The following is a 135,215-nucleotide window of genomic DNA, read 5'->3' on the forward strand; positions in this document are numbered from 1 at the left end:
TATTTTGAGATTCCGGAGATTTTCAAAGCTCTGCTTGAGGATCCCTTCACTATTCCTACCCTTGATTACAACGGTAAGAAGAAGCGAAATAATCGTATTTTTTTGTGTGCAAATTGTCAATAAATTGCATTGTGACTGAATGATCAGGAATAATGTTTTCCCAGCACGGTAGTAAATGAATCCACGCGCGACAATGTTGCAACTCAAAACATATTTGATACAGTACGTTTGTTTTCAATAAATGTATGTTAACAGGCTCTTCGACTATAAATACAATATTTTGGAGTGATTTCTCCCTGCTTATCCTATATATTGAGTAACATTAATAAAATCCTGGTGCCATTTTGACAGTATCTTCTAGCCTTGGCAACTTGGTTACAAGAACGACCTCAGATTAGCCTATCGTGTAAGAAAGAGCGTTGGGCCAGTAACCGAACGGTGGCTGGTTCGAGGTAGGCTATAGGTTTAGAGCGTTGGGCCAGTAAAAGACAGGTTGCGGGTTCAAATCCCCGAGCCGGCAAGGTGGAAAAATCTGCAGTTCTGCTCTTGACCAAGGCAGTTAACCAAACCACTGCTCCCCTGGCGTTGATCTCAATTATGGCAGCCCCTGCACCTCTCTGATTCAGAGGGTTAAATGCGGAAGACATTTCGGTTGAATGAATTCAGTTGTGCAATTGACTATAGCCTTGTTCACACTGCAGGCTTTAAAGCTCAAATCAGTTTTGGAATGTCCAAACACCAAATCGGATGTGTGTGTTTTCAAACAGCAGTCATTTGCTGACATGGCTACACTAGTTGTCATAGTGACGACGGGTGTGTAGGCTGATTGGTGGTGCTCGTGCTTCCTATCACTGAGAACTTATATAGAAAGCTAAGGTGACAACAATACTTTTAAAGCCTCTGTAAAACCTAATGACTAATGATGCAACCTGTCCACGTTTCCCAGTTGCTTTGAATGTTCAAAATCATAATTTATGAACACTTTTAAAGCCTCAGGATAAGATGATCCAACTTTCAAAACAAATCCTTTTTGGCTAGCCACAGCTGTCAGCTAAATGGCTAACAATCTACATAGCTGTCTGCAGCGCCGCCAAAAATGAATCTATCAGCACTTAATTCATTGCACACAGCTCACCTGCCAGGCAGTGCGAGGTGGGATATGTATTTTCCAAAACATCCATCCTGTTTGCAACAAGGCACTAAAGTAATACTGCAAAAAATGTGGCAAGGCAATTTACTTTTTGTCAATACAACACATTACTGAGTACCACTCCATATTTTCACGCATAGTGGTGGCTGCGTCATGTTATGTGTATGCTTATAGTCGTTAAGGACTGGAGTTTTTGGGGGATAAAAAATACATGGAACGGAGCTAAGCACAGGCAAAATCCTGGAGGAAAACCTGGTTCAATCTGCTTTCCACCAGACACTTTGAGATTAATTACCCTTTCAGCTGGACAATGATCTAAAACAGAGGGCCAGATCTACACTGGAGTTGTTTACCAAGAAGACAGTGAATGTTCCTGAGTGGCCGACTTACAGTTTTGACTTAAATCTGTTTGAAAATCTATGGCAAGACCTGAAAATGGTTGTCTAGCGATGACCAACAACCAATTTGACAGAGCTTGAATAATTTTGAAGAGAATAATGGACAAATGTAGCACAATTCAGGTGTGGAAAGCCCTTAGACTGACCCAGAAAGACTCACAGCTGTAATCGCTGCCAAAGGTGCTTCTACAAAGTATTGACTCAGCAGTGTGAATAGTTATGTAAGTGAGATATTTCTGTATTTCGTTTTCAATACATTTCAAAAAACATTTTCACTTTGTCATTATGGGGTATTGTGTGTAAATAGGTGAGAGAAAAAAATCTATTTAATACATTTTGAATTCAGGCTGTAACACAACCAAATGTGGAATAAGTCAAGGGGTATGAATACTTTCTGAAGGCACTGTAAAACCTAATGACTAATGAAGTGGGTCTAGGGTATCCGGGAGGATGTGAGCCATGATCAGCCTTTCAAAGCATTTCATGGCTTTCCTACGTGAGTGCTACGGGGCGGTAATCATTTAGGCAGGTTAATTTTGCTTCTTTAGGCACAGGGACTATGGTGGTCTGCTTGAAACATGTAGGTTTTACAGACATCAGTCAGGGAGAGGTTGAAAATGTCAGTGAAGACACTTGCCAGTTGGTTTGCGCATGCTTTGAGTACACGTCCAGGTAATCCATCTGGCCCCACGGCTTTGTGAATGTTGACCTGTGTTTAAAGGTCTTGCTGACATCGGCTACCGAGAGTGTTATCACACAGTCATCCAGAATAGCTGGTGCTCTCGTGCATGCTTCAGGGTTGCTTGCCTCGAAGCGAGCATAAAAGGCATTTAGCTTATCTGGTAGGCTCGCGTCATTGGGCAGCTCACGTCTGGGTTGCCCTTTGTAGTCCGTAATAGTTTTCAAGCCCTGCCACATCCGACGAGCGTCAGAGCCGGTGTAGTATGACTCGATTTTAGTCCTGTATTGACTTTTGCCTGTTTGATGGTTCGTCGGAGGGCATAGCGAGATTTCTCATAAGCTTCCGGGTTAGAGACCCGCTCCTTGAAAACAGTCCTGTAGCGTAGCATCTGCGTCATCTAACCATTTCCGTATTGAGCAAGTCACTGGTACTTCCTGCTTTAGGTTTTGCTTGTAAGCAGGAATCAGGAGGATATAATTATGGTCAGATTTACCAAATGGAGGGCGGGGGAGAGCTTTGTATGCATCTTTGTGTGTGGAGTAAAGGTGGTCTAGAGGGTTTTTTCCCCCTCTGGTTGCACATGTGACATGCTGGTAAAAATTTGGTAAAACTGATTTAAGTTTGCCTGCATTAAAGTCCTCGGCTACTAGGAGCGCTGCTTCTGGATGAGCATTTTCTGGTTTGCTTATGGCCTTATAGAGTTGGTTGAGTGTGGTCTTAGTGCCGGTCTGTGGAGGTAAATATACGGCTACAAAAAAATATAGATGAGAACTCTCTAGGTAGATAGTGTGGTCTACAGCTTATCATAAGGTACTCTACATCAGGCGCGCAATACCTCGAAACTTCTTTAATATTAGACATTGTGCACCAGCTGTTATTTACAAAAAGACACACACCCCCACCAGACGTAGCTTCTCTGTTCTGCCGGTGCAAGGAAAATCCCGCCAGCTCTATATTAGCCGTGTCGTCATTCAGCCATGATATTACAGTTCTTAATGCTCCGTTGGTAGGATAATCGTTAATCGTAGGTCATCAATTTTATTTTCCAAAGATTGCATGTTAGCAAGTAGGGCAGATGGCAGTGGGAGTTTACTCGCTTGCCTACGGATTCTCAGAAGGCAGCCTGATCTGCGTCCTCTTTTCCTCCGTCTTTTCAACACGCAAATGACGCGGATTTGAGCCTGTTCCCGGGAGAGCAGTATATCCTTCTTGTCGGACTCGTTAAAGGAAAAAGCTTCTTCCAGTTCGTGGTGAGTAATCACTGATGTCCAGAAGGTATTTTCGGTCATAAGAGATGGTAGCAGCAACATTATGTACAAAATAAGTTAAAATAAGTTACAAACAAATGCAAAAAAACTAACAAAATAGCACAATTGGTTAGGAGCATGTAAAACGTCAGCCATCCTCTTTGGCGCCATTTTATACTGTATATTAGGACTATTAACAGCTTTTCAATCATTTGTGAAGCATCTATGAAGGCCTTGTAAAGGGTTTATGAAGGTGTCATAAAGACATGGCAGTGGACAGCATCTCTGTTTTCTCCTCTTGTGCTGTGGTGTGGATGCTGGACTAGTTCTGTGTCAGAGGAGGCTGGTGGGAAGAGCTATGCTATACTGACAGTACAGCACACTCTACTCTTGCAGTAATGCCCCTTAAAAACAACTACAATACATGAATGCTGTCCTTGCCTGTGCTTGATCAGTTTGAAAACAAATGTTTGACAACTCACAATTTAGAATAATGTTTTTAGTAAGGGCTTGTGCATTTGGTTTTCATGGTGCATATCAGTGGAGACTGCTGAGGGAGGACGGCTCATAATTAAATTTGTATATGTTTTATTTAACCTTTATTTAACTAGGCAAGTCAGTTAAGAACAAATTCTTATTTACTATGATGGGCCTACATCGGCCAAACCCGGACAACGCTGGGCCAATTGTGCGCCGCCCTATGGACTAGCCCATGTCTGAATATATGTAGGCTGTTTAGTGTCTAGACAAGTGTAGTGTTTATAGTAAAGTATCATGCTTAATGTGGCACAATATCGTACGGAGATGTGTCCATAAATACAGTGACTGAAAAAAATGTGTCAAGGTAAAATGCCAGTAAAATAGCGACACCTCTCTCAAATCGCATAGCTCCGCACCTCCCCCGGGCAATGCAGCAGAGCAGACCGGTCCTTCACGTGTACTCAATTTGAATAGTAGGCGCTCACTGCGCAGTCTTCATTGGTCTCCGTGTTTTATTTTAGCATACGATGATGGCACATGTGTTGCCATGTGACAACGAAGCGAATGAACCAGGGCTCTGTTTCCTTTCATTTTAGGCTTTAAATGATTTTGCGAAACCGGGCAATTTATGACTCACAATTGCTATGTTATATGGCATAGGCTAGACAATAAAACAAATGTTATTTTCTCACAAAGGAGTCATACCGCCTATAGATTATTGTTTGATGCCCTGAATAGCTGGTAAAATAAATAGGCCTAAAAACACATTTGTTCCTAGAGAAATTGGGGCAATTGTCAAAGTACATTTTGACACTGCATGCGTAGCTGTAAGGTACTGTAACTACACACCAACTCTACCAACATTTGCTTTCCTAAGTGACTGTCTAAGTCTAACGTATATATATCTCATTGAAGTTGTTCCACCCTCCCAACACGTTTTCCTCTAATTTATGCAGAGTTAAAACAGATATATAATTCGGTCAACCAATGGTTGCTCAGAGAATGTTAATATTCATAATGGAAGAGAAGAAAAGCACCAATCAGAACAGGGCTATTGTATATTTTGTACTCAAGAGGTGCGGTTTCGGTTGACCAACAAAACGTTTTTTGTTGCGTTATTTGTAGTCAGGTCATACTCTGAAGAGGTAGTCTAATGTCTTGTCGTTCGCTGTTACATTGTAACATTTAGCCAAATTGCAGTTTCAATAACGGATACTTTTGTTTCACGGAGAGGATATTCTGTTACATTAGCCTATGCTTCATTGTTGAAGGAGCCTATCTTAAAATTTGTTTTTGCGTAATTGCCGTAAAACATGTCAGGAGAGCCGATCACCACCACACTGGAAACCTTCATGGGGTCACCGGGTGCTTTTCCCGTGGTATTGAAGAAAATAATGGAAATGCCCCCACCGAATTTACTCGAGGACGACGATGGTAAGTCTAGTCTAGATGCTTCTCTGTGTGGGGTTTGAACGCATCGTTTGTTATATGAAAATAACTGAGAAGAGGCCGAATTGTGCCGGAGAAAGCCGAATGCGAATACAACGTATGCGATGTTGGAAATTGGTACACAGAATCACACCCTTTCTGTCTGTTGATTTTATAGTGTTATTATCTGTACGAATTCAGCTATCCCTTCATCTGAATTGAAACTAAAATTGGGTAGCTACACTTTAATTCTGGGGTTCGCAGACAGCACACCATTTTTAATGTCAAGTGCACAAGTACAGTGAAATGCCTTTCTTGCAAGCGCCAACAACATTGGAGTAATCAATATCAATGTAGCACTAAAAATAACATAAGGCTAGTTGACAGTAAATTCCTCTCTAAACCTCATCACAACTCCGTAACTTTACTGGAACCACTATTAGTAGGTCACATTTTTCTGTCTAGTAGTGTCAAGGTCCCCTTTCTACCAAATTCTGATGTAGTATTTCATCATATCTCGTCCATTGTTTGAAACATGAACCCTGCATGATCATACTTGTGGGCTAGATTGTCACATGGACGTATGTATGTATGTATGTATGTATGTATGTATGTATGTATGTATGTATGTATGTATGTATGTATGTATGTATGTATGTATGTATGTATGTCCTGAGTGTTTTATCCACAGCCATTTACAATCTACTGAATGACCATGTCAAATAAACCCTTTTCCAATGACTGTCTTCTCCATTTGTTTTATCCAGCCTGCCATAACTCATAAAATTAAGCAATGCTTTTCTGTTTTGCTGCCACAGACAATGACAAGGAGAAGCTGCTTATGGGGGACAATGTGGACCTTGAAGGAGGGAGTGGGATTGGTCCGTCGGCCGCCCTGACCCCTGCCATCTGGGATAAGACTATCCCGTACAATGGGGAGACCTTCCACCTGGAGTACATGGACCTGGAGGAGTTCCTCATGGAGAATGGCATCTCCACCTCGCCCTCGTCCCTGGACGATGATCTCAACGTGGAGAATGCAGGGAAGACAGAGATGCCCACCACCATGGCAGCCAAGCCCAAGAGAGCCCCAGCCGCCCCCATTTCCCTGCTGCCCATCCTGGAGCTGGATCAGTGTGAGGAAGAAGGGGTCACTATCACCCTCAACAGTGTTGACATCGCAGACGACACAGGTAGGCTGACATCTGTGAGACCTTTAGGACCTTGTGCATTTAAATATTAGTCTGTTAGTGTTGTTACACTGGTAGTTACATGGTATAATGTGTAAGTAATACAAAAAGTGAGGAAAAATGCATTAAAGATCAAAGTAAACCAAGTAAGTTGTTCTCAGTTCTGCCATAGACAGTCAGATAGTCTGAGCACCAAGGACACACATGACACATGTACAGGGAAACACATGCTTGTGTGTTTTGAATGTCATTCAAGGCAGTATGCACTGTCGCTGCCGTAGATGGTGGTGGAAATAGATCGTAGCAATGCTGACCAACAGATGTGGGCTGGGCTCCGTGGAGGCCATCCTTATCAAATGTAGAAGTCTTTAACTTGATGTCTGCCAATTTGAGTCATTGGATTTATTGTAATCTACTCCAGTTCAGGATATAAACAGGATATAGCCAAATATATGGTTCTGGAACAGGACTTACATTACTTGCAGTCTCACATAATAGAATGCCCCATTTACACCAGGAGCATTTATTTACTAACCCTTAAAACTAATAGTAGCATTTTCCCATTAACCCAAACGGTATACTTGGTCACCTGTGTCTCCCCCACAGAGGTGGTGACAGACAAGGACAGGCTGACCCCTGAACCCACTGACCCAGAGGAGATTGAGGTGGACGTGAACTTTGACCCAGATCCTACCGACCTGGTTCTGTCCAGTGTTCCTGGAGGAGAGCTGTTCAACCCACGCAAACACAAGTTCTCAGAGGAGGAACTCAAACCTCAACCGATGATCAAGAAGGCCAAGAAGGTGTATGTACCTGAGGATTCTAAGGTAAATCAGAGACATGGAGGCTGGACATGTGGGTTTGGTATGTAGGTAGGTGTACACAGCTTTTTCTAATTTCAAGAAGAGGAATTGGATTTTGTTTATAATTTTTTTTTAATATTTCATTTTGTATTACAGTACCATCAGTTAGTTCATAGAGCATTCAGCCATTCTGAAGGTCGCTTTAAATAAATTCACCAATGAGTGAAAACAAGAGTTTGTTTTTCAAGGACGCTTTCAATAACTTAGCAGCGACATTGAATTGAAAGCATGCTCTCAGCATCAAGATCGCTTTCAATAACAACCTTGTTCTCTCTCTCTTTCTCCCGGTACTCTCTGCTCTTTCTCTTTGCCCCTCTACACCTCTCTCTTCTCACCAGGATGAAAAGTACTGGCAGAGGAGGAAGAAGAACAATGTGGCAGCGAAGCGTTCCCGGGACGCGCGGCGACTCAAGGAGAACCAGATCACAGTGCGGGCGGCGTTCCTGGAGCGCGAGAACACGGCGCTACGACAGGAAGTGGGCGAGCTACGGAAGGACTTTGCCCGCAGCAAGAATGTCGTGGCCCGCTACGCGGCCAAATTTGGAGAGCTGTAAGGGACCAAACACAGACAACCGCTGGCCGGTGCACACAGGTTGCATCAGCCAGTCACTTCATTTTGGTCAGGTCACTAAGTAGTAACATCCTTAGTTTATTGTGGTCAGGAATCAGTTGTGAATACCCACTGTTGCGCTTCATGTGATAATGAAACATTAACCCTCCCCTCTTCACCTCATGTTAACTCCTCCCCTTCCTCTCCTGGTAAATCATCTACTTTTTCTCTTTTCTTTCAAGTGCACCGCTGGAAGACAAGTAGGCTACTAGTGATTTTATTTGTGGCAAAACAAGTGAATAAATGAGTCGAATGGATTGATGGATCAGATGATGAAGAGGAATGTGGAAGACCCCTACTTATTGTTTTTAAAACTTGTGTGAGTCGATTTTTATATTTAAGTGCTTATTTCAATGCACTACAATGAGTGCATTTTTGGTCATGTTTTGTACACCATTGGTCAGTAAAAAGATAATTGTGTTCATATTTTGAGGGATTGAAATTGGTGGGGTGAGGGTGTGTGACATTTTACTAAGTAAACTGAAAATGATTTTGATCTTTTAGGGTTTTAGTCTAAACTAGCATGGCTTATACTTTTACTGTGAACTTTGGTCTCAATGGGACTCCCCCTGCAAAAAAACAGGTTAAATAAAATGCATAAATAACCGTCAAATCCAATAACTCAAGTTAATCAGGGGACTATTACTGCTTGGTAGTAGTTGTAAAACCATGTCAGGAAGACCTTCAATACAAATCTCTTCCTGTATAAGTACATGTTAAAACTTGCTCCAAACTGTACATAATGATTTGTAATATTTCACTCTCTCTGTCTTCAGTCAATTGTCCACTGCCCTTGGATCCTTGTCATTTCAAGGAAATTGATTCACTCTTCAGGTTCTCAGTGTTTTGTGGTTTTTATTAAGAAATGCTTCAAAAAGTGGTGTACAGTATAGAACCCACTAAATGCATGTAAATAGTAGCAGAGCTATATTTTCTAGACTTTTTCCTTAGTTCGAAATATAACTCGATACAAAAACATTATAAACCAGTTGACTTACAGTGCAATTTATGAGTTTTCTGCAGTTAGAGTATGTGTTCAACCAAAAGTAAAACTCCAACCTTGCTCCTGTTTACTACTTTGGAATGCTTGGAAAGCAGTTTATCCAACGTCTCTGGGACCTTGATCTTCTACAGACATGCAGATATGGACAGTTACCACACTCAATGTAAAAAGGTGAAATGTTATTGTGCTTGTGCTCCGTCTGCAATGAGTAGAATACATTTTAGTTACCTCATATGAAACTGGAAAACAGGCTACACCTGAAATTTGGTTAAGTTTGTATGTTGAAGTTTTTTAAAATTGCTTTTGATAAATGTTGCTGTTTTTGAAATTCCTTTTGGTAAAACCAGGAAGTTTCTCAACACATCAATGTGGTTTGAACTGGGCCTCACAGTTTCAACAAGGACCTCCAAGTGTCTTCAGCCGACTCATTGCGATGCCCAGTGTCTGTTTACATTACCATATTAGACCCCAAAACTCAAGTCTCTTTTCAAGGTTTCTGTCTCCTGGGTTTTGCCCTTTGGCCTGTGTGTTTCTTTGTTACCAAGCCCGCTTGTCACGTTCCTAATACCTGCTGATGTAATAAGAGGAAAATAGGTGATTGCAGTGCTTCCAGCTCATGTTTGGGGAAATTCTTTGAAGATTTATCTTTGGAAAGTAGTCTGGATTTAATTTTTGTAAAGATATTTGAAAGTTGGTTTTGTGTGTGTTAACAGATGAGAAACTCATTCAAATTGAAAGATTCATTTATTGGTTGTTTGCTAAATCTGGACAAGATAAGACAACCCTTTGTGTGTTAGAGTTCTTCCAGTCTTTAGCCTTCTCTCTAGGGTCAGTTTCCAACTAAATTCATTGTTACCCTGGCTTAAATAACCAGTATTTTCTGCTCTTATATATGAATTCCGTTGGCCGTTATAATACACTATAACTCTAGATCAGTGCTCAAAGCTGATATCTGCACAAAATTATCTAACATCATTCGGGCTTTCATTAATAATGTAGGAAAGCATTCCAAGATTTTGATTTGGAAAAGCTGGTATACGATGTAAGTTTTATGGAATATAAAATAATATCTTGATTTCCATAAACCAGTAAACAATGTCAGTAAAATACTGACTTGATTGGGTTACCGCTAAACATTAGCACACTTCCTGACATGTTCAATATTTTTTGGGGAAAAAAGTATTGTGCTACAACCTGCTACAACATTTTAAGAAAATGCGCACATATGTTGTACAACTGGTGCAGGGAAAATTCTTAGAACTGTTGGAGAATTATCTTTTTTTTTTTATGTTGTATACAAATTTTGTGGCATTTTATGTGTGGATAACGTATGCCCTGTATATGAATAAAGCATTGTTGAAAACTGAGCGCACAGTGAAGGTGTTGTTTTGTGGCTAAATTACATGTTTGAGTGTAATATGACACCCTGTCTCTCTGCAATACTACTATCTACTTTCATGAGGCACTGGGTAAAAGCTGACAGACATGACAGTCTTTAGAAGAAACCAGCCAGACAAAGGAACACACCATGAATACCCTTTCAGGACAGAGTTTATCCATTGGCTCTTTTTTGGCATTTTACTTGGTCTTAAAAGAAACATCTGTCCATGCCAGGTGTTGTGTAACACATTCAGTCATTGTTGTATAAGCCTCTCTCTGAAACGATGCCATCTGTTGGGGGAGATGGGGAGGAAGAAATGATGAGGAACTGGCCAAGACCAGCAAGTAATAGGGCTTGATTGAAATTGCAGCCGACAGTGCAGACGACTGACAGATCTACAACGAACCTTGCATCATAAATAACTACTCATTATTTATTGTAGATCAGTCAGCCAGTCACAATTGACCGATGATACATGACGTTTTACCTGGATGAATCAATGTTATTTCCATGTCATTTCCACACAAAAAAATCAGTGTGACGTTGAATCAACGTGGAAAACTGATTGGACTTGCAAAAAGTCAACATTAGGACATTTATGGCATTTCACTTGGTCTTAAAAGAAACTTCTGGCCATGCCAGGTGTTTAACACATTCAGTCACTATTGCATAAACCTCTCTCTGAGACTGGGAGAAACCATGAAACGCTGAATTTACCTAACCAAAGGTGTAAATCTAAACTAGACATTGAACTGACATCTGTGCCCAGTGGGTAGTCCATGAGGTTATGCGATGGGACCAACCATAGTTAGAGGACTCATCTTTATATTTGTCTCATTATGGTGTCTGTGACAGCATAGGCAGCACTATAGAGGAGTCATAACTGCATATGTGGAGTGTTTCTGAAAGTGGTGTTGCAAAATAATTGGGAGGAACAACATACGTGGGTGTATGGAAACATAATAGCTAATTGGACAGATTGGTTGATACTCAAGTCTGTTTTGTTACTTCCTCATAGCATTTTAGCTAAGCCTAACTCTTCTCCTAACCTCCCACGTTAATAATCCTAACCAGTTTAGCTAAAATGCTACAAGGAAACAGCAAGCAGCCCCAAATTCCCTCACAAACCTCTACAGATGCACCATTGAGAGCATCCTGTCGGGCTGTATTGCACCGTCCACAACTGCAGGGCTCTCCAGAGGGTGGTGTGGTCAGCCCAACACACCATCGGGGGCACACTGCCTGCCCTCCAGGACATATACAGCACCCGGTGTCAAAAGAAGGCCAAGAAGATCATCAAGGACCTCAGCCACCCGAGCCACGGCCTGTTAACCCCACTACCATCTAGAAGGCGGAGACAGTACAGGTGCATCAAAGCTGGGAACGAGAAACTGATAAACAGTTTCTATCCCTAGGCCATCAAACTGTTAAACAGCCACTGCTAGACGGCTTCCACCCAGTACTCTGCCCCTCAATCACCAGCCGGCTACCACTGGGTACTCTACCCTGCAGGTAGAATATACATTTGCATACAGTCCTTCTCTTGTTAATAGCCTTGTTGCTCTACTTGTACTCTCAGTTATACTATTGTGTACAGTGGACTGGGTTACCTCTGTTTCTCCTGTTACAGAACCACTGCCATTCCACTACTATATCTCTCTCACTTTGCATCCCATGTTTATCTTCTACTGTGATTGAATAAAGTTCCGGGGTGTATTAACTCTTGGACTGCTTTATTCCCCTCTAACCGGGGGCGGTGTCAGTGAGTCACAAACCAGTAAAATACTTAGAGCCGGATCGCTCTCTTTCACATTTGGGATTATTGTGTGCTTGTGGACATTTACTGCATTGATTGGTAGGAACTCGGAACATGAGCATTTCGCTGCACCCGCTAAACTGTGTATGCAACAAATACAATTTTATTTGTCTTGCGTTGCAACCAATCTGCCCAATTTGCTGTTGTTTCCATATGTTGACCCTCCCACTTATTTCGCAATGCCCACTTTCAGACACATGGTGCTTTTTTTACCCCTTTTTTGTGATATCCAATTGGTAGTTACAGTCTTGTCCCATCACTGCAACTCCTGTACGGAATCGGGAGAGGCGAAGGTTGAGAGCCATGCGACCTCCAAAACACGACCCCGCCAAGCCGCACTGCTTCTTGACACACTGCTTGCTTAACCCGGAAACCAGCCGCACCAATGTGTCAGAGGAAACACCCTACAGCTGACGTCCGCATCAGCGTGCATGCGCCCGGCCGCCACAAGGAGGCGTTAGAGCGCGATGGGACAAGAACATCCCAGCCGACCAAACCCTCCCTAACCCAGATGACGCTGGGCCAATTGTATGCCACCTCATGGGTCTCCAGGTCGCGGCCGGCTGCGACACAGACTGGGATCGAACCCGGATCTGTAGTGACGCCTCTAGACCGCTGCGCCACTCGGGAGGCCACATGGTGCTTTTAAGATAACTGTGAACTTGTAGAAAAAAGTTCAAATCATGACGTCAGTCATCTTCAGGTCAGAATGTTAGAGCTCTAGAAATAAGCCCAAGTTCCTGACTTGGAATTCCGAGTTGAATGACCATTCAAAACTTCTTCTTTTTCGCGGCAACACTCGCACATATGCAGTTACCCATACTTGCCATTGAGGCCATCTCCGTTTTGAAGAAGTCAATATTCTTATTTTGTGTTGAAAAAAAAGCATAAAGGTTAAAATTGTGATTTACCGCCACCTGCAGTGCTGGAGTCCTGAATCACATCTTGTGTCATTCATTTGTAGCCACTAGATGGCGGTGATATAGCTTAATAAAGCCATTTACAAACCATACAACTACATTTGAAGACATCCTAACTTCAGTGGTGTAATGTCCTACTTAAGTCGTTTTTGGGGGTATCTGTTCTTTACTACTTATATTTTTGTCTACTTTTACTTCACTACATTCCTAAAGAAAATAATGTACTTTTTACCCCATACATTTTCCCTAACACCCAAAAGTACTCGTTACATTTTTAATGCTTAGCAGGACAGGAAAATTGTGAAATTCATGCACTTCCCAAGAGAACATCCCTACTGCCTCTGATCTGACGGACTCACTAAATACAAATTATTTGTTTGTAAATATGTCTGAGTGTTGGAGCGTGCCGCTGGGTCTCCGTAACAACAAAAAAAAAAACAGAAAATGGTGCTGTTTTGCTAAATATAAGGAATTTGAAATGATTTATACTTTTACTTTTGATAGTTAAGTATATTTTAGCAATTACATTTACTTTTGATACTTAAGTATATTTAAAACCAAATACTTTTAGACTCTAACTCAAGTAGTATTTTACTGGGTGACTTTCACTTGAGTCATTTTCTATTAAGGTATCTTTACTTTTACTCAAGTATGACAATTGGGTACTTTTTCTCACCACTGAATCACACAAGCCTAACTTCCCCTCACAGACCCATCAGTTTCGCTAAAGTCCCGTTAGTTTGGCTGCTCAGCCTACCTTAGTTATCCCTCAACCGTCATAGACCTGCCATTCCCAACCAATCAGAGCGATTGGAAATGCGCGTCTGGACACTGCACCCGCCCACTCAGGTCAGCGTTATCGTCGTCGGAAGGAAGACGCATGTTTCTTAGGACTGTTTATTGTCGACAGTAACACGAATGTCTGAATGTTGTGTGTGCATCGAAATAGCCATAACAAGATTCCAAGTCATTCGGATTACCAAAAACCATATAAACATCTTCAAATGAAACAGCTGTGTCTGTGTGTGGTGGTGACTATCATGAGTACAGTGATGGGCCTCAACATCGTGTTCTAACTGGACAGCACTATTGAGGACAGAACCAACCCATAAGTATTTGTGAGGGCATTTACAGCCGACTGCTCAAACGGGTGAGGGCATACCAGCCAATCGTTTTTACGTGGTCCTTCTAACCGTATTTTTTTTTACATGTTCCGTCATTTCTCCGGACTTAGCGACCAATAGTTTTTACAATACGTCTGTTTTCCATAAAATATGTTCTTATTTACAAACTGGTTTTCATTGGGAAGGCAGATAAAGCGTTTTTACAAAAAGCAATCACTTTGGCATGTAAAAACTAAACGGGTCCTCTAACTCCACCATTAAACAGATAAACAGTAGAATACAGCAGTGTTGTGGAAGCACATGCTTTTAACAAATTAGCATGCAGAGGTTTATTAGATTCGGAAGTGATGGAACCATCCCTGAAAATCTCCCTTAAACCACGAGAGGGCATCCCAGTTCACTGTTTGGGGAATAGAGATTTGTGGGAAACTATTGCCAATCTTTCCTGATGGTAATTCTTCCCAGTTCTAGTTTCATTATATGAAATGAGATTTCATTAATGTGTAAAACTCAGTTCATCCCATAAAATGATGAACACTAGATAATTAACCCAAAACTACAAGGAAAATGCAATCATGTACATAACAGTAATGTAAAATAAAGCTTTATTCTATTGTCACATGTTCACACACAAAAAAAAGGTAAAAACATTAATACAAAAAAACAGAAGCAAAGCACTCGTTGGACAGGCCTGTCTTCACCTCTTCTTGAAGCCATACTTCTTCCGTTCATAGAAAAGGTCAGTCTTTGAACTGCCCAAGTTCACAATCTTGGGGCATCCATCTCGCTGTCACATCCAGTAGAGAGGAGTAGAAAAAATAACTTGTTGGTGTATTCTCACATTACATTGAGATTGTTCAAAATGACTTACTTGTACAACCACTTTCACAACCACACATTACTTGTACAACCACATTACTCAGCATCTCAGGCACCTTTATCCATTTTTCACAACATTGATCAAGAACGGAATTTGTCGAAGGAGCACAATATTGAATGATTCTGTATAGTTTATTGGAAACATTGCATAAACTATACGGGAGCATTGAATGGTGTGAAGGTTTTTCTACACCTTTTATGAGTGAGTGTGAGAGAGAGAGAGCAGGTGACTAACATCTTTCTCCTGGATGGTGCACTCTTTGCAGTAGTAAGCGTCAGACACCCCAGGACCTCCACATATGACACAGCGCCCCTGGTAGGACCCGTAGTTGCACTCGTCACAGATGCGCACCAGTGTGCAAGGCCTCACATACGAGTCACAGATCACACACTTTCCATCACCTAGGAGAGGAGGGAAGAGGGGGATGAGACTGTTTAATGCCGTGGCATTTTGAACTGGGGTAATTACATATAAAAGTAAACCCTGTGTTGATGATGACTGTCTCTACTCTAGGAGTTATGAGGGTAAACTTAAGGGCAGCAAATTCACCCTGTATGGGAGAAAGGGACAACATTATGTAAAACATGTTTTTGAAACTTACATTTCTCGCACAATCTTCCAATAGCTGAAAAGTAAACAATAGAACAAAACAGTGAGTGAACATGAATAAGGTAGCTAGCCAACAAAAGCATTGCTCCATAAAGCTAAGGGTTATGCAATCAATAAGACATCTTACTAGCTCTCGAAAACTCTAGGGGCTTACTGCCTTCTCCCTTCAGTTATTAGGCATTAGCGTCGCCCACAACTGCCTCATGTGAACTACAATCCCGACGCTGTGTTTTAACATTTAGAAACATCAATAATCATTGCTTGCTATATGGCTTTCGAAACACATAGTGCATACGTTTCATCAGTGAGAAAGAATTACAAAAAAAAATAAACTGCTACTGCTAAGTGTTGCACAGATCCATCCAACAAAACTACACTTCCCGAGTCACGCTTACACACAGGTGTTCGGAGGAGCATGCTTGATAGCTAATTAGCACAGGTGGTGGCCTCGTCTAACATAAACAAGCGTGTAACATGGAGATATGGCAGTGTGGGAACACTAACCCTATCAAGGTGTGTATAAAACAAATTTCTTCATTATTTCTCGCTGATAAGTTCCTTATGCTTCCAAAACCGTACCACAAGCGATGCATGTTAACTTAAATGTTCAGACCGTGCGTCGGGGATCTTAACAAAACTCCCCACTACAGAATACGCCTTCATCCAATGACTCATGTGTAATGGAACTGAGAGTCATGATCATAAGCTATTATCTTACTAGCTAGTCTACTTAACCACCATCAGATAGCTATAACGTTCAAATCAAATGTTTTGTCACATGCGCCGAACACAGGTGTAGACCTTACCGTGAAATGCTTACTACAAGCCCTTAACAATGCACTTCAAGAAATAGAGTTAATAAAATGTACTAAATAAACAAAAGTTTAAAAAATCCAATCAATCAAAAAGTAACAATACATTTACATAACAGTGACGAGGCTATATACAGGGGGTACTGGTACCGAGTCAATGTGCGGGGGTACAGGTTAGTTGAGGTATGCATAGATAAAATTCCCCAGGGTAGCTGTTTAGGCCCCTTGCTTTTTTCAATTTTTACTAACGACACGCCACTGACTGAGTAAAGCCAGAGTTTCATGTATGCGGATGACTCAACACTATACTCGTCAGCTACAACAGCGACTGAAATGACTGCAACATTCAACAAAGATCTGCAGTTAGTTTCAGAGTGGGTGGCAAGGAATAAGTTAGCCCTAAATATTTCTAAAACTATTTGGAACAAAACACTCACTAAACCCTAAACCTCAACTAAATCTTGTAATAAATAATGTGGAAATTGAGCAAGTTGAGATGACTAAACTGCTTGGAGTAACACTACATTGTAAACTGTCATGGTCAAAACATATTGATGCAGTAGTAGCTAAGATGGGGAGGTCTGTCTATAATAAAGCGATGCTCTGCCTTCTTAACACTAATCAACAAGACAGGGCTACAGGCCCTAGTTTTGTTGCACCTTGATTACTGTTTAGTTGTGTGGTCAGGTGCCAGAAAAAAGGACTTAGGAAAATTGCAATTGGCTCAGAAAGGGCAGCACGGTTGCCCCTTGGATGTACACAGAGAGCTAATATTAATAATATGCATGTCAATCTCTCCTGGCTCAAAGTGGAGGAGAGATTGACTTCATGACTACTTTTATTTATGAGAGGTATTGACATGTTGAATGCACCGAGCTGTCTGTCTTAACTACTGGCACACAGCTCGGACACCCATGCATACCCCACAAGACATGCCACAAGAGGTCTCTTCACAGTCTCAAAGTCCAGAACAGACTATGGGAGGCACACAGTACTACATAGAGCATGACTACATGGAACTCTATTCTACATCAAGTAACTGACGCAAGCAGTAAAATAGATTTAAAAAACAGATTAAAAAAAGAAAACTTCTTATGGAACAGCGGGGACTGTGAAGCAACAAACATAGGCACAGACACGATAACATACACACTATACACACACACGTACACATGGATTTAGTACTGCAGATATGTGGTAGTGGTGGAGTAGGGGCCTGTGGGCACACAGTGTGTTGTGAAATCTGTGAATGTATTGTAATGTTTTACAATTGTATAAACTGCCTTAATTTTGCTGGACCCCAGGAAGAGTAGCTGCTGCTAATGGGGATCCATAATAAATACAAATAAACTCAGCCAAAAAAAAGAAACATCCTCTGTCAACTGCGTTTAATTTCAGCAAACTTAACATGTGTATATATTTATATGAACATAAGATTCAACAACTGAGACAAACTGAACAAGTTCCACAGACATGTGATATTGAATAATGTGTCACGGAACAAAGTGGGGTCAAAATCAAAAGTAACAGTCAGTATCTGGTGTGGCCACCAGCTGCATTACGTACTGTAGTGCATCTCCTCCTCATGGACTGCACCAGATTTGCCAGTTCTTGCTGTGAGATGTTACCCCACTCTTCCACCAAGGCACCTGCAAGTTCCTGGACATTTCTGGGGGGGAATGGCCCTAGCCCTCACCCTCCGATCCAACAGGTCCCAGACGTGCTCAATGGGATTGAGATCCGGGCTCTTCGCTGGCCATGGCAGAACACTGACATTCCTGTCTTGCAAGAAATCACGCACAGAACGAGCAGTATGGCTGGTGGCATTGTCATGCCAGGATGAGCCTGCAGGAAGGGTACCACATGAGGGAGGAGGATGTCTTCCCTGTAACGCACAGCGTTGAGATTGCCTGCAATGACAACAAGCTCAGTCCGATGATGCTGTGACACACCGCCCCAGACCATGACGGACCCTCCACCTCCAAATCGATCCCGCTCCAGAGTACAGGCCTCGGTGTAACACTCATTCCTTCAACGATAAACGCGAACCCAACCATCACCCCTGGTGAGACAAAACCGCGACTCGTCAGTGAAGAGCACTTTTTGCCAGTCCTGTCTGGTCCAGCGGCGGTGGGTTTGTGCCCATAGGCGACGTTGTTGCCGGTGATGTCTGGTGAGGACCTGCCTTACAACAGGCTTACAAGCCCTCAGTCCAGCCTCTCTCAGCCTATTGCGGACAGTCTGAGCACTGATGGAGGGATTGTGCATTCCTGGTGTAACTCAGGCAGTTGTTGCCATCCTGTACCTGTCCTGCAGGTGTGATGTTCGGATGTACTGATCCTGTGCATGGGTTGTTACACATGGTCTTCCACGGCGAGGACGATCAGCTGTCCGTCCTGTCTCCCTGTAGCACTGTCTTATGCGTCTCACAGTACGGACATTGCAATTTATTGCCCTGGCCACATCTGCAGTCCTCATGCCTCCTTGCAGCATGCCTAAGGCACGTTCACGCAGATGAGCAGGGGCCCTGGGCATCTTTCTTTTGGTGTTTGAGTCAGAAAGGCCTCTTTAGTGTCTTAAGTTTTCATACATGTGACCTAAATTGCCTACCGTCTGTAAGCTGTTAGTGTCTTAATGACTGTTCCACAGGTGCATGTTCATTAATTCTTTATGGTTCATTGAACAAGCATGGGAAACAGTGTTTAAACCCTTTACAATGACGAGCAGTTGCCATACCAGGCGGTGATGCAACCGGTCAGGATGCTCTCAATGGTGTAGCTGTATAACTTTTTGAGGATCTGGGGACCCATGACAAATCTTTTCAGTCTCCTGAGGGGGAAAAGGTGTTGTCGTGCCTTCTTCACAACTGTCTTGGTGTGTTTGGACCATTAATAGTTTGTTGGTGATGTGGACACAAAGGAACTTGAAACTCTCGACCCACTCCACTTCAGTCCTGTCGATTTAATGGAGGCCTGTTCGGCCCTCCTTTTCCTGTAGTCCACGATCAGCTTGTTTGTCTTGCTCACATTGAAAGAGAGGTTGTTGTCCTGGCACCATAATTCCAGGTCTCTGACCTCCTCCCTATAAGCTGCCTCATTGTTGTCGGTGATCACTTCGTCAGAAAACTTAATGATGGTGTTGGAGTCATGCTTGGCCACGCAGTCATGGGTGAACAGGGAGTACAGGAGCGGACTAAGCACGCACACCTGAGGGGCGCCAGTATTCAGGATCAGCATGGCAGATGTGTTGTTGTTGCCTACTCTTCCCACCTGGGGCCGGCCTGTCAGGAAGTCCAGGATCCAGTTGCAGGAGGTGTTTATTCCCAGTAAGGCTGGGCGGTACACCGTATTTTATGATATACTGGTATTTATGCAGGGACCGGTTTGGGTTTTTACTTTACCTTCTATACTGGTATTTGAATGTTTGGTTTGTTAAATGTGATACGCCACGTGTAATGACAATATAGTTTACTTCGCTACTTGAGTCATCTCTCTCCGCTCTTTCTCTCCGTGCCACTTTCCACACAGACCTAGCCACGCCCCGTCACTTAAGGAGCGCATTTGATGTTCCTCAACTACGAGACACTTGCGTTCAGTCTGCATGGTCAATGCAGCATATGCAACAATGTTGACGACAACAATGCTGTTTTCACTTTGCTTCTTAATATAAATCAACTAGCGTTCTATAATGATACTATTAGTTTGTGTTTCTTACATCAGCAAACAGCTAGTTTGTCTTTTTTATCAAGTTCCCCTTAATCTTGAGAGACGCTAATTGTTAGCCGCTAATGCTAATAGCTAGCTAATAAATGTACTGAGTAAGAGCAAACGTAGCTAGCTAATACAGCCTGATAATACCAGTGATGGCATAGACCTAAATCAGCATGTTGTTTGTGCAACAGCATCTTCTAAATCAAAAGAGGAATATGCAAAGCAAGAATATGTTAGCAACATGAATTAGCTAAGAGAAAACATGCAATGTAGCCAAAGCTGATAGGGTCCACTAGGAAACACTTTAGTTCCTACCCTGTCACAATAACTCCTCCCTGGCATTTTAACTTCTTGTCATGTCAAACACTGTATTCAAAGTGCCCACAATTATATTGTAACTATAGAATTAGAACAGTCATTATATTTCCATGATTCCAACAGTTTTGCACTAATTCGAAAGTCAAATCGCAATTGCAACATTTAGTTAAAAATAAGTTCTACATTATTTGTCCATATCGTGCAGCCCTACGTGGCAGTGTGGAAATTCTCTCAATTGAGCAGTGGTGTAAAGTACTTAAGTAGTACTTCAAAGTATTTTTACTTAAGGCAGGTTTTTTGGTATCTGTACGTTACCATTTTTGGCAAATGTAATTTTTACTTCACTACATTCCTAAAGAAAATACAGTACTTTTTACTCCATACATTTTCCCTGACACCTAAAAGTACTCGTTACATTTTTAATGCTTAGCAGGACAGGAAAATGGTCCAATTCACGCACTTATCAAAAGAACATCTCTGGTCATCTACTGCCTCTGATCTGGAGGACTCACTAAACACAAATGCTTTGTTTGTAAATTATGTCTGAATGTTGGAGTGTGCCATTGGCTATCCGTAAATTAAAAAAGAAAATGGTGCCATTTGGTTTGCTCAATAAGGATTTTTAAATTATTCATACTTTTTGATATTTAAATGTCATTTATAAAAATGTATTTACTTTTGATACTTAAGTATATTTAAACCCAAATACTTCTAGACTTTTACTCAGGTAGTATTTTACCAGGTGGCTTTCACTTTTACTTCAGTCATTTTCTATTAAGGTATCTTTACTTTTACTCAAGTATGACAATTGGGTACTTTTTCCACCAGTGCAATTGAGTGCAGAAGTGCAGAGTGCAGAAATGTATAAAAGTACTGAAATTTCTTTTGGTTGAAGTTGAATTGAACAGTAAAAAACAATCAGAATGGAGAAAGACCCATTGAAATCACTTAGAATGTATGTGTTGCCACCCTGAGGTCATGCACTACCTATAAAGCAAATATAGAACGTTTATTATTCAAAAACAAAAAATAGTCATCATTTTTTTTTTTTTTTAATACCGTGATATAACATTTTGGCCTTGTCGCCCAGCCCTAAGTCCCAGGGTCCTTAGCTTAGTGATGAGCTTGCATTCTCACATAGGTGTTCCTTTTGTCCAGGTGGAAAAGGGTAGTGTGGAATGCAATTGAGACGGCGTCATCTGTGGATCTGTTGGGGCGGTATGCAAATTGGAGTGGGTCTAGGGTTTCTGGCATGTTGTTGTTGTGAGCCATGACCAGCCGTTCAAAGCACTTTATGGCTACCGATGTGAGTGCTACGGGGCGGTAATCATTTAGGCAAATTACCTATGTTTTCTTGGGCACAGAGACTATGGCGGTCTGTTTGAAACATGTAGGTATTACAGACTAAGACAGGGAGAGATTGAAAATGTCAGTGAAGAGACTTGTCAGTTGGTCCGTGCATGCTTTGAGTACAGGTCCTGGTAATCCGTCTGGCCTCGCGGCTTTGTGAATGTTGACCTGTCCAAAGGTTTTGCTCACATCAGCTATGGAGAGCGTGATCACACAGTCGTACGGAACAGCTGGGGCTTTCATGCATGCTTCAGTTTTACTTGCCTCAAAGCAAGAATAAAAAGGCATTTAGCTCGTCTGGTAGGCTTGAGTCACTGGGCAGCTCGTGGCTGGGTTTCCCTTTCTAGTGCGTAATAGTTTTCAAGCCCTGCCACATTCCGATGACCGTTTGAATCATACTACATCGGCTCCATCTTAGTCCTGTATTGACACTTGGCCTGTTTTATGGTTTGTCTGAGGGCCTTGTGGGATTTCTTATTAGTGTCGGGATTAGTGTCTTCGAAAGCCAGGTGAACAACAGATCACCGACCATTTCGAATCCCACCGTAACCCTCCGCTATGCAATCTGGTTTCCGAGCTGGTCAAGGGTGCACCTCAGCCACGCTCAAGGTCCTAAATGATTTCATAACCGCCATCAATAAAAGACCGTACTGTGCAGCCGTCTTCATCAACCTGGCCAAGGCTTTCGATTCTGTCAATCACCGTATTCGTATCAGCAGACTCAACAGCCTTGGTTTCTCTAATGACTGCCTCGTCTGGTTCACTAACTACTTCGCAGATCGAATGACACACTGAATTCTGAGGGCCTGATGTCCTGACCTCTTGCAGTCTATGGGGGTGCCACAGGGTTAAATTCTCGGGCTGACTCTTTTCTCTGTATATACCAATGATGTCGCTCTTGCTGCGGGTGATTCTTTGATCCACCTCTACGCAGACGACACCATTCTGTATACATCTGGCCCTTCTTTGGACACTGTTAACAAACCTCCAAACGAGCTTCAGCGCCATACAACAATCCTTCCGTGGCCTCCAACTGCTCTTAAATGCTAGTAAAACCAAATGCATGCTCTTCAACCAATCGCTGCCCGCACCCGCCCGCCCGACTAGCATCACTACTCTGGATGGTTCTGACTTAGAATATGTGGACAACTATAAATACCTAGGTGTCTGGCTAGACTGTAAACTCTACTTCCAGACTCACATTAAGCATCTCCAATCCAAAGTTAAATCTAGAATCGGCTTCCTATTTCTCAACAAAGCCTCCTTCACTCATGCTGCCAAACATACCCTCGTAAAACGGACTATCCTACCGATCCTTGACTTCAGCGATGTCATTTACAAAATAGCATCCAGCACTCTACTCAGAAAATTGGATGCAGTCTATCACAGTGCCACCAAAGCCCCATATACTACCCACCACTGCGACGTGTATGCTCTCGTTGGCTGGTCCTCGCTACATAGTTGTTGCTAAACTCACTGGCTCCAGGTCATCTATAAGTCTTTGCTAGGTAAAGCTCCGCCTTATCTCAGCTCACTGGTCACCATAGCAACACCCACCCATAGCACGCGCTCCTGCAGGTATATTTCACTGGTCATCCCCAAAGCCAACACCTCCTTTGGCCGCCTTTCCTTCCAGTTCTCTGCTGCCAATGACTATAACGAATTGCAAAAAAATCAATAAAAAAAATTAAAAAATATAAAAAAAAATCACTGAAGTTGGAGATATATCTCCCTCACTAACTTTAAGCGTCAGCTGTCAGAGCAGCTTACCGATCGCTGCAGCTGTACACAGCCCATCTAACCAACTACCTACCTCACCCCATGTGTTTTTGTTTTTCTGCTCTTTTGCACACCAGTATTTCTACTTGCACATCCTCATCTGCACATATCACTACAATGTAAATTGTAATTACTTCGCCCCTATTGGCCTATTTATTGCCTTACCTCCTTAATTTGCACACACTGTATACAGATTTTTCTATTGTGTATTATGACTATGTTTGTTTATCCCATGTGAAACTCTGTTGTTTTTGTCGCACTGCTTTGCTTTATCTTGGCGAGGTAGCAGTTGTAATGAGAACTTGTTCTCAACTGGCCTAACTGGTTAAATAAAGGTGTGGGGGAAAAAAAGTGTCTAGCCTTTAGCTCGGTGCGGATGTTGCCTGTAATCCATGGCTTCTGGTCGATGCACTTATTGACGAAGCCGGTATACTCCTCAATGCCACTGGATGAATCCTGGGAACATATTCCAGTCTCTGTTAGCAAAACAGTCCTGTAGCGTAGCATCCGCGTCATCTGACCACTTCCGTATTGCGCGAGTCACTGGTACATCCTGCTTTAGTTTTTTATTGTTAGCAGGAAGGAGGATAGACATATGGTCAGATTTGCCAAATGGAGGGCGGGGGAGAGCTTTGTATGCATCTTTGTGTGTGGAGTAAAGGTGGTCTAGAGGTTTTTTCCCCCCTCTGGTTGCACATGTGACATGTTGGTAGAAATGATAAAACGGATTTCAGTTTGAAGGCAAATCAATAACGTTAATGGGTTGATGAAGAAGCAGGTTACGGTCATGAACACAAGCATTTCGCTACACCCGCAATAAAATCTGCTAAATATGTGTATGCAACCAATACAATTAGCAAATGAATGTGCTAACAGTATGCTAACTGTTCCTAGCAAGCTATCTTATCAAGCCAGCCACTTTCAACAAAGGGCAAGAGCTCAGCACTTATCATTACTTATTATAAGTAAGTACTAATGCAATGATATGCATTAAACATCAAATAAACACCTTACCGACACCAGCTTGTTTTCTACAAAAGATCAAATCTGGATGATGTTTAGCCATTCTCGCGAACGGAGGGCATGCGATAGTTATTTTGAACTTTCAACTTTAACCCACAGACACACGTGACATTTGAACTTTGTATTTCATTTAAGTTTAGTTTCTTTTTCGGATCATATAATTTTTGTTTATTTCACGTTAGTTAAAATGACTATTGCTATGGACATGTCAGTGAATTAATCCAGCTAAATTCAAGGAGTGAATATTACATATGGAACGCACAGAATTCATCCCGGGGTCATTTTAGCTACATATACAAAATATTAGATTAGACATTTCAGGGTTTCATTTGTGGCAGTCATATCGCATATTAGTTAAGAACAATATATTCTATACACATCTCTGAATTAAAAATTCGAGTAGGATCTATAACATCTGTATTTCTAAAACAACTTTACATGTCCGTTCTATTTTCCTGCAAAGACACGCGACTTTGACAGCTACGAAATCTGACGTCACCTCTGCTCGACACATCTTTGTCAGTGAACAAAATGGCGACCTACTGTCTTACCGTTGCTCGGCTCCAGGTAAGCGACCGTTTTTAACTAGTTTAATTGTATTTATGTGCCATCGATGTGTGAGAATTCACTCTCAAATACAAGTGAAAGCACATTGTATGTGAATCTTATGTATAGATCTGATGTTTGTTTGAGAGAGTACGATCAAATTCTTGTCGGCCACTGACCCAGGTCATCGTGTCCTGAGTTACCACGAAGCTCGCTAACTAGCTTCGTCAAGGAGCTCAAGTTTGTCATTGACACACAAATATGGCTATTTAAAGACACTTGTAATGTGTACAATTTGATGAATATGCTCAACTTTAAGATGTTATCGCTCTCTATGTTATTTCAACCGAGGACACGTTTATTGATTGCAAGGTTAACGCAAGGTTAGGGTACAAAGCAACCACACAGGGCGCTGGCAAGCACGACGCAGTCTTGCCAGTGACCAAAACAACACCGTTAGAATAGTGTCCCCCATAGAGGTGTAATACAAACAGTTTGTCATACGAGTCTTAACTGTTTTTGATATTTTGTGACTTTGCTCTCAAAGCCCAAATGGAGTGATTGGCCTTACTACTTCGGTTCTTTTGACTTCTATTTTGATATGTTATAGATATTTTATAGGTGTTTGCTGTTCCTAATATGTTTTCCTCCCCATACCTTTGAGTGACAGCACCTCCTTGTCGACACGGAAAGGCAAAATACAATTTCAATGATGTATGTCTCGGCTGTTGTAGTCAGGGATTTTCATTGAAGGACCCATTTAGTGCTGATTATTGACTAAACATCTGAATTTGCCAGATAATTTTCTGCCTGATATTTTATATTTCTAATCTGTTTCACCTTGAGGTAGAATCATTCTTTATGTGCTCAACAAGAAAATATGTCCGTTTTTACTGACATTCGTACTTTACTTTTTTCTCTTAATAACTCTGACTTTGCTGATAGCTGCTTTATTCAGGAAAAATGTACTTACTGTGATTTTTGGTTGCCCCACCTAGCTATCATAAGATGAATGCACTAACTGGAAGTCGCTCTGGATAAGCGTGTCTGCCGTCTGCTAAAAGACTAAAATGTATTGGGCAATCCCATTCACATACTGCGCTCTATTCACACGCTTGTGCATAACTTCCTGTAATAAACCCACCCTTCATGCTTTATTTCTTGTCTTGTTGCTGGTGCAGGTGCTCTTTGCCATCCAAGGTGGGCTACAGTACTGCACCCAAAGACTTATCTAAATCTAGGCCCAAATTACTTTGATGTACAGGTTGTTTTTTTTCATGTTGAATTAACTCTTTTGTCAGCTTGCCCTGGGCCAGGGTGTGCGGCGCCTACACGTGTCTGCAGCCTTCAATGCCAAGGCCAAAGTTTCAATGAGCCGCTTTGAGCCCAGTAACTATGTCAGCTATGAGAAGCTCAATGAGAACGTCAACATTGTGCGCAAAAGGTCAGTCTACCCCTCCACCGTTTACATTAGCATATGTCCCCGTTTCATTCCATGCTTACAGTGAGATGGCCTACAGGCCAGGGTGCCAGTCTGTTTCTGACTTAGCCAACTTAATTGTCTTGCCAAGGCAATGATGGGACTGTAATAGAGGTCGACCGATTATGACTTTTCAACGCCGATACCGATTATTGGGGGACCCACACAAAAAAAAGCCGATACCGATTAATTGGACGGTTTTTATTTTATTTTTATTTATTTGTAATAATGACAATTACAACAATACTGAATGAACACTTATTTTAACTTAATATAATACATCAATAAAATCAATTTAGCCTCAAATAAATAATGAAACATGTTCAATTTGGTTTAAATAATGCAAAAACAAAGTGTTGGAGAAGAAAGTAAAAGTGCAATATGTGCCATGTAAGAAAGCTAACGTTTAAGTGCCTTGCTCAGAACATGGGAACATATGAAAGCTGGTTGTTCCTTATTAACATGAGTCTTCAATATTCCCAGGTAAGAAGTTTTAGGTTGTAGTTATTATAGGACTATTTCTCTCTATACGATTTGTATTTCATATACCTTTGACTATTGGATGTTCTTATAGGCACTTTAGTATTGCCAGTGTAACAGTATAACTTCCGTCCCTCTCCTCGCTCCTACCTGGGCTCGAACCAGGAACACATCGACAACAGCCACCCTCGAAGCAGCGTTACCCATGTAGAGCAAGGGGAACAACTACTCCAAGTCTCAGAGCGAGTGATGTTTGAAACCCTATTAGCGCGCACCCGCTAACTAGCTAGCTATTTCACATCGGTTACACCAGCCTAATCTTGGGAGTTGACAGGCTTGAAGTCATAAACAGCGCAATGCGTTGTTGAATCCGGAAACTATCATCTCAAAAATAAAATGTTTTTTTCTTTCAGTGAAATACGGAACCGGTCCGTATTTTATCTAACGGATGGCATCCCTAAGTCTAAATATTCCTGTTACATTGCACAACCTTCAATGGTATGTCATAATTACGTAAAATTCTGGCAAATTAGTTCGCAATGAGCCAGGCAATGAACGCAAGAGCAGTGACACAATTTCATGTTAGCAGGCAATATTAACTAAATATGCAGGTTTAAAAATATATACTTGTGTATTGATTTTAAAGAAAGGCATTGATGTTTATGGTTAGGTACATTGGTGCAACGCAAATGCGCTTGTTAAATCATCATCCGTTTGTTGAAGTAGGCTGTGATTCGATGAGAAATTAACAGGCACCGCATCGATTATATGCAACGCAGGACACGTTAGATAAACTAGTAATATCATCAACCATGTGTAGTTAACTAGTGATTATGTTAAGATTGATCGTTTTTATAAGATAAGTTTAATGCTAGCTAGCAACTTACCTTGGCTTCTTGCTGCCCTCGCGTAACAGGTAGTCAGCCTGCCATGCAGGCTCCTCGTGGAGTGCAATGTAAGGCAGGTGGTTAGAGCATTGGACTAATAACCAGAAGGTTGCAAAAACGAATCCCCGAATCCTCCCTGAACAAGGCAGTTAACCCCCATTCCTAGGCCGTCATTGAAAATAAGAACGTGTTCTTAACTGACTTGCCTAGTTAAATAAAGGTGTAAAAAAAACAACAAAAAAACGGCAAATCGGTGGCCAAAAATACCGATTACCGATTGTTATGTAAACTTGAAATCGGCCTTAATTAATCGTCCATTCCGATTAATCGGTCGACCTCTAGACTGTAACCCAAGTTTTCTGTTCAGTGTCAGCTGTACAATTAGAGCTATTTGTAGCACTTGGCCTTTAAAGTAACTTCTCTGCCTTCCTCCCTTCCAGACTCAACCGTCCCCTCACTCTCTCTGAGAAGATCGTCTACGGCCATCTGGATGACCCTGTGGGGCAGGACATCGCCAGGGGGCATACGTACCTACGTCTGCGGCCGGACCGCGTGGCTATGCAAGATGCCACGGCCCAGATGGCCATGCTGCAGTTCATTAGCAGTGGCCTGCCTTGTGTGGCTGTGCCCTCCACTATCCACTGTGATCATCTGATCGAGGCCCAGATTGGAGGAGCCAAGGACCTAGCGAGAGCAAAGGTGAAAGGTCAGGGAAGGCCTGAGCAGGGGATGGATAAAAAAAAAAAATATATATATATATTATTTAACTAGGCAAGTCAGTTAAGAACAAACTCTTATTTACAATGACGGCCTACACCGGCCAAACCCGGACGACGCTGGGCCAATTGTACGCCGCCCTATGGGACTCCCAATTACGTCCGGTTGTGATACAGCCTGGATTCGAACCAGGGTGTCTGTAGTGACGCCTCTATCACTGAGATGCAGTGCCTTAGACCGCTGCACCACTCGGGAGCCCCAGGACAAGGTCGTCAGTCCTGGTGGCTGGATACAGGAATAGGAAATAATGTACCCGTAATAATATTTGGCCTTTTCTCTTGGTCCTTAGGACATTAATGCAGAGGTGTATAACTTCCTGGCCAGTGCTGGAGCCAAATATGGAGTGGGATTCTGGAAACCAGGCTCTGGCATCATCCATCAGGTACTGTAACAAAGCTACTCTGAAATGACACTGAAGCCACACGTTTCCCTAGTGTTAATTGCTGGCAGTGCACTCACTTGATAATAGATAAGCTGTCCTTATAGAATTAAGTTCCTATAAAATTTTGATATGAATTTCATTATTTATTCACATAAGATTTTGCACCCTTTTATAATGAAGAGCAGAGCTATCTGTTTACAGTGGTAAGTGCCATAACTGACTCTTATATCTCACCCATTCAGATAATCCTGGAGAACTATGCCTACCCAGGGGTGTTGCTGATTGGCACAGACTCTCACACACCCAATGGTGGTGGACTGGGCTCCATCTGCATTGGAGTGGGAGGGGCTGATGCTGTTGATGTCATGGCTGGCATCCCCTGGGAGCTCAAATGTCCCAAGGTAAGTGGGATTCCCAGTTTTTATATTGAACACAATCTTTTTCCCCCAGTAATATAATACAGTATGATACTACATAAACCTCACTAAACCATGTTCTCCTCCTGTCAGGTGATTGGGGTGAAGCTGACAGGCAAGCTGTCAGGGTGGACGTCCCCCAAGGACGTGATCCTGAAGGTGGCTGGGATTCTGACCGTGAAGGGGGGTACTGGAGCCATTGTGGAGTACCACGGACCTGGGGTGGATTCCATCTCCTGCACAGGTCTACTGCACACTGTATTACTGTCATTATCTAACTAGGATGGTGATCAGCTGACCACCACTGCTCTTTGGTCTAATGTACTTCTGTTTTTCTATTTATGGTGTGAGGAGCACAATCATCAATCGGTAGTGTTTACGATCAAGCAACATTGTAGGACATTTTGTGTTTGTAGGAATGCGCATAGAAACTCCTAGCATATTGTGTGTTTTAGGAATGGCCACCATCTGCAACATGGGGGCTGAGATTGGAGCCACTACCTCTGTGTTCCCCTACAACCACCGCATGAAGACCTACCTGGAGAAGACTGGCCGTGGAGGTCAGTCCATGTCATCAAACAAGTCTGTCTGTGTGCGTGATGTGCAATGATCTGTCAGGTGATGTGCTGAATATGTTAGGTGATGTGCTCTATATGTTTGTGTGAAGTTCTGGGATTGCATCCCAAAAGGCACCCTACATAGTGCACTATAAAGGGAATAGGGTGCCATTTGGGACGCTCCCCTGGAAGGTTTGTCATTTCTTTATAAGAGATGCTTGATCCATTTATCCGACCCCGTTGCCCTCCCACTCCTCTCAGACATTGCTGCCCTGGCTGACGATTATGCTGACCTGCTGGTTCCAGACCCGGGCTGTGAATATGACTCGATTGTCGAGATCAACCTGGATGAGGTGAGTCCCCTCCCCTGCTGTTTCTCTCTCTCTCACACACACACACACACCCACACACACACACACACACACACACACACACACACACACACACACACATATATACATCCAACCTGACCCGAGCTATCTTTCTCTGTCCTTCCTAGCTGAAGCCCCACATCAACGGGCCCTTCACCCCCGACCTGGCTCACCCCATGGCAGACATTGGGGCCACGGCAGCGAAGAATGGCTGGCCCCTGGAGGTCAAAGTAGGTCAGTGCAGTCTTCAGATCTTTTTGACCTCACAGCTGGCCACTGCGTCTCACCACCATGTGTCTCTGTTTAGACCTTAATGTTAATTGGCTATAACTGTGATATTACTATATTATTACTATATATACTTTATCTGTCTTTATCCTTATACACAGATGTATAGCTGTTCTATTCAATATGGGAGACAGCAGGGGGGCCTACGCCCCACGGAGCTGCCGGAGTGCGCGTGGGGCTGCTTAATCTGTCCCCTCCCCTCAGGTCTGATTGGCAGCTGCACCAACTCCAGTTATGAGGACATGGGCCGCTCGGCCTCCGTGGCCAAACAGGCCCTGGACAAAGGGCTGAAGTGCAAGGCCGCATTTACCATCACCCCCGGGTCTGAACAGATCCGCGCCACCATCGAGAGAGACGGATATGTGAGTCCCTGGTACCAGTAGATGGGAAGGGGATATGACCAGGGTTCAAACTATAGTGGTGTCTGGGGTGCTGATCACTCCACCCAACAAATCAGGGAAACAGGATAACCGTTGTAAAATATTGTTGACATCCTCGTAAGTATCAAGGATGTTAACATTGGCCCAGCTCTGCTCTCTTATTTTAAGGGCATCGCAGGTAGAGGGGTTTGTAATTGGAGCTCTGGATGTTGAGATCCTCAGTAGGAATACTACTGCTGTGTCCTGGGCTCCTCCTAACTGGCCTACTGCTAGCTCCTCCTAACTGGCCTACTGCTAGCTCCTCCTAACTGGCCTACTGCTAGCTCCTCCTAACTGGCCTACTGCTAGCTCCTCCTAACTGGCCTACTGCTAGCTCCTCCTAACTGGCCTACTGCTAGCTCCTCCTAACTGGCCTACTGCTAGCTCCTCCTAACTGGCCTACTGCTAGCTCCTCCTAACTGGCCTACTGCTAGCTCCTCCTAACTGGCCTACTGCTAGCTCCTCCTAACTGGCCTACTGCTAGCTCCTCCTAACTGGCCTACTGCTAGCTCCTCCTAACTGGCCTACTGCTAGCTCCTCCTAACTGGCCTACTGCTAGCTCCTCCTAACTGGCCTACTGCTAGCTCCTCCTAACTGGCCTACTGCTAGCTCCTCCTAACTGGCCTACTGCTAGCTCCTCCTAACTGGCCTACTGCTAGCTCCTCCTAACTGGCCTACTGCTAGCTCCTCCTAACTGGCCTACTGCTAGCTCCTCCTAACTGAAGATGTATGTATGTTGTTCTGTAGTCCAAGATCCTCGGTGATGTTGGTGGAATGGTCCTGGCCAACGCCTGTGGACCCTGCATTGGACAGTGGGACAGGTAATAGTCAGTTGACTTACTCATTCATGTTCATTCTGTTGACATTCATTTTGAAGTTGAAAGTCTTCTATTAAAAGTGTCTTAAGATATTGCCTGCATATCAAATGGCACCCTATTCCATATGTAGAGCAGTGCTTTTGACCATGGCCCAAGGGCTCTGGTCAAAGGTAGTGCACTATATATGGAGTAGGGTGCTATTTGGGACAGTGGTAAGTTGATGTTTCTGTTCAGGCGTGACGTGAAGAAAGGAGAGAAGAACACCATTGTCACGTCTTACAACAGGAACTTCACCGCTAGGAATGATGCCAACCCAGCCACACACGCCTTCGTCGCCTCCCCTGAGGTACTGTTAAGACTGAATACACAAACACCGGGGTTTCCGTTAAGGAAATGTGGCACCGGACATTTGACTGGCAGCATTTTAATTTAACGGACATTTGAGAAATTTACCAGACGCATCTGCATTGGGAGCGTAACCTGATTAGGGCATCAATTCATGGTGCTCAGAATGACAGAAATCACATTAAGATTAGGGTTATTCCTCTTAACAGAACATCGAACTCGAGGACGGAAGGGTGTGCGTTCTTCTAACCAAATTCCAATGCGCACTTTTCCTCAGCCTAAATGAGTTTAAAAAAAGACGACTAATGAACTGCAAAATCACTAGCCTATGTCAATCCCCATAGTAGAAAAGTTTACCTATTCTATTGGTCAGCTTATCATTCTGTGTGAGAAAGAGATAGCTTATTCCAAACACTCTGGGACATTTGTGGGATGATACAGTGCATTCGGAAAGTATTCAGACCCCTTGACTTTTTCACATTTTTGTTACAGCCTTATTCTAAAATTGATTAAATTGTTTTTTTTCCCTAAAAAAACCATCACATTTACATAAGTATTCAACCCTTTACTCAGTACTTTGTTGAAGCAACTTTGGCAGCAATTACAGCCTCGAGTCTTCTTGGGTACGATGCTACAAGCTTGGCACACATGTATTTGTGGAGTTTCTCCTATTCTTCTCTGCAGATCCTCTCAAGCTCTGTCAGGTTGGATGGGGAGCGTCGCTGCACAGCTATTTTCAGGTCTCCAGAGATGTTTGATCAGGTTCAAGTCCAGGCTCTGCCTGGGCCACTCAAGGACATTCAGAGACCTGTCCTGAAGCCACTCCTGCGTTGTCTTGTCTGTGTGCTTAGGGTCGTTGTCCTGTTGGAAGGTGAACCTTCACCCCAGTCTGAGGTCCTGAGTGCTCTGGAGCAGATTTTCATCAAGGATCTCTCTGTACTTTGCTTCGTTCATCTTTCACTTGATCCTAACTAGTCTCCCAGTCCCTGCCACTAAAAAACATCCCCACAGCATGATGCTGCCACCACCATGCTTCACCGTAGGGATGGTGCCAGGTTTCCTCCAGAAGGTTCTCCCAGGTTCTACCAGCTGACGAGAGGAATTCTGGATCTCTGTCAGAGTGACCATCGGGTTCTTGGTCACCTCCCTGACCAAGGCCCTTTTCCCCCGTTCGCTCAGTTTGGCCGGGCGGCCAGCTCTAGAAAGAGTGGTTCCAAACTTCTTCCATTTAATAATGATTGAAGCCACTGTGCTCTTGGACCTTCAATGCTGCAAAAATGTTTTGGTACCCATCCCCAGATCTGTGCCTTGACACAATCCTGTTTTGGAGCTCTACGGACAATTCCTGTAGAACCTTATATAGACATGTGTGTGCCTTTTTCCAAATCATGTCCAATCAATTGAATTTACCACAAGTGGACTCCAATCAAGGATGATCAATGTAAAACAGCATGCACCTGTGCTCAAAAAATAACCTGTTTTTGCTTTGTCATTATGGGGTATTGTGTGTAGAGTGAGGAATTTTATTTAATCCAAAATTTGGAAAAGGGAAGGGGTCTGAAATACTTCCCGAATACACTGTGTTTTCAAAATGCATACGGTCTCCAGCTCATTGCAAAGTGGTGTGACGCTGAAGCCTGCCTACCTATATGCACTAGAATGGCGAATGGGAAGCATGCTTCAATTACCAGTTGAGAAATAAAAAAACAGGCGATTTGCATTTAGAACTTTTATGCAATAATTGGGCTTATAAAAGCACAACAGCAGAAAGAAATGAGCTGTTTGAGAAGCTATAGCTGTCTTACAGAGTTTCCACTCATAGGCTCTATATCTTTATGCTCTGCGCGTGTGATAAACACAGCCACTAACAAAAATAGACACGAGCCAATTTAATTCCACAAAATTATGCAACCTATAGACCGATAAGCATGACATGTTATATGTATTTCCATCAATGAATAGGCTAAAAAGCATTATTTTGCGATGCGTTTCTTTTCTTTCTGGCCGGCGCCAGTTAGGGACATTGTCCTGCTTTATTTATCTGCTTTATTTTATTACCGGCTAATAGAAACCTTGATACACACACCGCTTCTTTGCTGATTCGCCTTCATACTGTTCTCACTCACTCCCATGGAAGATATTGTACACTTGCTCTCACTGGTAAACACAATACACACCTCACCAACTACTTTGTCCTCTCCTCCTCCAGATCGTTACAGCCCTGGCAATAGCAGGAACCCTGGATTTCAACCCCGAGGTTGACTACCTCACGGCCGCCAACGGAGAGAAGTTCAAGCTGGAGCCTCCCAGCGCAGACGAGCTGCCCAAGTTGGACTTTGACCCTGGTCAGGACACCTACCAGCACCCCCCTGCAGAGGGTGGATCAAAGCTGAGGGTGGACGTCAGCCCCACCAGCACCCGGCTGCAGCTGCTGGAGCCCTTCGACAAGTGGGCCGGCGGAGATCTGGAGGACCTACAAGTCCTCATCAAGGTCAGGGGGAAAACTAGGGTCTGTTCAGGAGGGTGCAAACTTTCTGATTTTAAAAATATATTTATAGTCAAACTTACTCTCTCGCATTCCACCATGCTCACTCTCTCTGTCCATCCAGGTGAAGGGGAAGTGCACCACAGACCACATCAGTGCTGCCGGCCCCTGGCTAAAGTTCCGTGGTCACCTTGACAACATCTCTAACAACATGCTGATCGGAGCAGTCAACATTGAGAACGACGGCGTCAACAAGATCAAGAACCAGCTGACGGGAGAGTACGGCGGTGTTCCTGACGTCGCCCGCCATTACAAGGTTAGCTCCCCGGATGATGAACCTTGACCCCTAGCTCAAACAACATCCTCACTTGAGATTAAAAAGTGTACCCTCCTGAGTGGCGCAGTGGTGTAAGGCACTGCATCGCAGTGCTAGCTGTGCCATTAGAGATCCTGGTTTGAGTCCAGGTTTTGTCGCAGCCGCCGCGACCGGGAGACCCATGGCCCAGCGTCGTCCGGGTTAGGGGAGGGTTTGGCTGGTAGGCACGTCCTTGTCCCATCGCGCTCTAGCGACTCCTGTGGCGGGCCGGGCGCATGCACGCTGACACTGTCGCCAGGTGTATTGTGTTTCCTCCGACACATTGGTGCGGCTGGCTTCCAGGTTAAGCGGGCATTGTGTCAAAAAGTAGTGCGGCTTGACTGGGTCATGTTTTGGAGGACGCACGGCTAGCGACCTTTGCAACTCCCGTACGGACTCGGGAGAGGCAGCGATGGGACAAGACTGTAACTACCAATTGGATGCCACGAAATTAGGGCAAAAAAAAAAGTGTACTTGTCGCTCAAATTTCCCTTTTGAAAGTGTGCTGTGCGTCTCTCAGCCCTTTTTATAGATACAGAATACCCATAAACATTTGGCCATCAGTGTAGGAAATGGCAATGAGTGACTCTAACCCTCCTGTTGTGTTTGTTTCATGTTAATTCATTCTGTGTTTCCGCTCCAAAATGACCGCCCCTTATAGCTGATTATGAATCCATAATAATACATATATTATCACCTAATATTGTGTTAGATCTTTTTATCAACTTAAGTTCTTGTGAACATTACAAGTTTTGAACTTCTATTTGCTATTTATGGCCTGTAGGCCTCATTGACCTGAGCTCATACAACTTGTTTTTGAGTAAAAAAAAAAGTGTAATTTATGGATTATTTTAACTATAACAAATATTCAGACTAAATATATTGTGCCATTTATCACAGACTACTTTGTGTCAAAGTTTAACAAGGACTCTCTCCTTCTCACCAGTGTCATGATCAAAGATATGCTCAAGAGCCTCACATACAGTATATCGTTTGGTCATTGTGCTGCCACAGAATGAATTGTGAGCAAGGCCTCAAAAGCTTTATATACCTGAGCTGTGACAAAAGTTCTATATATTATTAAAACAATGTTGCAATTATTTGTGAGAATGCCAACATGTGGTTCCCGTGGGGGAAAGATTCTATTGGGGAAAGGTTGCCATGGAAGCCAAGAAGAGGAGTGTGTGTGTGTGCTCAAACACACATGCATGTAGGAGTCTGGGAGAGGAAGTGTGTCCATCTGATGAATGGGCATGTGCCTGAACTGAATTTTATCACCTGAATGTAGTCTCACCCATTCATTTCTAATGACCGGTCATTTTTTTACCAGGAACACCACAGGTGTACAAAAGTTAAATACATTTCTTATTTTTTCTAATGAAAATCATAAATGTATTTTGTGTGTCCAGATGCCCTGCGTGAACAAAGTCGTGGAACCTTATGACAATCTACATTTTTCAGAGAGAACTTGTAAATCGGTCCAATTTGACCGGAACACAACAGGAGGGTTAATAGTTTCCCTGATGTGTTTGATCTCTCCCAGGCCAACGGTCTGTCGTGGGTGGTTGTGGGAGATGACAACTACGGTGAGGGATCCAGCAGAGAGCATGCCGCTCTGGAGCCCAGACACCTGGGAGGAAGATGCATTATCGTCAAAAGCTTCGCCAGGATCCACGGTAACTTTAAGCACAGGCCAAAAGGGACAGTGTGTGTATGTGTGCACGCCTTTAGAACAATGCAACTACATTGCTTCCTTCCCCAACTTCATTTTTAACATTGACCCAACTACAGGGATGCAAAGTCATTGCTTTTTGCCGATATTCATCGGTTTGATCTCAAAATAGACCATCCAAGTGAATCGTGTAGATCCGGAGGGCCGGTCTCGTATCGAAGTCATTGACTGAGCCTCTGGACTCGGCACAGAAAGTTAGATGTATGGAACATTAATTGTACATTTACATTTAAGTCATTTAGCAGACGCTCTTATCCAGAGCGACTTACAAATTGGTGCATTCACCTTATGATATCCAGTGGAACAACCACTTTACAATAGTGCATCTAAATCTTTTAAAGGGGGGGGGGGGGGGGGTTAGAAGGATTACTTTATCCTATCCTAGATATTCCTTAAAGAGGTGGGGTTTCAGGTGTCTCCGGAAGGTGGTGATTGACTCCGCTGTCCTGGCGTCGTGAGGGAGCTTGTTCCACCATTGGGGTGTCAGAGCAGCGAACAGTTTTGACTGGGCTGAGCGGGAACTGTGCTTCCTCAGAGGTAGGGGGGCCAGCAGGCCAGAGGTGGATGAACGCAGTGCCCTTGTTTGGGTGTAGGGCCTGATCAGAGCCTGAAGGTACGGAGGTGCCGTTCCCTTCACAGCTCCGTAGGCAATCACCATGGTCTTGTAGCGGATGCGAGCTTCAACTGGAAGCCAGTGGAGAGAGCGGAGGAGCGGGGTGACGTGAGAATTGTACCGTTTATCATAACTTAATGAATATAATGCATCAGTGATTCATACTTCCTGCTACTTTCTGAAGTAATGCCTGTTTATTTGCACCTACAGTACCAGTCAAAAGTTTGGACACACCTACTCATTCAAGGATTTTTCTTTATTTTTTACATTGTATAATAAGAGTGAAGACATCAAAACTATGAAATAACACGTGGAAGCATGTAGTAACCAAAAAAGTGTTAAACAAATCAAAATATGAGTTTCTTCAAAGTAGCACCCTTTGCCTTGATGACAGCTTTACACACTCTTGGCATTCTCTCAACCAGCTTCATGAGGAATGCTTTTCCAACAGTCTTGAAGGAGTTCACACATATGCTGAGCAATTTTTGGCTGCTTTTCCTTCACTCTGCAGTCAAATCAAATCAAATCAAATTTATTTTTATATAGCCCTTCGTACATCAGCTGATATTCTCAAAGTGCTGTACAGAAACCCAGCCTAAAACCCCAAACAGCAAGCAAAGCATGTGAAAGAAGCACGGTGGCTAGGAAAAACTCCCTAGGAAAAACTCCCTAGAAAGGCCAAAAACCTAGGAAGAAACCTAGAGAGGAACCAGGCTATGAGGGGTGGCCAGTCCTCTTCTGGCTGTGCAGGGTGGATATTATAACAGAACATGGTCAAAATGTTAAAATGTTCATAAATGACCAGCATGGTCAAATAATAATAATCATAGTAGTTGTCGAGGGTGCAACAAGCACGTCCGGTGAACAGGTCAGGGTTCCATAGCCGCAGGCAGAACAGTTGAAACTGGAGCAGCAGCACGGCCAGGTGGACTGGGGACAGCGCAGTCAACCATTTCAATTGGGTTGAGGTCGGGTGATTGGAGTCCAGGTCATCTGATGCAGCACCATCATTCTCCTTGGTCAAATAGCCCTTACACAGGTGTTTTGGGTCATTGTCCTGTTGAAAAACAAATGATAGTCGCTACAGAATGCTGTGGTAGCCATGCTGGTTAAATGTGCCTTGAATTCTAAATAAAAGACAGTGTCACCAGTAAAGCACCATCACACCACCTCCTCCATGCTTCACAGTGGGAACCAAACATGCCGAGATCATCTGTTCACCTACTCTGCGTCTCACAAAGACACGGCGGTTGGAACCAAAAATCTCAAATTTGTACTCACCAGCTTTCCACTGGTCTAATGTCCATTGCTTGTGTTTCTTGGCTCAAGCAAGTCTCTTCTTATTGGTGTCCTACTAGTGGTTTCTTTGCAGCAATTCAACCATGAAGGCAGTCTCCTCTGAACAGTTGATGTGTCTGTTACTTGAACTCTGACGCATTTACTCTGAGGTTGGTAACTCTAATGAACTTATCCTCTGCAGCAGAGGTAACTCTGGGTCTTCCTTTTCTGTGGCTGTCCTCATGAGAGCCAGTTTCATCATAACGCTTGATGGTTTTTGTGGCTGCACTTGAATAAACGCTCAAAGTTCTTGCCATTTTCCGGATTGACTAACCTTCATGTCTTAAAGTAATGATGGACTGTCATTTCTCTTTGCTTATTTGAGTTGTTCTTGCCATAATATGGACTTGGTCTTTTACCAAATAGGGTTATCTTCTGTATACCACCCCTACTTTGTCACAACACAACTGATTGGCTCAAAAGCATTAAGAAGGAAAGAAATTCCACAAATTAACTTTTAACAAGGCACACCTGTTAATTGAAATGCTTTCTGGTTGAGAGAATGCCAAGAGTGTACAAAGCTGTCAAATCAAAGGGTGGCTAATCTGAATAATATTAAATATATTTTGATTTGTTTAACACTTTTGGTTACTACGTGATTTCATATGTGATATTTCATAGTTGTGATGTCTTCACTATTATTCTACAATGTATAAAATGGTAAAAATAAAGACACCCTTGAATGAGTCGGTGTGTCCAAACTTTTGACTGGTACTGTATGTTGTGTAAGCAGTTGGCATGCATAAAAAGTCATTTCTAAAGGCTTTTCCAGAACCTTCTCAATTAAATGTTGACTGCAAAGTAGGCCTACCTGGCAGAATGATATCATTATGAATCTGCAGGGATGTCCTTGTCCCATCGTGCACTAGCGACTCCTGTGGCGGGCCGGGCGCAGTGCACGCTGACATGGTCGCCAGGTGTACGGTGTTTCCTCCGACACATTGGTGTGGCTGGATTCTGGGTTAAGCGGCCATTGTGTCAAAACGCAGTGCGGCTTGGCTGGGTTGTGTTTCGGAGGACACACGGCTCTCGACCTTCGCCTCTCCCGAGTCCGTACGGGAGGTGCAGCGATGGGACAAGACTATTACTACCAATTGGGGCGCAAAAGGGGGTAATGTACAAATATTTAAAAAATGAAACAACCTTAAGCGCTGACCCCCCCCCCATGACACAATTTTTCTGTCTTGTGAGTTGGAAAGTTAGGAGTATTCAGTTTAACAAATGCATAATACACACTTAATTATTCTCTGAACTGGCAAATGGATTTTCTTGCCCTTCACAATGAATTTGTGTTTCTGTACAGGGACAAAAGTTCAATTTTTGGGGGGGATCCTCACCAATTAGCTTTCCTGCAGCTAACCTTTTTTCTTTCTTCTCTCTGCAGAGACTAATCTGAAGAAACAGGGTATGCTGCCCCTGACCTTCCAAAACCCTGCTGACTACGACAAGATCCGACCAGACGACAAGATCTCCATCAAAGGACTCGCAACCTTCACCCCAGGAAAGGTGAGTGGCATTTAAACCAATCTGTAGGCTTTAGTTTCAGCCCATCATGATCACATCTGATTTAACTAATCATGGTCTAAATTAGACTGTCCAGGTTCCGAACCAGCCAGCTCCAGTGTTTAGGCTTGAAGTTTGTTTCCAGATAAGGTTCACCATGTATGTCTGTCTAACTTTGTGTTGCTGCCCCCTCCAGCCCCTGTCTGCAGTAGTGAAGCACAGTGACGGCAGCAAAGATGACTTCCAGCTGAACCACACCTTCAACGAGACACAGATCGAGTGGTTTCAGGCCGGCTCCGCCCTCAACAGGATGAAGGAGCTCCAGTAACTGGAGAGGGAGGAGGAAGATCTACGGATACAGGGGGAGGAGTGGAGAGGATGGGGGACACGGATTAGGCAGAGATGGGGGCAGGTTTGCAGTGTTTTTAAAGACATGGGATGTGTCTCAATCTTGAACGGCTTCCTTTCCTCCTCTCCTTATGTTCGGTACCCTGATCTGAAGGTACATTTTAATATGACTATCTGCTCCATTTAACCAATCAGTGATAAGTAGGGAAAGGAGGAGAGGAAACCATTTAAAAAGTATTGAGACATGGTAAAGAGTAAAAGCCACACCCCCTCAGATTATATGAAGCTTCCGGTCCAATCATCAACCACTGCATGTGTCATCCTCTGCCCACACTGTAGAGTCCAACACAACTTCTCATATGTAAGAGACATGACTATCCTTGCAGTACAGACGACAGAAGTGCATAGACACAGACCAGTACTACTGTACAGTTTAAGGTAGTGTGAACTGCTGTAGTAGACTCAGATACTGTATACAAAGGAAGGCTTACCGCTTTTGAGACACACACCAACACGTTCTTCTTTGAGTGGAACGGTAACCTAACACACTGCCAACTGCAGCTCCTCCAGTTATCACAGCTGTTCAAACAGTCCATCCAAACTGTAGTCGCTCACCTGGTCTCTGAGCTGCACCAGTCTAACGCTGTATCTGTCACAGGCTGCATGAGATATCTGCTTTAGTGATTGTGTGATGGAGTGTTTGCTTTGTCCTTTCAGCTCCATCCACACCCTGCAAGCTGCTGTTCATTTTATTGTAGAGTCTCAAAGACTAGAATACACAGAGACTGGTTAACACACAGCAAACTGACATCTGTGTAAGTATGTGTTGTCTATATATTAATTAGTGTGTATGCGTTAACTCTTTGTAACAACAGCCCCTCTCTCCATAACACCCCTGTGCTTTTGGATCTTACTGAATATTACCACACTGGTCAAAGCTTCCAATATTGTAGAGTGATTGCTTATGTATTTTTCCTCTAAAAGCTTGGATGTGCATTAAAGTGGAGTTTTGCTCTTGTTTTTGTATTTCGGTCTCATCTGGAGAAACGTGTTATTTGGACTACCAGACTCTTTCGCGCTGTCCTGTGTATTTTTGAGTGCCTTTTTTTAAATTATTTTTGTGGGTTACGTTAGGGTGCAGAGTTTGTCCTGGTCAGGGAAAAACTCCTGGCCCTTGTTATGTTTTTCATTGTGTCTTTATCACAGAAGTGAACCCCTGTGTCAAAGCTAGATACCCCTGGACCAGTGGTTCCCAACCAGGGGTACTCCAGGCAGAGAGAAATTCAGTTTGTGGTACAGTAACCGAAAAAGGTTGGAAACCACTGCACTAGACAACTCCCATTGCTTGGCAGGGAATGGGAACTCTCTCAAACACACTAGCTAACTCTGCCTAGAAACATTTCAACAATGAATTACACATTTTGTATGAGTTTCTGTAAAGTTATAAAGCACATTGAAACATTGACTCCAACAGCATTAAAATTGTGACCAAGGGCAGCAACTTTCTGAGTCTGTTGTGGTGTGTTCTGATACCATCACCACTCCCCTCCTGTCTGCAGTATGGAACGTGTCTGGATCATGTATATTTAAATATTTTTGGTTTTCCTGTTTTTTTTGTTGTTTTTTTCTCATGTTGAATAAATTTTGTGTTATTCAGTCACGATGGGTTGTAAAATAAACTGAAATTTCAATGAATATAGACCACTGCTTCTGTGGGTTAAGTTGTGTTGTCTGGAGTTTTCCTTTGTTCATTTGTGTGTGTGGGGGAGCGAGAACCCAGCAAACCAACATTCATTCTGCAAAAGTTCCCAGAACTGGAGGATATTGGCACGGGTAATTAGGCCTGAGACGAAGTCGAGGCATTGTTCTTATCCCTTCCAACATTCTTATCCCTTGCTTGCTAGCTAGCTAGGCAACTACGGCTAACTTAGTCACGTCAAAAAGTTCAGACAGAATAACAGCAAAGTAGCTGCATTTGCAATTGTTTAAGCTGTTCTCTAGTGACATTTATTTGGATACATCCATAACAATGAGCTAATGAGGTGCGATTTCACCTGCCATAGAGAATGTGCTCTCTCGTCAGAATGCTGTTGTTCAGAGGAGCTAGCCAACAACACAGCTACAGTAGCACAATCACTTTAAATTGAAGCTGGTAAGACTGCAAATAACATTTTTTTTTTTTTTAAACCTTTTTTCAATTGACCTTTTTTTGTATATGTCCATATGTTTGTATGATTAAATGCTGGTCAAATGTCCTATGAATAAAATTGAAATGCAGTGTGTCTAAATCACCCTGTAGTGGGCCTAGAATACTAGTCTGGGTAACACCTGCCTCTATGTCCTTGACCCAATGTTCCCACAACCTAATTAAACATTCTGGGAACCTTTTAAGAACCGACTAAATGTGTTCTGGGAACGTTCTTGTAAAATCAGGTGAAGGTTTTTTGCACCCTAAAATAAACATTGCATAATCATCGGCACAACTGGACAGTTTATTTTTTATTTTGGGAACATATATTTTGTGATGTCTCCACAATGTTCCCACCAGACTGTTCCCACAACCCAATGAAACATTCTGGGAACCTTTAAAGAACAGACAAGATGTGTTCTGGGAACATTCTTGCAACATCAAGTGAATGATTTATACAAACATTATACACTGCTCAAAAAAATAAAGGGAACACTTAAACAACACAATGTAACTCCAAGTCAATCACACTTCTGTGAAATCAAACTGTCCACTTAGGAAGCAACACTGATTGACAGTAAATTTCACATGCTGTTGTGCAAATGGAATAGACAACAGGTGGAAATTATAGGCAATTAGCAAGACACCCCCAATAAAGGAGTGGTTCTGCAGGTGGTGACCACAGACCACTTCTCAGTTCCTATGCTTCCTGGCTGATGTTTTGGTCACTTTTGAATGCTGGTGGTGCTTTCACTCTAGTGGTAGCATGAGACGGAGTCTACAACCCACACAAGTGGCTCAGGTAGTGCAGCTCATCCAGGATGGCACATCAATGCGAGCTGTGGCAAGAAGGTTTGCTGTGTCTGTCAGCGTAGTGTCCAGAGCATGGAGGCGCTACAAGGAGACAGGCCAGTACATCAGGAGACGTGGAGGAGGCCGTAGGAGGGCAACAACCCAGCAGCAGGACCGCTACCTCCGCCTTTGTGCAAGGAGGAGCAGGAGGAGCACTGCAAGAGCCCTGCAAAATGACCTCCAGCAGGCCACAAATGTGCATGTGTCTGCTCAAACGGTCAGAAACAGACTCCATGAGGGTGGTATGAGGGCCCGACGTCCACAGGTGGGGGTTGTGCTTACAGCCCAACACCGTGCAGGACGTTTGGCATTTGCCAGAGAACACCAAGATTGGCAAATTCGCCACTGGCGCCCTGTGCTCTTCACAGATGAAAGCAGGTTCACACTGAGCACATGTGACAGACGTGACAGAGTCTGGAGACACCGTGGAGAACGTACTGCTGCCTGCAACATCCTCCAGCATGACCGGTTTGGTGGTGGGTCAGTCATGGTGTGGGGTGGCATTTCTTTGGGGGGCCGCACAGCCCTCCATGTGCCATTAGGTACCGAGATGAGATCCTCAGACCCCTTGTGAGACCATATGCTGGTGCGGTTGGCCCTGGGTTCCTCCTAATGCAAGACAATGCAAGACAATGCTAGACCTCATGTGGCTGGAGTGTGTCAGCAGTTCCTGCAAGAGGAAGGCATTGATGCTATGGACTGGCCCGCCCGTTCCCCAGACCTGAATCCAATTGAGCACATCTGGGACATCATGTCTCGCTCCATCCACCAACGCCACGTTGCACCACAGACTGTCCAGGAGTTGGCGGATGCTTTAGTCCAGGTCTGGGAGGAGATCCCTCAGGAGACCATCCGCCACCTCATCAGGAGCATGCCCAGGCGTTGTAGGGAGGTCATACAGGCACGTGGAGGCCACACACACTACTGAGCCTCATTCTGACTTGTTTTAAGGACATTACATCAAAGTTGGATCAGCCTGTAGTGTGGTTTTCCACTTTAATTTTGAGTGTGACTCCAAATCCAGACCTCCATGGGTTGATAAATTGGATTTCCATTGATTCTTTTTGTGTGATTTTGTTGTCAGCACATTCAACTATGTAAAGAAAAAAGTATTTAATAAGATGATTTCATTGATTCAGATCTAGGATGTGTTATTTTAGTGTTCCCTTTATTTTTTTGAGCAGTGTATAACCATCAGCACGGCTGGACTGTTTTTGTGTTATGAGAACATTTGCCACAACCCAATGAAACATTTAAAGAACATACAATATGTGTTCTGGGAACACAAAAACAAAATCGAAACTGTGTAGAAATGATAATGAACCTGCATTCACAGTTGTTTTTTTTTACTGTGTCCAGCTCGCTAATAATCACCATAATGAAAGCTAGACAGTCAGGGCGAATCGAACATTTAAAAACCGATGGATAGAGGGCAATTTTTTGGCAGATTTTGATGGCGAGGAAATAGAACACATTGTCAGAGCGGCCCTCCGTCCGGCCCTCGTTGATGACCGAATGCAACATTAATTTGACTCTCTGCTCTAGAAGTCCTTATGGTCTCTTAGACCTATCATGTTATATTTTTTCACTCACAGTGACTATATCAGAATCTTATCTGACTGCTCTCATACAGTTGGATGTTGTTTTTCAACAATATTTATTTGATCAGAGCTCACCGATGTTCACAATTGTTAGCCTACTTCTTCTATGATTAGGACCACTAGGAATTTATAGCCGCCTGGCCTATTACAATATACAAAACATAAAAGCACCTGCAGCCTTCATTGTGTCGGCACAGGAACCCCGTACCCTTCTCATTTTGCTCCCTAATCATCCAGACAGACCAGCTTGTGCCGCGCAGCCACAAGCAATAGGTATTCTCTCCACATGTCTGTGCAGGTTTATTTTTATTTAATTATATAATTATCGTTATATAACAGTTAAGAGTCAAGACATCAGCACGTTTGACCGAAAACAGCTTGACATTTTACGGTAAGAGCTCGATAAATCAATAGCCCACAGTTTGATAGTGCGCTTTAGGCTATATCTTTCTTTTCTTATCGGTCCTATGTACAATTTACCACCCAGGTGAAATGTTTATATCCTATGTAAACTGTTAACTTGATGAATCTTTTATGATGAGTAGACTAGCCTTTACATTTTGTTTTGTGCCGCTTCTACCTTATTTTGAGCGATCAATGTATTCTCCTGTTGTCTCAGCTGGTATGCTACACATGAGAATGTTCTGGAATCAAGATGCCAGTGGGTTTAATTTTGGGAGCGAGTGAGAGCCTAGACAACATTTATATTTGAAACCGCTATTTGACAAATTAAAAAGGATTATACAGATTAAAGGCGGCCAGAAAAAGAAAAGAGCAGCGTCGTGAGTGTCACTGTGTGTAGTGTACTGAATATTTACGTGTCTCCCATGCTGATGATGATGATAATGACAAGCAGCCACAGTGCCCTTCTGATTTTGGGAGGTGCAAGGCGAGTTGGGACAGCCTTTCTGTCTAGTTGAAGCCACTCTGGTCCGCCCTGGGGTTTACAGTGCTCCAAAACGACCCAAATATCAGTGTACTGCCTATAATCCAATTATCTCTTTGATAGGTTTACAGTCACTCTCACTACTTTACAAGCGGGAATATATGAAATGTTCCTCATGAGACACATACGATTAGATAAACGTTATTGTTAGAATAAGGTAGTTGTTATCAATATATCATGATGTGTCATTTAGTAGCTAATAATTCAAGTCAATAATAGTTTTCAAACGGTGTCTTTTTTTCTGTGCCAAATTGTGACAGATGTGTGTACACCTTCAAGTCAACATTGCACCAGCCTATGTGACGTTGTCATCAGAATAAAACCTGCCATCTTTCTTTGACACATGGATGGGGAACATTTGATTAATCCCTTTCCCTTAAATGAGTTTTGGGATAAGACAGAACACCTCCTCTTACCAATAAAAAATAAAGGATGCCCATTCCTCATTATTGGATCATTATTGATCCCTACCACACTAAACCCTCCTCCCTAAACCCTGGTATCCACCGTCTCCACCCTGACCCTCCAGTCAATAATGGGGCAGACACTACTCCACCATGCAGGCAGCTATATTTAGATGGTGCCACTTGTCACGGAGAGAAAGATGGAGAAGCCCTAGGGATGCGGTCTGCTACACATTTCACTCATCTTTTACATAGAGAGCACTGACAGACATCAGCATGCAGACTCTAAGAGGGGAGGGCAATGGTAATAAGTCTCAAAATGACACAAAAATGCTCCCAATGGCTAAATAATTTGATATTGTCTAGGGATTCTTCAGTCAAAGACTCTGCTGGTTGCGCTGCCTCAGTCTGTTCAAAGCGTTTGACGTCTGAATACAGGATAAGAGCAATAACATAATGCTACCCAGCTCTATGTGACTATCTGGGGCGGGTGGGAGGGGGGTTGGTATTATAATTATGTATTCAATATTGGAGATAAGGCTCTCCTCGGCGAGGCTGGGTTATATAGACAGATATTTTCAAAACATTGAGGTCAGTGTTGGTGCTTCAAACCAAATCACTGTGTTATTGTTATTTCACTGAGCGTATTGTTGTGTTGTTGTCCCTCCTCGTTATTGTTTTACAGTCTTTGAGGATTTATTCATATATTTATATCTATTTCTTACACTCTTTTTTTTTTTCTCTCTTCCTCTCTTCCTCTCTTTCCAGGAAACCACCAAGCTCCTCCATTGTCCCGCCTTCCAGACGCATCCTAACAGTAATACCACCACTACCACCACCACCACCTCCTCCACCACCACCGACATACCACCACCACTACCAACACCACCACCACTACCACCACCGACACACCACCACCACTACCACCACCACCACCACTACCACCACCGACACACCACCACCACTTCCACCACCACCGACACACCACTACCAACACCACTACCACCACCACCGACACACCACTACCACCTCCACCGACACCACCACCGACACCACCACCGACACACCACTACCACCACCACTCACCACCCCACCACCGACACACCACCGACACACCACTACCACCACCACTACCACCACCACCGACACACCACCACCACTGACACACCAACATCACCCTTATCATGCTGGCAGTCTAGGCCTGTCTCCCAAGCTGTCCCACCCGAGACTGAGGCAGCTTCTCCCACGGAGCTCCACACCCCCAGGGGGACCAGCACAGAGATGGCTGATTCAGACCCCTCGTCCCCCTCTGATCCCCCACAGCCTCTGAGCTCCCCCCGCACCCCCCTCTCCTTGTCCTTCCCCTTCCTCAGGCAGGGAAGTCGGGTGTGGGAAAGGGAGAGGAAACCCCCCGTGATGCCAGGCGAGCTGCCCAGCCCTCTGCCCACCAAACGCACCCGCACATACTCAGCGTGAGTAGGAATAATCTGTGGTGGTATAAGTAGTAGTGTGTGTGATTGTGTGTGTGTGTGCATGACCTTGAGGGTGACCTGGTCACTTTTAGGGATTAAGGAGCCCTTTTGGATGCAAGCCCTGAGAATAGTCTCCAGGGGTTAATGTTAGGGAGGCCTGAGAATAGTCTGCAGGGGTTAATGTTAGGGAGGCCTGAGAATAGTCTGCAGGGGTTAATGTTAGGGAGGCCTGAGAATAGTCTGCAGGGGTTAATGTTAGGGAGGTCTGAGAATAGTCTGCAGGGGTTAATGTTAGGGAGGCCTGAGAATAGTCTGCAGGGGTTAATGTTAGGGAGGCCAGAGAATAGTCTGCAGGGGTTAATGTTAGGGAGGCCTGAGAATAGTCTGCAGGGGTTAATGTTAGGGAGGCCTGAGAATAGTCTGCAGGGGTTAATGTTAGGGAGGTCTGAGAATAGTCTGCAGGGTTAATGTGTGTTGTTTCTCTGCTGTGTGTCTCAGGACGGTGCGGGCCAGATCAGGCCCAGTGTATAAGGGCGTGTGCAGGACCTTCTACAGGTGCCAGGGTCATGGCTTTATAAAGCCCTCCAACGGTGGAGAGGACATCTTTGTACACATCTCTGAGTGAGTGGTTCTGAAGCATTAAGATTATAATTGTATGATAAAGCAATAAGGTATATTGTGATTATAATATATGATATTATGTACAACGCATAGCGGTATAACACTTGTCAGTCCTAAAGTGTTTTGCTGTAGATTGTAATTGCCAGTCCTAAAGTGTTTTGGTGTAGATTGTAATTGCCAGTCCTAAAGTGTTTTGGTGTAGATTGTAATTGCCAGTCCTAAAGTGTTTTGGTGTAGATTGTAATTGCCAGTCCTAAAGTGTTTTGGTGTAGATTGTAATTGCCAGTCCTAAAGTGTTTTGGTGTAGATTGTAATTGCCAGTCCTAAAGTGTTTTGGTGTAGATTGTAATTGCCAGTCCTAAAGTGTTTTGGTGTAGATTGTAATTGCCAGTCCTAAAGTGTTTTGGTGTAGATTGTAATTGCCAGTCCTAAAGTGTTTTGGTGTAGATTGTAATTGCCAGTCCTAAAGTGTTTTGGTGTAGATTGTAATTGCCAGTCCTAAAGTGTTTTGGTGTAGATTGTAATTGCCAGTCCTAAAGTGTTTTGGTGTAGATTGTAATTGCCAGTCCTAAAGTGTTTTGGTGTAGATTGTAATTGCCAGTCCTAAAGTGTTTTGGTGTAGATTGTAATTGCCAGTCCTAAAGTGTTTTGGTGTAGATTGTAATTGCCAGTCCTAAAGTGTTTTGGTGTAGATTGTAATTGCCAGTCCTAAAGTGTTTTGGTGTAGATTGTAATTGCCAGTCCTAAAGTGTTTTGGTGTAGATTGTAATTGCCAGTCCTAAAGTGTTTTGGTGTAGATTGTAATTGCCAGTCCTAAAGTGTTTTGGTGTAGATTGTAATTGCCAGTCCTAAAGTGTTTTGGTGTAGATTGTAATTGCCAGTCCTAAAGTGTTTTGGTGTAGATTGTAATTGCCAGTCCTAAAGTGTTTTGGTGTAGATTGTAATTGCCAGTCCTAAAGTGTTTTGGTGTAGATTGTAATTGCCAGTCCTAAAGTGTTTTGGTGTAGATTGTAATTGCCAGTCCTAAAGTGTTTTGGTGTAGATTGTAATTGCCAGTCCTAAAGTGTTTTGGTGTAGATTGTAATTGCCAGTCCTAAAGTGTTTTGGTGTAGATTGTAATTGCCAGTCCTAAAGTGTTTTGGTGTAGATTGTAATTGCCAGTCCTAAAGTGTTTTGGTGTAGATTGTAATTGCCAGTCCTAAAGTGTTTTGGTGTAGATTGTAATTGCCAGTCCTGAAGTGTTTTGCTGTAGATTATAATTGAACCTTGAATGTCCTAGACCTAGAGAGGTCTGCAGTCTCTCATAATAATTATCTCCCTCGTTAGTATCGATGGAGAATACGTTCCGATGGAAGGCGACGAGGTCACGTACAAAGTCTGTTCCATCCCCCCCAAGAACCAGAAGATGCAGGCGGTGGAGGTGGTCATCACCCACCTGGCCCCAGGAACCAAGCATGAGACCTGGTCTGGACAGATCATCAGCTCCTAGACCTCCACCTGCACCTGGAGAGAGGCGGTGTGGGGAAGAGTGGAGGGTGGGGTTGGGGAGAGAAGGTGGGAAGGAGCCTGGATAGGTAAAGGGGAGGGAAGAGGGAGAAGTGGAGTCCAGGGTAGGGAGAGAAGGTGGGGAAGGAAGGAGCCTAGAGAGGTAAACGGGCAAGGGGAGCAGAGGAAGGAGTGAATAAGTAAAGGGGTTGGAATGTGGTATAAGGCTTAAGATGGCTTTACGTAGGTTTCAGTTGGAATGTGAATGAGGAAAAGTAAATTATTTAATTTTAAGAAAAAATATCAAGGTTAACTTTGATTTAAGATTAAAGGTTGATGGTTTATTTAAGATGATTTAAAATAGCAGGAGTTGAGTAAGTTTAATAAATCACTATGGTAGGGAAACCGTGAAACAGAGCATCAAACCTTCCTAAATTATATTGTTTTTATTCATACTTTTGATTGATTGACTTATTTATCTTCCATTTGTTATGACAGGTGAGGTAGATGTTGTTGATCAGATAATAATTTATAAATGTGTGTTTTTGTGCCAATATATACCTGGTCTAACCCATTACACAATTCACTCTGATGATACTGCCCTGGTAACGCCTACTCCTTCAGTCTAATGTTGACCAATGACCATTTATTCATTTTTGTAACATAGTTACTGATGATTACTATATGAGGTTCAACCCCCCTTTTCTATCATTAAAACCAATGCTATCCAGATTAACAGACACGTCTTTTTTTTTTAAATGGACATACACTGTTGTCAATAGTCTCATACTTTCGTCATGCAGTGTCCATGTTTTAGCCTTTTGTAAACATAATTAGGGTTCTATGCATGTTTAATTCCATTTTTGATTGTGACAAAAATATATAGTAGCTAGGGTACTACATAGCGCTCTTCTTCTGTTGGGAAACTGGAGTTTCACTGTGTTCAAGAGCACTTTTTCTGTTGAATCACTGGGACTGGCGGCTTGTCATTCTACTGTATTATTCACATACCTGTGTGAACATTTGTTGATTATTTGCATTAATAAGTTAACTTGTGGTAAAAAAAAGTTTATTAGCAATTAAAAAATTGCTTATTAGAATGGTATGTAATATCAATAGTCCAATAGAGGGCAGAAAAGGACAAGTAATCCTCAACCAATTTTTGAGAAATTCAAAGGTATACACAACACAGTACTTCACAAAACAGGTGAACTCTGTGTGGCGTGTCAACCTCTAAAGTGGTGGTGAAGTAATGGTTAAACCTGACCTGTTTTAACCCCTGATGTCATGTATCATACAGTATTTTGGACGATCCACTTTTTGGTACTGTAAATCCAAGATAGATAAGCCATGGGGTTAAACATTAAAAAAATTATAATAAATACAGCAAGAGTCGCAGCACAGAATGAAGAAATAAAACAGCACTAAAATGTGTATTGGTTAGTTTCACCACTGTTGTTAGGGAAAACAATAACATTTATCTTAACTCCCCACCAATCAATACACTGCTTCGGTTGAAAACACGGTATAGATAAAAATCTTTCCAGTCATTTTTTATGAGAATGTCAACTTTGCTTCTGTCTAATCTATCCTCCAAACTGTCAACTATCCTCCAAGCCTACATAAAAAAGAAAACAATATCTTAATTAATTAAATACATACAGTTGAATTCAGAAGTTTACATACACTTAGGTTGGCGTCATTAAAACTTGTTTTTCAACCACTCCACAAACTTCTTGTTAACAAACTATAGTTTTGGCAAGTCAGTTAGGACATCTACTTTGTGCATGACACAAGTAAGTTGTCCAACAATTGTTTACAGATAGATTATTTCACTTATAATTCAATGTATCACAATTCCAGTGGGTCAGAAGTTTGCATACACTAAGTTGACTGTGCCTTTAAACAGCTTGGAAAATTCTAGAAAATGATGTCATGGCTTTAGAAGCTTCTGATAGGCTAATTGACATCATTTGAATCAATTGGAGGTGTACCTGTGGATGTATTTCAAGGCCTGCCATCAAACTCAGTGCCTCTTTGCTTGAAATCATGGGAAAGTCAAAAGAAATCAGCCAAGACCTCAGACATTTTTTTGTAGACCTCCACAAGTCTGTTTCAGCCTTGGGAGCAATTTCCAAACACCTGAAGGTACCACATTCATCTGTACAAACAATAGTACGCAAGTATAAACACCATGGGACCACGCAGCCGTCATACCGCTCAGGAAGGAGACACGTTCTGTCTCCTGGAGATTAACGTACTTTGGTGCTAAAAGTGCAAATCAATCCCAGGACAACAGCAAAGGGCCTTCTGAAGATGCTGGAGGAAACAGGTACAAAAGTATCTATATCCACAGTAAAACGAGTCCTATATCGACATAACCTGAAAGGCCGCTCAGCAAGGAAGAAGCCACTGCTCTAAAATGGCCATAAAAAATCCAGACTACGGTTTGCAACTGCACATGGGGACAAAGATTGTAGTTTTTGGAGAAATGTCCTCTGGTCTGATGAAGCAAAAATAGAACTGTTTGGCCATAATGACCATCGTTATGTTTGTAGGAAAAAGGGGGAGGCTTGCAAGCCGAAGAACACCATCCCAACCGTGAAGCACGGGGGTGGTAGCATCATGTTGTGGGGGTGCTTTGCTGCAGGAGGGACTGGTGCACTTCACAAAATAGATGTCATCATGAGGAAGGGAAAATTATGTGGATATATTGAAGCAACATCTCAAGACATCAGTCAGGAAGTTAAAGCTTGGTCGCCAATAGGTCTTCCAAATGGACAATTACCCCAAGCATACTTCCAAAGTTGTGGCAAAATGGCTTAAGGACAACAAAGTCAAGGTATTGGAGTGGCCATCACACAGCCCTGACCTCAATCCCATAGAAAATGTGTGGGCAGAACTGAAAAAGTGTGTGCGAGCAAGGAGGCCTACAAACTTGACTCAGTTACACCAGCTCTGTCAGGAAGAATGTGCCAAAATTCACCCAATTAATTGTGGGAAGCTTGAGGAAGGCTACCTGAAACGTTTGACCCAAGTTAAACAATTTAAAGGCAATGCTACCAAATATTGATTGAGTGTATGTACACTTCTGACCCACTGAGAATGTAATGAAATAAATAAAAGCTGAAATAAATTACTCTACTATTATTCTGACATTTCACATTCTTAAAATAAAGTGGTGATCCTAACTGACCTAAGACAGGGAATTTTTACTAGGATTAAATGTCAGGAATTGTGAAAAACTGAGTTTAAATGTATTTGGCTGAGATGTATGTAAACTTCCGACTTCAACTGTACATACAGAGCCCATCAGAAACATGTGATCAGATTGTTGGTCAATAACCAGACTTTAAACCTGCTATTAAGCATTTTCCTTAATAGATAAGGACCTCCTGCTCAGGTCCATGAAAACAATGCATGTACTGACACACTCACACACACACCCCTAGACACATGCATGAATGAACGTACAAATGCACGCACGCCACACACACACACACAAGCTAACATATACACACAGAACTAAGTAAACCTAATGGTCTGTCCTCTTGACTTGCCATATTGATGAATGAGATGTGCAGGTAACGGGGGAGGGGGGCGTGGGAAATAAGGCCATAGCCGGACATAATGTTTGTCTAGAGGTGTGTCCACAGACAGGATGATCTACAAGGTGAGCTGTTTTGGTGAAACTCAGCTGAGATCACCTTTTGACAATAGCCAGGCATTGGTGTGTTCTGTATCTGAGTAAACAAGTGTGTCCATCTATTATGACTAGGTGTGCTAAACCTGACTATACTGGGAGGGAGGGAGGGAGGGAGGGACAAGGAGAGAGAGAGAGAGAGAGAGAGAGAGAGAGAGAGAGAGAGAGAGAGAGACAAGGAGAGAGAGAGAGAGAGAGAGACAGGAGGAGAGAGAGAGAGAGAGAGAGACAAGGAGAGAGGGAGGGAAAGAGATGCCTTCACATGGTTATGCTCTTGTCACGGGAATTTTCAATCCCAATGATGATAACTAAACAATCATTTAAGCTTTGACTAATCCCTGTGGTTTGTAAGACCCCGGGTTTAATAATAATTAGGCAAAGACTCAGATTCTGCAAAACGTTAGTTCTTTATTCACGAGAGCTCTAAAGTCAACCAAAATGTGAACAGTCTTTATAACCCCATATATGCACACACACACACACAAACAGTAGGTGGGCTGTATCTTTTTCCACAGTTCACATTCCTCGTTTATCACTATTCTACCAGCTTGGCAGTTCCTTGCCGTTCCTTTCCCTCCCTAGATTAGAGGGGCCTTGACAGGGCCTCTTTCCTGTCGTAAGCTTTTCAGAGTTCCAACCAGGTCATGTGTAGTTCAATTGTCCTCTATTTTCTCCACTACACATTTCTCACCCTTAACTTGTCTCAAACATACATTATTGGATTATAGTCTAATAATTCTAATCATTTCACATAGTTAATTACGTTTCAGGGTGGAATTCTTTAGTCATTACTTTAAACATATAAATTCCCTTATCAGCTCTTATCTCGGCTGCCATTTGAAACAGAATGTAGAATTTAGAATTAGCTTTGCAATTAGAAACCCCAATTTTCTGTCTTAACATTGTTTGAACTGAAGTCGGAGTAGTTGCTCTACAGCTAAGAAAATGGTACATAAAGTCAGGATGTTTTCATCTTACTGTCAAACTAATCACTTCAAAAAGTAGGCTATCTGCGCATATTTGTACAAGATGAAGGGAAAGATACATTTGTTACAAAACACCAAAAAGTGTAATGACATTCGGCAAATGTCATTAGGTCTACACTCTTGTAGCCTGAATTAATTAATGCATCTTGCTGACTAAAGGACTTTTTTCGTAGAAAGAACATTTGGGACATCTGAATACGTGCTGGAATACATTGTTTTTTGTTTTTTAAATCATGACACAGAGGTGGAGGGCTTCCGTTTAATTTGGAATACGGTTTTATTTTCATATTTACCACTGTAGCAGTACAAATTGCATTTTAAAGAAATTGTTTAGCCCTCCCTGGCCCCCAGTAATTCCCACTGCCCCATAGGCCTACATGCCCTCTACAGGCCTATGGCTGTGTACTGGCCTGTGTGTATTGTCATACAGTATATGGTGGTTGTGTGATGTGCAGGGTTGAGGGCAATTCAGAAAGCAAACCCAATTCCAGTGTACTTCCTGAATTAACTGGAATTGAAAAGGAATTGACACGATCCCTGATGATGTGAAGTGTGTATGATTATTGGTTTATATGGACCTTGGAACAATGGTGAGAAGGTTGTTATTAGCTGACCACCTCCCTCAGGCTGTGTGTTGATTCCAGTTGTTCATTAACAGGTGAGTTAGGAAAGCACACGTGAGTTGCCAAATCTAAGAGGAACAAAGCAGGTGTGTAAATCCATATATCTTTTTTTTTTTAAACAAAGCAGTCAAGAGATTTCATAGTCAGTCATTACATTTAAAAAAAACATTGGGATATTCTGGGAACTACATTTTCATAGGCTTCATAGGTTTTTGCACACAGATTTTATGTTTTCTTTTCAAACTGGAAAAAGTGTCTGGACTGAATGGAACATATGAAAGGAATATAGTGTCAGAATATTGAGATATTTGGAATGCAGAATCAAAAGGGGTGACAAGTAACAATCTTTTTTGTTAAGTTTTTACTTTTTGGAATTAGTATAACATTTCTGGCAATTGGATTTTGCCAACCCACAGCTCAAATGCCTTGTAATTGAACATCTCAACAGAATTGACAAGAGAACAAGTCGTCGAGGCTGGAAAATCCAGACTCACTTTGTGAAACGTTGGAACAGTCCTCAGAATGGCTTATAGAGGTTTGTCGCTGTGGGTCTGCTGGCTGGTACTGATCGTAGGACGATGCGAGGCGACCTACCCACCCTGTCTGAAAGGGATCATGATGAACGTGGTTCTGCTGGATGACGACATCTCTCCCTGGAGTATGAAGTTTGTCCGTGGTGCTGTGGAGCGTGCGATACAGCACGACGCTGAACTCACCTGCTGTCCAAATGGTAAATGGAATCATAATTGTACAACTGTAAATGAATAGTGAGATTACACAAGGTTGCTGGTTCATGTCCAACCACGGCTGATTCCCCTTAATTGGGAGTATGCAAGCACTTATAGGGCAGGCTATAAAACAACAACACCATAGGTTTGCAGGGGTATTCAACCAGGATACTGCAGGGAGTCTGCTAATTACTCTCACTGGAGCATAGCCGCTGGAAGTAGGGGTGCTGAGCCCTGATAAATCAGAATCATAAAAAAAAGAATAATAATATAATTTTCACAAAAGTAGTGTAAAGGGGACCTTTACATCAAAAAGTGCAACGTTTTGGGCAAAGACAAAAACATCCACATCAAATTAAATATTTCTCTTGATCAAATAACATGGGAACAACCACTTTTTGTGCAGTATTAATTTACCATCCTTACAAACCACTTAATGTAAATGTACATTACTGTATTGTACATAGGCTGGTCATCTAGGTTTGTACCTGTAGACTTTCCATCACAGAAAACAATGCAAAATACAGTAATTGAGTATATTGAGACATCAAGTGGTTTGTGATGATGTGATGTGAGGGTGTGGCTCAGTTGGTAGAGCATGGTGCTTGCAATGTAAGCATTGTGGGTTCCATTCCCACAGGGGACCAGTATGAAAATGTTGCTCTGGATGAATGAATAGACCCTTTCAGTTTTCACATATAAATAAATTGCATTTGCAAAGAATTTTCACAAGTATTATCAGATTAACTGTTTTGTACAGATAATTATCAGACTCAAGTTACAAATGCTCGTAAACACTCAAAAACATTTAGTACATTTTTTAAAACACAAAAGTAGTGCACTGGGCCTTTACTAGTCCTGTATTAGCGGCTTCAGTGCGGGCAAAAATCCCCCCCACCCCTCACACCCCCACCCCAAACTACTTCCTGCAGCTATGCACTGAGGTATCTGACATAGTACCAGTCACAGCAAGTGCCGCTGGCTGCTGGCAAGCTTTCTTGACTTGGACATTCATTTTTGCCAACACATTGCTAACCTTTGTTTAACCAGCTAAACAGCTGCTATTAGTGAACATGTGTTTGGAGATACCGTTGTAGTTAAAAATAAAATAAAATGATATTGGTCGCGTACACATATTTTTAAATGTTATCGCAGGTGCAGCGAAATGCTATTAGTCTGTTCGAGTTTACACTTCTTCCAATTATAATGTGGGGACTGGGGAGGTTGATTACCAAATATATGAATACTTTTTTTTTGATTACTTGTCCTTGCCATTATCATTCACCAGATGATAAGAGAAGATGTGGGAAAAAACATGTTTTGCTAACATATGATGGGGGTTGCTGGTTTGCCAGTTTGCCTGGGCAGGGGTCCCTGAGCAAGAAAAGGTTGAAGAGCCCTGGTTTATAACGATATTCTAGGCCTAGCTGTCATCGAGTGTTGATGTTCTTTGGCTGAATCACTATCTGTGGGTCCACAATCTGTGCTTCATCATTATGATGTATTGGCATTGTCTTTGCCAAGGAGTGAAGCGCAACCTGACTGCCAACTTTCGAGGGCTCGAGACTAGTTTGTACAGCAATAAAGGCTGCCGAAGCAGCACCTGTGAGGTGGTGGAGACCGTGAAGAACCTAACTGTGAGTGTTAACCAACTCACACACGCACACAGAAACACACATACACTCACTGTGTCGCTCAAATATTCACATATCTAAGCTGCTTCTCTGTTTTAGAGGACAGGGGAGGTGGGCTGTGCTCTGCTGGGGCCCACCTGCACCTATGCAACCTTTCAGATGGTTGAGTAAGTGTTGATTTGATATGATTTGTGTTGTCGTGGCACCCTATCTCTTTCTATCCCTTTTACTTACCTCTATATATCTTTCTCTCACTTGTATCCAAATCAATTACTCTTGTAGTTACATTCTAATAACAGAAATTATTTAAAAAGTTCTCCCACTCTCCCTGTGTATTTGTCTGTCTGTCTGTCTGTCTGTCTGTCTGTCTGTCTGTCTGTCTGTCTGTCTGTCTGTCTGTCTGTCTGTCTGTCTGTCTGTCTGTCTGTCTGTCTGTCTGTCTGTCTGTCTGTCTGTCTGTCTGTCTGTCTGTCTGTCTGTCTGTCTGTCTGTCTGTCTGTCTGTCTGTCTGTCTGTCTGTCTGTCTGTCTGTCTCTCTCTCACTCTCTCTCTCTCTCTCTTTCTCTCTCTCATGCCCCTCTCTCTCTCTCGATCTATCTCCCTCCTCCCTCTCTCTCCCTCTATCTATCTCCCTCCTCTCTCTCTCTCTGTCTCTCTCCCTCTCTGTCTCTCTCCCTCACCCTCTTCCCTCTATCTATGTGTCAGTCTTGAGGTTGGTCTGGAGCTCAAAATCCCCATCATCTCAGCAGGCAGCTTTGCTCTGTCCTGTGACTACAAAGAATACCTGACTCGCATACTTCCCCCCGCACGCAAGATCTCCACCTTCTTTACCAAGTTTTGGGACTTCAACAATGATATCAAACCCAAGTGGTCCACAGCCACCCTCTATAAGAAGCAGAACACTGAGGACTGCTTCTGGTGAGTGAGTCACTTGTGAGTCGCCTGTGAGTTCCTTTTGAGTCACAGGTGTCCTGACTTGTTTGTGAATTCTTTTAAGTGTAATTATGATGGAAAAGGGTGACGTGGATATGAATTAGACATGTGATTCTGTATGTTCTAATCTAATGGACACTTAAATGACTTTGAGATGATTTATTTGTGTTTATTATATTTGCTTAGATGTGATGTTGATACTGATGTCATGGTATCTGCCCATCCCTCTCCAGGTATATCAATGCACTGGGTACAGCTTCAGCCCACTTTTCCTTACACATCAAAAAAACAAACGTCATAAGCAAAGCAGAGGACCTTAGAAAGGAATTAAGCTCCAAAAATAGGACTAGCAATTGTAAGTAAGCCCACAACATCTAACAAATCGGGAGCATTGACACATACTGTAGATAGGGCAGTGAACAGATACCAACAGTCTCCATTTCTAACATACTGTAGATAGGGCAGTGAACAGATACCAACAGTCTCCATTTCTAACATACCGTAGATAGGGCAGTGAACAGATACCAACAGTCTCCATTTCTATTTAATTGACTCTCTCCTCTTCACTGTGCAGTGTTCATAGTGTGTGGGACACCAGAAGATATCGTGGACCTGAAGAATGGAACTATAGAGGCTGATCCTAGTGTTGTCTTCATCCTGATCAATCTTTACAAGTTAGTCCTCTCTCTCTCTCTGTGTCTGTGTCTCTCCCCCTCTCTCCCTCGTCGTCCTCACCACCTACAACGTGTTCGCTGGGTGGAGGGGTGTGTGAGAGCATTACAGCTCTTGATTTGGGTCTGGTGAACTGCAATGCTCTCTCTCTCTCCCCAGTCTGTTATTTGTCTTTGTGTTTTCATTTTTTCCTTGTAAAAAGTTCAGAAAGGCTTAATATTGTGATCGCCATGCTTCAGGGAGTGTTTGAGAGCACCAGTGTTTTCACTGTCACTGTCATTGACAATGAACCCATGACTCCACACAGTGATAAGTACTACACCAATAAGTCCTCTATCCCTGCTATGAAGAACGTGTTGGTTCTCACCATGCCCAACACTAGGAACTATACTGTGGACACAGACCTGGGCAACAATGTGATGGTGAGACTCCCTGCTGGGTTGAGGCCCTGTCTATCAATGTACTCTGAGGTGTCCTATTCATCCTATTCCCGATATTGTGTACTACTTTTGACCAGGGCCCAATAAATCTGCCTTCTGTCCAGATGAATGACTACATGGCAGCGTACCATGATGCAGTGCTGATGTTTGGTCAGGTGATGAGGAAGCTCTGGAACAAGCCTGAGTCTGAGCTCAACCCCATGGAGGTAGTCAACATCAACCACTTCAGAAACGTCTCCTTTGACGGTAAGAGACCAAGAAGCAACACATCAAGCTGTGTGGTCTGGCCTGGAGATGTGGCCACCTGTGTGTCTGTGTGTATTGTGTGTGTGTGTGTGTGTGTATATATGTGTGTATTAGTGGTGCACTGGTCAGCTGTTTGTTCACCCACACGCGCCCACAATTGGTAATAACCCAACCACAACCGCCTGATGAAGTGAAAAAAGGACAGTCCCCACCCGACCTTAACCCGCAAATATAGAAAATGCATTGTAGGCCACAGTCAGACACGGCGGAACAATTTTTCGACAGTGGGTGCAGGACTTATTTTGTCTAATTTATATATGTTTCTGCTTCTAATTTCCGGCATTTTGGTAGGCTATTTGTTAGTCAACTTAGCTATAATTAGATATATGCAGCTTCTCTTCTGTCATTATACTGTATGTTGCCCTAGAAGACTAAATAAACCCTTAATAATTGTAAATTGATAGAATGAATGCTTCAATCTAGTTGACATCGGTAACGTTTTCTCTGTCATCTCTCCTTTTTTGGCAGAGCAAAGACGCTTCAGGGCTGGGGAGAAAATACAATAACAAAAACAAATGGGAAAGATTTTCTGTGCAAAATGTTTGAACGGTTGTAATAAAATAGAAAGCTGTGAAATCGACCCAACATGTTTCTGATCAGATTTCAGTTCGGCTTGGATGCACATTTTATGTGTATGAAATACAATCAGCTTTTATTATGCTGATAAAGACAGCACCTCTACAGACGGTCCCTAACTGCACATTCACATTCTATCAAGATGCTGATACAAAGAAATCATATTTCTCCACTCCTGTTCCCAAGTCAAAATTTAGATTTGGTGTGTAATTTTGCTGCAAGAAATGCTTAATTCTGCAGGAATTAATATTATGGCTATGTGAGAGGTTATAGACCTACGGTGTCCAGATTTTTTGGGGTTAAATTGACTCTACTGGGAGTTATCTTAACCCTCGAGAGAGTGATATGTTCCCTGGAGTTAGTGTTGATAACTGGAGTTCATTGGGATGGAGTACTTTTAACTCCATAAGAGTAACCAGAGACAGGGAGTTAAAACTATCAAGTTATCCACATATCTGGGAGGGGCCTCATTGTCATATTTCCCAGCATGCTCTGTTGCACAAATTGTTTCGATATCTGTGGTTTTGAACATTGATGCTTTTAATCTTATGCTACACAAAGATAAGAAATGTAAATCTGTAAGTGGTTGGATTTCTAGCAACCGTTAGTGAGATAGTTGTTCCAGTTGACATGGTGTAGGTGGTCTCCATCATGCGTACTTTTGGTCATACTCTGACAGTTGTGAGTGTCTTCCTGCAAGTTGGCTTCCAACATACTGTAGGTTGGATATCACATTTCCAACCACCATATGGTGATACATTGAGAAATATTCAAATAAGGCTTTAGACTCTTATAACTCTTATAACTCAAAGGAAGTACATTAAAAAGAAATGTACTCTGTAGTTGACTGTTAATTCAAAAACACAGAAAATGTGTAAAATGGCAAGGGAGTTGATTAAAAACAACACTGAAAAGAGTAAATTGGCAAATGGAGTTAAATTTAAGCAACTCTGATAATGAAAGAAAAACCTCAATGTAGTCTATAGAGATATAAATTGCATTTTTTTCTCTTTGTTCAATCCGCCCGCCACCCACCCGCCTTTCATACACACAATATTTAATGAGTCAACCGACGCATCAATAGAGTGTGTGTTCCCAATCATGTCTGCACAGGAGCACGTGCCCCCTCAGATTTTCCTGTTTAACATTTATTATTGTAACATTTTTGGTTATTGTTTCTCTGTAATACTACTAGCCACCTAGCAGTTTTATGAAATTGGCTTTAGCTAGCCCAGATAGGTTCCCAATCTTCCAACTAGCTACCAAGAAGCCATTTCACGGGTTCCATTAGATACCACAACTACAAAGCCACATTGTAAAAATTCATATTATTTTTTGGTGGGGGTCTTAATTTAAGATTAGGTATAAGGTTAGCAGTGTGGTTAAGGTTAGGGTTAAGTTTAGGTTTCGGTTTAAAATCTGATTTTAAGAACAGAAATTGTAGAAATAGGCGGGGTTTAGGACTTTGTGGTTGTAGTAAGTAATGATGACCCCATTTCAGTTTATCAATGTAGATTGCAGGATAAAGCTGTTTCAGGTGTTTGAAAAATGCAGAATTCTCCACCCCTCAGCTATCCTCACGTATTTTGTGCCCCCTCAGATTTTTGTGGTGCATGACGCCCCTGTGTGTGTGTGTGTGTGTGTGTGTGTGTGTGTGTGTGTGTGTGTGTGTGTGTGTGTGTGTGTGTGTGTGTGTGTGTGTGTGTGTGTGTGTGTGTGTGTGTGTGTGTGTGTGTGTGTGTAGGTGTAGTTCTGTGTAGTGTAAATTGTGTATGTGTTTCCATGCAGGCATTGCAGGCCACTACAAGCTGGATGACTATGGGGACAGAGATGTGAATTTTTCAGTCATTTACACCACCACTGACCACAAGGTAGGTCAGCTATCATGTATATCATATGATTCTATTGTGTCAAAGTTAATGTTTTAACATAAGTCCTCTCCTATCTCCGCAGTATGAAACTTTATTTATATTCAACACCGTCTACAACTACACCAAGGTCGTTAACAATAACCCATCATTCATCTGGGGCAGAAGCCTCCCAGATGACGCTCCATCCCAGCGTATGTGCTCAACACACACACACACACACACACACACACACACACACACACACACACACACACACACACACACACACACACACACACACACACACACACACACAAACACACACACACACACACACACACACACGCACGACTCAACTTGTGCATCTGAGTCTGGCTTGTTTTTCCCTATTACATGAGCCACACCCATAGTGACTGGCTTAGTTGGCAACATTAACTGATCATTAGCTGTCATTTCTGATAGATAAGACAGATATGGGACAATCCAGTACAGAACCGGTGTGGAGGGATCAAACTCCAGATTGAATGTACACTAATACCAACTCAATTACCCCCTGGCCTGAACACTCATTGAGACATTTTACAGTTCTGACGCAGTCCTTTTTATTGGTCTGCTCATCGTATCATGGACGTAGTAATGCCTGAGCGAAACAGTGTGTGTGTGTGTGTGTGCGTGCATGCCTAGGTCTAACTAGTGCGGTGTGCCCCCCCCCCCCCCCCAGGTCTGAAGGCGCATGATATCATTGTCATTGTCTTAGCTGTCACTGTGGTGGGGGTGGCTACCATCGCTTTAATCTTCTACAGGTAAGAGTTAGATAACAGATAGCAGCGCAGTGTGAGAGAGGTCTCGCTCATAGAAATATAATTACTAGAACAGGGATCTGGGGTTCCAGCCATCACATATAATTTACTTGAATGGGGATCTCCATTCTAATAATTATATTTCAATGAGGGAGACCTCTCATACTTTGCTGCTATTTGTTACCAGGCGGAACAAGAGAGAGCGCCGGCTAAGGAAGAGATGGTCACACATACACTCTGACCTCATCACCCCGCTGGAGTACAACGAACGCAGCCTGGTCTCCCTCAAGGTCAGCTTGTCATCAGTGTGCGACGACCCCTGAAAGTTAAGTCACATACTCCAGTACGTCTTCTAACCTGTCTCTGTCCGTTTGTTTGTCAGATTGACGAGGACCACAGGAAAAACACAAGTTATAACATCCGCCAAGGACGCTATGACAAAAAGGTAACTCAAACTTTTGTATAAAACCACCAGAGCCATAAATATACTATACAGTATACAGTACCAGTCAAAAGTTTGGACACACCTACTCATTCAAGGGTCTTTCTTTATTTTTACTATTTTCTACATTGTAAAATAAATAATAGTGAAGACATCAACATTATGAAATAACACATATCATGTAGTATCATGTAGTAACCAAAAAAGTGTTAAACAAAAATATATTTTATATTTGAGATTCTTCAAAGTAGCCACCCTTTGCCTTGATGACAGCTTTGCACACTCAACCAGCTTCACCTGCAATGCTTTTCCAACAATCTTGAAGGAGTTCCCAAATATGCTGAGCACTTGTTGGCTGCTTTTCCTTCACTCTGTGATCCAACTCATCCCAAACCATCTCAATTGGGTTGAGGTCGGGTGATTGTGGAGGCCAGGTCATCTGATGCAGCACTCCATCACTCTCCTTCTATATATGTTTGTTAAAGCAACAACCACAGCTCAGGGACTAATACAGAGTCATACACAGTGCATTCGGAAAGTGTTCAGACCTTTTGACTTTTCCCACATTTTGTTACGTTACAGCCTTATTCTAAAATTGGTTAAATAATTTTTTCCCTCATCAATCTACGCACAATACCCCATAATGACAAAGCAAAAACAAGTTTTCAGATTTTTTTTGCAAATGTATTAAAAATAAAACAGAAATATTACATTTACATAAGTATTCAGACCCTTTACTCAGTAATTTGTTGAAGCACCTTTCAAGTCCGGGCTCTGGCTTGGCCACTCAAGCACATTGAGAGACTTGACCCTGTTATGTGTGCCTTTTACTGGGGAGTGGCTTCTGTCTGGCCACTTTACCATAAAGGCCTGATTGGTGGAGTGCTGCAGATATGGTTGTCCTTCTCGAAGGTTATCCCATCTCCACAGAGGAACTGTGGAGCTCTGTCAGAGTGACCATCAGGTTCTTGGTCACCTCCCCGACCAAGGCTTTTCTTCCGTGATTGCTCAGTTTGACGCTGTAGCCAGCTCTAGGAAGAACCTTGGTGGTTCCAAATTTCTTCCATTTAAGAATGATGGAGGCCACTGTGTTCTTGGGGACCTTCAATGCTGCAGAAATGTTTTGCTACCCTTCCTCTATTTCTTTTTTTTTTCTTATGTATTTTGGGTATTTTACCCCCTTTCCTTCGAATTTCGATCTTGTCTCATCACTGCAACTCCCCAACGGGCTTGGGAGGCGAAGGTTGAGTCATGGGTCTTCCAAAACATGACCCGCCAAACCACGCTTCTTAAAACCCGCCCGCTTAACCAGCCACACTGATTCAGAAGGGTTGGTTTAAATGTGGAAGACACATTTCAGTTGAATGTATTCAGTTGTACAACTGACTAGGTATCCCCTTTCCCAATGTGTCAGAGGAAACATTGTTCAACTGACGACAAGGAGTTGGTAGAGCACGATGAGCCATGTAAAGCCCCCCCAGGCCAAACACTCCCCTAACCTGGACGACGCTGGGCCAATTTTGCGCCGCCCTAAGGGACTCCTGATCATGGCCGGTTGTGACACAGCCTGGGATCAAACCCAGGTCTGTAGTGACGCCAGAAGCACTTTGATGCAGTGCCTTAGATTGCTGCGCCACTCGGGAGGCCAACAGTCTTTTATGTGTAATAAATTTGCAAACATTTCTAAAAACCTGTTTTTGCTTTGTTATTATGGGGTATTGTGTGTAGATTGATGAGGAAAAATATTTATTTAATCCATTTTAAATTAAGGCTGTAACGTAACAAAATGTGGGAAAAGTAAAGGGGTCTGACAACTTTCAGAATGCACTGTATATGTAGGTTCAAGCAACAACCATGGCTCTGAGACTGCTACAGAACCATATACACTACTGGTCAGAAGTTTGGACACACCTACTCATTCAAGGGTTTTTCTTTATTTTTACTATTTTCTACATTGTAGAATAATAGTGAAGACATCAAAACTATGAAATAACACATATGGAATCATGTAGTAACCAAAAAAGTGTTAAACAAATCATAATATTTGAGATTCTTCAAAGTAGCCACCATTTGCCTTGATGACAGATTTGCACACGTTTGGTATTCTCTCAACCAGCTTCATGAGGTAGTCACCTGGAATGCATTTCAATTAACAGGTGTGCCTTCTTAAAAGTTAATTTGTGGAATTTCTTTCCTATTTAATGCGTTTGAGCCAATCAGCTGTGTTGTGACAAGGTAAAGGGTGGTATACAGAAGATAGCCCTATTTGGTAAAAGACCAAGTCCATATTATGGCAAGAACAGCTCAAATAAGCAAAGAGAAACGACAGTCCATCGTTACTTTAAGACATGAAGGTCAGTCAATATGGAACATTTCAAAAACTTTGAAAGTTTCTTCAAGTGCAGTCGCAAAAACCATCAAGCGCTATGATGAAACTGGATCTCATGAGGACCACCACAGGAAAGGAAGACCCGGAGTTACCCGCTGCTGCAGAGGATAAGTTCATTAGAGTTACCAGCCTCAGAAATTGCAGCCCAAAGAAATGCTTCACGGAGTTCAAGAAACAGACACATCTCAACATCAACTGTTCAGAGGAGACTACGTCAATCAGGCCTTTATGGTCGAATTGCTGCAAAGAAACCACTACTAAAGGAGACCAATAAGAAGAAGAGACTTGCTTGGGCCAAGAAACATGAGCAATGGACATTAGACCAGTGGAAATGTGTCCTTTGGTCTAGGGCCCAAATTGGAGATTTTTGGTTCCAACTGCCGTGTCTTTGTGAGACACGGTGTGGGTGAACGGATGATCTTCACATATGTATTTCCCACCGTAAAGCATGGAGGAGGAGGTGTTATGGTGTGGGGTGCTTTGCTGTTGACACTGTCTGTAATTTATTTAGAATTGAAGGCACACTTAACCAGCATGGCTACCATAGCATTCGGCAGCGATAAACCATCCCATCTGGTTTGAGCTTTGTGGGACTATCATTTGATTTTCACATCAAATCAAAATCAAATCAAATCCAATTTGATTGGTCACATGGTTAGCAGATGTTAATGCGAGTGTAGCGAAATGCTTGTGCTTCTAGTTCCGACAGTGCAGTAATATCTAACAATTAATCTAACAATTCCCCAACAAGTACCTAAACACACAAATCTAAAGGGATGAATGACAATATGTACATAAGTATATGGATGAGCGATGGCCAAGGGGCATAGGCAAGGTGCAGTAGATGTTATAAAATACAGTATATAAACTCAGCAAAAAAATAAACGTCCTCTCACTGTCAACTGTGTAAATATTTGTATGAACATAACAAGATTCAACAACTGAGACATAAACCGAACAAGTTCCACAGCCATGTGACTAACACAAATGGAATAACGTGTCCCTGAACAAAGGAGGGGTCAAAATCAAAAGTAACAGTCAGTATCTGGTGTGGCCACCAGCTGCATTAAGTACTGCAGTGCATCTACTCCTCATGGACTGCACCAGATTTGCCAGTTCTTGCTGTGAGATGTTACCCCACTCTTCCACCAAGGCACCTGCAAGTTCCCAGACATTTCTAGGGTGAATGACCCTAGCCCTTACCCTCCGATCCAACAGGTCCCAGACGTGCTCAATGGGATTGAGATCCGGGCTCTTCGTTGGCCATGGCAGAACACTGACATTCCTGTCTTCCAGGAAATCACACACAGAACGAGCAGTATGGCTGGTGGCATTGTCATGCTGGAGGGTCATGTCAGGATGAGCCTGCAGGAAGGGTACCACATGAGGGAGGAGGGTGTCTTCCCTGTAACGCACAGCGTTGAGATGACAACAAACTCAGTCCAATGATGCTGTGAAACACCGCCCCAGACCATGACGGACCCTCCACCTCCAAATCGATCCCGCTCCAGAGTACAGGCCTCGGTGTAACGCTCATTCCTTCGACGATAAACGCGAATCCGACTATCACCCCTGGTGAGACAAAAACGCAACTCGTCAGTGAAGAGCACTTTTTTGCCAGGCATGTCTGGTCCAGCAACGGTGGCTTTGTGCCCATAGGCGACGTTGTTGCCGGTATTGTCTGGTGAGGACCTGCCTTACAACAGGCCTACAAGCCCTCAGTCCAGCCTCTCTCAGCCTATTGCGGACAGTCTGAGCACTGATGGAGGGATTGTATGTTCCTGGTGTAACCCGGGCAGTTGCTGTTGCCATCCTGTTCCTGTCCCGCAAGTGTGATGTTCGGATGGACCGATCCTGTGCAGGTGTTGTTACACGTGGTTTGCCACTGCGAGGATGATCAGCTGTCCGTCCTGTCTCCCTGTAGCGCAGTCTTAGGCGTCTCACAGTACGGACATTGCAATTTATTTCCCTGGCCACATCTGCAGTCCTCATGCCTACTTGCAGCATGCCTAAGGCACATTCACGCAGATAAGCAGGGTCCCTGGACATCTTTTTTTGGTGTTTTCAGAGTCAGTAGAAAGGCCTCTTTAGTGTCCTAAGGTTTCATAACTGTGACCTTAATTGCCTATCGTCTGTAAGCTGTTCGTGTCTTAACGACCGTTCCAGAGGTGTATGTTCATGAATTGTTTATGGTTCATTGAACAAGCATGGTGTCAAAGTTGGCTCAAGGAAGCAGGAGTGGTAGAGTCAAGCGCAGGAGACAGAAAAATCTGTGAACACACGTTTAATGGGCATCCACTCAGTACGAAACAAGGTAGGGCAGAGGGCATAAAACAAATGCTCCAAAAACCCAGCTCAACACAAAGCAGGGACGCAGCCCACAATAACCTCTGGCAAAAAAACACAGGCAGAGGGAAACACTCGTTCCTCAAACGATATACGTCCTGACACAGAACAATCAATCACAAAACACAAACCTACCTAGCTAGACTAAATACCCCCCCCCCCCCCCCCCCCCCCAGACCTAACCAACAGAAAGTGAAACAGAGGATCGGTGGCAGCTTGTAGGCCGGCGACGACGACCGCCGAGGAGGGGGCGAGGAGGGGCGCCACCTTCCGTTGATGTCGTGACACATGGAAAACAGTGTTTAAACCCTTTACAATGAAGATCTGTGAAGTTATTTTGATTTTTATAAATTATCTTTGAAAGACAGGGTCCTGAAAAAGGGACGTACATGTGATATGAGTAATGTAAGCAATATTAAAGTGCATTATTTAAAGTGGCATTGTTTAAAGTGACTAGTGATCAATGTATTAAAGTGTCCAGTGATTGGGTCTCAATGTAGGTAGCAGCCTCTCTGAGTTAGTGATTGCTGTTTAGCAGTCTGATGGCCTTGAGATAGAAGCTGTTTTTCAATCTCTCGGTCCCAGCTTTGATGCACCTGTACTGACCTCGACTTCTGGATGATAGCGGTGTGAACAGGCAGTGGCTCGGTTGGTTATTGTCCTTGATGATCTTTTTGGCCTTCCTGTGACATCGGGTGCTGTAGATGTCATGGAGGGCAGGTAGTTTACCCTCGGTGATGCGTTGGGCAGACCGCACCACCCTCTGGATGCTCTCGATTGTGCATCTGTAAAAGTTTGTGAGGGTTTGGGTGACAAGCCAAATTTCTTCAGCCTCCTGAGGATGAAGAGGCACTGCTGCGCCTTCTTCACTGCACTGTCTGTGTGGGTGGACTGTTGGAAAAGCATTCCAGGTGAAGCTGGTTGAGTGTGCAAAGCTGTCATCAAGGCAAAGGGTGACTACTTTGAAGAATCCCAAATATAAAATATATTTTGATTTGTTTTACACTTATTTGGTTACTACATGATTCCATATGCTGTTTCATTGTTTTGATGTCTTCACTAGTATTGTACAATTTAGAAAATAGTAAAAATAAAGAAAAACCCTTGAATGAGTAGGTGTTCTAAAACCTTTGACTGATAGTGTATATATGTAGGTTAAAGCAACATCCACGGCTCCGGAACTGATACAGTGGTCTTGTCAGGTGTATTGTAGTTTCATGTTGCCAGACTCCGTAGACTCGTCAAGTCCTTCACTTTGACACTTGAAGCAGGATCTTGAGGGAGCTGGATATGGAAGTCAGATGCATTGAACCTACTGTTGTTGTCATGGTGATGAAGGTCAGGTGTATTGAGGCTACTGCTGTTGTCATGGAGGTCAGGTGTACTGAGTCTACTACTGTTGTCATGGTGATGGAGGTCAGGTGTACTAATTCTCCTGTTGTCATGGTGATGGAGGTCAGGTGTACTAAGGCTACTGTTGTTGTCATGGTTTCAGATTGTCATCCTGAAGGAGCTGAAGCATTCGGACTGGAACTTTAACGAGAGTCAGAGGATAGAACTCAACTCGGTGAGTCACCGATTACACAGCAAGTTTGTCAACGTAGAGTAGGCTACTCAAGGGTATCAAGTATGCATTTTTATGTGTGTTCATGTGGTATCTTTTTATTTTAGTTTTTATATTTGATTTGATTATAACTCCTATTGCTTATCATACCTATCCTTCCTGATTTACAGCTTCTGCATATTGACTACTACAACCTGACTAAGTTCTACGGCACAGTCAAGTATGATCACGGTGTGTTTGGGGTGTTCGAGTACTGTGAGAGGGGATCCCTAAGGGTGAGAAACACACACGCAAACGGCCACATGCGTGCACACACGCATGCACACACACACTTTGACTTTTCACCCTCTTCTTCAGTATGTGCTGAATGACAAGATCTCGTACCCGGAGGAAACCTTCATGGACTGGGAATTTAAGATCTCTGTCATGTACGACATCGCTAAGGTGAGCAGGCAACAACTCTAGTCTGCTGTTGGTTTGTATGAGCTCAGAAGATGTCAACTCAAGATGACCTGTGAGATGACCTGACCCCAAGCTGGAACCATAGACAAGAATTTTGATCTAGTCAATATTGATATACATTTCTGAAAGTGCTTCGATCCGTTTGGCAACATTGAGTTATTGAAATACAGTAAGTTGAAAGACAAAACCTCCTTCACCTCCACAGGGTATGTCCTACCTCCACTCCAGTGACATCCAGGTCCACGGCCGTCTCAAGTCCACTAACTGTGTGGTGGACAACCGCATGGTGGTCAAGATTACTGACTTTGGCTGCAACACCATTCTAGACCCAGGCAGAGGTAGGAACTATTTCTTCTGTAGGTCTAGCTTGCTAGCATAGTTAGCATTCATGCCATACACATCCCCTGATGTCTGTCTGTACTAGGATATGTCCCCTTATTTTTTTTAGCTATTTTCGTTTACCTATCCTCCCCTATCCCGTATCCCCTCACTCCATCACTCTATTGTCCATCCTTCCACTCCCTTCTCTCCCCCGCCCCTCTCTCTCCATCAGACCTGTGGACAGCTCCAGAGCACCTGCGAAGACAGGGGATCTCCCAGAAGGGGGATGTCTACAGCTTTGCCATCATCGCCCAGGAGATAGTTCTCAGGAGGAGCACCTTTTACACCCAGGACTGCTCCGACCGCGCTGGTAAGACACATTCATATATAACACTTTATATAGAAACTTGCAACAGAATCAATGCATTCGTTTTACTATACTGTAGTCACCCTTGTTTAGAATTTGGCACTTTGATGTGGTGCTGCAGTTCATTCTGGGGAAATATCAACCCCTCCTGGCGAAATGTAGCATTGTTCAGTTGAGTGCCACATAGAGTAGCAGAAAAACAAGACGCTCACATGCTGTTCTGTCTTCATCAGAAAAAATGGCCAGAGTGCAATACCCCAGCGAAACCTATTGCAGACCTGATCTGAATGTTGAGACTGCAGGAGAAAAAGATTTGGAGGTAAGATTGCCATTTCTTTGTTTGTGTGTTTATCATAGAGAGAGAGACAGAGGAAGGAGGGAGGAACAGACTTACAGTATAGAGAAAGATATGTAAAGAGATTCTAAAATCCACTTTTTTTCTTTCATGCCTCTTTCATGCCCACAGGTGTACATGCTGATGAAGATGTGCTGGGATGAGGACCCAGAGCGAAGGCCTGACTTTAAGAAGATAGAGAGCTCACTGGGGAAGATCTTCAGGTACCAGCTACCTACTTTTATCTCTATTTTATTGGATAGAGCTAAACACTTGCCAGGCCATTTTATCAGAAAGGTGAAAAATCTTGTCACATACACATGGTTAGCAGATGTTAATGCGAGTGTAGCGAAATGCTTGTGCTTCTTGTTCCGACAGTGCAGTAATATCTAACAAGTAATCTAACAATTTCACAACAACTACCTTATACACACAAGTGTAAAGGGATGAATAAGAATATGTACATATAAATATATGGATGAGCGATGGCAGTGCGGCATAGGCAAGATGCAGTAGATGGTATAGAGTACAGTATATACATATGAGATGAGTAATGTAGGGTATGTAAACATTATATAAAGTGGCATTGTTTAAAGTGAGTAGTGATACATTTATTACATCCAATTATTAATTATTAAAGTGGCCAGAGATTTGAGTCTGTATGTTGGCAGCAGCCTCTCTGTGTCAGTGATGGCTGTTTAACAGCCTGATGGCCTTGAGATAGAAGCTGTTTTTCAGTCTCTCGGTCCCAGCTTTGATGCACCTATACTGACCTCGTCTTCTGAATGATAGCGGGGTGAACAGGCAGTTGCTCGTGTGGTTGTTGTCCTTGATTATCTTTTTGGCCTTCCTGTGACATTGGGTGATGTAGGTGTCATGAAGGGTAGGTAATTTGCCGCCGGTGATGCGTTGTGCAGACCGCACCACCCTCTGGAAAGCTTTACGGTTGTGGGCGGAGCAGTTGCCGTACCAGGCCGTGATACAGCCCGACAGGATGCTCTCGATTGTGCATCTGTAAAAGTTCGTCAGTGTTTTCGGTGACAAGCCAAATTTCTTCAGCCTCCTGAGGTTGAAGAGGCGCTGTTGCGCCTTCTTCACCACGCTGTCTGTGTGGGTGGACCATTTGAGTTTGTCCATGATGTGTACGCCGAGGAACTTAAAACTTTCCACCTTCTCCAATACTGTCCCATCGATGGGACAGTATTGCTGTTTCCTGAGGTCCACGATAATCTCCTTTGTTTTGTTGACGTTGAGTGTGAGGTTATTTCCTTCACATCACACTCCAAGGGCCCTCACCTCCACCCTGTAGGCTGTCTCGTCGCTGTTGGTAATCAAGCCGACCACTGTAGTGTCGTCTGCAAACTTGATGATTGAGTTGGAGGCATGCATGGCCACGCAGTACAGGAGAGGACTGAGAATGCACCCTTGTGGGGCCCCAGTGTTGAGGATCAGCGGGGTGAAGATGTTGTTTCCTACCCTCACCACCTGGGGGCGGCCCGTCAGAAAGTCCAGGACCCAGTTGCGCAGGGCGGGGTCGAGATCCAGGGTCTCGAACTTAATGACGAGTTTGGAGGGTACTATGGTGTTGAATGCTGAGCTGTAGATGAACAGCATTCTTACAAAGGTATTCCCCTTGTCCAGATGGGTTAGGGCAGTGTGATTGTGATTGCATCGTCTGTGGACCTATTGGGGCGGTAAGCAAATTGGAGTGTGTCTAGGGTATCAGGTAGAGTGGAGGTGATATGATCCTTGACTAGTCCCTCAAAGCACTTCATGATGACAGAAGTGAGTGCTACGGGGCTATAGTCGTTTAGCTCAGTTACCTTAGCTTTCTTGGGAACATGAACAATGGTGGCCCTCTTGAAGCATGTGGGCACAGCACACTGGGATAGGGATTGATTGAATATGTCCGTGAACGCACCAGCCACACCAGGACGCGGCTAGGGATGCCGTCTGGGCTGGCAGCCTTGCGAGGGTTAACACGTTTAAATGTTTTACTCGCGTTGGCCATGGTGAAGGAGAGCCCACAGGTTTTGGTAGCAGGCCGTGTCAGTGGCACTGTATTGTCCTCAAAGCGAGCAAAGAAGTTGTTTAATTTGTTTGGGAGCGAGGCGTTGGTGTCCGCAACGGAGCTGGTTTTCTTTTTGTAATCCGTGATTGACTGTAGACTTTGCCACATACGTCTCGTGTTTGAGCCGCTGAATTGCGACTGTACTTTGTCTCTATACTGACGCTTAGCTTGTTTGATTGCCTTGCGGAGGGAATAGCTACACTGTTTGAATTCAGTCATGTTTCTGGTCGCCTTGCCATGATTAAAAGCAGTGGTTCGCGCTTTCAGTTTTGCGTGAATGCTGCCATCAATCCACAGTTTCTGGTTAGGGGTTTTAATAGTCACTGTGGGTACAACATCACCGATGCACTTGATAATCTTTTGCACAATCTTTTGCACATCTACCATTCCAGTGTTTAATTGCCATATTGTAATTACTTCGCCACCATGGCCTATTTATTGCCGTAATTCCCGTATTTTACCTAATTTGCACTCACTGTATATAGACTTTTTGTTTTCTTTTTTTCTACTGTATTATTGTTCATTCCATGTGTAACTCTGTGTTGTATGTGTCTAGCTGCTATGCTTTATCTTGGCCAGGTTGCAGTTGCAAATGAGAGCTTGTTCTCAACTAGCCTACCTGGTTAAATAAATGTGAAATAAAATTAAAATAAAATAATAAACTCGCTCACCGAGTCAGCATATACATCAATGTTGTCTGAGGCTATCCGGAACATATCCCAGTCCACGTGATCGAAGCAATCTTGAAGCGTTGAATCAGACTGGTCAGACCAACGTTGAACAGACCTGAGCATGGGCGTTTCCTGTTTTAGTTTCTATCTATAGGCAGGGAGCAACAAAATGGAGTCGTGGTCAGATTTTCCGAAAGGAGGGCGGGGGAGGGCTTTGTATGTGTCGCGGAAGTTAGAGTAGCAATGATCCAGAATGCTGCCAGCCCGGGTCGCACATTCGATATGCTGATAAAATGTAGGGAGCCTTGCTTTCAGATTAGATTTGTTAAAATCCCCAGCTACAATAAATGCAGCCTCAGGGTATATGGTTTCCAGTTTACATAGAGTTCAGTGAAGTTCTTTCAGGGCTGTCGAGGTATCTGCTTGGGGGGGCTGTGACTATAATACACGGCTGTGACTATAATTTAAGAGAATTATATTGGAAGATAATGCGGTCGGCATTTGATTGTAAGGAATTCTAGGTCAGGTGAACAAAAGGACTTGAGTTCTTGTATGTTGTTATGATTACACCACAAATCGTTAATCATGAGGCATATATCCCTGCCCTTCTTACCAGAGAGATGTTAGTTTCTGTCGGCGCGATGCGTGAAGAAACCGGGTGGCTGTACTGACTCTGATAACATATCCTGAGTGAGCCATGTTTCCGTGAAACAGAATGTTACAATCTCTGATGTTTCTCTGGAAGGCAACCCTTGCTCGAATTTCGTTTATCTTGTTGTCAAGAGACTGGACATTGAACAAAGATGGTAAAATATCTCTGTAACATGATAAATGGTCAAAATGGAGTTGTAGAGATATGAGTGAGAGGGAGCATGGTTATGGTTTGCAGTGCTTCAAAATAACATTCATATTTAATTACTGTAGAGCTGCACCCTTCCCTTCATTTAAGAGACATTTGAGAAACATCTCACAAGGGCAACACCTACATTGAAAAGTGGTGTGTGTATGTGTGTGTGACTGATCCTTTCTTCTGTTCTCCACAGTAACCTGCACAACCAAGCTAATGAGAGTTACATGGACAACCTGATCCGTCGTCTACAGATGTACTCCAGGAACCTGGAGCATCTGGTGGAGGAGAGGACAGCGCTGTACAAGGCTGAGAGAGACAGGGCCGACTGCCTCAACTTTATGCTGCTGCCTGGGTCAGTCAACAACAACAACAAAAATAAACATATCCAAACACAATTCAATGCTCCTGTTGTTTTATTAAGTGCAATGTTTTGACCAGAAGGTCGTTGCCAGACTGCACAACCAGAAAACCACTTTAAGACCAGCAAATGACTTCTATCTCTCTCTTCCTCTCGCTCCAGTCCTGCGGTGCGTTCTCTGAAGGAGACGGGCATAGTGGAGCCGGAGCTGTTTGAGGAGGTGACGGTGTACTTCAGCGACATCGTGGGCTTCACCACCCTGTGCCAGTACAGCACCCCCATGGAAGTGGTGGACATGCTCAACGACATCTACAAGGGATTCGACAGCATCCTCGACCACCACGACGTATACAAGGTTAGGTTAGGGATAGGGTTAGTGTTGTGGGTTAGGGTTAGTGTTGTGGGTTAGGGTTAGGGTTGTGTTTGAAGCTAGGGTTGAGGGTTTGGGTTGTGGTTTAGGTTAAGGTTGAGGGTTAGGGTTGTGGTTGAAGCTAGGGTTGAGGGTTAGGGTTGTGGTTTAGGTTAGGGTTGTTGTTGTGGTTTCGGGTTAGGGTTGTGGTTGAGGATAGTGTTAGAGTTGAACTGGGATGGTGACATGAAGCTAGGGTTAGGGTTGAGGCTAGAACTAGGGTTGTGGTTGAGGCTAGGGTTGGGGTTGTGGTCCAACCTAGTCCAATCTTCTTTTTTGTCCTGTCAGGTGGAGACCATAGGGGATGCGTACATGGTGGCATCGGGGTTGCCGCGGCGGAACGGTAACAGGCACGCGGTGGACATCTCACGCATGGCCCTGGACATTCTGGCATTTATGGGGACCTTCCAGCTCAGACACCTGCCAGGGCTACCTGTGTGGATCCGCATTGGGATGCACTCAGGTACCCCTAGCTCCCCAAGTCCCAATCCTGAATTCATGACACCTCCCTCTCTCTCCTCTCCATATTATCAAGCCTTCTTGGTCTCTGCTCTTAACTTCCCTCACTCTTTCCCTCTGTCTGTTATCAATACCCCCTTTACGCTTGCTACTTGTTTCCTAGGCCCCTGTGCAGCAGGAGTGGTGGGGATAAAGATGCCCAGATACTGCCTGTTTGGAGACACAGTCAACACTGCCTCTAGCATGGAGTCAACGGGACATCGTAAGCAGGCTACAGGAACACTAGAGATATCCATACCAACTCTATATCAACAGTTCATATCAGCTGTCATAGCAGGTGAGTAAAATACAACTCTGTCTCTCTCCATCCAGCCCTGAGAATCCACGTCAGTCAGCCCACCATCAGCATCCTACAGAGGACAGAATGCAAGTTTGAGTACAAGAAGAGAGGGGAGACTTTCCTCAAGGTATGGACATGGCACATGCCACTTTGCCATTTGTCATGATAGAATCATACAGATTCATTTGTACTGTATAGTACTCTTGTCTACTGTGTTGAATATTATAGAAGATTGTACATGTGTGTGTATCCCAGGGTAAAGGCACAGAGTTGACCTACTGGTTGACAGGTGAAACAGGAGAGGACTACAACCTGCCAACGCCACCGACAGCGTGAGTTAACCTCCTGCTACTGTAAATGCTCCCCTATAACTGTACATCACTAGAGCTACATGTCATATTTACATCTATATTATCAACTTCTACATTCTCTATACTGACAGAGCTTGTTTGATTGCCTTGCAGAGGGAATAGCTGCACTGTTTGTATTCAGTCATGTTTCTGGTCGCCTTGACATGATTACAAGCAGTGGTTCGCGCTTTCAGTTTTGCGCAAATGCTGCCATCAATCCACGGTTTCTGGTTAGGGAAGGTTTTAATAGTCACCGTGGGTACAACATCACCGATGCACTTGATAATAAACTCGCTCACCGAGTCAGCATATACATCAATGTTGTCTGAGGCTATCCGGAACATATCCCAGTCCACGTGATCGAAGCAATCTTGAAGCGTTGAATCAGATTGGTCGGACCAGCGTTGAACAGACCTGAGCACAGGCGGTTCCTGTTTTAGTTTCTGTCTATAGGCAGGGAGCAACAAAATGGAGTCGTGGTCAGATTTTCCGAAAGGAGGGCGGGGGAGGGCTTTGTATTCATCACGGAAGTTAGAGTAGCAATGATCCAGAATGCTGCCAGCTCGAGTCACGCATTCGATATGCTGATAAAATTTAGGGAGCCTTGTTTTCAGATTAGCTTTGTTAAAATCCCCAGCTACAATAAATGCAATAAACTCTATACAAACAGTTCATATCAGCTATCATGGCAGGTGAGTAAAATACAACTCTGTCTCTCCATCCAGCCCTGAGAATCCACGTAAATGCTCACCTATAACTGTACATCACTAGAGATACACGTCATATTTACATCTATATGATCAACTTCTACATTCTATGTCCTTCTTCCATTTGTAGGGTAAACAGAGTTCATTAGAGCTAGATATCTATGTAGATCTATATACTGTAATTAACTCCTATGTCCTTGTCCCTCCCTGCAGGGAGAACTGCCAGCGTCTGCAGCAGGATCTGGCCAAGATGATCCAGGAATGTCTGGACAACCGTTCGCTGGGGTCAGAGGTCATGGAGAAGAGGAATACCTTGTCCATGAGGCAGAGGAGGGCGGGGAGGGACGGAGGGGAGCAGACAGGAGAGGAGGAGGAGGAGGAGGAGGAGGAGGAGGAGGAGGATGACGATGACCAGCCGGCGTACCTCCATCTGGCTACCGTCGACAACTTCACTACTTTCTTGTAGATATTTTGATCAGGAGAAATATGGTAATTATTCCAATAGAAGTGACCTTAGATTGTGTGAAAACTATCTACATACGTATGTAAATCTGTGTGAAAACGAATAACTATATATATATATAGAGAGACCATTGTTGATTATTTTTTTTACCCTGAAAAATAAAAACAAGATATCATTTCTCATTTAAAAACAAATTACATTGGAGCTTTATTTCTTTATGTGGTTATATTTACAGTTGTTGGAATCATTCCTGTACAGCAGGTTACCAATGTAGTAGATGGGACTGAAAATATTGATCCTGTACAGCAGGTTACCAAAGTAGTTGACGGGACTGAAAACATTGATCCTGTACAGCAGGTTACCAAAGTAGTTGACGGGACTGAAAACATTGATCCTGTACAGCATGTTACCAAAGTAGTTGACGGGACTGAAAACATTGATACTGTTTCATTGAACCTGTAATTGTTCATTGAAGCATTACAATTCCTAAACGTCATGGATGTCTGAGATGTTATAGGTGTATCTGAGTACATTGAGGCTTTAGTTGAAGGGAAGGAAGCTCACACTCGCGCTGATTTTCTACAGTGAATTATAAATGACAATGAACAATTGAGATATTTACATACTGAATAAAAAATAAACATTTAGCATGACTGCAGTTACTGCTATACCCATGAAAAAATGGCTGTATAAAGATAATGCACTGAAAAACAAAATCAACCCTGGATATTGTAACAGCATTGTATGCATAAGAAAAACAATTAAGATCTGATCTATTGTCCGGGACAAGTTGAAATTAACTACAGTGAACCCCACATGCATATATATACACTTAAAATCTGTATGCATGTCTCTATATGCACGCACGCCCTGTAGGTATGCACGCAGTCAAAGGTTTGGACACACCTACTCATTCCTGGGTTCTTGTTTATTTTTACTATTTTCTACATTGTAGAATAATAGTGAAGACATCAACATTATGAAATAACATATCATGTAGTAACCAAAAGTGTTAAACAAATCAAAATATTTGTTATATCTTAGATTCGCCAAAGTAGCCACCCTTTGCCTTGATGACAGCTTTGCACACTGTTGGCATTCCCTCAACCAGCTTCATGAGGACCGCAGAGTGAAGGAAAAGCACCCAACAAGTGCTCAGCTTATGTGGGAACTCCTTTAAGACTGTTGGAAAAGCATTCCTCATGAAGCTGGTTGAGAGAATGCCAAAAGTGTGCAAAGTCATCAAGGCGAAGGGTGCTACTTTGAAGAATCTCAAATATAAAATATATATTTTTATTTGTTTAACACTTTTACTACATGATTCCATATGTGTTATTTCAAAGTTCAGATGTCTTCACTATTATTCTACAATATAGAAAATTGTAAAAATAAAGAAAATCCCTTGAATGAGTAGGTGTGTCCAAACTTTTGACTGGTACTAAGAGGCCTATTATCAGCAACCATCACTCCTGTGTTCCAAATGGCACGTTGTGTTAGCTAATCCAAGTTTATCATTTTAAAAGGCTAATTGATCATTAGAAAACCCTTTTTCAATTATGTCAGCACAGCTGAAAACTGTTGTTCTGATTAAAGAAGCAATAAAACTGGCCTTATTTAGACTAGTTGAGTATCTGGAGCATCAGCATTTGTGGGTTCGATTACAGGCTCAAAATGTCCAGAAACAAATAACTTTCTTCTGAAACTCATCAGTCTATTCTTGTTCTGAGAAATAAAGGCTATTCCATAAGAGAAATTGCCAAGAAACTGAAGATCTCGTACAACGCTGTGTACTACTCCCTTCACAGAACAGCGCAAACTGGCGCTAACCAGAATAGGAAGAGGAGTGGTAGGCCCCGGTGCACAACTGAGCAAGAGGACAAGTACATTAGAATGTCTAGTTTGAGAAACAGATGCCTCACAAGTCCTCAACTGACAGCTTCATTAAATAGTACCCGCAAAACACCAGCCTAGAAGACCAGCATCCCGGAGTCGCCTCTTCGCTGTTGACATTGAGACTGGTGTTTTGCGGGTACTATTTAATGAAGCTGCCACCTGTCTATATAAGGTCCCACAGTTGACAGTGCATGTTAGAGCAAAAACCAAGCCAGGAGGTCGAAGGAACTGTCCGTATAGCTCCGAGACAGGATTGTGTCGAGGCACAGATCTGGGGAAGGGTACCAAAACATTTCTGCAGCATTGAAGGTCCCCAAACACACAGTGGCCTCCATCATTCTTAAATTGAAGAAGTTTGGAACCACCAAGACTCTCCCTAGAGCTGGCCGCCCGGCCAATCTGAGGAATCAGGGGAGATGGTCACAGGTTCTTCGTCACATCCTGACAGAGCTCCAAAGTTCGTCTGTGGAGATGGGAGAACCTTCCAGAAGGACAACCATCTCTACAGCCCTCCACCAATCAGGTAGAGTGGCCAGACAGAAGCCACTCCTCAGCAAAAGGCACATGACAGCCTGCTTGGAGTTTGCCAAAAGGTACCTAAAGGACTCTCAGACAATGAGAAACAAGATTCACTGGTCTGATGAAATCAAGATTGAACTCTTTGGCCTGAATGCCAAGCGTCACGTCTTTAGGAAACCGGCACCATCCTTTCGGTGAAGCATGGTGGTGGCAGCAGCATCAAGCTGTGGGGATGTTTTTCAGCGGCAGGGTCTGGGAGACCAGTCAGGATCGAGTGAAAGATGGACGGAACAAAGTACAGAGAGATCCTTGATGAAAACCTGCCCCAGAGCACTCAGGACCTTAGACTGGGGCGAAGGTTCACCTTCCAACAGGACAACGACCCTAAGCACTGTGGTGGCTAATTTCTGCATTACCAAATGAGGAGAGTTACAAACTTCACACACAAGTCAGAGTTAATACTTAAAACTACAAAACAACTTTACTTTCTAAATTACGTTGAGATTCCATCTTAATTCACTTTAACTTTATGTAAAAAGGTTTATTCAATATATCCAGCAACTCCTTTCATACTGGGAGGAAAAAAATAAAAACAGTTTCAGACCTTAAGGGCATTTTTATTTAAACTGTTGTACCCAGACGGGGATAATTCAATACGCATTTATAGTTACATTGTTAGGGTAAGACAACCAAAAGTGGACACACTCCAATCAGTTTGTAGAGCACAATTTCCCAAACATTGTAGACAGTTTAATAACGCTTAAAACCTCATCTGTATCAAATTCTCCATTAAAGATACCAACTCAAAACCTACGTACGTCTACGAATGGGTGGTTTAAATTGTATCTACCGTAATTTCCAGACTTAAACGCACCTGAATTAAAAAATAGATATTATTTTGAACATAAATAAGCCGCACGTCTATAAGCCGCAGGTTCCTACCGGTACATTGAAACAAATGAACTTTACACAGGCTTTAACGAAACACAGCTTGTAACAAAAATAAATAGGCTTTAACGAAACACGGCTTGTAACAAAAATAAATAGGCTTTAACGAAACACGGCTTGTAACAAAAAATTTAAAATTAGCAGTAAGCTTTAGTTGTCTTTTTGCACTGAGTCAATTCCTCACGCTGCTGTTTCCAACGTCTTATCATCGACTCATTAAGACGTGCTCCCGTGCAGCAGCTCTATTTCTTTTTCCAACAGCCAGATCAATCGCCTTCAACTTGAAAGCTGCATCATATGCATTTCTCCGTGTCTTTGCCATGATGAGGGTGACAAAATGACTTCCGTAATCAGAATGATGGGAAGTTTGAGAGCGCTCGATTTAATCTAAACAGTAAACAAAAAAGTTGTTTGACCGTAACCCGTTCGGCAATTTCATTGGTCTAATGAAAGCTTCATGCCGCCAAAAAACTGAGCACGTCACAGAATGTGTTTTTTAGGAGAAAAAAAAATTGAAAGCGGGAAAAATCCATATATTAGCGGCGTCATTGTTTAAGCCGTGAGGTTCAAAGCCTGGGAAAAAAGTTGCGGCTTATAGTCCGGAATTTACGGTAATTATATTCTCAGCATTACTTGATCAAATCTCTAATAATCGATTATACACACATATTGTCATATATTCACAGAATCTATATAAAACGTTACAAATTCTTAGGTAATCACACAGAACTTTAAAGATAACCCACACAGGATTGGCCAGATACTCACACAGAACGGGTCAGATGTCCACACAGAACAGATGTCCACACAGAACATCAGAACATAATTGAAAGGTTACCCACACAGAGTCAACCATACCCGCTCACACAGAACGCTCCTACAAAGATTACCTAATGGTAACTTTAACAAAATACTCACACAGAGTAACCCAGGGCATACCTGGCTAGCACATTTAAAATAATTGGAATTCATCACCTCTGAGGGTCACTTAGACAGTCACACAGACATTCTCAGAACTAGGTCCTTATTCCAATGGGGCTTCACCAAGTACCATGTTTCACACAGAACACACAGTCACCCTGGCCTCTCATCCCCACAAACCGCACCAATCCCCACTGTGATCAATTCGGTGTCAGGACGGCTCTAGGTCGCCCGCAACCGACCAGTGGCAGAGTATCTTTTAGTCCGCAAACTATCAGATTACTCTCCTCTGACTCGGCCCTGTTTACGCCTCCAAGGTGCCCCCCTCACAAAGGAATACACACTCAGATCTCATGTAACAGAGGCTTTTCTAAAAACTCGACTTCAAGTGTGTTTTGCTCACCTCTTTCTTTAAAAAAAACTAAGTTTGAGATGTGGTATCCACTCGGCTCGCTGCCTCTCAGATCAAAGGTGGGTCCATCTGCTTCATTCCCGAAGTGTTGGTTTCCCTGAGATCCCAAGTTTGAGGGATCCCTCGTGCACGATTTACCTAGGTCGTCAGGCGCGATCACCAGGTGAAGATTCACATCCCACCCCCGTCGCCAAATGTGGTGGCTAATTTCTGCATTACCAAATAAGGAGAGTTAAACTTCATACACAAGTCAGAGTTAATACTTAAACTACATCTTTAATAATTAAGATGCTTTTGCAAAAGTACACAGGAGCAACAGAGCAACGGACACCCCGCCCAGACCAGCGAGACACCCTCAAAGACCTTCAAGAGCCCCTCCCGAAGGACCTGCACCAAGAGAACCCACGCCAAGATGACCTACACAAAGACCACAGCATCAGCAGCCACACCCCAACCAAGACCACCCCAAGAAAAACAAGGCCACAGCATATATGCCACTTCTGCCCACCCCATGCCCCCCACACCTGCGGCAAGGACCTCAACATGACAGCAGGACACATGCCCAGTTCGTGAGCAGAGCAACAGGCTCAACCCCCACTATTACACCCGCCCAAGCCCCATCCTGCTACCTAAGAGATATGTATCAGATGCTCAAAATGCTCTGCTCACACCTACTGTGATGGTCCGGGCCTAAACCACACAAAAACAACACTAGACACTATGGAACACAAAGCTTTTACTAGCTCATCCTGGAATATACCATGTCTGAGGTCATCTGCCTATGGCGAAAAGAGCAGGAACCCAGACTTCAAAGATATTGTAAATACAGACATTGTCATCCTACAAGAAACATGGTATAAAGGAGACGAACCCACAGGTTGCCCTCTAGGTTACAGAGAGCTGGTAGTCCCATCCACCAAACAACCAGGTGTGAAACAGGGGGATGCTAATTTGGTATAGTGCAGACCTAACCCACTCTATTAAATTAGTCAAAACAGGAAATGTCCTTGTGTGCTACCTATATCCCCCCAATAGAATCCCCATACTTTAATGATGACAGCTTCTCCAGGGGGAGATCAACAATTTCCCAGGCCCAGGGACATGTACTAGTCTGTGGTGACCTAAATGCCAGAACTGGACAAGAACCGGACACCCTCAGCACACAGGGGGAGAGAGGGCACTAGAACAGTCTGCAGCACCCGGCCTCACCCTACTAGAACCTGAAGTCAAATGTCTACGGTTTGCTGATGATCTGGTGCTTCTGTCCCCAACCAAGGAGGGCCTACAGCAGCACCTAGATCTTCTTCACAGATTCTGTCAGACCTGGGCTTTGACAGTAAATCTCAGTAAGACAAAGATAATGGTGTTTCAAAAAAGGTCCAGTTGCCAGGACCACAAATTTAAATTCCATCTAGACACCATTGCCCTAGAGCACACAAAAAAATGATACATACCTCGGCCTAAACATCAGCACCACAGGTAACTTCCACAAAGCTGTGAACCATCTGAGAGACAAGGCAAGAAGGGCCTTCTATGCCATCAAAAGGAACATAAAATTCGACATACCAATTAGGATCTGACTAAAAATACTTGAATCAGTTATAGAACCCATTGCTCTTTATGGTTGTGAGGTCTGGGATCTGCTCACCAACCAAGAATTCACAAAATGGGACAAACACCAAATTGAGACTTTGCATGCAGAATTCTGCAAAAAATATCCTCTGTGTGCAACATAAAACACCAGATAATGCATGCAGAGCAGAAAAGACACCAATACCCGCTAATTATCAAAATCCAGAAAAGAGCAGTTCAATTATACAACCACCTAAAAGGAAGTGATTCCCAAATCTTCCATAACAAAGCCATTAACTACAGAGTGATGAACCTGGAGAAGAGCCCCCTAAGCAAGCTGGTCCTGGGGCTCTGTTCACAAACACTCCACAGAACCCCAGGACAGCAACACAATTAGACCAAACCAAATCATGAGAAAACAAAAAGATAATTACTTGACACATTGGAAAGAATTGACAGAAAAACAGAGCAAACTAGAATGCTATTTGGCCCTAAACAGAGTACACAGTGCCAGAATACCTGACCACTGTGACTGACCCAAACTTAAGGAAAGCTGCGACTATGTACAGACTCAGTAAGCATTGCCTTGCTATTGAGAAAGGCCCTCATAGGCAGACCTGGCTCCCAAGAGAAGACAGGCTATGTGCACACTGCCCACAAAATGAGGTGTAAACTGGGCTGCACTTCCTAACCTCCTGCCAAATGTATGACCATATTAGAGACACATATTTCCCTCAGATTACACAGACCCACATTGGATTTGTTTTCTAATTCTATTTGATAAACTCCCATATCTATTGTGTGAAATACCAGTGTGCATTCACAGCAGCAAGATTTGTGACCTGTTGCCATAAGAAAAGGGCAACCAGTGAAGAACAAACACCATTGCAAATACAACCTATATTTATGTTTATTTATTTTCCCTTTTGAACTATTTGCACAGCATTACAAAACTGTATATAGACATATGACATTTGAAATGTCTCTATTCTTTTGGAACTTTTGTGAGTGTAATGTTTACTGTTAACTTACTGTTCATGATCTATTTCACCTGCTTTGGCAATGTAAACATATGTTTCCTATGCCAATAAATCCCCTTAAATTGAATTGAAATTGAATTGAGGAAGCGGGGGAGTGTGTGTGTGAGTAAGAGTGAAAGAGAGTGTGTGTGTTGCTGACTGTGGCCAGTTAGTTGATGTCCGTCTGTCTGTCTTTCTAAGTCTCACTAAATGCCAGACGCACCACAGGCCCATGTCTCACTACTGTATCAAGCCTCAGACCAGGCAGAACCAGTCTAAACAACAATAACAACTTACTAATGAATCATATTCCACGTGTGAAATTCATACCCATTTTCATATTTGGATGAGGACATTGACTTGCAGTGCTTTTCAACCATTGTTTTTGGTCAAATCTATTTGACTAAGATTCATTAACCGCCGTGACTTAAGTGGTGATTAGAATGAAAATACATTTTAAAATGATATTTATACAAAATGCTTTTACTAACATGTCTCACATTTTGAAAATGTTGGCGTGAGGGACATTTCTGCTTATGTTTCAATAATATTTGAAAATAATGTTTGAGCATTTATTGGTAGTTTTTTTCCCAAAGCAACAACAATACAACATATATAAACAAACACATAATGGAATGTCAAGCTAAAAAAATACATTTCTCTCTAGTACATCCGGGATCCGTGGATGTGAAAAAGCTGGAAGACAAGCAGAGAAAGGAGAAACCATCTTTAAAGACAGATTATCATGTTCATATAAACCATCACAATATTGAGAAACATTTCAAGCTGTGGATCAGCTTGGATTGGATGACGTGGGAAACAATCACAGAAATGTCATGTTTGATGCTGATGGTGACCATGGTGACAGTAATAGTGTGTGTCCCCTTGTTGTGGATGGAAAACAACAACATACACTTGATTGATTCATTGGTGTTTGGATAAACATAAAATGCAGCAGCTCCACTTTGTGACGTTTTCACAAACTATGTCCCCTTTACACTTGTACAAGTAAAATGGTGTGTGTGTATGTGAACTGTAAAATACACTAATACCACTATTACACAAAAGGTCAGGGCTATTCCATGTCATTGGTAATGAGAGACCTTTAAGAGAGGGTTTGGATCAGTGGCAGCACAGCAGCGTCAGCTCATTATTAGTCTCGGATATCCCAGATCTAGGACATTGTTCATGTGAGAGGCATCTAGAACATTGTTCATGTGAGAGGCATCTAGAACATTGTTCATGTGAGAGGCATCTAGGGCATTGTTCATGTGAGAGGCATCTAGAACATTGTTTATGTGAGAGGCATCTAGGGCATTGTTCATGTGAGAGGCATCTAGAACATTGTTCATGTGAGAGGCATCTAGAACATTGTTCATGTGAGAGGCATCTAGGGCATTGTTCATGTGAGAGGCATCTAGGGCATTGTTCATGTGAGAGGCATCTAGAACATTGTTCATGTGAGAGGCATCTAGAACATTGTTCATGTGAGAGGCATCTAGAACATTGTTCATGTGAGAGGCATCTAGAACATTGTTCATGTGAGAGGCATCTAGAACATTGTTCATGTGAGAGGCATCTAGAACATTGTTCATGTGAGAGGCATCTAGGGCATTGTTCATGTGAGAGGCATCTAGGGCATTGTTCATGTGAGAGGCATCTAGAACATTGTTCATGTGAGAGGCATCTAGAACATTGTTCATGTGAGAGGCATCTAGAACATTGTTCATGTGAGAGGCATCTAGAACATTGTTCATGTGAGAGGCATCTAGAACATTGTTCATGTGAGAGGCATCTAGGGCATTGTTCATGTGAGAGGCATCTAGGGCATTGTTCATGTGAGAGGCAACCCATCTTCCTAGGGAGACTAGCTCATCATCAGAATAGCTGGGTTATGCTGCTGATCAAATCATGTCCCAGGCAGGACACAAAGGCCCCTGAGTATTATCAAGCTCTCTGGCATCACAATTAGTATTTCAAACAAATAGAAGCCAACATTTTTTGACGGGGAGCAAAAGTTCAAGGCCTGCTTTTTTCTCTACATATTGTAAAAATCAACAACAACAAAAACTTTAATAAAGGTTACAGTCCATCCTTGGCCTTTGATTACTGTGTTGAGTTTGGGGTAAGGGAATGCCATGCTGTGAAATAGCCCTGGATCCCTTTTGATCACACGGTCTACTACTGCTACTAGCCACCACCAGCCAACAACACTAGCATGGATCCTCACCAATTCACGTCCTTGGAACATTGACACAAGACTGTCATTCCCTTATGCACTCATTCAGGGTGGTATTTCTCTCTCCTCCCTCCTCCTCCTCCTCCTCCTCCTCCTCATCCTGCACCTCTGAAGCCTTCCCTCGAATAAAAATGTGGAGAATAAAAAATGACAAAAAATAATGAACAGATTGATGAGTATCATGGAGAGAGAGAGAGAACATATGGACGATAGAGTGAATGTGCTTGTGAATTACATTTGGGAGATGTGTGTGTGACATTTGGAGTGTTGCCTCCTGAGTGCCGCAGTGGTCTAAGGCTGTGCCACTAGAGATCCTGGTTCGAGTCCAGGCTCTGTCGCAGCCGGTCGCGACCGGGAGACCCATGGGATGGTGCACAATTGGCCCAGCGTCGTCCGGGTTAGGGGAGGGTTTGGCCGGCAGGGATGTCCTTGTCCCATCGCGTGTTAGCGACTCCTGTGGCGGGCCGGGAGCAGTGCACGCTGACCAGGTCGCCAGGTGTACGGTGTTTCCTCCGACACATTGGTGCGGCTGGCTTCTGGGTTAAGCAGGCATTGTGTCAAGAAGCAGTGCGGCTTGGCTGGGTTGTGTTTCGGAGGATGCACGGCTCTCGACCTTCGCCTCTCCCGAGTCCGTACGGGAGTTTCCGCGATGAGACAAGACTGTAACTACCAATTGGATACCACAAAATTGGGGAGAAAATGGGTAAAAAAAAAAAATTGGAGTGTTTGAGTGGAGAATGCTGAGACTAAGATCAAAGGATGCCGAGATCATCTTGGATAAGGAGAAATGTCACAAAGGGACAGATCCATATCCTGCTACTTCAGACCTTGGTGGAAGTGAATGGTGGTGATAGGTGAATGGTGTACAATGTAGGAGTATATCCATCTGACGCATGTGTACCCGTGTGTGTTTCCTGTGTGTCAGTGTCACCTTGGTCTTGTGGCTCTGTTCAGTGCCCAGGCCTGAGCCAGGTGTGTGTAGCTCCTTGGACACCACACACAGAAACTCTGCCTGGTCCTCTGTCCCATAGCTGTACGACGAACCAATGTTCACCATCTACCACACGCACACACAGAGAGAGAGGAGAGAGCGAGTGAGTCACACACACGGAGAGAGAGCGCAAGAGAGAGAGAGAGAGAGATGGCCCCATATCACAGCAGGTAAGCCCATGGATGCTCATGCTGAGAGCAGGGACAGATGAGAAGGACAGCTTAGCAGCACTACAACTACGGGCAGTGAGACTGAACTGTACACCCTGTCACAGTGACGGCAATGTTTAGCATTACAGCATCACTCAATACTTTTTACTAAACTGTCAATGTGCCAACATATGGTAGCTTCTATTGGAACTTCCTTAGCTCTGCATCCTTTTTGCATCTCCTTCCCCTTATGATCACTGGTCTGTGTTTGCAACACAACATGTCTGTTTAGATCAGTCTTCTTCTGAGGGGAAGGAAATGTGAAAAGGAGGCTGTCTTTGTGAGCAGATTAGGACTGGGCCTTGGTCTCTGATTGGTCTTCCTCTGAGGCTCTGATTGGCTAACAGAGAGCAGGAAAGGAGTTGATTGGTTGCGTGGGTGGTAGAGCAGAGGAGCAGCAAGTCCAACCCACAGTCCAGAGCAGTCCAGTGTGGGGCTTTCGGCAGGCGCGTACGCTGACCTGCTCAAACTGCCAGCCGTCCGACATGGTGGAAACCATCTGGGTCAGCTCCTCCTCCTGGCACTGCAGCACCCGGTACACATGTTTAGGAGGCACCTGCTGATAGACAGAGAGAGAGAAGAGTGTGGAGAGAGAGATATGTAAACACTGCAGCACCCGGTACACATGTTTAGGAGGCACCTGCTGATAGACAGAGAGAGAGAAGAGTGTGGAGAGAGAGATATGTAAACACTGCAGCACCCGGTACACATGTTTAGGAGGCACCTGCTGAGAGACGGAGAGAGTGAGTAAGACAGAGTAGTCAAAAGTTGGAGAAGGTGATAGGTGTTTGTAAGGAAAGGAAAGAAAAGGCAGAGAAAAAGAGGATAGGGAGAGCGAGAGGGGTGGTGGGTGAAAAGGAGGGGGTATAGGGAGGCAGTGTGTGTGGATGTGTGTGTGTGTGTGTGTGTGTGTGTGTGTGTGTGTGTGTGTGTGTGTGTGTGTGTGTGTAGCCAAGGGGCAGTAAACTGTATAATACAGAGAGAGGAAGATGGAGAGATACATAACAGAAATACTAGAGAGGCGACATCATGTAGACAGGACAGAGGGGATGGGTGGAATATACTAGAAAATACAGAGGGAAACATGGCAGAACTTTCGGCACAAAGCACTGGGTGCGAGTCTGTTGTTTTAACCTGTAGCCATCTTGTATTTGTGTATAACTCGACCGCTTATGTACAGTGTGCGTGTGTGTGTTTGACCTGTGTGACTTTACAGTCCCGCTCCAGGATCCGCTCCTTGATCAGTTTGATCAGAGGAGTGATGTTGTAGAACTCAGCCTCCTCCAACACACCTGGGAGAGAGAACACACACACACACACACATACACACACACATACACATACACATACACACACACACACACACACACACACACACACACACACACACACACACACACACACACACACACACACACACACACACACACACACACACACACACACACACACACACACACACACACACACACACACACACACACACACACACACACACACACACACACACACACACACACACACAGAGAGAGAGAGAGAAATCAGAACCATGGACATCCAAATCATACTTATCTTATGCTGATTGGACTAAATAGTTTTTGGTATCTTTTAGTTGTCACTGCCAGGTCGCAGTTGTAAATGAGAAGTTGTTCTCAACTAGCCTACCTGGTTAAATAAAGGTGAAATAAAAAAAATACAATAAAAAAACTGTCTTAGACTAAGCATAGGTTATTAGATGATGTTGAAATGTTTGCGACTTGGGTAACTCATGTAATTCTAAATCAATAGTTGTTTAGTGGTCCGAAAATGTGGGAAACATTAACTTGCTTGACCAGGCTGTAGGTCATGTAACTGTTTGTTACATGCAATATGCTTTGTGGACATTGCCGGAAAGAGGTTGCTCTCCGGTTGTGATGAAACAAAGGTCTGGTTGAATTTATTCTACCACTGTGTCTTCTTATTGTCTCGGCCTTAGACCTATATATCACGGTGTGAAGGAATATGAACTAACAGGTTATAGAGAAAGCAACTCAATTATCACAACACATAGGTTGAAGTATGGCTTTTTTACTAGCTTCCCCAGTGATTTTACCCACGCACCACTGCTGCATGCTTATTGCTAGTCTTACAATGCATTAAAAATGGCATCATAACACATTATGTAGTACATGTCAAAAAATACCAAACGTAATCCAGTACCTTCTTCAGCCAACTCCTTGTTGTAGACCAGTTTTCCGTGTCGCAGGTAGTTGAGGATGGGGCCAAAGTAGGTGGGGTCTCTGTCTATCACATAGGCCCCTGTCTCATCCTGCAGTAGAGGAGAGAACCATAGGAATTACTAGTATGAATAGGAGATCAATATTAAGTGCTATTCTATTGCGCTATTCTAGTCTATTGGGTTTTGGTCAATATGTAGAATTGAAACCCCCTTCCGATTACCTGTTACTACTAATAGCAAAAGTCCTCTTTTGTTGAGAAGGACGATAATTAGTGATTGAGTCTCTCTTACAGCCTAGGGATGGGGGGGTAGAGAGAGATAGGGGCTAAGAATGAAGAAAGAGTAGCATGGAGAGAAGGGAGAGACAGAAGAGAGAGAGTTGGAGAGAGAGCCTGTTACATTCACATGGCTTGGCCCTTTCTTGGCTGACGGCCTGCCAGTGCCTTTACAGCATCTCCATAGAGCGCTCCCTTCCTGCCGATTACTCAACCAGCCCCAGGCACCCATCCACAAACACAGAGACACTAGAAAGAAAGAGGGAGGTAGAGAGAGATGAGAGAGAGGCCAAGGAGTTCAAAAAGAGGAGAATGGGAGAGAGGGATTGAGGAACAGGAACAGAGTGGAGCGAGGTAGCAGAAGAGCAGAAAGTGAGAAGTAAACTATATATACAAAAGTCTGTGAATGCCCCTTCAAATTAATGGATTCGGCTATTTCAGCCACACATGTTGATGACAGGTGAATAAAACTGAGCATACAGCCATGCAATCTCCAGAGACAAACATTGGTAGAATGGCCTTACTAAAGAGCTCAGTGACTTTCAACGTGGCACCGTCATAGGATGCCACCTTTCCAACAAGTCAGTTTGTCAAATTTCTGCCCTGCTTGAGCTGCCCCGGTCCACTGTAAGTCCTGTTATTGTGAAGTGGAAACATCTAGGAGCAACGACGTCTTAGCCCCGAAGTGGTAGGCCACACAAGCTCACAGAATGGGACTGCCGAGTGCTGAAGCGCATAAAAATCGTCTGTCCTCGGTTGCAACACTCACCACCGAGTTCCAAACTGCCTCTAGAAGCAACGTCAGCACAATAACTTTTAGTCTGGAGCTGCATGAAATAGGTTTCCATGGCTGAGCACACAAGCCTAAGATCACCATGCCGCAATGCCAAGCTGGAGTGGTGTAAAGCTCGCCGCCATTGGACTCTGGAGCAGTGGAAACGCGTTCTCTGGAGCAGTGGAAACGCGTTCTCTGGAGTGATTAATCACGCATCTGGCAGTCCGACGGACAAATCTGAGTTTGTCGGATGCCAGGAGAACGCTACCTGCCCTAATGCATAGTGCAAACTGTAAAGTTTGGTGGAGGAGGAATAATGGTCTGGGGCTGTTTTTCATGGTTCAAGATAGACCCCTTAGTTACAGTGAAGGGAAATCTTAACGCTACAGCATACAATAACATTGTAGACGAGTCTGTACTTCGATCTTTGTAGCAATAGATTGGGGAAGGCCCTTTCCTCATTCCTTAAAGAATGAGAGCCTGCAGATCAGAATGAGAGAGAGGGCGCAAGAGCGAGATGGCCCGGAAGGATGGAGGGTAAGTGAGGCACTCAGCTGAATGAAGCTGAGTCTTGGGAGCCAGGCAGAGAAAAGGAGAATGGACTGTTGACGAGAGCTGGCAGACACTGGAGAAAGGAGGAGGGAGAGGGAGATAAAGGGGAGATAGACAAGGGCAGGGGTAGAGGTATAGGTGCTGGGGAAAAGGGGGCTGGACAGGGGCAGGGAGAGACAACCCAGAGCAACTGCAGTTGAGGACAGACAGACAGACACCTCATTGGACATGACAGTATGTATTTTTTATATTATTTTTAAAATGTAATCTTTATTTAACTATGCAAGTCAGTAAAGAACAAATTCTTATTTACAATGACGGCCTACCCCGGCCAAGCCCGGACGACGCTGGGACAATTGTGCGCCACCCTATGGGACTCCCAATCACGGCCGGATGTGATGCAGCCTGGATTCGAACCAGGGACTGCAGTGACACCTCCTGCACTGAGATGCAGTGCCTTAGACCGGTGTTGTCATGTATGATGACAACACCAGAATATCCCAGTACCATTGCTATAAATGAAACATGAACGCACAGGCACACAGTGAGGGTGAAGATTAAAAATGATCTACTCTCTCTCTCTGTATTTCCTGTCCTGTTCGTTCAGCCACACCGCCACCGGTCGGCCCATTAAACAGCCGTCACGGAAAAGTCAACCCTCACCTGGTGTGTTAATGGTTTACCCGGCGTTTTCCCAAGGAACTACACAGTTTGCCTAGCCTAGTTCCAGGTCCCTATGGGGGCCTCACTGGGTCCCACAGGAAAAACCTGTTAGGAAAACAGGGGTGTTGTTTGTCTCAACACAGAGACAGACACACATACAATCATTTGACTTATTCTAAGGAGAAAACAATAACTGAAACCAGAGTGAGATAGGAAGGAGAGGAGGAGTGAGACTCATGGACACTAGTGCACTAATCAAATCAAGCTTTATTTATATAGCTTGCACTTCACAGGAAAAAATAGAAATAAACAGAAACATTTACTACACAACAAACATAAGAGGATAAAAAAAGAAAAGTAGAACAATACAAACTGAAAGACTAAAAAGCACCCTAAGGAAAAGCAAAGATAAAAAGGTGTGTTTTAAGATCACAGTTTGGGCCCCCCTCAGGTTCTCTGGCAGGCTATTCCAGAGGCTGGGGGCATAATAACTAAAGGCTGCCTCTCCATGCCTCTGGGTCCTAGGCTTTGGGATAGTTAAAAGGCCAGTTCCAGAGGACCTGAGGGACCTACTGGGTACATAACTTAAAAGCATGTTTGACATGTATTGGGGTGCACAATCAAGGATTGATTTAAAAACCAATAGAAGAATCTTAAAATGAATTTTAAAACTCACAGGCAGCCAGTGCAGAGACTTTAAAACCAGTGTAATGTGTGCTCTCCGTCCAGTGGCAGTTCTAGACCATTTCAACTGGGGGGGCCAAGCTGGGGCCAGTTGTACTGTTAGAGGGGCCAGTTACATTAATAACGGATGTAAAAAAAGAACGATAGCAAAAATTTGTTATGTAAAAATTTTTTCACACTCCACATTTAGGGAGGCCACAAGGGGGTCCAAAATTGTTGTTACAGGGGCACTGGGCCCCCAGAACCGCTAGTGTCTCCGTCTGGTCTTGGTCAGTACCCGTGCTGCAGAATTCTGTACGTTTTGCAGTTGACCAATGGCTTTCTTGGGTAGACCAGACAGGAGAGCATTACAGTAGTCAAACCTGCTTGTAATAAAAGCATGGATGAGCTTCTATGTATCAGCCTGAGATAGAAAAGGACAAATCTTGGCAATGTTCCTCAGGTGGTAAAAAGCTATTTTGGTCAGATTCTAAAATAAGCGGTATCATACATAAACTTAACCGCATCAGGTCTTGCTTGACTCATATCCAGCCTAATGTCTGAAATGAACTAACCACATCTAGACGTGGAGGAGAGCAGGGTAGGATTGATCAGGCCATCAAAAGAAGAGCACTCAAATTGATCTGATTATTAGTGATCAAGTCAGAAAAATAAAAGGTCACACACAAAGACGATGCGCCTCATCTATTCATTGTGGCCACTGGTGCAGGAGCCAGTCAACTGACAGTACAACACTGGGTTATGCATGTGGCCAAGGGACGAGACCATCTGTAATCATAGGCTACAAACAGACGGAAAGACAGACAGTCACTCTGAAATGAATCATATTATATAGCCCTACTGCATTAGTGATGTACGGTATTTCATGAACAGATCAGTCACATGTTGACAACCTACAGTCCATTCAGAAAGTATTAATTCGTTTTGACTTATTCCACATTCTGTTGTGGAATTCAAAATGGATTTAAAAAAAATGTTTTACAAATCTCACCCATCTACACACAATACCCCACAATGACAAAGTAAAAACATGTTTTTAGAAAGGTTTGCAAATTTATTTAAAATTAAATAGAGAAATCTCATTTACATAAGTTTTCACACCCGAGTCAATACATGTTAGAGTCAACTTTGGCTGCTATTCCAGCTGCGAGTCTTTCTGGGTAAATCTCTAAGAGTTTTGCACACCTGGATTGTAGAATATTTGCAATATAAGTTCTGTCAAGTTGGTTGTTGATCATTGCTAGACAGCCATTTTCAAGTCTTGCCATAGTCAATAGTCAATACAACTTTTTTTTTGTCATTTAGCAGACGCTCTTATCCAGAGCGACTTACAGTAGTGAATGCATACATTTCATTAAAAAAAATTCCTGTGCTGGCCCCCCGTGGGAATCAAACCCACAACCCTGGCGTTGCAAACCCCATGCTCTACCAACTGAGCTACAGGGAACTTAAGTCGAAACCGTAGCTATGCCACTCAGGAACATTCAATGACGTCTTGGTAAGCAACTCCAGTGTATATTTGGCCTTGTGTTTTGGGTTATTGTCCTGCTGAAAGGTGAATTTGTCTCGCAGTGTCTGTTGGAAAGCAGACTGAAATAAGGTTTTCCTCTAGGATTTTGCCTGTGCTTAGTTCTATTCTTTTTCTTTTTATCATAAAAAAATCCCTAGTCCTTGCCGATGACAAGCATTCCCATAACATGATGCAGCCACCGCTATGCATGAAAATTTGAAGAGTGGTACTCAGTGATGTGTTATGTTGGATTTGCCCAAAACATAACACTTTGTATTCAGGACATAAAGTTAATTTCTTTGCCACATTTTTTGCAGTTTTACTTTAGTGCCTTATTGCAAACAGGATGCATGTTTTGGAATATTTGTATTCTATACAGGTTTCCTTCTTTTGTCATTGAGGTTAGTATTGTGGAGTAGAGGTCGACCGATTAATCGGAATGGCCGAATTATTAGGGCCGATTTCAAGTTTTCATAACAATAGGTAATCGGTATTTTTGGACACCGATTTTATTTTTCTACACCTTTATTTAACTAGGCAAGTCTGTTTGTGTTATCACGTCAACTCCTTGTCATAACAAACGATTTTGAATTTTACCGTTGTTTAACTAGACAAGTCAGTTAAGAACAAATTATTATACACATTCTTATTTTCAATGACGGCCTAAGAACAGTGGGTTAACTGCCTTGTTTAGGGGCAGAACAGCAGATTTTTACCTTGTCAGCTTGGGGATTCGTTTTTGCAACCTTCCAGTTACTAGTCCAACGCTCTAACCACCTGCCTTACATTGCACTCCATTACATTGCACTGTCGTTGCACCAATCAGGGGCGAAAATCTGATATCCACTTTGGAGGGGACAATTACATGAAATTTTCTCAAGAGCAATTCCTGAGGGGGACACCAAAAGTAGTGCTGTAACACATAGCCTACATTGTAATATGGTAAATGTATATTGAGGAACCAAAGAAATAAGGTGTTTGCCATACTCCTAACTACCGGTACCCAAAACTACACAACTAATCACAACAGCAATACCATTGCCTTTAACAAATCTTAGTTCAGTCACCAGTTTAAGTTGAGAGTGGGGGTATCCATGGCATTTTCCAATTATGTTCCTATTTTACAAGTCCAAAAAATTGAGAACCTTTCATAATGTTGCCAAACAAAGACTCAACAAACTTACCTGAGACTCCCTGTCTCTGCCAGTCTGTCCCGCATATCTGTCCCCAACTCTGCTGTCTGTGTGCCATCTGTTGCCTGCTCTGCCTAATGACATCATTGTGAAACATTTCCATTAGAATTTCATTTCTTTCTTATGAACATTTTATCAACTAGTCTTTGAGATATTAGGCTACTAGGGTTCTTACTATGCGTTTTGGTGTATTGAAAAATACTCTGATGTCCGTCTTTTATTTTTCTGCCATTTTCTACCTGGCTGGCTGGCTGGCTACACACACACACAGTGTGTAGGTTATTTACAGTAGGAGATGGGCTTCTATCATCTTCAATCATTCTATTTGGGCTTCGATCTAAAAGGTAGCTAGCAAATGTGAAACGGATTAAAATGACAAGAGTTGACAGCTTTATGAGTTCACCATTTACACAACATATGCTGCAACCTTTTGTAATTTTAATAGTTTGTTTCATATTGGCTGGCTTCCAACAATAGCTGAATTTGCAAAGCTAGCGAGCACCAATTCAGTTTCAGTGGTGTTTGCTATAATCTTTGCTACCCGGGTTAAATAAAGGTGAAATAAAATAAATAAATAAAAGTTCCCTTGCGACAATTTAGCTTTTGCAACGAGACCATTAAATATATTTAAGACAATGGTAGAAGAGAGTGTAGTTCTGTTCAGTTTGGATTTCAGTTTATCGCTAACCTTATCACAGGGACTTTGAAGCACTAACTTACATCATCTGCATGCTGATTCCATCTTTGACGACGCCACATAAATGGAATAGGTACTAGCTAGCTTAATAGTTAATATTTGCGCGCTAGCTCTGCATATTCAGCTAGTGTGTGTGTGCGCGATTGACTGGATGAACCTCACGGCAGTTACGTGCAAACTAAGGAACTGGCAGTGGATCAAACCATTGTGAGGCAAAGGGCGGGGGGGGTCGCAATCTTTTGAAACTTAAAAACGCGCTATTAAGTGTCTATAATCAGAACAATTGCTTTCATTGCGTATTATTAATATTATTTAAATTACATAGTTATGTTTCAGTGATATATTGGGGGGGACAAATCATATTTTTCCCAGGATGGGGGGGGTCGTGTCCCCCCCGTCCCCCCCGTGATTTCCGCCCCTGGCACCAATGTACCTAACCATAAACATCGATGCCTTTCTTTAAAATCAATACACAAGTATATATTTTTAAACCTGCATATTTAGTTAATATTGCCCGCTAACATGAATTTCTTATATCTAGGGAAATTGTGTCACTTCTCTTGCGTTCCGTGCAAGCAGTCAGGGTATATGCAGCAGTTTGGGCCGCCTGGCTCATTGCGAACTGTGTGAAGTCCATTTATTCCTAACAAAGGCCGTAATTAATTATGACATAACATTGAAGGTTGTACAATGTAACAGCAATATTTAGACTTAGGGATGCCATCCTTTAGATAAAATACGGAACGGTTCCGTATTTCACTGAAAGAAAAAAACGTTTTGTTTTCGAAATGATAGTTTCCGGATTCGACCATTTTAATGACCAAAGGCTCGTATTTCTGTGTGTTATGTTATAATTAAGTCTATGATTTGGTAGAGCAGTCTGACTGAGCGATGGTAGGCACCAGCAGGCTCGTAAGTATTCATTCAAACAGCACTTTCGTGCGTTTGCCAGCAGCTCTTCGCAATGCTTCAAGCATTGCGCTGTTTATGACTTCAAGCCTATCAACTCCCAAGATTAGGCTGGTGTAACCGATGTGAAATGGCTAGCTAGTTAGCGGGGTGCGCGCTAATAGCGTTTCAAACGTCACTCGCTCTGAGACTTGGAGTAGTTGTTCCCCTTGCTCTGCGTGGGTAACGCCGCTTCGAGGGTGGATGTTGTCGATGTGATCCTGGTTCGAGCCCAGGTAGGAGCGAGGAGAGGGACGGAAGCTATACTGTTACACTGGCAATACTAAAGTGCCTATACGAACATCCAATAGTCAAAGGTATATGAAATACAAATCGTATAGAGAGAAATAGTCCTATAATAACTACAACCTAAAACTTCTTACCTGGGAATATTGAAGACTCATGTTAAAAGGAACCACCAGCTTCCATATGTTCTCATGTTCTGAGCAAGGAACTTAAATGTTAGCTTTTTTACATGGCACTTTTACTTTCTTCTCCAACACTTTGTTTTTGCATTATTTAAACCAAATTGAACATGTTTCATTATTTATTTGAGGCTAAATTGATTTTATTGATGTATTCCATTAAGTTAAAATAAGTGTTCATTCAGTATTGTTGTAATTGTCATTATTACAAATACAATATATATATATATATTTTTTAAACGGCCGATTAATCGGCATCAGCTTTTTTGGCCCTCCAATAATCGGTATCGGCGTTGAAAAATCATAAAAATCGGTGGAGTAAGTACAATGTTGTTGATCTATCCCCTAGTTTTCTCCTATCAGCCATTAAACTCTAACTGTTTTAAAGTCATCATTGGCCTCATGGTGAAATCCCGAGCAGTTGCATGTTTGTAGTGGCTGGGTGTGTTAATACGCCATCCAAAGTGTAATTAACAACTTCACCATGCTCAAAGGGATATTCAATGTTAACATTGAATATCCCTTTTGAATATCCCATTTGATATGTGCCCAGCGTAGCCTAGTGGTTAGAGCATTGGACTAGTAACCAAAAGGTTGCAAGATCGAATCCCCGAGCTGACAAGGTACAAATCTATCATTCTGCCCCTGAACAAGGTGGTTAACCCACTGTTCCTAGGCTGTCATTGAAAATAAGAATTGTTTCTTAACTGACTTGCCTAGTTAATTAAAGGTAAAATAAATAAAATGGTGCCCTTCATAACGAGGCATTGGAAAACCTCCCTGGTCTTTGTGGTTGAATCTGTGTTTGAAATTCACTGAGGGACCTACAGATAATTGTTGTGTGGAGTACAGAGATGAGGTATTCAAAATAATGTTAAGCTCTATTATTGCACACAAACTGAGTCCATGCAATGTATTATGTGACTTGTTAAGCACATTCTTACTAAAGACATTTCAGCTTTTCATTTAATTAATTTGTAAACATTTCTAAAAACATAATTCCACTTTGACATTATGGGGTATTCTGTACAGGCCAGTGACACAAAATCTCAATTCAATGTAATTTGAATTTAGGCTGTAACATAACAAAATGTGGAAAAAGTCAAGAGGTGTGAATACTTTATGAAGGCACTGTATACCTGTAGCTTTTGTTTATACTACGCCACCACCCCTCTTGTCTCGAAAATCCGACCCTAGATAACAGGTGTTCGAGCATAGACACGCTACACAGGCCTGAATGAGGCAGCACTTGCACATCCACCTGACCCACTTGTCACTGCAGTACCAGAGCCACTCTGGTAGCATTCACTCATTCGTCTTGCCTTATCAGATTCGGATGTCATCTTGATCAAAGCGAAGACAAGCGCTTGATCAATTCTCTTCTTACCGTGTCCGAATGCAAGTCCTGTTGTTGGCAGAGCCGATAGAGAAATGAAGTCTGTTCTTTGAGTAGGGTATGCCGCGTTGTGAGGAATACGGTACCGCCCACGTTCAAACGGACCCATTTCCCGTTATTTCCCACTGTTGGATTGACTCCACAACCGTTCCCGATGCTGTGCGTTTCCGTTCCACTTGATTCGGTAGCGCTCGAGGTGGTCGTATTCTCGCTTACCTCGCTGTCTTTATTGTTATTGTTGTTGTTATTATTATTATTGTTATTGTAGCCCTGAGGTGTCGGTAACGAGCCGACTGCTAATACAGCCTGCGGCACCGATTTCCTTTTTTCCTCCGTTGCCATTAGGAAAAACAGCAATTGATGCAATAGCGTGCGTGCGTACCCACCGCCGTTAAGGTTCCTCTCTTTCTGAGAAACGGTGTACCTCGTTGTCTAGAGCTCCGCCCAACGATTTATATATATACACACAGATTGCTAACAGAGGACGCTGTTTTGAAGCCAAGGCACCTTCATTTTTGTGCTCCTTCACAGAGTCCCACAGTGGAGGTGTCATAATACCCATAACACCTATCGATCAAACAGGGAAATGGTTCCAATCGTTTTTCCACCGTTCATTTTTTCCCATAGGGGATTTTAGAAACACTCAAAACAAGGGATGAGTTTCGTGTAGGCTTACCCTGGCGTGACGTTTCGATAACGATGTAAATCTCTCTGACAAGGTGACTTTTATCAATATATTTGGCTCTATTTACTCAGATTCAAAATGCTAATTAGTATCAAAGTAAGACATCATGCAAAACTACAAATCCCTGCAAGTTCCTGCACATCATCTCTAGCTGACACCTTTGCTAACAGGTATTGTGTCAATTTAAAACTTGCACAAGACAGTTCACAGAATTGTCCATTTAAATAAATGTAGACAATTTATTAATTACTGAATTTAGCTAACATTAGATAGTTAATGCAGAGATTCTTACCTTTGCCTCAATTCAGCAGTCTCGTCCAGATCATCATGTCATTTGTAGTTCTTTATCATAGCTACATTAGTAGCTAATTAGCATTTCATTTTGGGGGGGTAAATACAGGCGAATATATTGATAAAAGTCACCTTGCCCTAGAGAGTTTTTCATGGCTATCAAAACGTCACACCAGGATAAGCCTACACGAAACACAGCCCTTATTTGAAGTTTTTCTAAAATCCCCTATGGAAAAAATTAATGTTGGAAAAACACTAGGTTTTATGGGTATTATGACTCATACTGTAGTACTCTATAGTAAAAACACATTTTGGAAGCTATAGAAATGCATTTATTGTCTACAATTGTTTTTGCCACGTTTATTCTATTACAGACTTTTAAATTATATTATGTGAGCTAAACATTAAAATGAAAATAAAACAATTTCAGTAGTTTTTTGAGAGTACTAATGTTACTGTCCCCACTAAAGACATGTAATTTTGTCATTGAAACATTTAATTGAAATACTGTGGAATTCCATTCATTCCTATGGAGGACTGCTTCTTCGGGGAGTATCAATATGGTGCCTTCAGAAAAAACACACAAACCTGAGAATGTTGTACAGACAACTAATTCCCTGATTATCGGCATCAGGTCATCACTTGTGGTTCAAGTCAAGACCAGGGAACCAAACTGTGGCACAAAATGAGAAGTCTGAGCTGGTATCATTGTGTGTAAATGTCAATATTGGCCCGTAGGCTACATGTTCCCCAACCCCGACTGACACAATTTACTGGACTGCACTGTAAACATAGAACCATGTAATGACCTCTGCCTGCTCAGTCATTAACTCAGAGGAATGTACACCACACAAATGAACCCACATTATACAAAACTAACAATCACATAACAGGGATACAGTATAATCAGTGCATCTAACCGTTTCGCTAACAACAAAAAAAGACCTTGGATCAGTGTCTGGTGGCCACTTCTTCCTCTACTCCCTAGCCCGTGTGCTTTCAGACCCATGGGTCACTTTCATTAAGCACCAAATGGAAGATAACTGAATTAAATAGAGAGGGACTACCTAGACTTGTCCAATAAGAAACCCTTATTATCATCTTCTATTGCAATTTCTTTTTATGTTGCATGCCCTTATGAACACAACCCAGACCCCTCTCAGGGCTGGTATAGTGACAGTGTTGGCTTCATGGTGATGAAGCTGAAGTTATATGACTGCGGCAGACCCTTGTGGGCTGTGCTGTTGAAGTGACTCCAGGAGAACGGAAGCAGGCCCCCCTGAGTGGTGGGACCGTTCACGGCCTCGCCTGCTAACTGACGGGCCAGGTGGAAGTCTGTCACCTAGGAGAGGGAAGGAGAGAGAGAGAGCGCGAGCGAAGATCATTAAAAATGGCCCTTTGTTTTACTTGAATGTTATTTTAGTATTGTGATGTACTGTAGGAGTATAAATTGTGCCATCATGTTCCCTTTGATATTATTTTATGAGTGAGAATGCATGGACATGGTGGTAATTGAACCCTGACCTTGGTGTCATAGCAGCCTCCTGGACGTGGTTTCTTCAGCCTCAGGTCATTGCGACAGCAGATGGTTTTACAGGGATGGCCTTTGGAGTAAGGGTCTTTCCTGTAGTCTGGAGACACAGTTCAAAAGCACTGAGTTCAGAGGTTGGAACAGCAGTCGTGACAATCTAGTAGACCAACACAGCAAGATGATCTATCCTCCTTGTGGGGTTGAATAATTTAATCTCCACCTGAATTCTCATTCTATTAATAGGGATAGCTTTAGCAGACCAGAATGAAAGGCCCGATTCTTTCCAGATTACGGTTGTAGCAAAAAAGATTAGACACTACAGGGCCAGCAGTCCTGCAGATCTGGCATTGCCTGCATCAGCCTAATTCTAAAAGAACTACAGTTACCAACCCATTCCTGACAAAATCATACTCAAATCAAATTTTATTGGTCACATACACATGGTTAGCAGATGTTAATGCGTGTGTAGCGAAATGCCTGTGCTTCCAGTTCGACAGTGCAGTAATATCTAACAAGTAATCTAACAAATTCACAACGACTACCTTATACACACACACACACACAATGTAAGGGGATGGAATAAGAATATGTATATATAAATATATGGATGCACAATGGCCGTAAAACATAGGCAAGATGCAATAGATGGTATAAAATACACTATATACATATGAGTAATGTAGGAAATGTAAACATTATTAAAGTGGTATTTTTTTAAAGTGACTATAAATCCATTTATTAAAGTGGCCAGTGATTTGAGTCTGTATGTTGGCAGCAGCCTCTCTGTGTCAGTGATGGCTGTTTAACAGCCTGATGGCCTTGAGATAGAAGCTGTTTTTCAGTCTCTCGGTCCCAGCTTTGATGCACCTATACTGACCTCGTCTTCTGAATGATAGCGGGGTGAACAGGCAGTGACTCGGGTGGTTGTTGTCCTTGATTATCTTTTTGGCCTTCCTGTGACATCGGGTGCTGTAGGTGTCCTGGAGGGCAGGTAGTTTGCCCCCGGTGATGCGTTGTGCAGACCGCACTACCCTCTGGAGAGCCTTGCGGTTGTGGGCGGAGCAGTTGCCGTACCAGGCGGTGATACAGCCCGACAGGAGGCTCTCGATTGTGCATCTGTAGAAGTTTGTGAGGGTTTTAGGTGACAAGCCCAATTTCTTCAGCCTCCTGAGGTTGAAGAGGCGTTGTTGCGCCTTCTTCACCAGGCTGTCTGTGTGGGTTGACCATTTCAGTTTGTCCGTGATGTGTACACCGTGGAACTTAAAACTTTCCACATCCTCCACTGCTGTCCCATCGATGTGGATAGGGGGGTGCTCCCTCTGCTGTTTCCTGAAGTCCACGATCATCACCTCCTCCCTGTAGGCTGTCTCGTTGTTGTTGGTAATCAAGCCTACCACTGTAGTGTCTTCTGCAAACCTGATGATTGAGTTGGAGGCGTGCATGGCCACGCAGTCGTGGGTGAACAGGGAGTACAGGAGAGGGCTGAGAACGCACCCTTGTGGGGCCCCAGTGTTGAGGATCAGCGGGGTGGAGATGTTGTTTCCTACCTTCACCACCTGGGGGCGATCCGTCAGAAAGTCTAGGACCCAGTTGCATAGGGCAGGGTTGAGACCCAGGTTCTCAAGCTTAATGATGAGTTTGGAGGGTACTATGGTGTTGAATGCTGAGCTTTAGTCAATGAACAGCATTCTTACATATGTATTCCTCTTGTCCAGATGGGATAGGGCATTGTGATGGCGATTGCATCGCCTGTGGACCTATTGGGGCGGTAAGCAAATTGGAGTGGGTCTAGGGTATCAAGTAGGGTGGAGGTGATATGATCCTTGACTAGTCTCTCAAAGAACTTCATGATGACAGAAGTGAGTGCTAGTCATTTGGTTCAGTTACCTTAGCTTTCTTGGGAACAGGAACAATGGTGGCCATCTTGAAGCATGTGGGGACAGCAGACTGGGATAGGGATTGATTGAATATGTCCGTAAACACACCAGCCAGCTGGTCTGCGCATGCTCTGAGGATGCGGCTAGGGATGCCGTCTGGGCCGGCAGCCTAGCGAGGGTTAACACATTTAAATGTTTTACTCACATCGGCCACGTTAAAGGGGAGCCCACAGTCTTTGGTAGCGGGCCGTGTCTGTGGCACTGTATTGTCCTCAAAGCACGCAAAGAAGTTGTTTAATTTGTTCGGGAGCGAGGCGTCAATGTCCGCGACGGGGCTGGTTTTCTTTTTGTAATCCGTGATTTATCTGTAGACCCTGTAACATACGTCCCGTGTTTGAGCCGTTGAATTGCGACTCTACTTTGTCTCTATACTGATGCTTTGCTTGTTTGATTACCTAGTGGAGGGGAATAGCTACACTGTTTGTATTCGGTCATGTTTCCAGTCGCCTCGGCATGATTAAATGCGGTGGTTCGCGCTTTCCGTTTTTCGTGAATGCTGCCATCAATCCATGGTTTCTGGTTAGGGAAGGTTTTAATAGTCACAGTGGGTACAACGTCTCCAATGCACTTCCTAATAAACTCACTCACCGAGGCAGCGTATACGTCAATGTTATTGTCTGAGGCTACCCGGAACATATCCCAGTCCACGTGATCGAAGCAATCTTGAAGCGTGGAATCTGATTGGTCAGACCGGCGTTGGATAGACCTAAGCATGGGTGCGACCTGTTTTAGTTTCTGCCTCTAGAAGGGGAGCAACAAGATAGAGTCATGGTCAGATTTGCCAAAGAGAGGGCAGGGGAGGGCCTTGTATGCATCGCGGAAGTTAGAGTAGCAGTGGTCCAATGTTTTGCTCGAGTGGGTGCAACAATCAATGTGCTGGTAGAATTTAGGTAACCTTGTTCTCAAATTAGCGTTGATAAAATCCCCAGCTACAATAAATGCAGCCTCAGGATATATGGTTTCCAGTTTACATAAAGTTCAGTGAAGTTCTTTCAGGGCCGTCGAGGTATCTGCTTGGGGGGGATATACACGGCTGTAACTATAATCTAAGAGAATTCTATTGGAAGATAATGCGGTCGGCATTTGATTGTAAGGAATTCTATGTCAGGTGAACAAAAGGACTTGAGTTATTGTATGTTGTTATGATTACACCATGAGTCGTTAATCATGAGGCATACACCCCCGCCCTTCTTATTACCAGAGAGATGTTTGTTTCTGTTGGCGCAACGCATGAATAAACCCAGTGGCTGTACCGACTCCGACAACATATCCGAGTGAGCCATGTTTTCCGTGAATCAAAGAATGATACAATCTCTTATGTCTCTCTGGAAGGCAACTCGTGCCCTAATTTCGTCCACCTTGTTGTCTTGAGACTGAAGTTTGGCGAGTAGTATGCTCAGAAGCGGTGGATGGTGTGTTCGCCTTCTAAGTCTGACCAGGAGGCCGCTCTGTCTGCCTCTCCTGCGGCGACGACGTTGTTTTGGGTCGGCCTCTGGGATTAGAACCAATGTCAAGGGTGGAGGTCCGAACAAATGATCCGCTTCGGGAAAGTCGTATTCCTGATCGTAATGTTGGTAAGTTAACGTCGCTCTTATATCCAGTAGTTCTTCCCGGCTGTATGTAATAACACTTAAGATTTTCTGGGATAACAATGTAAGAAATAATACATTAAATAAATGAATTACTACATAGTTTCCTAAGGACGTGAAGCGAGGTGACCATCTGTCAGCGCCATCTTGAGAGGGGCTGCAGCACTCACTGTTGTATCTCATGATGTGTTTGAGGGAGGCGAGGTCTGTAACCCTGGCCTGATCCCTGCGGAAGATCTTGGCTCTGGGACAGAGGTCATAGGAGAAGTCCTCTCCATGCTTCCTCCACATGACCCCGTAGCCACTCAGGTTGTAGATGTCTGCATGGAAGGGCACGTTGTAGGACGGCCAGTAGCCTGCCGGAGGGACCAGGAGAAAGACAAGAATAATGTAGGAATGGTGAAGTAGGGCTATATCAGATGCTGAGAGACTGAAACAACCAACATGATTCATTGATTGATATATTTTATTTAAAGGCCCAATGCAGCTGTTTTATCTCAATATCAAATCATTTCTGGGTAACAATTAAGTACCTTACTGTAATTGGTTTCAATGAAAATGGTCAAAAAGAAACAAAAATCGTTTCTTAGCTAGATCAATTTCTCAAGCAAGAATTTCGCTACGACTGTCTGGGAGTGGTCAGATTAGGGAGGGGAAAACTGAAAACAAGCTGTTATTGGCAGAGAAGTTAAACTGCCTGGTGATGTCTCTTACACTAAAAAGGGCATTCTCATAATTTTCACAATTACACAGTATTATTCCAACCTCAGTGTGGAAATACATATAAAACACCTCTATTTTGACTACCCTGGGCCTTTAAGTGTCACACATATTGGTGCCCAGCTGACATGGGTTTATAATACACTATTATTTCTTGAAGTAATATGCACATAAAACAATTTTCTTTTACAATATACACACATAGATAATAATCATGGCTATTACAGCTGCCATTTAATTACATTAAACAAACAATGCATTTATCCTTCTCCCCCAGGCTTTGAAAATACATTTTTGCAACATATCAGCTTGCCAATCAATGAATTACATTTGGGGGAATCATATGAAGTTTAATCCCATAAGACTTTATTAATCCTAGAGTGAAAATTAGGATGGCATATCCACCAGTTTAGCATTATATCAACAGACTGAAATGAGACGGTCCCTTACCCTGTCGCAGGGCCTGTGTCTGGTCAGAGTGTAGCACCAGTCCTGGTATCTGCTCTACCACAGTCAGAGCCCCATCCCTTATACTCCTCCCCAATGACACCCTGCTCAGATCCAGCACCATGTACTGGCTGTTATAGGTTCCTGAGGAGGGGAGGGGAAATGTAGTTGTGTTATTAGTTGTGCTTAACTTGGTTTGGTGTTGATTATCTACTGGTTATTACAGGTCCTTGAAATGAGGAGAAACGAGTCACCTCCTGATATGCAGTATGTCATGGCTTGGGACTGTGGTGAACACATGCACTACACTGGAGCATGCAGATACTCATAAAAAAGAAGGTGAAAAAAAGGGTCTTTGAACTAGGAACTGGTGAGCAGAGTTTGCATGTATACAATCATAATGGGAACGTATCAGGTGTCACTTTCTGGTTACAGTAGGTTCCAGAGACACAGAGGCTATGGCCAGTCAGTCCTCTCATTGAGAACAAGCTGTACTGTTCCTCCTAAGCAACAAGTTATGTCATCTCCTGCTGCGGTGGCTCTATTAACAAAGACAGACTACAGTACATCCTTAGAGAACAGGACGGTTCCATCATCTGTGGTCAGGAACCATCTGTGGTCAAGGCCTAAGGCGATACATCACATAGCCGGTGTACGCCCAAAGATGTGGACGTCGATTAAGGCAGCCCCCCACAGAAGGAGAAGACAATTTCAGTTGAATATTTTCAGTTATACAACTTACTAGGTATCCCCCTTTCCTTTTCCTTTAACATACTATGCCATTTATCATACTATGCAACAATCAATTCAACAGAAACTACAATCCTTAACAAGTACAGTAGCACATAAATCACAAAGTCTATCCACACACCACCCCTAAACACAAGCTCATAGGTTAGTCATGCAAGTACAGGTTATTACACAAATCACACACCACAAACGTCCTCCACACCCCAGGCATTACCGGAGTTGTACTTAGAGAAGATGTGAGCCCACTGCTCCCCAGTGCGTGCCAGGGCGTGTGCCAGCCGCACCCTCTGCCAGGCCAGCAGGCTGTGGGGGGTGATCAGGGTGAACAGAGAGGTGTTGAAGACACTGTTGGTGGTCTGAGTCATCAGCAGCCCACTGCCTAGCAGGTAGAAGTCATCCAAAGATGTCAGGAAGCCTTGGAGGAGAGAGGGGAGAGGAGAGAAGTGCATGGCTGGTTAGGAAAGGAGAGGGGACATGAAGGGGTGAGGACATGTGGGAGTAGTGTAGACTAGCATCCCTTGCACTATAGTGTAGAGAAAAAAAGAAGTTGGGCTAAGGGCAAGGACATATGTGAGTTGTAACATTCCTAGCACCACAGGGTAATTAAAAATGTCATTATAATGTAGTAGATTTCAGTCCCGAGAGACTGTGGTAAGCTTGTGCACAGAAGGGCTAGATGGATTCAAATCCTAGCAACCAGATTGTATTTTAGTATTTTTTAATGTAGTGTGTTTCTGCACTGAGAGTGAGATAACATTCCCTGCTTAACTCTAAAAATAGCGCTTTTAAGCCACTTCAGTTTTAATGGTGATGGGGCCTGTAAGATAATGTATGACAGGGAAAATGGCAAATCTTCAATAACATCACTTAACCCCCTTGACTTGAAAATGAGGAACCAGGCTACGAGTTTATGTATTTGGACAGTATTTGGACAGTGAAGCTAACATTTTTTAAATTATACTCCATTTTGGATTTGAGATCCAAAAAATTTGATCTCAAATCCAAAATGGAGTATAATTTAAAAAATGTTAGCTTCACTGTCCAAATACTGTCCAAATACATCCTTCCTGTCCAAATACATCCTACATCCTTCCGATGCAACTGCATATTACTAAACTTCCCAATTTTCAGGACTGGTGGAGTCTGTATTGTAAAAGACTCAGGCTGCTTTTTTCAGCCAAATTAGGTAGATGGGTGCTACACATTGATAGTGAATGAGAAGAGTTCTCCCCAATAGCACAATATCAGCCAGCAGCATACTACCCTGCATCCCACTGCTGGCATGCCTCTGAAGCTGAGCAGGGTCAGTCCCTAGACGGGACACCAGATGCTGCTGGAAGTGGTGTTGGAGGGCCAGTAGGAGGCATTCTTTCCTCTGTTTAAAAAAATATATATATTGTGTTCTTAGGCAAAATTGTGAGTGAGCCCACTCCCTTGGCTGAGAAGCAACCCCACACATGAATGGTCTCAGTGTCACGTCCTGACCAGCAGAGGGAGTAATTGTATTAGTTTTGGTCAGGACATGGCAGAGGGTTTGTGTTTTGTATGTATTTCTACGTTCTGTCTAGTTTAGTTTTTCTATGTTTAGGATTGGGTGTTGGACTCTCAATTGGAGGCAGGTGTTTCTAGTTGCCTCTGATTGAGAGTCCTATATATAGGTGTGTGTTTGGTTTGGTATTTTGTGGGTAGTTGTCTTTAGCACTGCTGTAGTAAGTATAGCCTGTTAAACTGTCGGGCTGTCGTTCTTCGTTTTGGTGTTCACTTTATTTAAAATAAATATTCAAGATGAGCATCCACATTCCTGCTGTGTTTTGGTCCTCTCTACCCGAAGACAGCCGTTACACTCAGGATGCTTTACTGTTGGCATGACACAGGACTGATGGTAGCGCTCACCTTGTCTTCTCCGGACAAGCTTTTTTCCGGATGCCCCAAATAATCAGAAAGGGGATTCATCAGAGAAAATGACTTTACCCCAGTCCCCAGCAGTCCAATCCCTGTCCCTGATGTTTTTTCTGGAGAGAAGTTGCTTCTTTGCTGCCCTTCTTGACACCAGGCCATCCTCCAAAAGTCTTCGCCTCACTGTGCGTGCAGATGCACTCACACCTGCCTGCTGCCATTCCTGAGCAAGCTCTGTACTGGTGGTGCCCCGATCCCACAGCTGAATCAACTTTAGGAGATGGTCCTGGCGCTTGCTGGACTTTCTTGAGCGCCCTGAAGCCTTCTTCACAACAATTGAACCACTCTCCTTGAAGTTCTTGATGATCTGATAAATGGTTGATTTAGGTGCAATCTTACTGGCAGCAATATCCTTGCCTGTGAGGCCCTTTCTGTGCAAATTAATGATGACGGCACGTGTTTCCTTGCAAGCAACCATGGTTGACAGAGGAAGAACAATGATTCCAAGCACCACCCTCCTTTTGAAGCTTCCAGTCTGTTAGTCGATCTCAATCAGCATGACAGAGTAATCTCCAGTCTTGTCCTCGTCAACACTCACACCTGTGTTAACGAGAGAATCACTGACATGATGTCAGCTGGTCCTTTTGTGGCAGGGCTGAAATGCAGTGGAAATGTTTTTTGTGGATTCAGTTCATTTGCATGGCAAAAAGGGACTTTGCAATTAATTGCAATTCATCTGATCAATCTTCGTAACATTCTGGAGTATATGCAAATTGCCATCATACAAACTGAGGCAGCAGACTTGGTGAAAATTAATATTTGTGTCATTCTCAAAACTTTTGGCCACAACTGTACAGTATATATCCCAGGGCAGTGATTGAGGACATTGTGCAGTCTTTCGGATGGGACGTTAAACGGGTGTCCTGACTCTCTGTGGTCACTAAAGATCCCATGGCACTTATCGAAAGAGTAGAGGTGTTAACCCCGGTGTCCTGGCTAAATTCCCAATCTGGCCCTCATACCATCATGGCCACCTAATCATCCCCAGCTTCCAATTGGCTCATTCACCCACCTCCTCTCCCCTGTAACTATTCCCTGGGTCGTTGCTGTATATGAGAATGTGTTCCCAGTCAACTCACCTGGTAAAATAAGGGTTCAATACAATATAAAGCACTATATAAATTGCTTTATCAATCAAATTCAATCACTCATGTTCCTGTACCAGGGTAGCTGCTGAAGGATATCTTGCCCGTGGCGGTGTGTGTGTCGGCCAGCTTGAAGTCCCAGTGTTTGTAGATACGCATGGTGGAAGCGTAGTTGAACCAGCTGGAGTGGGCTAACAGCAGGTTCTCAAAGCCTGGCAGAACCTAGAGAGAGAACAGGATAAAGACACCAAACACATGGTGTTACATCACAGGCTTAAAGTGTACCGTCCTCACTACCTCATGCATGAACTAAAGAGAAAACTGGATCTGAGAAAGGTATTAATACACTCCTGTAGAAAAATGAAAGCTCAATAAAAATGGTATCTACATCATTATAAACCAATATGCTTTAACAGTGGCTGAATATCTTTTGTAGATTATGGAAATCGCATTGTATAACTCCACTCATGGGGATGATATGCAAGTCAGCTATAAATAGACTATAAACACCACCAATCATGAGCTAAACAAACAACCAAACCTAGCCAAATTCACTTGACTCCTGACCTTTATGAGAGCTGAGCAGTGGCCTATTCCTGGCACAGGGCCTCGGGAGGAGTTGAAGCGTGGTGTCAGTGCTGGAATCAGGTCCAGCAGGTCTCCAACTTCATTCAGAAACTGCAGCGCAAACATGGACAGAGGCTAGGACGTGGAAAGGTGGAAGAAAAGGGTCAGTTGGGATTTGCATAAAGGATTGGGAACTGTTTTTGTTTGCAATTAGGGGTTTGTGACTATACAGATCCCATTAGGTTGGAGGAAAATCTGATGCTCGCACACAGAAACTTATCGTCAAAACACAATTCCCTTCAGTTCTGACATTCAGTCCCTCACACCTTTCTCTTGCTCCCACACACACACACACACACACACACACACACACACACACACACACACACACACACACACACACACACACACACACACACACACACACACACACACACACACACACACACACACACACACCTCTCTCTGCCTGCTCTTGGCCCAGTATGCAGCTCCAGCCTGTAGCCCATCCAGTTGAGCCAGGATCAGTCCTGCATGCAGCCAAAAGGGGTCCCTGTTTCTCCTCAACTTCACCTGCTCTCTGGTCCAGTAGTCCTGTTTACTGTGGACCGACTCAGGTATTCAGTCATTATAATTATTATTATAGGCTTTTAATTTGTTACATTGACTGCTAAAATTGACTACATTTGACCGTCATGATATTTGATGTAAAAACAATATGCGATTCCGCGAATGGGGGTCCTCAAGAGCTTTTGACAGTGATTTGGTAGTCCACAGAACGGAAAAGATTGGGAGCCGCTGGTCTATAGCATAAATGGGAATCTTACATCATGAAATCTTTCAAGGGGTCCAGAATCTTCTCATCTTTAATCATCTGAGGATATATGTTGGCATAGTGGCTAAACATTTGCCTGATGGAGAGAGAAAGCCAGGGTCAAAATTTCCTCAAGGATTTTCACTCTCAATAATGATGTCTATAATGAATGTATAGATGTGAACAGGGCTAAATAAAGATAACACGAACATCAGTGTCATTTGTAACAAAGCAGTGAAAGCACTCACTCTGCAGTGAGGAACCCTTCCAGATACCCAGCCAAGAAGGAGGTGGTCTCATCACTCTCGGGGGTCTCCCCATACCCTGCCCGAATCTCCAGCACCCCCCAGCCCGTCAAGAGGAGAGTGTCATTGTAATAGCCATAGGCACCCCCTTCTTTCTCCAACACCCCCTCATTCAGAATCACACTCTTCTGGGCAGCATCCCAGTACACAGTGGCCTCTTGGATCTCTACCACAGTGGGACAGGGATGAATAACACACCTTACATAATATTAGAAGAACACTCAAGGGTGGTGGATAGAAGCTAAGCAAAAGTGTCTTGTCTGTGTATTCAGCTGAATGGATTGTATGGATTGAAGAATGGGTCTATTGAGCAAATGCATTGCATACAGTAGGCCTATTATCAGGCAATGTTTACCTTGGACTGGATGTTCAAATAGTTACAATGTATTTTATCAATCCATTTTACTGACTTTCACACTGTATAGAAATACTGAGGGGAATACAGAATAAAAAAATATAATGAAGCCAATAGGGCGGTAAATATTATTGTGTATGATTTTTTTGATCTGCGTCACCAAGAAAAAAAAAAAAAAGTGTCTGGCAATGTAGCCTACGCACCACCCAAAATGTTCACTCTGGGGGTTCTCTGCTACTACTCGTGCGAATTATACCTATCTGACATGACATGTCAATCAAACCGTGCCACAATTCACAAGAGGTTGTACCGCTCCGATACACCTCTGCTTGCACATTTATGCAGTTTATTGGATGCAATGAATGAACAACCTACGTTTAACATAATTTGGCTAATTTATGAATATCGAAAGGCAAAGCGCAATATTGAAAAATATTGAATGAAGACTTACGGTAAGTTTGCACGAGGGCTGCAGCCAAGACGCACAAAATAACAAGGAATTCTCTCTGCTCCCCACTCAAATCCATGTCTTAATTGATCGGTTCTAATGTTAATAGAATTATACGTTTGAAGTGCATATTCTAAAGGCAATAACATATGACATTTGCTGGTCACTCCAGAGTCAAATTTAAGTTCAACTGGGGGAATCGACTTAAATTCATGTGCGACCTAAGCGGATAATAACCTAGACATATGATTGGACGAACGTTAAGAAGCGCTCTTCAATTGGTTCAAGGCTACATGATAAACATAAATTTACCTTTTCTAGGATGTTTGGCTACACATTTCCAACTACAATCCGATACTGAAAAAATACAGTGCCTTCGGGAAATATTCATACCCCTTGAAATGTTCCACATTTTGTTACGTTACAGCCTTATTCTAAAATGTATTAAATAAATAAAAATCTACACAATACCCCATAATGACAAAGCGAAACAGGTTGTTATTGGTTTTTGCTAAAATATTTTTAAAATACCTTATTCACAGAAGTATTCAGACCCTTTGCTATGAGACTCGAAACTGACCTCAGGTACATCCTGTTTCCGTTGATCATCCTTGAGATGTTTCTACAACTTGACTGGAGTCCACCTTTGGTCAATTCAATTGATTGGAAATTATTTGGAAAGGCACATACCTGTCTATATAAGGTCCCACAGATGACAGTGCATGTCGTAGCAAAAACCAAGCCATGAGGTCGAAGGAATTGTCTGTAGAGCACCGAGACAGGATTGTGTTGAGGCAGAGATCTGGGGTAGGGTACCAAAAATGTCTACAGTATTCAAGGTCCCCAAGAACACAGTGGCCTCCATCATTCTTAAATGGAAGAAGTTTGGAATCACCAAGGGCCTTGGTCAAGGAGGTGACCAAGAACCCGATGGTCACTCTGACAGAGCTCTAGAGTTCCTCTGTGGAGATGGGAGAACCTTCCAGAAGGACAACCATCTCTGCAGCAATTCACCTTTATGGCCAGACGTAAGCCACTCCTCAGTAAAAGGCACATGACAGCCTGCTTGGAGTTTGCTAAAAGGCACCAAAAGACTCAGACCATGAGAAACCAAGATTGAACTCTTTGGCATGAATGCCAAGCTTCACGTCTGGAGGAAACCTGGCACCAATACTACGGTGAAGCATGGTGGTGGCAGCATCATGCTGTGGGGATGTTTTTCAGCGGCAGGGACTGGGAGACTAGTCAGGGTCGAGGGAAAGATGAACGGAGTGAAGTACAGAGAGATCCTTGATGAAAACCTGCTCCAGAGTGCCCAGGACCTCAGACTGGGGCGACGGTTCACCTTCCATCAGGACAACGCTTCGGGACAAGTCTCTGAATGACGCCAGGACGCCAGGACGCGGAGTCAATCACCACCTTCCGGAGACACCTGAAACCCCACCTCTTCAAGGAATACCTGGGATAGGATAAAGTAATCCTTCTAACCCCCCCCCCTTAAAAGATTTAGATGCACTATTGTAAAGTGGTTGTTCCACTGGATATTATAAGGTGAATGCACCAATTTGTAAGTCGCTCTGGATAAGAGCGTCTGCTAAATGACTTAAATGTAAATGTAAATGAATGTTCTTGAGTGGCCCAGCCAGTGCCTGGACTTGAACCCGATCGAACATCTCTGGAGAGACCTGAAAATAACTGTGAAGCAACGCTCCCCATCCAACCTGACAAAGCTTGAGAGGATCTGCAGAGAAGAATGGGAGAAACTGCCCAAATACAGGTGTACCAAGCTTGTAGTGTCATACCCAAGAATACTTTTTTATTTTTATGAATTAGCAAAAATAATTAAACCTGTTTTTGCTTTGTCATTATGGGGTATTGTTTTTAGATTGATAGGGGGAAAAAAACATTTAATACGTTTTAGAATAAGGCTGTAAGGTAACAAATTGGAAAAAGTCAAGGGGTCTGAATACTTTCCGAATGCACTGTATATAAACGCAACATGCAACAATTTTATTACATTTACATTTTAGTCATTTAGCAGACGCTCTTATCCAGAGCGACTTACAGTAGTGAATGCATACATTTCATTTCATGCATTTAAAAAAAAAATGTTGTATTGGCCACCCGTGGGAATCGAGCCCACAACCCTGGCATTGCACACACCATATTGGTGTTGCAAACACCATGCTCTACCAACTGAGCAATTTTACTGAGTTACAGTTCATATGTGGAAATTAGTCACACAAAATAAATTCATTAGACCCTAATCTATGGATTTCACATGACTGGGCAGGGGCGCAGCCATGGGTGGGCCTGGGAGGGCATAGACCCACCCACTTGGGGCCAACCCACTGGGGAGCCAGGACTAGCCAATCAGAATGAGTTTTTCCCCACAAAAGGGCTTTATTACAGACAGAAATACTCCACAGTTTCATCAGCTGTCTGGGTTGCTGGTCTCAGACGATCCTGCAATGGAAGAAGCCAGATGTGGAGGTCCTGGGCTGGCGTGGTTAAACGTGGTCTGCGGTTTTGAGGCTGGTTGGACGTACTGCCAAATTCTCTAAAATGACGTTGGAGGTGGCTTATGGTAGAGATATAGAGATATGGTAGAGATACATATGGTAGAGATAAATGAACATTAAATGCTCTGCCAACAGCTCTGGTGGACTTTCCTGCAGTCAGCATGCCAATTGCACGCTCCCTCAAAACTTGAGACATCTATTGCATTGTGTTGTGTGACAAAACTGCACATTTTAGAGTGGCTATTATTGTCCCCCAGCACAAGGTGCACCTGTGTAATGATCATGCTGTTAAATCAGCTTCTTGATATTCCACACCTGTCAGGTGGATAGATTATCTTGGCAAAGGAGAAATGCTCACTAACAGAGATGTAAATACATTTGTGCACAAAATTTGAAAGAAATTAGCTTTTTGTGTGTATGAAACATTTCTGGGATATTTTATTTCAGGCCAGGAAACATGGGACCAACACCTGCACATCATCATCTGCACATCTATCACTCCAGTGTTAATTTTGCTAAATTGTAATTACTTGCTACTATGGCCTATTTATTGCCTTACCACCTCACGTCATTTGCACACACTGTATATAGACTTTCTTTTTTTTCTATTGTGTTATTGACTGTACGCTTGTTTATTCCATGTGTAACTCTGTGTTGTTGTTTGTGTCACACTGCTTTGCTTTATCTTGGCCAGGTCGCAGTTGTAAATGAGAACTTGTTCTCAACTAGCCTACCTGGTTAAACTACAACTACAACTACAAATACCTAGGTGTCTGGTTAGACTGTAAGCTCTCCTTCCAGACTCAGATCAAACATCTCCAATCCGAAGTTAAATCTAGAATTGGCTTCCTATTTTGAAACAAAGCATCCTTCACTCATGCTGCCAAACATACCCTCGTAAAACTGGCCATCCTACCGATCCTCGACTTCGGCGATGTCATTTACAAAATAGCTTCCAATACCCTACTCAATAAACTGGATGCAGTCTATCACAGTGCCATACGTTTTGTCACCAAAGCCCCATATACTACCCACCACTGCGACCTGTATGCTCTCGTTGGCTGGCTCTCGCTTCATACTCGTCGCGAAACCCGCTGGCTCCAGGTCATCTACAAGACCCTGCTAGGTAAAGTCCCCCCTTATCTCCACTCACTGGTCACCATAGCAGCACCCACCTGTAGCACGCGCTCCAGCAGGTATATCTCTCTCGTCACCCCCAAAGCCAATTCCTCCTTTGGCCGTCTCTGCTTCCAGTTCTCTGCTGCCAATGACTGGAACGAACTACAAAAATCTCTGAAACTGGCAACACTTATCTCCCTCACTAGCTTTAAGCAACAGCTGTCAGAGCAGCTCACAGATCACTGCAGCTGTACATAACCCATCTATAATTTAGCCCATACAACTACCCCTTCCCCTACTGTATTTATTTTGCTCCTTTGCACCCCATTATTTCTACTCTGCACTTTCTTCCCCTACAAATCTACCATTCCAGTGTTTTACTTGCTATATTATATTTACTTTGCCGCCATGGCCTTTTTTGCCTTTACCTCCCTTATCTCACCTCATTTGCTCACATTGTATATAGACTTATTTTTCTACTGTATTATTGACTGTATGTTTTACTCCATGTGTAACTCTGTGTTGTTGTATGTGTTGGACTGCTTTGCTTTATCTTGTCCAGGTCGCAATTGTAAATGAGCACTTGTTCTCAACGTGCCTACCTGGTTAAATAAAGGTGAAATAAAAAATAAATAAATAAAAAATAAAGGGGAAATAAAATAAAAATAAAACATGTTGCTTTAATATTTTTGTTCAGTATAAATGTTAAGACACGATAAATAATTTACTTATATTCAAATGTTTGTGTGAAATCATCCATCATTGCATTTAGTTGTTGACACTGTTATTTATAAACAATTTAATGGACAAAAATTGTTTCACCCCAGATGGGACTCGAACCCACAATCCCTGGCTTAGGAGGCCAGTGCCTTATCCATTAGGCCACTGGGGCTTGTTATGAAGACAACGGGATCCGGCCATTATATCATTAATTAGGGGAAATATGACGATAAATCTGTGACAGTTAGATGGAAGCATTCAGTAAACAAACACAAAGTGACGCTATCACCATGGTGATGCGTTCACACTGACGGCTTATCCCACTCAAACTAAACAGCGGGGGCATTTATCAAGTGTTTACATTATTACAAGGATGAAATCTAGACTTTGTCTAACTATAAAGAATCCAATGGTATGTAGTTACAGTAAACGTTCATAAAAATGCAAAGTGATTTGATATCAGCCAACTCAAATGCTGCGTTTCCATTTGTAAATTCTTCCATTATTACCCGTTTAGACAAAATGGATCTGTAGCACTTGCGCAGTAATCTGCATGTCTGTAAAAAGCCACTTGCTGGGCTAGAAAGAGAAGGGAAGCCTCTGCTAACGAAAGATAACGAATTAGCTAGTTCAATAAAAGCGTTGTACAGTCATTTAGCTAGCTATTTTAATATATGATTAAATAAACGACAAAGATAGTGGCGTAATGTTGTCGCTGTTGGTAATCTTAGCTTGCAATGCTATCGTTAGCTAGCTACCGTTACTTGACTACTATTTCCAAAGTTGCAAAATAAGAAGTTATCAATCTAACATTAATCCTCTACAATATATATTTGTCTCACAATATATAACGCAGCTGATGACGAATATGCTGCTTTTTGGCAACACCTTCTGTCCAAAGAATACCCCTTGCAAGTCTGTTTCTGTCTTCAATCTGCACACCGTGAGTTGATGAAATTCCTCTCGGACGCCCAAAAACATTCTGCACAATGTGCATCTGTTGTCTTTTATGTGAAGTAAGTTTCTACATCCCCCTCTTCATTTGTTGAGTCTAGTTGGATTGGTCTACGAGGGCAATAGAGTTGGGTCTTGAGTATGCAGCCCCTGTTATGAACATTGGGGGCCATAGCTTGACATTTGAAGACGGACAATGGATTGCAGGTAATTGATCATCAATTAAATGTAGTAGAAAACTGCACTGTCTGCACTGCTACTGTAAGAAATCTGATCTATCTGATCACAGCTGATATTTGTATTTTATTTCATTGCTTTTTCATTTGATCTTTTGTTTCTCGCCCCTACAGTCTGAAGGGAATGTATCTGGGAAGGAGGTGCAGAGACTGAAAAATAGGAACCTACAGCTTGAAAAGGAGAACAACCTACTCAGGCTGAAGATTGACCTCCTGTTGGACATCGTAGGTTCTAATCATCTTGAAGCATCCCATTGAATACAGTTGCATAGATAGATATACAGTATAAGCCATACAATTAACCTTGAATAAAGGATTCCCTTTATCGGCCATTATTAATAATTTATCGGAGCAAGTAACTGATTCCTTTTTCTTAAGTTGTCAGAAACCACTGCAGAGTCTCACCTGATGGAGAAGGAGCTGGAAAAGATGAAGATTCACAGTTGAAGGAAGAAGTGATGAATAGAAAATTGCAGACAGGTTCCCAGTGATACCTGAAAATGAAGAAGGGAATAGATAAAGGATTGTGAGTGTTAGTGACTAATCAATTGTATTTGATTTATTTTAGCTTTATTTAACCAGGCAAGTCAGTTAAGAACAAATTCTTATTTACAATGAAGGCCTACCCCGGCCAAACCCTAACCCGGATGACATTGGGCCAATTGTGCACCGCCCTATGGGACTCCCAATCACGGCCGGTTGTGATACAGCCTGGAATCGAACCAGGGTCTGTAGTGACACCTCTAGCACTGAGATGCAGTGCCTGACACAGAACCCAAACCGGCTGCGCGCGTGTTCCATCATGCATACATTTATTTTGTCCCCCTACACCAAACGCGATCACGACACGCAGGTTAAAATATCAAAACAAACTCTGAACCAATTACATTAATTTGGGAACAGGTCGAAAAGCATTAAACATTTATGGAAATTTAGCTAGTTAGCTTGCACTTGCTAGCTAATTTGGCCTATTTAGCCAGCTTGCTGTTGCTAGCTAATTTGTCTTGGGATATAAGCATTGAGTTGTTATTTTACCTGAAATGCACAAGGTCCTCTACTCAGACAATTAATCCACACATAAAACGGTCAACCGAATCGTTTCTAGTCATCTCTCCTCCTTCCAGGCTTTTTCATCTTTAAACTTATATGGTGATTGGCATCTAAACTTTCATAGTATTACTACACTGACCGGCAACACAGTTCATCTTTCAATCACCCACGTGGGTATAACCAATGAGGAGATGGCACGTGGGTACCTGCTTCTATAAACCAATGAGGAGATGGGAGAGGCAGGACTTGCAGCGCGATCTGCTTCAGAAATAGAAAGGACTTCTATTTTAGCCCTTGGCAACGCAGACGCTCGTTGACGCACGCGAGCAGTGTGGGTGCAATAATTGAATAACATAGATTTCTAAATTTATTTTGCGACGTGCGCGAGCGGTGTGGTCAGCCTATTAGACCGCTGCACCACTCTGGAGCCCATGTACTGAATGTACTGTTTAAAAATATATTCATAATTTCTACGGATTTAAAATCATTGAAGTTATGATAGTTTAAATGTGTCCTGTCCTTTTATAAAAATGCATTTCTTTGATTCATTAACTTTTGTAAGCCACTGATTAACTATTTTAGAATACTATGATTTCTGGTTTTGGCAGCTGAGTGTATTTTAATATTTGTTTTCAGATGTTTTCTACTTTATTAAAAGGTTTTAGATACATTTCAGAAAGCTATGTTTTGTTTGTTTGCATACATGTCTGTATAAGTATGCAAGTGCCCATACTAATTCCACCGTCTGATGTGGTATTTTCAAGAGGTAGTGGCTGGTATTGGTGATTATAGTGGCTAGTATTGGGGATTATAGTGTCTGGGATTGGTGATTGTAGTGTCCGCGATTGGTGATTATAGTGGCCGGGATTGGTGATTATAGTGGCCGGTATTGATACAAGTATTGTTTTGAAAACCTTTGGCACCAGAATGGACAACACTTTCAGAATTTTCTGATTAATTCAGCTTAACAGCATGACCTTAGAATTGTCGGAAACCCAGGAGTGACAGGGACTATATTCTGGATTGTGGAGGTCACACATCTAACATGTCTTCAGGACTATATCTTGGGTTATTACCGCCTCTCTCTCAGTTCCCTGTGGTTTTGTGTCACAGGTGAGATTATTGTTGTTATTACAATGTGATTGCTAGATGGTTATTGTTATACCAGATGCTGAATGTGACTGAAAGCTGTACTGCACAGACAAACGCCATTAGAGGTATTTAATTCTATGGCTCAATAGCTTTCACAAACTGGCCAAGTCCGTGTAAACAAATTCAGTAAAGACAATTATAATCCAAAGGCTCAGTCAGTCGTACATTGAGTAAGCATTGCAGGTCAGGCTACACCGGTGTATGGGAAAACACATAGACCTTTTGACCGAGTATGGTAATGAATTGACCAAGAGTGATGTTTGAATTATTAGTCATTGTACCAGTACAGTGTGAGCCACAGAACCTTTCTTCCAAAATATATCATTGATCGGTTTGTGAGGGTTTGAGAAATGGGTCTTCTTGGCCCACTTACATACCCACTCCTTCCTCCTAGAGAGGACCATCCTCTTGAGGGACAATGGGAGTCAGTACAACCAAGAGGATGAGGGCTGGACCCCTGATGGTGGCTGGGGCTGTATAGTGGCTGGGGATAGATTTTGCCTGGGGCTGGATGGTGCCTGGGGCTGGATGGAAGCTGGGGCTGGATGGTGGCTGGGGCTACTCATCTGTTTCGTCGTCACTGGGTTCTCCTACGCCTTCCCCAAAGCTGTCAGTGTCTCCTTCAAGGAGATGATAAGGGACTTTGACGTGGGCCACAGCGACACGGCCTGAATCTCCTCCATCATGCTGCCCATGCTCTATGGATCAGGTCAGAGGTCAATCATAGAGATGATACAGGGGCCTCTGAGAGCTTGAATCGTATACGAAACAAAGCTGTCAGATGTAAAAATAAAAAAAGATGTCGTTCAATGGGAGAAACAAAACAGAAATGTGTCTGGGAAATGTATTCGTTGTCTGGAGACGCAAGTCTCTTGTAGTTGTACTTTCTCATCATGGGGGACTGCTGCTCACCTGTGGGGCTTTCATGAGACCTCTGTGAAGTTGGTTGTTGATCATTGTTAGAGAGTCATTTTCAAGTCTTGCCATAGATTTCAATGCCGATTTAAGTCAAAACTGTAACTCGGACACTCAGGAACATTCAATGATGTCTTGGTAAACAACTCCAGTGTATAATTTGGCCTTGTGTTTTTAGGTAATTTTCCTGCTGAAAGGTGAATTTGTCTCCAGTGGTTGTTGGAAAGCAGACAGAACCAGGTTTCCCTCTTAAGATTGTGTCTGTGCTTAGCTCTAGTCCATTTATTTTTATCAAAAAAACTCCCTAGTTCTTGCCAATCTGTGCGCGGGGGCCGCAAACTTCCTACAGGACTGGCGCGCAGAAGAAATGCTATGCCACGCATAGACGCAAGAGATTGAACATTAGTTTGCACTATATAGATAAACGTTTATTCTGGGATCGAATCAATATTATATCAGCCCCTTTTCAATGTAACAAACCAAAACACATAACTTTGCAAGATTGAGTCTGATTTTGTTGTAGGAATAGCCAGAGTGCAAAGGAGTAGAATTCTGTTGGGGGGGTGGGTAGTTTACGAGCGGTGAGCCACGCGTGTGCACATTTGTTGATATTCTTTGCTAGTTTGCGAGTTATTATCCCAGTTATACATAAGTATAGGTCAGTAAAGGGGAGTTACAGCTTCATACAAGAGCACAAAACATGTAGGCTAGATTTCAAGCTGTCTTTGAAAAGCCAGTCTTAAGGTAAAAAGCTTGTCTTAATCAAAGGGGCAGTGTTGTATTTTGAGACAGGCATGAATAAGCCAATAGGCAGAGGGTTAGCCTGCATTGTCTAATTCTCTGTATGGTAATAATAATACATGTTATTTTATAAAGTGGTTTCTTGCATCGTACAACACAATACAATTTACAGTCACCTATTTGGCCCATGGTGTTACAGACCAAGTAAAAAAACAAGAATTAATGCCAAGCCCTTCATAATGCTACAACGTTTTTATAAGTCTCATGCAATTTAGGCCAGTGTTGAACACTACATACTGTAGGCCATATCATAGAAATCAAAAGCTATTTTCAGGTAAAAATGTTATGGGATTTTTAAAAACATTCTTAAATGTAACCTTTATTTAACTAGGCAAGTCAGTTAAGAACAAATTCTTATTTACAATGACAGCCTACCGGGGAACAGAACTGCTTTGTTCAGGGGCAGAACAACAGATTTTACCTCGTCAGCTCAGGGATTCAATCGGTTACTGGCCCAATGCTCTTACCACTAGGCTACCTGCTGGATTTTCTCTATTGGTTTTGTTGGTAGGCCTTCATTATACTCAAATGCCACAATAGCCTATTGGCTACTGTCTAAAACTGTTAGGGTACAGCCTCGGTGTTCACTGTAAAAGCACACCGTAGGTTGCACAAAATTCTCACACTTAAAAATTTGCTCAGTGCTCCAATAAATTAGAGGGAAAATTGTTCTTTACCAATGACAAGCATCACCATGCTTTAAAATATGAAGAGTGGTACTCAGTGATGTGTTGCGTTGGATTTGTCCCAAACATAACGCTTTGTATTCAGGACATAAATTCAATTTATTTGCCCCATTTTTGCAGATTTACTTTAGTGCCTTGTTGCAAACAGGTTGCATGTTTTGAAATATATATATATATTCTGTACAGGCTTCCTTCTTTTCACTCTGTCATTTAGGTTAGTATTGTGAGTAACTACAATGTTTTTCATCCATCCTCAGTTTTCTCCTATCACAGCCATTAAACTCTGTAACTGTTTTAAAGTCACCATTGGCCTCATGGTGAAATTCCTGAGCAGTTTCCTTCCTCTCCAGCAACTGAGTTAGGAAGGACACCAGTACCTTTGTAGTGACTGGGTGTATTGATATATTATTCAAAGTGTATCCAAAGTGTAATTATAAGCATTTCAAAACACTAGCAATAACATCTGCTAACCATGTGTACAGTCGTGGCCAAAAGTTTTGAGAATGACACAAATATTAATTTTCACAAAGTTTGCTGCTTCATTGTCTTTAGATATTTTTGTTGCCCCTTCTTTTTCAAGACCTCTGCAATCCGGCCTGGCATGCTGTCAATTAACTTCTGGGCCACATCCTGACTGATGGTAGCCCATTCTTGCATAATCAATGCATGGAATTTGTCAGAATTTGTGGGTTTTTGTTTGTCCACCCGCCTCTTGAAGATTGGCCACAAGTTCTCAATGGGATTAAAGTCTGGGGAGTTTCCTGGCCATGGACCCAAAATATCGATGTTTTGTTCCCCGAGCCACTTAGTTATCACTTTTGCCTTATGGCAAGGTGCTCCATCATGCTGGAAAAGGCATTGTTCGTCACCAAACTGTTCCTGGGAGAAGTTGCTCTCGGAGGATGTGTTGGTACCATTCTTTATTCATGGCTGTGTTCTTAGGCAAAATTGTGAGTGAGCCCACTCCCTTGGCTGAGAAGCAACCCCACACATGAATGGTCTCAGGATGCTTTACTGTTGACATGACACAGGACTGATGGTAGCGCTCACTTTGTCTTCTCCGGACAAGCTTTTTTCTGGATGCCCCAAACAATCGGAAATGGGATTCATCAGAGAAAATGACTTTACCCCAGTCCTCAGCAGTCCAATCCCTGTACCTTTTGCAGAATATCAGTCTGTCCCTGATGTTTTTCCTGGAGAGAAGTGGCTTCTTTACTGCCCTTCTTGACACCAGGCCATCCTCCAAAAGTCTTCGCCTCACTGTGCGTGCAGATGCACTCACACCTGTCTGCTGCCATTCCTGAGAAAACTCTGTACTGGTGGTGCCCCGATCCTGCAGCTGAATCAACTTTAGGAGACGGTCCTGGCGCTTGCTGGACTTTCTTGGGCGCCCTGAAGCCTTCTTCAGAACAATTGATCTGCTCTCCTTGAAGTTCTTGATGATCTGATAAATGGTTGATTTAGGTGCAATCTTACTGGCAGCAATATCCTTGCCTGTGAAGCCCTTTTTGTGCAAAGCAATGATGACGGCATGGGTTTCCTTGCAGGTAACCAATTTTTTTTTTAAATCTTTATTTAGCCAGGTGGGCAAGTTGAGAACAAGTTCTCATTTACAACTGCGACCTGGCCAAAAATAAAACAAAGCAGTTTGACACATACAACAACACAGAGTTACACATGGAATAAACAAAACATACAGTCAATAATACAGTTGAAGAAAATGTGTGCAAATGAGTTAAGAAAAGGGAGGTAAGGCAATAAATAGGCCATGGTGGCGAAGTAATTACAATATACCAATTAGACACTAGAGTGATTGATGTGCAGAAGATGAATGTGCAAGTAGAGATACAGGGGTGCAAAGGAGAAAGATAAATACAGTATGGGGATGAGGTAATTGGATGGGCTATTTACAGATGGTCTATGTACAGATGCAGGGATCTGTGAGCTGCTCATAGAGCTGGTGCTTAAAGCTAGTGAGGGAGGTAAGGGTCTCCAGCTTCAGTGATTTTTGCAATTCATTCCAGTCATTGGCAGCAGAGAACTGGAAGGAAAGGCAGCCAAAGGAGGAATTGGCTTTGGGGGTGACCAGTGAGATATACCTGCTGGAGCGCGTGCTACGCGTGGGTGCTCCTATGGTGACCAGTGAGCTGAGATAAGGCGGGGCCTTACCTATCAGAGACTTGTAGATGACCTGAAGCCAGTGGGTTTGCGCCGAGTGTGAACCGAGGGCCAGCCAACGAGAGCATACAGGTCGCAGTGGTGGGTAGTATATGGGGCTTTGGTGACAAAACGGATGGCACTGTGATAGACTGCATCCAATTTGTTGAGTAGAGTGTTGGGTGCTTTGTTGTGAAATAGGAAGCCAATTCTAGATTTAATTTTGGATTGGAGATGCTTAATGTGAGTCTGGAAGGAGAGTTTACAGTCTAACCAGACACCTAGGTATTTGTAGTTGTCCACATATTCTAAGTCAGAACCGTCCAGAGTAGTGATGCAAGGCGGGCGGGCAGGTGTGGGCAGCGATCGGTTGAAGAGTATTTCGTTTTACTTGCATTTAAGAGCAGTTGGAGGCCACGGAAAGAGAGTTGTATGGCATTGAAGCTCGTTTGGAGGTTAGTTAACAGTGTCCAAAGAAGGGCCAGAAGTATACAGAATGGTGTCATCTGCGTAGAGGTGGATCAGAGAATCACCAGCAGCAAGAGCGACATCATTGATGTATACAGAGAAGAGAGTCAGCCCGAGAATTGAACCCTGTGGCACCCCTATAGAGACTGCCAGAGGTCCAGAGAACAGTCCCTCCGATTTGACATACTGAACTCTGTCAGATAAGTAGTTGGTGAACCAGGCGAGGCAGTCATTTGAGAGACCAAGGCTGTTGAGTCTGCCGATAAGAATGTGGTGATTGACAGTCGAAAGCCTTGGCCAGGTTGATGAATACAGCTGCACAGTAATGTCTCTTATCAATGGCAGTTATGATATCGTTTAGGACTTTGAGTGTGGCTGAGGTGCACCCATGACCAGCTCTGAAACAAGATTGCATAGCGGAGAAGGTACGGTGGAATTCGAAATGGTCGGTAATCTGTTTGTTAACTTGGCTTTCGAAGACCTTAGAAAGGCAGGGTAGGATAGATATAGGTCTGTAGCAGTTTGGGTCTAGAGTGTCTCCCCCTTTGAAGAGGGAGATGACTGCAGCAGCTTTCCAATCTTTGGGAATCTCAGACGATACGATTGACAGAGGAAGAACAATGATTCCAAGCACCACCCTCTTTTTGAAGCTTCCAGTCTGTTATTCGAACTCAATCAGCATGACAGAGTGATCTCCAGCCTTGTCCCCGTCAACACTCACACCTGTGTTAACGAGATAATCACTGACATGATGTCAGCTGGTCCTTTTGTGGCAGGGCTGAAATGCAGTGGAAATGTTTTTTGGGGATTCAGTTCATTTGAATGGCAAAGAGGGACTTTGCAATTTATCTGATCACTCTTCATAACATTCTGGAGTATATGCAAATTGCCATCATACAAACTGAGGCAGCAGACTTTGTGAAAATTAATATTTGTGTCATTCTCAAAACTTTTGGCCACGACTGTATGTGACCAATCAAATTTGATTTGAATGAATAACTTCACCATGCTCGAAGGGATATTCAATGTCTGCTTTTTATTTTTACCCATCTACCAATTGGGGCCCTTCTTTGCGAGGCATTGGAAACCCTCCCTGGTCTTTGTTGTTGAATTTGTGTTTGAAATTCACTGCTCAACTAAGGGACCTTACAGATAATTATACTGTATGTCTGGGGTACAGAGATGAGGCAGTCATTCAAAAGTCATATTAAGCAATATTATTGCACACAGAGTCAGTCCAATAACTTATGTGACTTGTTAAGCACATTTTTACTTCTGAATGTATTTAGGCTTGCCATAAAAAAAAGGGTTGAATACTTATTGATTCAAGATATTTCAGCTTTTCATTTTTTATAATTTCATTTTTATTTATTTTTTTTCAACTTTATTTAACGAGGTAGGCCAGTTGAGAACAAGTTCTCATTTACAACTGCGACCTGGCTAAGATAAAACAAAGCAGTGCGACAAAAACAACAACACAGAGTTACACATGGGATAAACAAACGTACAGTCAATAACACAATAGAAAATCTGTATACAGTGTGTGCAATTGACACTGGAGTGATAGATGTGCAGATGAGGATGTGCAAGTAGAAATACTGGTGTGCAAAAGAGCAGAAAAAAAAAAAATATATGGGGATGAGGTAGGTAGTTGGTTGGATGGGCTATTTACAGATGGGCTGTGTACAGCTGCAGCGATCGGTAAGCTGTTCAGATAGCTGATGCTTGAAGTTAGTGAGGGAGATAAGTCTCCAACTTCAGTGATTTTTGCAATTCGTTCCAGTCATTGGCAGCAGAGAACTGGAAGGAAAGGCAGCCAAAGCAGGTGTTGGCTTTGGGGATGACCAGTGAGATATACCTGCTGGAGCGTGTGCTACAGGTGGGTGTTGCTATGGTGACCAGTGAGCTGAGATAAGGCGGAGATTTACCTAGCAAAGACTTATAGATGACCTGGAGCCAGTGGGTTTGAAGACAAATATGTTACGAGGACCAGCCAACGAGAGCATACAGGTCACAATGGTGGGTAGTATATGGGGCTTTGGTGACAAAACGGATGGCACTGTGATAGACTGCATCCAATTTGCTGAGTAGAGTGTTGGAGGCTATTTTGTAAATTACATCGCCGAAGTCAAGGATCGGCAGGATAGTCAGTTTTACGAGGGTATGTTTGGCAGCATGAGTGAAGGATGCTTTGTTGCGAAATAGGAAGCCGATTATAGATTTGATTTTGGATTGGAGATGCTTAATGTGAGTCTGGAAGGAGAGTTTACAGTCTAGCCAGACACCTAGGTATTTGTAGTTGTCCACATATTCTAAGTCAGAACCGTCCAGAGTAGTGATGCTGGGCGGGCGGGCGGTGCGGGCAGCGATCGGTTGAAGAGCATACATTTACTTTTACTAGCGTTTAAGAGCAGTTAGAGGCTACGGAAGGAGTGTTGTATGGCACTGAAGCTCGTTTGGAGGTTTGTTAACACAGTGTCCAAAGAAGGGCCAGATGTATACAGAATGGTGTCGTCTGCTTAGAGGTGGATCAAAGAATCACCCGTAGCAAGAGCGACATCATTGACAGAGAAAATGAAAATGATCATTGACAGAGAAAATGATGTATACAGAGAAGCGAGTCAGCCCGAGAATTTAACTCTGTGGCACCCCCATAGAGACTGCCGGAGGTCCAGACAACGGGCCCTCCAATTTGACACACTGAACTCTATCTGAGAAGTAGTTAGTAAACCACTCTACTCAGCAAATTGGATGCAGTCTATCACAGTGCCATACGTTTTGTCACCAAAGCCCCATATACTACCCACCATTGCGACCTGTATGCTCTCGATGGCTGGTCCTCGCTACATATTTGTCTTCAAACCCACTGGCTCCAGGTCATCTATAACCAGGCGAGGCAGTCATTAGAGAAACCAAAGTTGTTGAGTCTGCCGATAATAATACGGTGATTGACTGAGTCGAAAGCCTTGGCCTGGTCGATGAAGAAGGCTGCACAGTACTGTTTAAATGTGTAAACATTTCTAAAACATAAATCGACATTCAGGGTATTGTGTGTAGGCCAGTGACACAAAATCTAAATTTAATCCACAACAAAATTAGGAAAAAGTCAAGGGGTGTGAGTACTTTCCAAAGGCACTGTAGATATGTATGGGGTAAGGTGACTAGGCTTCAGGATATATGATAGAGTACCAGCAGCGTAAATTATGATTGTGTATGTGTGTGTGTGTAGAGTCAGTATAAATGTACTGTATCTGCATGTTATGTGTGTGAGCAAATTATGAAGTGTTTGTGTGTGTGTTGGAGTGTCAGTGAGTGTGTAGAGTCTTGTGAGTGTGCGTAGAGACAGTGCAAAATTAAATACAAGGGGGTCAACTTAGATAGTCCGTGTAGCCATTCTGTTAGCTATTTAGCAGTCTTATGGCTTGTGAATAGAAGCTGTTTCTGGAGAACAACCTGGTCTCATAGACGTAACGTAGTAAATGGAAATACTGGACACTCAAATTAGTACGATACGTTACATTTGGCATGGTTACATAAGACAAACCTTACTTCAGGTAAACCCAAAGGTTGTGAGTTCGAATCACATAACATAAAACTTGAGCATTTTAGCTAATTAGCGACTTTTCAACTACTTACTACTTTTCAGCTACTTTTCAACTACTTCACATTTTAACTAACCCTTCCCCTAACCTTAACCGTTGTAGCTAACCCTTCCCCTAACCTTAATTCTTTAACCTCTAAACTTAACCTTAACCCCTAGTCTGGCTGAAGTTAGCCAGCTAGCTACCTGGCTAGAATTTGTAACATATCATACATTTTTGCAAATTCTTAACATATTGTACGTTTTTGAAAAATGTACATATTGTACGAATTGTAATTAGTAACATATCATCTGAAATGGCTGAAGGACATCCACAAATACATACCATATGAAACGTAACATATCATACAAATTTTATTTGTCACATGCGTAGAATACAGCAGGTGAACAACAGGTGAAATGCTTACTTACAAGCCCTTAACCAACAATACAGTTTTAGGAATATATATATATATATTTTAATTAGAAATATAACAAATAATTAAGGAGCAACAGTAAAATAACAGTAGCGAGGCTATTTACAGGGGGTTCCGGTACAGAGTCAATGTGCGAGGGCACCGGTTAGTCGAGGTAATTGAGGTAATATGTACGTGTAGGTAGAGGTAAAGTGACTATGCATAGATAACAGACAGAGTGGCAGCAGCATAAAAATTAGGTTGGGATGGGGACAATGCAAATAGTCTGGTTAGCCATTTGATTAACTGTTCAAGAGTTATGGCTTGAGGGTAGAAGAAGTTAAGAAGCCTTTTTCACCTAGACTTGGCGCTCCGGTACCGCTTGCCGTGCAGTAGCAGAAAGAACAGTCTATGACTAAATGGAGTGTCTCTGATTTACATACAGAATAATACAAAATGCTCTGAGACCAGACATTTTTTATTTTATTTTACCTTTATTTAACCAGGTAGGCAAGTTGAGAACAAGTTCTCATTTACAACTGCGACCTGGCCTGGATAAAGCAAAGCAGTTCGACACATACAACAACACAGAGTTACACATGGAGTAAAACAAACATAGTCAATAATACAGTAGAAAAATAAGTCTATATACAATGTGAGCAAATGAGGTGAGATAAGGGAGGTAAAGGCAGGTAAAGGTAACGAATGCAGAGCCTGGTGTCAGACTTACATTTACATTTACGTCATTTAGCAGACGCTCTTATCCAGAGCAACTTACAAATTGGTGCATTCACCTTATGATATCCAGTGGAACAACCACTTTACAATAGTACATCTATATCTTTTTTTGGGGGGGGAGGGGTAGAAGGATTACTTTATCCTATCCCAGGTATTCCTTAAAGAGGTGGGGTTTCAGGTGTCTATGGAAGGTGGTGATTGACTCTGCTGTCCTGGCGTCGTGAGGGAGCTTGTTCCACCATTGGGGTGCCAGAGCAGCGAACAGTTTTGACTGGGCTGAGCGGGAACTGTGCTTCCACAGAGGTAGGGGGGCCAGCAGGCGAGAGGTGGATGAACGCAGTGCCCTTGTTTGGGTGTAGGGCCTGATCAGAGCCTGAAGGTACGGAGGTGCCGTTCCCCTCACAGCTCCATAGGCAAGCACCATGGTCTTGTAGGAGATGCGAGCTTCAACTGGAAGCCAGTGGAGGGTGCGGAGGAGCAGGGTGACGTGAGAGAACTTGGGAAGGTTGAACACCAGACGGGCTGCGGCGTTCTGGATGAGTTGTAGGGGTTTAATGGCACAGGCAGGGAGCCCCGCCAACAGCGAGTTGCAGTAATCCAGACGGGAGATGACAAGTGCCTGGATTAGGAACTGCGCCGCTTCCTGTGTAAGGCAGGGTCATACTCTGCGAATGTTGTATAGCATGAACCTACAGGATTGGGTCACCGCCTTGATGTTAGTGGAGAACGACAGGGTGTTGGCCAGGGTCACGCCGAGGCTCTTACCACTCTGGGAGGAGGACACAATGGAGTTGTCCACCGTGATGGCGAGATCATGGAAAGGGCAGTCCTTCCCCGGGAGGAAGAGCAGCTCCGTCTTGCCGAGGTTCAGCTTGAGGTGGGGATCCGTCATCCACACTGATATGTCTGCCAGACATGCAGAGATGCGATTCGCCACCTGGTTATCAGAAGGGGGAAAGGAGAAGATTAATTGTGTGTCGTCTGCGTAGCAATGATAGGAGAGACCATGTGAGGATATGACAGAGCCAAGTGACTTGGTGTATAGCGAGAATAGGAGAGGGCCTAGAACTGAGCCCTGGGGGACACCAGTGGTGAGAGCACGTGGTGCGGAGATGGATTCTCACCACGCCACCTGGTAGGAGCGACCTGTCAGGTAGGACACAATCCAAGAGTGAGCCGCGCCGGAGATACCCAACTCGGAGAGGGTGGAGAGGAGGATCTGATGGTTCACAGTATCAAAGGCAGCAGATAGGTCTAGAAGGATGAGAGCAGAGGAGAGAGAGTTAGCTTTAGCAGTGTGGAGAGCCTCCGTGTAACAGAGAAGAGCAGTCTCAGTTGAATGACCAGCCTTGAAACCTGACTGATTTGGATCAAGAAGGTCATTCTGAGAGAGATAGCAGGAGAGCTGGCCAAGGACGGCACGTTCAAGAGTTTTGGAGAGAAAAGAAAGAAGGGATACTGGTCTGTAGTTGTTGACATCGGAGGGATCGAGTGTAGGTTTTTTGAGAAGGGGTGCAACTCTCGCTCTCTTGAAGACGGAAGGGACATAGCCAGCGGTCAAGGATGAGTTGATGAGCGAGGTGAGGTAAGGGAGAAGGTCTCCGGAAATGGTCTGGAGAAGAGAGGAGGGGATAGGGTCAAGCTGGCAGGTTGTTGGGCGGCCGGCCGTCACAAGACGCAAGATTTCATCTGGAGAGAGAGGGGAGAAAGAGGTCAAAGCATAGGGTAGGGCAATGTGAGCAGGACCAGCGGTGTCGTTTGACTTAACAAACGAGGATCGGATGTTGTCGACCTTCTTTTCAAAATGGTTGACGAAGTCATCCGCAGAGAGGGAGGAGGGGGGAGGAGGATTCAGGAGGGAGGAGAAGGTGGCAAAGAGCTTCCTAGGGTTAGAGGCAGATGCTTGGAAGTTAGAGTGGTAGAAAGTGGCTTTAGCAGCAGAAACAGAGGAGGAAAATGTAGAGAGGAGGGAGTGAAAAGATGCCAGGTCCGCAGGGAGGCTAGTTTTCCTCCATTTCCACTCGGCTGCCCGGAGCCCTGTTCTGTGAGCTCGCAATGAGTCGTCAAGCCACGGAGCAGGAGGGGAGGACCGAGGCGGTCGGGAGGATAGGGGACATAGAGAGTCAAAGGATGCAGAAAGGGAGGAGAGGAGGGTTGAGGAGGCAGAATCAGGAGATTGGTTGGAGAAGGATTGAGCAGAGGGAAGAGATGATAGGATGGAAGAGGAGAGAGTAGCAGGAGAGAGAGAGCGAAGGTTGCGACGGCGCAATACCATCTGAGTAGGGGCAGAGTGAGTAGTGTTGGAGGAGAGCGAGAGGGAAAAGGATACAAGGTAGTGATCGGAGACTTGGAGGGGAGTTGCAGTGAGATTAGTAGAAGAACAGCATCTAGTGAAGATGAGGTCAAGCATATTGCCTGCCTTGTGAGTAGGGGGGGACGGTGAGAGGGTGAGGTCAAAAGAGGAGAGGAGTGGAAAGAATGAGGCAGAGAGAAATTAGTCAAAGGTAGATGTAGGGAGGTTAAAGTCACCCAGAACTGTGAGGGGTGAGCCATCCTCAGGATAGGAACTTATCAAGGCGTCAAGCTCATTGATGAACTCTCCAAGGGAACCTGGAGGGCGATAAATGGTAAGGATATTAAGCTTGAATGGGCTAGTGATTGTGACAGCATGGAATTCAAAGGAGGAGATAGACAGATGGGTCAGGGGAGAAAGAGAGAATGTCCACTTGGGAGAGATGAGGATTCCAGTGCCACCACCCCGCTGACCAGATGCTCTCGGGGTGTGCGAGAACACGTGGTCAGACGAGGAGAGAACAGTAAGAGTAGCAGTGTTTTCTGTGGTAATCCATGTTTCCGTCAGCACCAAGAAGTCAAGGGACTGGAGGGTAGCATAGGCTGAGATGAACTCTGCCTTGTTGGCCGCAGACCGGCAGTTCCAGAGGCTGCCGGAGACCTGGAACTCCACGTGGGTCGTGCGCGCTGGGACCACCAGGTTAGAGTGGCAGCGGCCACGCTATGTGAAGCGTTTGTATGGCCTGTGCAGAGAGGAGAGAACAGGGATAGACCGACACATAGTTGATAGGCTACAGGAGAGGCTACGCTAATGCAAAGGAGATTGGCATGAAAATTAACTAAACAACTGGGGAAGCGAGAGAGCAGGGCCTCCCTCACTAACAATTCATTGAAACACTAAAACGCTAAAATATAACTTTTCTAGCTACCACTAGAAATTAGACTTGATGCACCGGTACTGCTTGCTGTGCAGAAACAGAGTCTATGGCTCGGGTGGCTGGAGAATTTAACAATTGTCTGGGCCTTGCTTTCACACCTCCTGATATAGAGGTCCTGCATGGCAGGGAGTTCGGCCCCAGTGATGTACTGGGTTGTCTCCACCACCCTCTGTAGCACCATGTGATCGTGGGCGGTGTTGTTGCCATACCAAGCAGTGACGCAGCCAATCAAGATACTCTCATTGGTGCAGCTGTATAACTTTTGGAGGATTTGAGGGCCCATGCCAAACCTTTTC

General features: G+C 43.3%; 7 protein-coding genes, 1 long non-coding RNA gene and 1 other non-coding gene across 21 annotated transcripts in view; 5 read left to right on the forward strand and 4 right to left on the reverse strand.

Annotated features, from left to right (window-relative positions):
* Window positions 1-10,418, forward strand: part of tef (thyrotroph embryonic factor) — a 10,615-nt gene extending 197 nt beyond the window's left edge. Inside the window, exons 1-5 of one of the 2 annotated variants that reach the window (XM_014207846.3) lie at window positions 1-73; window positions 6,204-6,578; window positions 7,182-7,402; window positions 7,777-7,988; window positions 8,231-8,661. The exon at window positions 1-73 is cut by the window's left edge and continues 197 nt beyond it. In XM_014207846.3, coding sequence (XP_014063321.2) covers window positions 1-73; window positions 6,204-6,578; window positions 7,182-7,402; window positions 7,777-7,988; window positions 8,231-8,252 — 903 coding nt within the window. In that variant the 3' untranslated portion in view covers window positions 8,253-8,661. 2 annotated transcript variants of the gene reach the window in all.
* Window positions 10,419-14,880: 4,462 nt separating this feature from the next.
* On the reverse strand, window positions 14,881-24,907 carry LOC106609350 (PHD finger-like domain-containing protein 5A). Of its 2 annotated transcripts, none has more exons than XM_014208095.3 (4): window positions 24,765-24,907; window positions 15,774-15,797; window positions 15,407-15,573; window positions 14,881-15,079 (listed from the first exon to the last, which is right to left on the reverse strand). In XM_014208095.3, the coding sequence occupies exons 1-4, from the start codon at window positions 24,814-24,816 to the stop codon at window positions 14,990-14,992; spliced, it is 333 nt and encodes a 110-aa protein (XP_014063570.1). In that variant the 5' UTR covers window positions 24,817-24,907; the 3' UTR covers window positions 14,881-14,989. The 2 variants fall into 2 exon arrangements, with proteins under 2 accessions (XP_014063570.1, XP_014063581.1); XM_014208106.3 differs by lacking the exon at window positions 24,765-24,907 and adding an exon at window positions 24,111-24,691.
* Window positions 24,908-25,092: 185 nt separating this feature from the next.
* On the forward strand, window positions 25,093-42,614 carry LOC106609344 (aconitate hydratase, mitochondrial). The gene is made up of 17 exons (XM_014208081.3): window positions 25,093-25,340; window positions 26,621-26,763; window positions 28,607-28,865; window positions 29,233-29,325; window positions 29,568-29,726; window positions 29,835-29,985; window positions 30,197-30,301; window positions 30,560-30,651; window positions 30,798-30,903; window positions 31,162-31,319; window positions 32,124-32,197; window positions 32,429-32,540; window positions 34,749-35,030; window positions 35,149-35,340; window positions 36,923-37,055; window positions 40,447-40,568; window positions 40,762-42,614. The coding sequence occupies exons 1-17, from the start codon at window positions 25,305-25,307 to the stop codon at window positions 40,891-40,893; spliced, it is 2,349 nt and encodes a 782-aa protein (XP_014063556.1). The 5' UTR covers window positions 25,093-25,304; the 3' UTR covers window positions 40,894-42,614.
* A 5,383-nt stretch (window positions 42,615-47,997) lies between these two features.
* LOC106609358 (cold shock domain-containing protein C2) lies at window positions 47,998-51,214 on the forward strand. Its single transcript, XM_014208114.3, has 3 exons — window positions 47,998-48,376; window positions 48,875-48,997; window positions 50,324-51,214. Exons 1-3 carry the CDS (start codon window positions 48,186-48,188, stop codon window positions 50,484-50,486), a joined length of 477 nt encoding a protein of 158 aa, XP_014063589.1. The 5' UTR covers window positions 47,998-48,185; the 3' UTR covers window positions 50,487-51,214.
* Window positions 51,215-55,817: 4,603 nt separating this feature from the next.
* LOC106609363 (guanylyl cyclase C-like) lies at window positions 55,818-78,833 on the forward strand. Of its 2 annotated transcripts, XM_082977835.1 has the most exons (28): window positions 55,818-55,880; window positions 56,243-56,524; window positions 58,047-58,159; window positions 58,256-58,323; window positions 58,862-59,074; window positions 59,323-59,444; window positions 59,664-59,763; window positions 60,069-60,183; window positions 60,306-60,447; window positions 62,872-62,954; window positions 63,037-63,145; window positions 63,655-63,736; window positions 63,921-64,023; window positions 64,116-64,178; window positions 70,406-70,477; window positions 70,645-70,749; window positions 70,832-70,918; window positions 71,142-71,274; window positions 71,490-71,627; window positions 71,858-71,943; window positions 72,091-72,182; window positions 75,744-75,902; window positions 76,071-76,263; window positions 76,606-76,780; window positions 76,940-77,038; window positions 77,149-77,243; window positions 77,372-77,448; window positions 78,387-78,833. In XM_082977835.1, exons 2-28 carry the CDS (start codon window positions 56,317-56,319, stop codon window positions 78,637-78,639), a joined length of 3,285 nt encoding a protein of 1,094 aa, XP_082833961.1. In that variant the 5' UTR covers window positions 55,818-55,880; window positions 56,243-56,316; the 3' UTR covers window positions 78,640-78,833. The 2 variants fall into 2 exon arrangements, with proteins under 2 accessions (XP_082833961.1, XP_014063604.3); XM_014208129.3 differs by lacking the exon at window positions 55,818-55,880 and having other exon boundaries at window positions 55,895-56,524.
* Window positions 78,834-86,478: 7,645 nt separating this feature from the next.
* LOC106609366 (BTB/POZ domain-containing protein KCTD5) lies at window positions 86,479-101,239 on the reverse strand. Of its 9 annotated transcripts, none has more exons than XM_014208166.3 (7): window positions 100,687-101,238; window positions 91,559-91,667; window positions 90,560-90,651; window positions 89,772-89,918; window positions 89,091-89,216; window positions 88,151-88,274; window positions 86,479-86,616 (listed from the first exon to the last, which is right to left on the reverse strand). In XM_014208166.3, exons 1-6 carry the CDS (start codon window positions 101,035-101,037, stop codon window positions 88,185-88,187), a joined length of 915 nt encoding a protein of 304 aa, XP_014063641.1. In that variant the 5' UTR covers window positions 101,038-101,238; the 3' UTR covers window positions 86,479-86,616; window positions 88,151-88,184. The 9 variants fall into 9 exon arrangements, with proteins under 9 accessions (XP_014063641.1, XP_014063645.1, XP_014063652.1 ...); XM_014208170.2 differs by having other exon boundaries at window positions 89,820-89,918; window positions 100,687-101,237; XM_014208177.2 differs by having other exon boundaries at window positions 89,820-89,915; window positions 100,687-101,236.
* Window positions 101,240-101,995: 756 nt separating this feature from the next.
* Window positions 101,996-114,364, reverse strand: LOC106609407 (lysosomal leucine aminopeptidase). The gene is made up of 11 exons (XM_014208206.3): window positions 114,179-114,364; window positions 113,316-113,538; window positions 113,081-113,164; window positions 112,713-112,854; window positions 112,254-112,388; window positions 111,764-111,908; window positions 108,860-109,060; window positions 107,899-108,039; window positions 106,899-107,084; window positions 103,196-103,302; window positions 101,996-103,013 (listed from the first exon to the last, which is right to left on the reverse strand). The coding sequence occupies exons 1-11, from the start codon at window positions 114,252-114,254 to the stop codon at window positions 102,831-102,833; spliced, it is 1,623 nt and encodes a 540-aa protein (XP_014063681.1). The 5' UTR covers window positions 114,255-114,364; the 3' UTR covers window positions 101,996-102,830.
* Window positions 114,365-118,635: 4,271 nt separating this feature from the next.
* trnar-ccu (transfer RNA arginine (anticodon CCU)) lies at window positions 118,636-118,708 on the reverse strand. The gene has a single exon. It is a non-coding gene; the product is annotated as a tRNA-Arg (tRNA).
* Window positions 118,709-118,858: 150 nt separating this feature from the next.
* LOC106610018 (uncharacterized) lies at window positions 118,859-120,496 on the forward strand. Of its 2 annotated transcripts, XR_001329834.3 has the most exons (5): window positions 118,859-118,948; window positions 119,393-119,479; window positions 119,592-119,697; window positions 119,841-119,951; window positions 120,105-120,496. It is a non-coding gene; the product is annotated as an uncharacterized LOC106610018 (long non-coding RNA). The 2 variants fall into 2 exon arrangements; XR_001329833.3 differs by lacking the exon at window positions 118,859-118,948 and having other exon boundaries at window positions 119,130-119,479; window positions 120,105-120,237.
* Window positions 120,497-135,215: the final 14,719 nt, after the last annotated feature.

The sequence above is a fragment of the Salmo salar genome, chromosome 01, assembly GCF_965601325.2.
Source record: "Salmo salar chromosome 01, fSalSal1, whole genome shotgun sequence".
Lineage (NCBI taxonomy): Eukaryota > Metazoa > Chordata > Actinopteri > Salmoniformes > Salmonidae > Salmo > Salmo salar.

Excerpts from the sequence above, each read along its gene's own strand:
- LOC106609350 (XM_014208095.3), bottom strand. The coding sequence starts at position 24,816 with ATGGCTAAACATCATCCAGATTTGATCTTTTGTAGAAAACAAGCTGGT. Across the intron at positions 15,798-24,764 it reads TAGAAAACAAGCTGGTGTCG|CTATTGGAAGATTGTGCGAG; the intron begins GTAAGGTGTTTA and ends TTTACTTTTCAG. Across the intron at positions 15,080-15,406 it reads GCACCATCCAGGAGAAAGAT|CGAGATGGATGCCCCAAGAT; the intron begins GTTAGTCACCTG and ends TGGATGTGACAG.
- LOC106609344 (XM_014208081.3), top strand. The coding sequence starts at position 25,305 with ATGGCGACCTACTGTCTTACCGTTGCTCGGCTCCAG. Across the intron at positions 25,341-26,620 it reads TTACCGTTGCTCGGCTCCAG|CTTGCCCTGGGCCAGGGTGT; the intron begins GTAAGCGACCGT and ends CTCTTTTGTCAG. Across the intron at positions 30,904-31,161 it reads GCCCCTGGAGGTCAAAGTAG|GTCTGATTGGCAGCTGCACC; the intron begins GTCAGTGCAGTC and ends CCCTCCCCTCAG.
- LOC106609358 (XM_014208114.3), top strand. The coding sequence starts at position 48,186 with ATGGCTGATTCAGACCCCTCGTCCCCCTCTGATCCCCCACAGCCTCTG. Across the intron at positions 48,377-48,874 it reads CGCACCCGCACATACTCAGC|GACGGTGCGGGCCAGATCAG; the intron begins GTGAGTAGGAAT and ends TGTGTGTCTCAG. Across the intron at positions 48,998-50,323 it reads ATCTTTGTACACATCTCTGA|TATCGATGGAGAATACGTTC; the intron begins GTGAGTGGTTCT and ends CTCCCTCGTTAG.
- LOC106609363 (XM_082977835.1), top strand. The coding sequence starts at position 56,317 with ATGGCTTATAGAGGTTTGTCGCTGTGGGTCTGCTGGCTGGTACTGATC. Across the intron at positions 58,160-58,255 it reads AGACCGTGAAGAACCTAACT|AGGACAGGGGAGGTGGGCTG; the intron begins GTGAGTGTTAAC and ends TCTCTGTTTTAG. Across the intron at positions 76,781-76,939 it reads CCGCATTGGGATGCACTCAG|GCCCCTGTGCAGCAGGAGTG; the intron begins GTACCCCTAGCT and ends CTTGTTTCCTAG.
- LOC106609366 (XM_014208143.3), bottom strand. The coding sequence starts at position 101,037 with ATGGCAACGGAGGAAAAAAGGAAATCGGTGCCGCAGGCTGTATTAGCA. Across the intron at positions 89,919-90,559 it reads GGGACTGTAAAGTCACACAG|CAGGTGCCTCCTAAACATGT; the intron begins GTCAAACACACA and ends TCTGTCTATCAG. Across the intron at positions 89,217-89,771 it reads ACACTGGACTGCTCTGGACT|ATGGTGAACATTGGTTCGTC; the intron begins GTGGGTTGGACT and ends TGCGTGTGGTAG.
- LOC106609407 (XM_014208206.3), bottom strand. The coding sequence starts at position 114,254 with ATGGATTTGAGTGGGGAGCAGAGAGAATTCCTTGTTATTTTGTGCGTC. Across the intron at positions 109,061-111,763 it reads ATCCTTCAGCAGCTACCCTG|GCTTCCTGACATCTTTGGAT; the intron begins GTACAGGAACAT and ends CTCTCCTCCAAG. Across the intron at positions 108,040-108,859 it reads CTTCTCTAAGTACAACTCCG|GAACCTATAACAGCCAGTAC; the intron begins GTAATGCCTGGG and ends TCCCCTCCTCAG.